This window comes from Miniopterus schreibersii (genome assembly GCF_964146895.1).
Source record: "Miniopterus schreibersii genome assembly, chromosome: 3".
Taxonomy (NCBI): Eukaryota; Metazoa; Chordata; class Mammalia; order Chiroptera; family Miniopteridae; genus Miniopterus; species Miniopterus schreibersii.
In genome coordinates this window covers 30,220,145-30,344,355 of record NC_138103.1, presented here as the reverse complement: position 1 = coordinate 30,344,355, position 124,211 = coordinate 30,220,145, and the positions used below count along the sequence as shown (strand labels likewise).

Below are 124,211 nucleotides of genomic sequence, written 5' to 3'. Positions count from 1 at the left end.
CCCTGGAGTTGTGCAGTGCTCAACCTTGACAGTTGTACATGGTGGCCCTGCCAGTGAGAGACCTAAGATGTGTAAGGATTTCGGCACAGAGGAAAGAGACAATTTCCTGCTGGGGAATCAGGGAAGGTTTTGTAGAGGAAGTAATGCTTGGGTTTGGTCTTTGAAGAACAGGGGAGAGAGTGTGGGAGGGTGATCATGTGGAAAGCACAGGGTGAGCAAAGGGCAGGAAGCTGAACACCATCTAACTGTGCTCATGTGATGAGCAAAGTGGGAGAATAGGCTGGAGAGGTAGGTGGATGGCGGAACACAGAGGGTCGTAGTTCTGAGGCAACTGGAAGCCATTGCAGGCTCCTGCTCAGGGGAGTGACTTGAATACTCAAATGAGGCTATTCAATAGGAAAGTTAGTTTAGTGGCAGGGTTGGGGATTAACTGGAGGGGTCAGTGAAAAGACTCTCTGCAGTGGGCCTGGGACTGAGTCAGGACCATGCCAGAGCAATAGAAGCAGGAAGGTGGAGGGAGCACTGACAGGGGATGGTGGGCATTGGAGGGAGAGCCCAGGTAGCTTCCTGTTTTCTTCCTACTCCTCAGGGTCCCCTGATGAGGACAGATAGGTGGACCCTGCTGGGCAGTATCCAAGAGCACCTGGGTTGAAGTTGTCCTCCAAACCAGCCTCTGTCCTCCCAGCAGGATTACACAGTTTAGAGACTGGGTGTGGGGTGGACCAAGATCCTCTTCTCTACCCTCTCTCCCGAGCTGCAATCATAGCCTCTTCAAAAGCCACAGAGGATGAACCAGCACCACCCCTGTCCAGCAGGCCCCAGCACCCACAGGCTGTGCTCATGACCCATCTCCCTTCCTTTCTTGAAGGTGGGGGTCTCTGACAAGTTGCTGTCAGAGGGGAGGGAGGAGCAGGTCCCACAGCCCAAGAGGCTCTTCCTCTCCTCCCTCTCCTCGGGCTGTGTCTACGCTCACCGCCCCCATCTGTCCCTGGCCCCCTCTTCATGGTCAGGTCAGGGCAGTGACGCAGGAGTCAGGAGTTGAGGACTGGGAGAACAGAGCCTGGGGGTTGGGGGGTTCGGGAGAGAACACATGTGCGGACGTGTGTGGACGTGAGTGTGCATGTGCTTTTCTCACAGCTGGGATCTGGGAAGGGAGCAGAACCAGGTTCTGAGGTCCAAGAGGGGCTGGGAGTCTGCCTGGTGCTGAGAGGGAAACGGACCAGAGGGCATAGTGGGGCGTGCAGACCGACATCCAGTACACCAGGTTCGAGGAGGGCTCCCAAAGTAGGCTCGAGGTGAGCTGAGGGCAGGACAGCAGGGTGGGAGAGGTCCTCATTACTTTTGCCAGAAACATGCCGCCCCTCCACTCATCTTCCTGAACCCCTCTTTGATCATGTTCTCCTCTCCTTTATGGCTCCCTCCCTCACTTCATTCAGGTCTTCATTCATGTCACCTTCTCAGCATGCATCCCTGCCTGCCTGATCTAAAATTTCAACGTCTTCTAACACACCCAGTCCCCCTTCTGTGCCTGTTCTTTGTCTTTATTGCTGTTGGAGACCCTCTTTTATTCATATTTGTGCTTGTTGTCTGCTTCTCTACTAAAATGTCAGTTCCACCAGGGCAGGGACTCTTGTCTGTTTCATTCACTGCTCTATCCCCAAGTCCTGGCCAAGAGTAGGTATTTTTATATATATTTCTTGAATGAATAAGTATTCATTTCTTTCTTTCTTTCTTTTTTTTTTTTAAATATATCTTTATTGATTTCAGAGAGAGGAAAGGAGAGGGAGAGAGATAGAAACATCAATGATGAGAGAGTCATTGATCGGCTGCAGCCGGCAACCTGGGCATGTGCCCTGACCGGGAATCGAACCCTGATCGCCTGGATCCTAGGTCGATGCTTAACCGCTGAGCCACACCCGGCCGGGCTCTTTTTTTTTTTTCTTAATCCTCCCCTGAGGACATGTCTCCATTGATTTTTTAGAGAGAGAGGATGGGAGAGAGCGAGAAAGACAGAGAGAAATATCTGAGAGAGAAACGTCGATCGTTTGCCTCCCATACATGCTCGACTGGGGATCAAGCCTGAAACCTAAATATGTGCCCTGACTTGGAATTGAACCCGCAACCTTTTTGTGTATGGGAAGACACTCCAACCAACTGAGCCACCCAGCCAGGGCTGAATATTCATTTTTTGAATGAAACAAATTTCTTTTTTTTTTTTTAATCCTTACCTGAGGATATTTTTTCCATTGCTTTTCAGAGAGAGTGGAAGAGAGAGAGAAACACATGGATTGGTTAACTCCCGCACTTGCCCTGACTAGGGCCAGGGATGGAGCCTGCAATGAGGTACAGGCCCTTGGCTGGAATCAAACCCGGGACACTTCAGTCCGCAGACTGACACTCTAACCACTTTGGCTTAGGGTGAAACAAATATTTCTTGAATGAATGAATGAACATTTCCCACTCTTTTCAAACAAAAGCCAAATTCCTTAGAGTGGCATTCAAGGCCCATCTTAGAACCTTACCCCTCCCTAACCAGCACTCTGGCCTGATCATCACTTCTCCTTTCCGCCTGACCCTCCTTTCACTTTGCTGAATTGGCCTCCCACACCCACCTCACATCTCTTCCCATTGAAACCCCACCTGCCCTTCAAGGCTGAGCTCACTGTCAACTCCCCATCAAAGCTTCCTCGACTTCCCCAGCTATAGAAGCTCTCCCTCTTCCAAACTCTTACAGCTCAGCTTTGTGCACTCCAGTCCTCACACACTGACCTGTGTACACATCTTATCTCAACGGTAAGCTACTAATTCCATCTAGAAGACAGGAGCTAGGTCTCAACACATCTTTTTGTCTTGCAAAGTGTGTAGTCAAGTGTCTTACACAAAGAAGGCACTGAACACATGAATAAACTATCTCTAATATCATGGGACCAGGTAGGGAGTGAAAGAATATATATAACTACCTGTATTTGTAGGACTTTGCTGTCTTATGAAACCTGCACGAGGTGGGACTGGTACTTTCATCAAACCCACTTGACAAGTGAGGACACTGAGACTTGAACTGAGGCCATTTTCTAAGGTTTGAGACCCAGCCAGGCTTGGTCTTCTCTGCTTTAGGAAGATTGCTCTCCTGCCTCAGGGCTTGGTAGAAGCCACAAAGGATTAGCTGCAAATCCGAACTGCCATCACTCTGGGGGTAGCTCTGTTTCAGAGTTCCTAAGAATTCTGCCACACAGGCTAACCTGTATCACAGTCAAAGGAATGACGTCTAAGTGCAGGTATGTCCTGCACAGCATACCCTGTGCTTTGTGCCCTAAAAGTTCAATTTCTGGGTTTTCAGGGTCCTAGAAAGTGAGGAGGGGGAAGAAGACCCCCACATTTCTTGCTCCGCGCGCCCCCATCAAATTCCTCAACACGAACAACACTGGTTCTAGAACAAGCACAGGGGCTGTGAGAAGAAAGGCAACCGACTTGTCCCTGCCAGCACCTTCCAGATCCAGTGTCCTCGCAGAGACCCGGGCACTTCCAGCTCTGAGCCCCGGCCCAAGACCTGGATGCCCCCCAGGGAAGCGTGGGGGTGCCCAGCTTTTCCCAGAGGGGCCCTTCCCCTCCAGGCGCAGGCGTCCTGCCCATCGCGCTGGTGCGCGCCGGCGGCACCGCCCGGAACCCGGGTCAGGCGGGCAGGAGGCTGTTCCTGCGCCCGCGCCTGCCGCGCCTCGGCTCCCGCCCCGGCGAACCCGCGACCCAGGCGTCCTGCCCCCTGCTCTGACCTCATGGCCCCCGCCGCGGCGACCCCTCACGCACACAGCCTCCCCCCACCCCCACACACGCACGCACACGGGCTGATAACAGCCCCGACCCCCGGCCGCAGCCGCAGTCCCCGGGCTCACGCCGGCCGGTCGCCTCGCCACAGGTCCTCCGGACGCTGGCCCTGCGCTTGCTCAGCTCGACCCCCGGCTCGGCAGACCCTGGACTGTGGGCCCCCTCCTCCCGCTTTGGGGTGGCCCAGCCCCACCGAGTTTCCCGGGATGAGGGCTCGAGGCACGGGCGCCGGGCGAGCCCCTGGTCGCTGAGCGGCCCGGCGGGCGCGGAGATGGGGGTGCGCGGTGAGTGCTCGCCCGCAGGGGAGCTCCCGCCCCGGCCCCTGTTTGAGAAGGGATTTACCGCCACGACTGTTGGCCCAGAGGTGGCTAGGTTCAAGGACCAGCGACTTGCCGAGGGACCCCGGAAGGGCAAAGGGGGTGGGGCAGCCTCCACGTGTCGGCTGGGCTTGGGGAGTACCCGGGAAAGGCAGAATGTGACCTGGAGACGGGGACGAGGTTTGGGGGTTCGGGGAAAAAGAAGGGCTGCTGTGCGGGTGGGGAGGAAGTTGATACCTGGGTCCTGGAGCAACCACGGGGATCTGCGAGAGGGGGAGCCACTGTCTCAGCCGGACTGAAGTTTGGCGCCGACAAGTGGAGCCGGTAGCTGGGGGTGGGGGTGGGGGTGCCGTCCGCAGCAGGACTGAATGAACGCAAAGGAGGCAGAACCTGAGCGCTTGGAAGGTTGGGGTTGGGAGCACTAGCCCAGGCGCAGAGCGGGATGTGTGAACCTGCACCTCCAAACCAGCCCTTCTGCTCCCCTCCCTGCCTCACACCAAGCCTGGCTCTCTTTTCTAGAAAGTCCTACCCTGCTCCTCCTGCTGTCCTTGCTGCTGCTTCCTCTGGGCCTCCCAGTCTTGGGCGCCCCCACACGCCTCATCTGTGACAGCCGAGTCCTGGAGAGGTACATCCTGGAGGCCCGGGAGGCTGAAAATGTCACGGTGAGGTTCCCTCCCCAGGTCATTCCACAGAATTACGCTCAGGGGCTCAGAGGTCTCCTCCAAGATCCAGGAGCCTGGAATCATTTCTGGCACTTGGTTCAGGGCTGGAGGTGGGGGGCCAGAGCCCCCAGTAAAAATAATAAAACTGGTAGCCCCTTACGCACACCTGGAAGCTAGGTAAGGGGCAAAGCCGGAGGGCCTGTGGCCTGTGGGCTGGGCTGGGAGCCCTTGGGGGCCTTGACTCCCTGGGGCTGTGCTTTCAGATGGGCTGTGCTGAAGGCTGCAGCTTCGGTGAGAACCTCACGGTCCCAGACACCAAGGTTAACTTCTATGCCTGGAAGAGAATGGAGGTGAGTTCATTTTTACCTCTTGGGGAGTCTCAGTTTGGAAACCTGGTAGGGTGGGAAGGAAAACGATAGAGATAGAGAAGAAATGGAGCAGCGAAAATGAAGACTGAATGGAATATGTTCATTCGTTCATTTGTTCATTCATTCATTCATTCATTCCACAAACCTTATTGCTTGTCTGGTATTTGTTTGCTCAGCTTTGTGCTGCTTGGGGCTGCTGAGAGGGAGGGGGAAGGGGCAGGCTTGGGCCAGCTGATGCCAAATCTCTGCTCCCTTTAGGTTGATCAGCAGGCCTTGGAAGTCTGGCAGGGCCTGGCTCTGCTCTCAGAAGCCATCCTGCGGGGCCAGGCCCTGTTGGCCAACTCCTCCCAGCCACCTGAGACCCTGCAGCTGCATGTGAACAAAGCCATCAGTGGCCTGCGCAGCCTCACCTCCCTGCTTCGGGCTCTGGGAACCCAGGTGTGTAAGAATAGACCCTCCCTCACACTCCATTTGCCCTTTCTGTAAAATGGGAGAAGGGCCCTGTTAAGGAATACTGAGGCTTTCGTCACATCCCCTGCAATTTTGTCCTGAATTCCCCTCCAGGGTCCCTGGCACTGCAGTAATTTTTTTGTTCTCTTCTTGACAGAAGGAAGCCATCTCCCTTCCAGGTGCAACAGCCTCTGCTGCTCCACTCCGAACATTCACTGTTGATACGTTGTGCAAACTTTTCCGAATCTACTCCAATTTCCTGCGGGGAAAGCTGAAGCTGTACACAGGGGAGGCCTGCAGGAGAGGGGACAGGTGACCAGATGCTCCCACCCTGGGCACATCCACCACCTCACTCACCACTATTGTCCATGCCACGCCTTCCACACCACCACTCCCGACCCCCATCAAGGGGCTATCAGCTCAGCATCAGCCTGTCCCACGGACACTCCAGGGCCAGCGGTGACATCTTAGGGGCCAGAGGAACTGCCCAGAGCTCAGCCCAGATCTAAGGATGTCACAGGGCCAGTCTCAGGCCCTGAAGCAGGAAAAATTCAGCAGCTGGTCTCCTTGAACTTGGAATGGTTACATGCTGGAGAGACACCGCACTCATCTCTGTGCCCTGCAGAACTGTGATGCCAGGACAAGCTGGAGGGCAAATACCTCTTTTGGCACCTACCAAGCAGGGATAGGATGGACTGGAGAATTTAGGTGGCAAGCCATGAATTCTCTAGGTCTCATGGGGACTCCATGACAGCAAGATCCTCCTGGACAATGAAGGTGGTGGGAGCCATGAAAATGGGATGGGGGCTGGTCCCTGGCTCTCATGGAGTCCAAGTTTTGTGTGTTTTTCAATCTCACTGGCAAGAACTAAAACTATAACAAGGCTCTTGGCTTTTCTGTTTTCCTGGGAGCCTCCCTACTTTCCCGGCTCTGCCCCCATCATGGCAGCAGGCAGCAGGCCTGGGAAACCAGAGGTAGAGGGGGTCGGGTCCTACGTGCTGCCTTGCATGGCCTGTCTGACCTCTTGACCCACTGGGCGTAAGGCCACAAGCTCTGCCCACACTGGTCAATAAGGTAGCTCCATTCAAGGCTATTCCTCAGTAGGCAGCTACCAGTGCTTATTCTTTCTGCCTCTTCTCTGTGGCCCCTTCTGCTAATGCCACATTCCCAGCATCAGTCTTTGCCACCTAGTGCACCAACCCCCTTTATATCCTGCTCACCGCTTTCCTTGCACGGGGATGGTCACCGTCAATGTTCTGCTCCAAGACTTGCAGAAGGGACAGTAGACAGCAGTGCAGAAGGAGCCACTTTCCCAGACACTCAGTGCCCAGTGCTTCTCTAGGTAGCTCACTTCTGTCACCTCATTTTATTCCTCACACAGCCCTATGAGAAAGATACCACTGTCATTTCCATTGTATAGATGAAGTAAAGTAACTTGCCTAAAGCCAAGGCAACAGGAATTCCCCCGGCTCTCTCCCCTTTCCTCTTCTGCTTAGTCCTTCCACATAATCCCTATCTGCTCCCTGCTCTCCTGGGATGGAGGATACAGAACAAACGAACTCAGCCTTCACTCCTGATCTGTATTTCTTATCTGACCCTTTACTCCGACAACCAACTTCAAATTCCTTCCCAGAAATAATGCTGCCAGGGGCAAAGCAGTGCCCAAGAGAGATCTGTGCAGACAGCAAAGGATGTCACAAACTGTATCTGGACTCTAATCCTGGCCATTATGGTACACATGGTGATCAGTCTTTCTGCTTATGTGGCAAAACTTAGAGAAGTCAAGCTGTGCCCCTGAAAATATGCAAAAGGAAGAAGGTTTTGCAATTTGCAGCAGGAAAAATTATGGGCAGGTTGTGGGGGTTATAGGGTATTTGCCAACAACTATATGCAGAGAGAGGGGTAAAGCTGTGGTGGGAAGAGGCAGAGAAAGGGTGGACCCAAGGCTAATTTTCACCCTGGCCAACCCAAACCCTGGCCTACGGTGCCCTCTTCAGGCCCTATTAGGAAATGCTAGAGAAATCTGCAAGCAATAGAACCCTTTGAGTTCTGACCTCACACATTTCAATAAAAATTTGTATTGTGGTTTCCACATGTGGCATCTGGTTCTTGCCCCACTGCTGTGAATCAGTAATGGAGGAATCTCTCTTTCTTGCTGATGGAAGTAAAGCTAAGAGATTTATTCTGAAGCCCAAGGAATCCAGCTAATAAATGACAGCTAGGGCTGAACTCGAGATTTAGGACTCAAACTCCAAAGCTTTGTTCACCCTATTTTCAGCCTGATTTGCTGCCTACACATCCCCTTGCTCTTTTGTCCCCAGAATTCAGGGCCACTGACCTTTGACTTCTCTTCAGACTTCTTATTGCTTTCAATTAAACAAAAAAAGTAGTTAATGGTACCTGAACTTATATGATCTGGACCAGGTGTAATGGGCGAGTGAGTATGTTAAGGACATTAAAACATCATCCATTCATTCCACATTTATGGAGTGCCAACTGCAAGCTCTCCTTTGCACTAAATGCTAGTGAAATGACAGTCTGTGCTACTCACAGCCCAGTGTCTTCCAAGAGCTGGCAGTTCCCAGGAGAGAAAAGACAGGAGCTCATTAATTTAACCATAGTCAGCTTGGTATGTAACTTGGGTGCTGAGATGTGGAGTACCCAGAGGCCCAAGATGTTAAGAACCTGGCGAGGGCCAGAGACACAGATACGCAAGGAAGGCATTGCCAGATTCCTGAGGTTCTTCAAGTGCAGGCCAGAATGTGAACTGTCTTCTGTACTGTTACTATTATTATGATTATTAACAATACATTAAACTCTGGGGCCTACATGATCTTCTGTGATTCACACCACAACTCCATGAAATAGGAGGACAATTGGTACCACCCCCATTTGTCAGATGGAAAACTAAAACTCAGTTCTGCCAGGTAAGTGATGGAACCAGTTCTTATGATTTCCTGGTGGGACAGGAGCCAGTGCAAGCCATTCTGAGTCTGCAGGTTACATAATTGTTTAATGGAGATGCCTTCTGTTTGTAGAGTGCTTTGCGATTTACTGGGCATCTCTCATTTGCTCTCTTACCTCAGGCAGGGACTGTAGAGGGCCTCCACTTTGCAGAGGAAGAAACTGAAGTCCAGAGAATTTATGATCCTGAGAGGAAGGGCCAGGATCATAAGCCAGGCTCTCTGACTCTGGGTCCCTCTTTTACTGGAAGCACACATCACTGGGGCAGAGGAGAGAGTAGAGGGAGTGTATAGAGGGGAGGAAAGAGCATTAGGCACTTTCATCTCTCACTATCAACTCTTCCCCACTCCATTCCCTGCCTCGGGCTCCTGCTTCCTCCCTGGATAGGCAGAAAATGCCTACTGCTCTCCTCATCACCCAGTCTCCCAGCACTAGGGGCCAACTCAGTCACCTCCTACAGCCCCAGCTCCCACCTTGTCAGCAGCTTCTTGGCCTTGGGCACTACTGGCCTGAATCCTCTCCCTGGGCTTGAGCTGAGCATCAGGCTGACCAAATGCACCTGCCTGACCTTGGCTCACAGGCTGCCTAGGATTTTTCTGAAATTACTCTCAGTCCACGAGTCTCAGTCCATCATAGCAGGGGACTATTGCTAGAGCTGAGTTAGCTAGATGGGGCAGGCCTCTTAGACATTAGAATCTAAACTGAAAGGTAACTATATTATTTCTAGCTGGTCAAGGCTAATTCCTCTAAAATTTCATCATAAAACTGTGACATTATGAAAGATTATTGGGAATAGAAAAACAGATAGCAGTATGGTTTCCCAACTTATGTGAGGCAGGCCCAAATGTCTATAAACTCCCTTCTTGATTTTTAAAAATTGATTAGTAAAAAAACTGTGACACACACAAATTTTGATCTTAAAAAACTCGGATTATGCTAGTCTCTCCATCTTACAGTGAGGAAACTGAGGCTCAGAGAAGGTGATCAAAGTGCCCAAGGGCACACAGTGATGCCAGGACTGACTCCAGTTCTCTGAAGAAATTTCCAGGGTTTTTCTACATCCCAGGGTCTCTCACATCTATTCCTGCAGCTGCCAGTTTTATCAGGTGACAAACTCTCTGGGGTCTTGCCTGACTCACCAAAATGCAGAACCCAATGGTTCCCTCCCACCGCCACCATCCATCCTTTCCAGTCCTGCCTTGAACTCCCAACCCCCACCTCCAGGCAGGTTGGAAGCTGTGACAGTCCAGCTCTGAGGCAGTGGCGCCAAAGGGAGGTCAGGAAAAGCAGACCTCAGAGGACTTATTGCCCAACCAGGAGAGGCTGTGGATCAATTGGCTGCTGCTCTTCCCTGGGTTAACCCTTTCCTGGCTTTGTCCCTCTATTGGTTGCTCTGCTAACTTGATCTGGAGGAAGGGTAGACCAGGGTTTGGGATGGGCATGCTTTATATCCCCAGCTTTGATGTAAAGGGGCAGAGGATCTCTCTCTCCCTGGGTCTAACCCCTGCATGGGTCCTGTTGGTGCTCATTTGGGCAGAGGAGTCCCAAAAACTGTAAAAGGGGCTTTAGGACTTCCCTCTTGGAAGCCTGGTGCTCAACTGTACTGGCCCCTCCCTGATAGTCCAGGAGAATGGCCTGCTTAGGCATCACTGTCATTTGTCGGGCACCCTGGGCACAGAATTGATAGTGGGGGTTGGGGGTTGCCAAGGTAAAGGGAATGACACTGAGGGTTTCTAGGGACACGTGGGTGTGATGGGCTATAGGAAATCTGGACTCACAATAGCTCAGCTCACTGTGGGCCAGCCCTCTAGCCTAGCTACAGCTCTGTATGTGCAATGAGGGTCAACTGGGTTTTTAAGAGCCAAAAACCTCCCTTTCAACAGCAATCTTACGTAGAATTGCCATTTATGAAACTGATAAAATCATAGCTGCTCTGGCTAGGGTGGAACCCTGATTTGGATGCCCCCAACAGCCCCCAGGGGATCCTCACAGAACTGTGGGACTGGGCAGGACACAGTGTGGGGACTGTCAGTGCCATGCTCTTATGCTGGGCAATTGACTTCATCTCTCCCAAGCTTAGTTTCCACACAGGAAATGAGGACAATATCTTTGCTATGAATAGGACATGAAGTTCAGTTAGGTTAGGTGCAAGAGCTGCTGTCTCCAGCTCCATTTACTTCAACATCCATCTGTACTGCACCTCTCACCCTCCACAACCCCCTTGCCTATCTTCCTGGCTCTGGGCAGCCACACTTTGATGCAACATTCTCCCCCTTTCCCTCCAACAGCCCTTTGAAAATGCAAATGACTTGATAGTCACTCCCTCCCATTGCTTAAAAACTTTCGGTGGCTCCTCAAAGCTACAGTATTCAGTATTTGAGGTCTCCTAGACAGGGTTCTTGCCTTCTTCCAGTATTACCCCCCCTCCCCCCCAGCCATTCTCTAAGAGTGTCCTGCTCCCTCTAAGCTTGGAACTTTTCTTCTCCCTGGAATGTACCTTCCCAACTTCTGTGCCTAGTTACCATCTCTGTCATTTAGAAAGCCCCTCAGGTGTCACCTTCTGCAGAAGCCTTCCCTAACCAGCCCCTTCCCTTCCTATCACCAGTGATCTGGGTGAAAGACTCCTTCCACAGCCTCCCTGCCAAGCACTGGTCTGGTTGGAGTGAAGTCTTGACACCGCTGTAAAGTGTGGCAAAAGTGGGAAGAGGTGGGGCCGAAGGAGAGAGGGCTGTCAGTAGCCCAAGCAGGAAGGTGGGGGTGAGCTGGCTGTGGGCAGGACTTGCATGAAGCTCCTCTGAGAAGGGGACTGCTGTGTCCTTCCTGTGACTGAATTCTTCTCCACTCGTCTCCTACTTCATAGACAAAACCGAAGCCACTGAACATGCATCTGCACTGTCCCCTCCCCACCCCCTTTGCAGACCTGCTTGTCCCTCCTGTTGTCTGTGTTCTAGACTTTTCCCACCCACCTTCTCAGAAGCCCTTTTCTCATCTGCCTCACTGTTACACCTTTCCCGTGTGCATTTACACAGGCTAAAATTAATCTTATCTTGAAAAGATCCTACTTTGTCCCAGTTTTTGCACCTAATCTCCAAGTCTCCTTTAGACGGCCAAACAGCTTTAAACATTGTCCCTGCCTCCTTGTTGGGATCCCTTTCTTCAACTTCCACTCCCTCCTCAAACCCTCTAGTTTGGTTTCCCCTCAACCAGGCCTCTCAAATGACGTTCACTAAGGTGTCTATAACAAACCAAGTCTGTAGGCAGGAACGCCTGGATTCGTAAATATGCAGAAGACATGCAAACCTTGCGCACCCCTTCCAAGGGGTCACCACTGTGAGCAGCTTGCGGTGTGTGTCCTGCTAGTTCCATCTCTACACCTCGACCTGAATATGTACATCAACACATACCTTGGTTCTGGGATTTTACATAAATGGGATCACATTACATAATTTTTCTGTCTCACCTCTTTTTGTTTAATATATCTCTTTCCATCATTGGACTCTATGGATATGCCACCATTCTCCATTCTTTTTTTAAATTTTTAAGTCATGAATAAACTCTAATAGCACCTTATTATCAAGTAGTACTCTTTAAAAATTATTTCTTAACATTGTGGTAAAATACACAAAATATTTATTGTCTTAACCATTTTTAAGGGTACAGTTCAGATGTACTAAGTACATTCACAGGGTCTGTGCAACTCATCGCCACCACCCATCTCCAGAACTGTCATCTTGTAAAACTGAAACTTTATACCTATTAATCACTAACTTCCCATTCTGCCCTCCCCCCAGCCCCCGGCAACCACCATTCTAGTCTCTGTGTCTATGAATAAGCTGATGCTAGGTACCTCGTATGGGCAAAATTATACAGTATTTGGTCTTCCGTGACAGACTTATTATTATTATTTTTAAATATATCTTTATTGATTTCAGAGAGAGGAAAGGAAAGAGACAGAGAGAGAGAGAGAAACATCAATGATGAGAGAGTCATTGATCGAGCCCGCAACCCGGGCATGTGCCCTGAGCGGGAATCGAACCCCGATCGCCTGGATCCTAGTCAACACTCAACCCCTGAGCCACGCCCGGCCGGCCTGTGACAGACTTATTTTGCTTAGCATAATGTCCTCAATATTTTAGCTGTGTAAAAGTTTTCTTCCCTTTTAAGGCTGAGCAATATTCCACTGTATATACCACATTTTATTTATCCATTCATCCGTATAGACACTTGCTTGCTTCCACGTTTTGGCTACTGTGAATAGTGCTGCTATGGACATGGGTGTACAAGCATCTGTTCAAGTCCCTGCTTTCAATTCTTTTCAATTTTTTTTCAATTCTATATACCTAGAAGTGGAATTGCTGAACCATATGGTAATTCTTTATTTTTTAGGAACACTGTTCTTTTTAATATCTGCATAATATTCTTTGATATAAGTATTCTTTGAATATGATCTGACCGCATATCTACTGGTAAACATTTGGGTAATAGCAATTATTTTCCTATTGTAAACAATGCTGCAGTCAACATACTTAAGGAATGTACATCTTTGTGCAAATAAGCATGTATTTCTGTGGGAAGATTATTGGAAAGGTAATGCTGGGTCAAAGATATCCACATTTGGAAGTTTAATAGTCATTGTCAAATTAGCTTCTAAGAAGTTTTCACCAACATACAGTCTTATGAACAATGTATATGAATGTATCTACCTGCATACTGACCAATACTCAATGCTATCAACCTTTTTAAAAAAATAAATTTTGTTGATTTCTAGAGAGAGAGGAAGGGAGAGGGAGAGGGAGAGGGAGAGAAAGAAACATTGATGTGAAAGAGAAACATCGATTGGTTGGACTGGTTGCCTCCCATACGCCCCAACCAGCACCCTGACCGGGAATCGAACCCTAAACTTGGGTATTGCCCTGACCGGGAATCAAACCCGTGACCTTTTGATGCATGGGACGACCCTCAACCAACTGAGCCACACTGGCCAGGGCTCAACACTCTCAATCCTTTAAATTGTTGTCAATATGGGAGTTTAATTTGCTCAGCATTTCGCTTATTACTAGTGAAGTAGAGAATCCTTTCCAATGTTCTCTGGCTGGTTGTATTTCTTCCATGACTTGCCCTTTCCAGTTCTTTGCCAATAAACATTTCAGTCCTCACTTTACTTGACCTTCCCGTTGCCTCTGCCACTGTTACCAGCTATGGAATTTTAGGTGTGAAATCATTTTCTGTTAGAATTCTGCAGACAATGGTCCGCTGCCCCTCAGAACCCACGGTTGCTATTGAAAAGTCCAGCGCCCTGTTGATCCCTGATACTTAGTATGTGACCTGCTTTTCTCTGTCTGAAAGTGTTTGGGATTTTCCCTTCGCCCCTGATATCCTAAAGTTTTGTGACATGCCTTTCATGGGTCTCTTTGCATTCGTCATACCAGACTCTTTTTAATCAAGAGACTCATGTTTTAATTCTGGGAAATCTTATGTAGTTTTTTTGAAGTAATTTCTGTGTTTTCTCTTTTTTGAACTCTTGGTTGGATGTTAGACTTCCTAGACTGATTCTCCAAGTCTTTCTTTTCTTTCTCTCTGGCTTTCCTTCTCTCTATCTCTCATTTTATTTCTCTTAATTTTGATTTATAACTCTTCTATTGGATTTTAAATTTCAGCCCTCATAGTTTTTATTTCCAGTTCTCTGTCCAGTTTTCCTGGCATCCTCGGAAGGATGCCCAGCACAGAGGGTCAGGGATGTCTAAAGTAGCCTGGGCTCCTTACTCTGCCTTCCCTGTCCCCTGAGAGCTTACCTCGAGGTCCCGCATGGCTTCGTCGGTCTGGACTCTGGTGCTAATGATGGGGGCTGCCTGCAACTGGGGCCAAGTTGCCGTCTCTGTCTGGTAAGCTGGGCTCAGGGGGTGACTGGGGGTGGCTCCTAGGAATAGTTCGGAGTAAAGTTGGAGGGGCAGGCGGGCTAGTGATGAAGGGCATAGTCCTGGGGAGGAAGGTGGGAGCCTCGTGGGATGGAAAGACAATGAACAGAAATGAGGGGAGCCCCACAGTCTCAGAACCAGGAACTGAGGGGTGCAAAGCTCAGGGGGGAGAAGGATGGAGCTGAAATGTGAGGAAAGAGGGAGGAGGTGTAGAGCTGGGGAGACAGGTCTGAGGATGGCAGAGGAGGAGAGAGAGGTCAAGCCTCAGAAAATGGACAAAGCCTAGAGCAGACCCAGCACACAGGGGAGACTTTAAGTAAAAGGCGAGAAATGATGGATGGCTCAGTGTCCTGGAGCTGGTTTGGGGGGATTTGAAGAAGTAGAACTTGAACAACTAAAACCACGGGCTGTTCTATGTGGCCTGAGGAGGGGCAGGGACTTCTCTGAGGAATTTGGAAGATGAGGAGGGGCAGTCCCTTTGTTAGTCCTATGTTTGTTCAGTTGCATGTAGCTGAGGCAATATCACCCCACCACACACCTAGCAAAACGAGACCCATATAGTCCCTGCTTTGTGGGGGAAATCTGGACTGTAGGACAAGAAAATCTGCCCCGCTGGTGTAGCTCAGCGGTTGGGCATCAGCCTATGAACCAGGAGATCACAATTTGATTCCTGCTCAGGGCACATGCCCTGGAGCGTGCAGGAGGCAGCTGATCAGTGACTCTCTTATCATTGATGTTTCTCTCTCTCTCTCTCTGTCTCCCTTCCTCTCTCTGAAATCAATAAAGATATATTTTTTTAAAAAGGCCCAACCTAAAGGAAGGAGATTCCCCAGGTATAAACTGCTTCCTCCTCACCTGAGACTCAACCACACCGGACATCCAGGGCATAGACAGAGAGGGGGTACTGGTGAGGATATAAGGACCTCTCAGGGAGACACTTGTTCAGACAGAAATGAGAACTTAAGGGAGCTCTCAGTCATTGAGACTTATAATTCCTTTTTTTCTTTTTTTAAAAAATATATCTTTATTGATTTCAGAGAGAGGAAAGGAGAGGCAGAGAGAGAGATAGAAACATCAATGATGAGAGTCATTGATCAAGCCCACAACCTGGGCATGTGCCCTGACTGGGAATCGAACCCTGATCGCCTGGATCCCAGGTCGACGCTCAACTGCTGAGCCACGCCCAGCTGGGTGAGACTTATAATTCTTGATATTGACAAGTATTACATTTTGTTTTTTCTCCAAATCAACTTCAAGGAAAGAGTACCCTCTAGACCAGGAGCCAACCACCCACAACTCTAAGAACAACTGTGAGTTGCAAACCAGGACTGCTCAGACTTTCTCTCCCTCCTAGGGTGGCCACCCACATGCCCTCCTGGCAAGGCAATTACGTGTATGTGTAAAGGGCAGCCCTTAGATGACTGAGGGTGGAGGGAACTGTGGAGGGGCACAAGCCCTGCATAAAAGATTCACATTCAAATTAACAACAACAAAAACAAAGTGTATCTGCCCAACAAAAACAAAGTGTATCTGCCCAGATAAAGCCTGTCTGCCCCCCTGAATCCAGACCCCTGGACCTCAGTTTGTGACTTCAGACTTAGACATTCTGTCCACCTTACCCCACCCCCACCCTGAATTTCTCCTAAGATATGACTTGCTTCTCAGATTCTCTTTCCCAAAATCTCTGCTCTGGACCCTAATCTTAGTGGCCGCCTTCTCTAAGCTTAGCAATCTTGCTAACACCTGTGCCCCTCTCTTGGCCTCACAATGGCCTTTCCTTCCCAGCAATTATCACCCAGTGTGATTTTGAGGACAACTCCAAACCCTTCTGTGACTGGACTCAAGAATCCACAGATGATGGGGACTGGATTCGATCCAGTGGGCCCTCCCACATGGGCAGCACTGAGCCCACTGGGGGTTACCCCAATGGAGGTGAGGAAACCTAAAGTTTAGGGAGGCAGCTGGGAGGTGAGCATAGGCAGATCTGGGTGGAGGGAGCAGGGAGGCAGCTGGGAGTGGGCGCCTAGGCTCTGGGAAAGGGTTTGGGGCAGCCCAGGGGGATGGCAGGGCCTCACTGTCTTGGGCTTTGCCTCCCCAGAGGGCCACTACCTGCACCTGGACTTCAACACCTTCCACCAGAGCGGGGTGGCCCGCTTGCGGAGCTCCCCCATATGGGATCAAGGCCCCCTGTGTGTGCGCTTCGCCTACTGCATGTTCGGGCTATCGTGGGGTGCCCAGCTCAAACTGCTGCTGGTCACAGGCACCAAGTACAAGCACTCTAACCTGCTCTGGAAACACATTAACGTTCAGAGCCCCTCCTGGATGCCCACTGCTGTCACTGTGCCCAGCGGGTATGCCCTGCCCAGCCAGGTGAGGCCAAGGGCAGAGCCCAGGGCCCCATTGGAAATCTTGGTGTCAGGGGTGGGGGACCCAGAAGGGACTGGGACAATGAGGAGATGTGGCTGGGCCATATGAATTCAGGCAGGAAACTGGGAGCCTGAGGCAAAGGGGCTCGCAGGGTGGGTGATCCCTCCTCCCTCCCACAGCTGATATTTGAAGGAGTGAGGACCAGCCCCGCTTACCTGGACATCTCTCTGGATAATGTCTCTGTCCATCGTGGCTCCTGCAATAAGGGTGAGCCCCAGTCTCTCCTCCTCTTTCTCCCCACCCCGCTATCTGCCTAGGGTGGCAGGAGTAGCTCTGGGACCATGACCCTGGTTTCTTTTGAAGCTTAGCCTACTCGCTTCTCTCTACCTTCATTCCCTGTGCCTTTGACTCCTGAGCAGCCGTGTAAAGAGAGGTTCTCTTGCAGCATAGAGTTGTGGTGATAGCTGTCTTGGAGTGACCAACCATTGCAGTTTTCCCTGGGCTGTCCCTATTTTAGCATTGACAGTCTTACACCTCAGGGAACACCACAGTCCTGGGCATACCTGAATGTTTGGCCATCCTGGATGCTACCCTAAATCCATCTAGAATTAGCCCTCTAAGCTGATGTTAGATATTTGAGGGGAGAAAATTCAAAGGAAGGAAAATTCCAGAAGCTGGGTACAAGAAACTAACACTTAGCATAGGCACTATGCTAGGTGTTCCCCACACATAATCCAGTTTGCAACATGCAGATACTGTTATTCCCAGTTTATAGATGACGAAACTGAGGGTTGGGAAGGTTAAGTAATCTGTCCCAGGAACATAGTCGCTAGGGAACGAAACTGTAGCTGGTTTGAAAGCCCTCCATGGCTCATAGGGCCCAGATTGGGACCCAGAATTCTGACTCCAGATGGAGCCATACTTTTCAGAACTACCTCTTCTTAGAAAAAGCTAATCCTCCCCCCTTTTATTCCCCCCAGTATGCATGATGCAAATGTGCAGCTTCGACACTCCAAATAACCTCTGTGGCTGGAGCTTGATCCCCACAACCTCTGGGGCCAAGTGGGTCCAGAAGAAAGGGTCATCAAGGGTGATGAACGTGGGGCCTAAGGATGACTACTCCAGCCCTGGTAGTGAGTAATGGCCACATTACTGTTTTCTCACTTCCTGGGCTTCCAGTGACCTCGTAGGACTTGATGGTGTTTGGCTGACAACTCTACAATTACTCACCTTGGGAAGGGCTGGGAATCCCAGCAATCCCAAACCTCTATCAGCTCGAATTGCCAGGCAGAAAGCAAACTCCACACTCCCAGCCAGCGTCCCCCACGGCCACCTCACCTGGTAGACTGAGCACAGCCTGCTCCTCACCTCCCTTCCCTGGCACCTTTCATCCTTCATTCACCCAAAAAATATTTATTGAGCACCTACAATGTGCTTGGTACTGTCCTAGGCACTTAAGATACATCAGCTTACAAAACAGACAAGGAGCAGTAGGGGGCCAAAGGGGAACGGTTCCTGAAACAATAAAGAAGCAAAGTTATACAGTTATAAGGTGAGCAGCACTGTCAGAAAAATGAAAAGTTGAACAAAATAAGGGGATTGGGAGTGCAGGGGTAGGGTGGGCTGTATGTTTTAAATAGAGTTGTCAGAGTAGGTCTCATTCAGGTCACATACGAGCACAAACTTGAAGGAGGTAAGGAAATGAGGCATGAAAATTTCGAAGGTGAGAACACTCTAACCAGGGGGTTCAGCTGTGCAAAGCCCTGCGGTAGCAGTGGGCTGGTGGGGGTGGGAGGTAGGGGCTGTTGAGGTACAGCAAGGAGCCACGTGGTTGGGATGGAGAGGATGAGCTCAGGCGGGTCCTAGGAAGAACAGGCCACGTGGAGTCTTGAAGGCCATTGTCAGGACTGAGGCTTTTATTCTACATGAAGATTTGGAGCAGAGGAGTGACTTGATCTGACTTAGGTCTAAAAGGATCATCTGGCTTTTGTGTTGAAAATCCACTGAAGGGAATGCAGGGAGGCCATTTGGAGGGGAAATGGCTGTTCATCTGTGTCAGACAGGCCTCTCTCATCAGTGTGTGTGAATCAGCTGTCCCACAGGTCAAGAAAAGGGATAGGATATAACTCTGGGGGACCTAAAAAGTCAGAACCCAAAGGACAAGGTTCTGTCTGCTGCTTCTGAGAGGATGCCGTTTTTCATACGGCGACACTCACATCCTTACCCAGACCCACCAAGTACTTCTGGAAGGATCTAAGGCCTCAGCTAGTCGTGAGACAGGTGTCAGCCCACTTCAGCACTAGCTGGTCCTAGGCAGCTCTTGGGGCTCCCCAGGGCCAGACCCCCTGCCTCGCAGGGCTCTATCCCTGTGCCATACTCCCCTAATTTCAGCCAGCCCACCTTACTGACCTTTTTCTTCTTAGGTGGCTTCTACATGCTTCTGGACCCCCACAACGCAAAACCAAGGGAGAAAGCTGTTCTCCTGAGTCCCCCGAGCCAGTCGTCAGGCTGTCTGAGTCTGTCTTTCCACTACACCCTCCATGGCCAGTCTCCCGGGGCAGCCCTCACCATCTATGCTTCTGTCTTGGGTGAGAGTGGTGAAGTCATGGGACTTATGCTGACCTGAGGCTCATCTCCCAGGGTTGGGTTGATGCGGAGATATGGGTCTAGAGAAATCTGGGCTATGTGCAAGATTATTCCAGAGTGGAATTGGGGAGCTGAAAGGGCACTGGGCTCTGGAAAAATAAAGTGCTGGGAGGTGAAAGAGAAGGAGCTGCTTGCATTTGGTGGAGGGGAATACACTCCAAGTATTCCCTTCGCTACTCATCCTTCTGAGTATAAGTTTGAAGTCATTTTCCAGTCCCTTTAATCTCACTTCCTTGGATTACTTCCATTGCAGGCAGCATCCGGAAACACACTCTTTTCTCAGGACAACCTGGACCCAACTGGCAGCCTGTTTCTGTCAGTTACACAGGCCAGGGACCGATTCAGGTACAGAGGCAAGAGGTCAGGTTTCCTTACCCATGGTAGGCACCCCCGATGTTGAAATGGAGTGAGCATCTGGGCACTGGGAGCTAGGTGCCTGGGTCCCAGAATAGAATAAAATCAGATGGGGTATTTTGCATTTGGGCTGTTTCCTCACACCAAGCCCCCTTTCCCTCTCTCTTCAGTTCACCTTGGTGGGCGTGTTTGGAAAGACCCCAGAACCAGCCGTGGCAGTGGATGCAATCAGTATTGCTCCCTGTGGGGGTGAGACCAGGGCCCTGGGAGGCCCAGATCTCTCAGAATCAAGAGTGGGATGGGGGAGGAATAGAGAGATGGCCAAATTTTCTCAAATTTCCCATTTTGATACCCTAGAGAGCTTTCCTCAGTGTGACTTTAAAGATGATGCCCATCCTTTCTGTGACTGGGTCCAGACTTCAGGGAATGGCGGACACTGGATCCGGAGTAGTAAAAATATGCCCGTCCAAGGGCCTCTTAGCAAAGGTGAGGAGACTGAGGACCCCTCAAGCCAACAAATTACTTAACCTTCTCCTAGCTAGGGGGCTAGCTGGTGTGACTAATAGAAGATGTTGTAGGTGGTGAAGATCAGCCAGCAGGTGTTTATTGGGAAGTGCCATTGGGCCAGAACTGTGGAGATGACAGAGATAGAATGAATTAGGGATTCTCATGGCTGTGGGGTCACTGAAACCCCCAGAAAATCCAGGCATCTCAATTCATTGAGCCCAGGGTTTCAAAATCCACTGTCCCATTTTCAGTTAGGATATTTATTGGTGAAGCCAACAAAGGGATCTGAGTTGCTTCTTCAGTTGGAAAAGTCCAAAATGAGCATATGCATGTGCACTCACACAACACACACACACACACACACACCACTGCAATATGAGGGGTTTGGGCATTTGCATCAAATTTCTATTTGGAAAGCAAGGTGTTGCTAAAGAAAGCAGCTCTAGACTTCTCCCATGGAGGTTTCTCATCTTGCCTATTCTCATCTTTGCCCAGAAGGTAACTATATCTACCTTGAGGCTGACAATCTCTCAGAGGCAGGCCAGGCTTTCAGACTGGTGAGCCGGAGCTTCTGTGCCCCAAGTACGATCTGTGTGAAATTTACCTACCACATGTATGGCCTCGGAGAAGGCACTAAGCTGAAGCTCCTGTTTGCGAGTCCTGCAGGCAGCTCCCCAACTTCTCTCTGGCAACGCGTTGGGTCTCAGAGCCCTGACTGGCTGAATGCCTCCATCACTGTCCCTTCAGGACATCAACAGTCCATGCAGGTGAGAGACGGAGAGAGTGGGCCCTGTAAGTGCATGAGATATGGTAAGGGGGACACCATGCCTGGTATCCAGGAGCATAACCAGGGCTAAGATGGGACACTGGAAGGAGAGTAGAGTAGAGGTGAATGCGGTGTTCCCGAGAAGGCTCTCTGGCTCCAGAAAAGGGGCAAGGGTGGCACTGGACAACTGAGGCTGGAACAAAGTGACCTTATGGCAGAGGATAGACTCTGTGCCTGGCAGAGTCACTGAGGTGCCAGGGTTTCACTTTCATTTCTTTTCCTTCATTCTCCCTCGTTACCTTTAGCTGATACTTGAGGCCATCAGGGGTACCAGCACTGCCTTTATTGTTGCTGTGGGTTTCATCTTGATTAACCCTGGGGCCTGTCAAGGTAAGACAAAACCCAAAATCTCAGAAATGGGACCATGCTCTGGGATGACCATCTCTTGGGCTTCTCTGTATGTACTGGTTAAAAAGAAGTCTGCTCTGTGACCGAGTTTTCAGACAGCTTTGTTTTCTGCATTCTGCCCACCTCTACCTTCCTGGCTTTTGTCAGGTTGCTTACTTGAGTGATGTGACTTTGAAACCAAGAGTTTCTGTGGTGGGATCCAAAACACCTTACCCAAGGATCAGTGATCCTGACCGGAGGACCACTACCCCATTCATTTTGTGTTTTCTATATCTGGCACAATATCTGACATATATTAGGAGCAGTGGTTGTTGAGTGTTTACTAAGTGCGTGAAGGTGGGGCTGGGAGTAGGAGGAGGAGTATGAATGGGTCACCCCTTCGATCCCACCCACTCCAATTAGATGTGAGTGAGGAGGCTAGTGCTATGGTTTTCACTAAACTCCAGGGATTTTTTTCTTTTCTTTGCAGGACCTGTGCTAACAAGGCTTCCTTCCAAATATCCAGTTCCCCCTGCTGGCCCTTCTGAGACCCCTCTCCCTACCAAAAAAACCACTGTCCCCACTGAAAAACCCAGAGTACCTACTAAAAAACCCACTATCTCCACTGAAAAACCCAAAGTCCACATTGAAAAACTCAGAGTCTCCACTAAAAAACTCAGAGTCCCCACTGAAAAAACCACTGCCTCCACTGAAAAACCCAGAGTCTCCACTGAAAAAACCACGGTCTCCACTGAGAAACCCAGAGTCCCCACTGAAAAACTCAGAGTCCCCACTAAAAAACTCAGAGTCCCCACTGAAAAAACCACTGTCCCCACTGAAAAAACCACTGTCCCCACTAAAAAACCCAGAGTCCCCACTGAAAAACTCAGAGTCCCCATTGGAAAACCCAGAGTCCTCACTAAAAAAACCACTGTCTCCACTGAAAAGCCCAGAGTCCCCACTAAAAAGCCCAGAGTCCCCACTGAAAAACTCAGAGTCCCCACTGAAAAACTCAGAGTCCCCACTGAAACATCCACTGTCCCCACTCGAAGGCCCACAACTCCTACCACACTTGAACCCACTGGACCTACAGTCTTGGAGATGCCTGTTACTACTACAACTACCTCCACAACCACTGTGACCCAGGCCACCACTGCAACCCCTAGACCTATTCCAGGTATGTGATCATTGGATAAAGAGCTGAAAGTAAGAAGCAATGACTAGGAGAGAGGTAGGGAAAGGGATGCTTCTGGTAGGAAACTGCAGCCGTAGAGGAGGATGGTCCAGACATGGTGAACTTAGAGGGAACAATGAGGACCGACCGCCCTGAGCGAGAGGGACAGCAGGGCACAGGTGGGTGGGGGTATTTGGAACCAAGCACCAGGATTTCTTCTTATTTTTTAATGTAGTATTTTTAAAAAATATCTTTATAGATTTTAGAGAGAGGAAGGGAGAGGGAAAGAGAGAGAGAGAAACATCAGTGATGAGAGAGTCATTGATCAGCTGCCTCCTGCACGCCCCCGACTGGGGCTGAGCCCACAACCCGGGCATGTGTCCTAACTGGGAATCGAACCTCGATCCCTGGATCCTAGGTTGATGCTCAACCTCTGAGCCATACCTGGCTGGGCTCTTCTTATTTTTCAATTGAGATACAATTCACATACCATAATACTCATCCTTTTAAAGTGTACAATTCAGTGGTTTTAGTATATTCACAAGATTGTGCAAACATCATCACTCTCTAATTCCAGAATATTTTCATCACTCTCAAAAGAAACTCCATGCCCATTAGCAGTCACTCCCCATTTCCCTCAACCCCCCAATCCCTGGCAACCACTAATCTACTTTCTATCTCTATGGACTTACCTGTTCTAGACATTACATACAAATGGAATCATATAATATGTAACTGGCTTCTTTCACTGAGCATAATGTTTTCAAGGTTCATCCATGTTGTAGTGTGTATCAGGACTCCATTCCTTTTTATGGCTGAATAATATAGACCTACTTCTTAGAGAAGAACTTGAGTGTGGGGGTAGCCGAGAGACAGGAAGTCTCCCTGAGGGACGCCGTAGAGTGGAGGCTTGATGGAGGCTGTTTTCCCTTTAGAAAACTGCCCCCCAAATGCCCACTATGAACCGTGCGCCTGCCTGGCATCCTGCCGGAACCCCAAGCCCAACTGCGAGCTCGTCTGCAAGCCCGGCTGTGTCTGCAATTCTGGCTTTTTGTTTAGTGACTCCAAATGTGTTAATGCCTCTTCCTGTTACTGTTTCTACAACAATAATTACTATAAGGTAAGACCACTGGGATGCCCAGGCCCCCTGAGGGAGATTGCAAGAGGAACACCTGGGGTTCTGGTTCCATCTCCTTCCCTGGTGAGATGAATTTGGATCCACGACACAGTCCCAAAGGGTCAGCTCTCAAGCAGTGCTTACAGAATGATGGAGTCATTCATTCAGGTTGTGGTTTTGATTGTCTTGTCTGTTTGTTAAGCACCCACTTTGACCAGACATGATGCTAGGCTATGCAGACAATTCCATTATCCCGTGGTCCTGTGCTAAGTGCTCCTAACAGTCTTGATATTTCTGTACTTCTCTGTTCCATACCGGCAGCCTTGATGCATTAGAGACTAGACCAACCAGGTAATGCAGGGCCCTCATCTCAAACCTGAGGAAAGTCCGAGGTCCCTGTATATATAGAGAGCCCTGGACATTGAGTAGAGCTTTCGGCATGTTCAGGGCAAAATATGGTATTCCAGAATCTTCCAAAGTAATTTGCAAATCCCGATAAGATAGGTCAAAAAAGAGGAGTTACTGTTCTTGTCTCCCCTCATTGATGACCCCCTGGGGGGACATTTGTCAAGAGCAGAGGCGCTGAAGGGGAACAGGCTCTGGGCCAGCACTGTCCAAAATGGATAACATTCAAGCCATACATCATTTTACATTTCCTAATAGACACATTTTAAAAAATAAAAGGAAACAGGTTAAACTAATACCAATATCTGCTCAATCCCAAATCTTCTCATTTCAACATGTAATCAATAGTTGTTAATGATTGTTTACATTCCTTTTTTTCATACTAATAGTTTACAAAACCCAGTGTATATTTTACGCTACAGCATATCTGATTTAGACCAGCCACATTTCAAGAGCTCAGTGGACATGTGGCTGATGTGGCTAATCTGAGCTTGAATCCTGGCTCTAGCACTTTGCTGGATGACCTTGGGCAAGGTTCTTTACCTCCTAAAATCTGTTTTCATATCTATAAAATATGCACAATAAGATTTTCTATTTCATAAGATGGTTGTGAGAAGAAATTAGATCCTGACACAGACTAATTACTTAATAAGTGTTAATTATTATTATTAGCAGTTTCTGATAACTATCACATGCAGTCTAGTAATTAACAGTGCTTTTCAGCTATTTATTAGTGTGCAGTGCCTCTTCACAGCTTCAGGTGTTCTTCCTTTTGGTTGTCAGAGTTCCTACTTGTCTCTTAGGGGTCTACTTCCTACCTACCCTACCTCCCTTCACCAGTCCCTGTGTCACTGTTAGGATTAGCTTCAGCTGCAGCCTGGGTAGAAAGATCTGTTATAGCTGTCAGCATCAAGCATCTCTTCCCTGCCCTGGGAGACATGTATTAACTTATTATATATTCACTTATGCATTCAATGAATTTTTTTCAATTAAGTTTTATTGAGTACTTTGAACCCTCCTGGCATTGAGGTCACCATGAATAGGGCATGGTCCTTGCTCTTCTAATACTGTTGGACTCTTTGGGACATATTGGATCTTGGGTCAGTCTCATTCAGCAAGTATTTATTGAATAAGAGCTCTCTGCCAGGAACTGTGCTATGTGTTGGGGCTAAGGTAGTGGATAAAGATAGACATGGTCCCCCACAGGGGGTTTATAATCAAATAAGCCTCAAAATAAATATAAAAGTGCAATTGTGGTAAGTCCTGGGAAGAAAAGATACCCAGAGCTATGAGGAGGACTAGTTGAGGAGGTCTGGAAAGTCTTCCTGAGAAAGTAGTGTCCCTTGAACTGAACCTGCTGGTGCCTAAGAAGGAAGAGCATTCCAGAGTGAGAGAACAGCATGTGCAAATGTCCTGTGGTTGGCAGGAATATCTAGTAGGGTGTGGGAAGAGCAAAGTATGAGCAAGGTTAGGGCAGGTGCGGTGGAGGACAAGGGGCTGTGGCATGGGATGACAGGATCTACCCAAGAGCTATATAGTGTTGTGACCCCTGATCCCTTGCTTCCAGGCTGGAGCAGTGTGGGTCAGCCCCAATTGCACAAAACATTGTTACTGCTGGCCTGGCAGTGGGATGGAGTGCCAGAGCTCTCAGTGCGGGAGACACACAGCATGCCGGCTGAAGAACGGAGAATATGGATGTCACCCCTATGGTGAGACCCTCCCCTAATTCTGTCCCCACCTGCCAGCCTTTCAGAGTGGGTGTGACATCAGGGTTCTAATCCTTCACTTGATGAGAGAAGCTGAGGTGTGCCACTGGGTGGGTAAGGTGGCTCTGGGACCTAGCATGGTGAACCTGCTTCCCCTTTCTTCCCTCTGCAGGCACTGCTACATGCTCTGTCTATGGAGATCCTTATTATCTCACCTTTGATGGGAGGCACTTTAGCTTCATGGGCAAATGTACCTACATCTTGGCCCAATCCTGTGGCAACTCGACAGGTAGAGTCCTGGAGATGCCCCTATGGCCTGGGCAGGGGGTCTGACAGAACAGTTGGGTATGGGGACAAATGGGAAGGGCAAGAAAAGTAAGGGTTGACATGTCTACCTCGAAGCAGGTCTTTCTCAAGACCAGGCTACTGGGGAAAATGCACCGTAGACACTTTTCTCTCTTTTTTTTACCTAGGATGTGTCGGAGGATAGATGATAGATAGATAGATAGGTAGGTAGGTAGATAGATAGATAGATAGATAGATAGATAGATGATAGATAGGTGATAAAGATGATAGATAGATAGATAGATAGATAGATAGATAGATAGATGATAAAGATGATAGATGATAGATAGATAGATAGATAGATAGATAGATAGATAGATAGATAGATAGATAGATAGGTGATAGATAAATAATAAGTAGGCAGAGCAGTGAGGGAATGATTGAGAGAAAGTGACCAAGCAAATAGGGTAAAATGTTAACATTTGCAAAATCTGGGTGAAGGCTGTCCTGGAACGCTTTGTACTATTTTTGCAACATTCCTGTAAGTCTGAAATTATTTCAAAATGAAAAATTAGTATTCACTTTGGCAGCACATATACAAAAAAAACCCACCAAAACTCAAGCATTTTAGGTTCACCAGGCACATAAGATGATAAAAATTCTGCACATTCACGTCAAAGGACCTTCCTCAGTTTGGGAAGTTGCATGCATTTGATTAAAGTGCTTATACAACAAATCAAAGACGGCTTTAAAATTTCAAAACCTAATGTTGAAATATAAAGTATAATCACAATTTTCAACAAATACCTTTTAAGAGATATAGAGTCTTTTATTATAAAAAGAGCGAGAAAAGATAGTAGGCTTTGCTGGCCTGGCCAGGCGTGGCTCAGCGGTTGAACGTCGACCTAGGATCCTGGAGATTGGGGTTCGATTCCCGGTCAGGGCACATGCCTGGTTGCAGGCTCGGTCAATGACCCTCTCATCATTGATGTTTCTATCTCTCTCTCTCCCTCTCCGAAATCAATAAAGATATATATATAAAAAAAAGATATTAGGCTTTGCACTCAGACAAAACCAATGGTGCTTATACTTCAGTCTCCAACCCTAGCATGTACAATGCCATTCTTTTTTTTTCTGGCAATTTCTTTTTATTGACTTTATTGAAGTGACATTGGTTAATAACACAATGCCATTCTTGAATTTATCTCTCTTGTGTCCTTCCAGTAACTAAATTAAATAGCATGTGTTAATTGTAACATATAAAAAGCTGAAGATTTATTTCAATTTGTGTGGAGACACTGTTCACTGTGGCCCTGCAGCCACCCCAACATTTCTTTCTGGCTGACTGAACTTTGATTTGGCCAAGACACTTTATCAGTTGCTTCCTTGGCCAGCTTTTTTTTTTTTTTTTTAATAGTTTCTTTTTTCTTTTGTTAAATATATCTTTATTGATTTCAGAGAGAAAGGGAGAGGGAGAGATAGAAACATCAATGATGAGAGAGTCATTGATCGGCTGCAGCCCGCAACCTGCAACCTGGGCATGTGTCCTGACCGGGAATCGAACGCCGATCCCTAGGTGGACGCTCAACCGCTGAGCCATGCCCGGCTGGGCTCCTTGGCCAGCTTTTATTGAGAGGCTCACCGGGCAGAGTGGCACTATAAGGATGAGAGAAGTGGCACAGCTTCCAGTCCACTGAGGGGAGATGGATTGGCGGCACACAGTGACAGACTGTTCTGGAAGAGGCAGACAGTCACGCCCCATCCTCATATGGATCTGGGCTTCCCTCTTGAACTGCAGAGCCAGCGCCTCTGCGGTCCTTTACCCCCGCAGTGCCAGATATGGGTGCCTCTCCCGGTGGGTGCTCAGAAATTCTTGTTGAATGAGTTCCTGGGCACGCTTCCCTCCTCTCCCCAACCAGAGCCCTTCTTCAGGGTGGCAGTGAAGAATGAGGAGCGAGGACAGCAAGGCACATCTTGCCTGAGCAAAGTCTACGTGACGCTGCCTGAGACCACCATCACCCTGCTCAGTGGCAGGCGCACGCTGGTGAGTCCGGCTTTTGTTCGCCTCTGCTGGGGCCACCTTCGGGCTGCTGCAGCCTTGTCCTGGCCGGTTCTTGCAGCCTCCAGACCCTCTCAGGGTCGGGCTCCAGGGCACTCAAGTGAAGATGTCCTTAGGATTGCTGTGGGAGGTGAATGTGGGAGCATTCTGGGGGTCTTCCTGACCCTCGGATCTGTCTCTCTGTCTCTTTTCTCGGCCTCACTTTCCAGGTCGAGGGTCATCAAGTCACCCTCCCAACCATACCTTCTGAAGGCATCTTCCTGGCTCCAAGTGGGCGATTTGTGGAGCTGCAGACTGCGTTTGGTTTGCGGGTGAGATGGGATGGTGACCAGCAGCTGTTTATAATTGTGCCCAGGTGAGGCAGCTGCCACTTCTCCCCACTCTGCCCCTCCCTCTCCAAGGACCCTGCAACCCTCTTCCCCTTCCATTCCAGGCACTAATTCTTAGTGTAGGTAGGAAGCACCTAGCTCAACAGGCAGGCTTCCCTTTGGATGAGGAGACAGGAGGAAATGGTTTCAGGGCATTGGATAATAGCAGGGTATGCTCACAATGTTTTGAGAATGTGCTAGAAGGAGTCACTAATGGGCTGTGGGAGCTTTCAGAAGAGTGATCACTTGATCCCAGTCTTCAAGAAAGAGTGGCTCACATGGGAAAGAAAGACTTTATAGAACTAGTGAACAGCAAATGCAAGAAAAAACTGAAATGTCTTAGGGCCAGCAAAACATTTATTATGGCCCTGGCCAGTGCGGCCCAGTTTGTTCGAGTGGTGTCCCATGTACCAAAGGGTTGCAGGTTCAGTTCCCAATCAGGGCACATACCCAAGTTGGGTGTTAGATACCTGGTCGGGGTGTGTGCATGCAGGAGGCAACGGATCAATATTTCTCTCTCACATTGATGTTTCTCTCTCTCTCTCTCCCCCTTTCCCTTCCTCTCTCTGGAATCAATGGGGGGAAAAAGGTTTGTTATGGCTGGAAGATGAGATGTAAGCAAAAGAAAGAAGGAGACTGTAAAGATAGCTTGGGGGTGAGGGCCGTGAGATCCTTGTGTGCTTGACACCTGGCATGGAACCCCTGATCTGAGTCTGCAGCTCTTACTTCTCTGCCTGCATCATTCATCCACTCTGCTGTGATGACGCTCATCCACTCTCCTCAGATAACTAAGGCCCCTTCTTTCCATTAACATCTCCTCACTCTGCCCCCTGCAGCACCTACTATGGCAAGCTCTGTGGTCTCTGTGGCAACTATGATGGTGACAGCAGCAATGACAACCAGATGCCTGATGGCAGGCCGGCACGACATGAGGGGCATCTGGGCAACAGCTGGCAGACAGCAGAGGATGTACACGAGGAGTGAGTGAGGATGTCTCCATCTCTGTCACCACCCTCTTGCTCCTTTGTCCCTTTTCAGAACCAAGCACCCTGACTGGCATCACCTTTTATTTCCTCTCTCTTCTGCACTCCCCCCCACTTATGTCCCAACCAAGTCCATGAACTCTACCAACACACCCACTCATCCCCCTCCGCTGTGGTCCCTCAGGGGACTAAGGCCCCTTCTTTCCATTAATGCTTCCTTCTCACCCTGCCCTCCAACAGCAGCTACTCTAGCAAATTTTGTGCTTTCTGTGGCAACTATGAAAACAGCGACAGTAGCACAAGTAAAAACAGTAACCGGATGTTTGATGGCAAGCAAACACCAGAAGAGGGGAGACTGGGCAACAGATGGCAGACAGCAGAAGATATGGTCAAGCAGTGAGTGAGGGTGTCTCCATTTCTGCCACTACCCTCCTCCTCCTTTGCCCCTTTTAGAACCAAACACCCTTATTGGCATCACCCCTTTTCTCTTCTCTCTCCTTCTGCACACCCCCACTTCTGTTCCAGCCAAGTCCACGAACTCATTACCAACATGCTCAGCCTTACCATCCATCAATGGTCCTCAGGCAATTGTGAGCAAACCCCTGTCTTGCTTGTCAAGCCAAGGTTTTCCTATCTCCTTTAGGGCTTGGTGTTCAAGTGTTCTCTACTAGGGGTTGCTGGGAGCCAGGAGACTGCTGGGGTAGGGGCCAAATGGAGGCAAGCCTTGGCCCTTAGGGCATTTGGGGTGGGTCTCTTCTAGGTGCCAGAACAAGGCAAATCCCCCATCTTGCAACTCAACCTTGCGGAACACTCTATCGGGGCCAGAGTTCTGTGGACGGATCATAGTCTCCCATGGAGTCTTTGCGTATGAAGGGGGCAGGATGGGTGTGGAGTGGGGCTTGGCACCTGGGGTCCTCCAAGGCAGGAAGCTCTGCCCTCTCTGCCCCCTCAGTCCCTCCAACCTAGCCTCTCTCCACAGGGCGTGTCTGCCTCACCTTATGACCTCTTTCTTCTTCAACAACTGCATGTTTGACATGTGTAACTACCAGGGGCTGCAGCAGATGCTGTGTACCCATATGGCAGCCTTGACTGAGGCCTGCCAGGAGGCTGGCTACAAGGTGAAGCCCTGGAGAGGACCCCAGTTCTGCTGTGAGTTGTGCCAAGAAGCGGGGGTGGGTGGGGGGATGCTTCCTTCAGACACATATGGGAACAGAGGGCCGGCATCTAAGAATATTAGCACAGGCTTAGGGGTACCTGGTTGAACCCCTTCACTTCCACATGTGGACAGGGAAATTTGCAGTCAGAAATATCCACTGAGAAAATCAGTCACTTGTAAACTCAGAAAGCCTTCTCAGCTGCCTGAGGCTACGCAGAGCAATGCCTATGGGTGTACACCTGCCCGGGTTGCCTGATGCACACATAAACTTCACACTTGTGGCTGGGAGGTTGCCCCATAACTGCCTCACAGCTACTGGTTATGGCCCAGCTCTCTAGGGAACCTGCTTTAAGGGTGGGGCTGTGCCCTTAATCAAGGCCACATTGGTGGTCCCCCAGCTCTCCTTCCACCTTGACCATTTACCTTGGGCATGTCTACATAGCAGCACTGTTGAGGTTCTTGGATCAGTCTGCTCCCATAGACCTGCCTCTTGGTAGCTCCCTGCAGGCCTCTCCTCCAGGCTTAAGGTGGAAGCTGAGCTCCTCAGTCATGCTTCTCCCAGTTCCTCTCTTCTTCTCAACATGGACAGAAGCCTCCAGCTGTGGGCCTTCTGAACTCTGGACTCTGAACTGCCTATGGACCTTCTTTCTCTTGTCCTCAGCCTACTTCATGCCCTTTCCACCTGTGCTTCTCCCTCCACCAGCTCTGGACTGCCCACCCAACAGCAAATACACCATATGTGCCAAGCCGTGCCCCAACACCTGCCATTCCAAGTTCTTTGGCATGTCATGCAAAGGCCGATGCGTGGAGGGCTGTGAGTGCAACCCCGGCTTCATCCTCAGTGGTCTCCAGTGCGTCCCCCAATCCCAGTGTGGGTGCCTTGACTCCACGGGCAGATACATCATGGTGAGCCGCTGGGGCTGGGCCTCCTAGCCATGCAGCCAGAAAGCCCTCCTCCGGGATCTGAAGTCTGCAGCAAGAGAGAAGGGGGTGTGGCAGGGCCTGCAAGGGCTGGGATTAGGGAAATTCTGGCTTAGATCTCATTTCCTTTTTTCTTTCTTCAGCTCTAGTACTTTTCAAGCAGACAGGGATGGAATCATAACGGTTATTGCTTACACTCCCTGGCAGAGCCTGAGACCCCCTCCTTCTCTCCCCTATCTTCCCTGCTTCTATGTCCCTGAGTCATTTAATGGCATCTGGGTCTTCTCTGTACTCTTTCCAAATACCACCTTCTCTCTTACCAAGGCCCCTTTCTCTGCTGAAGGACTTCAGCTCCCTCCTGGGCCCCTATTTTCATAGTTTTCTCAGAGGCAGCGTTTGGAGCCAGACCCTCATCTGTGTAGCTTCTCTCTTCCTTCTTGGCCTTTCAACCAAGTCCTGGAAATGACACTGATGTCTGTCAAAGCCATCTACCACCTGAGATCCTCTTGGATCTCCTCCCCTTGTCCCTCGTTCCAGGTCTACTGAACGCTCTCTGTCTATGCTTTGCTTTCTTCTCAATTTTACCTTCTTTTCAGCCCCTTTCACCCTGCTCTGCCTTCAGCCACCCAGCCACCATGTCTGTTGGAATTCTTCACCTTCTTTGAGGCCCTGTTGAAATACTGCCTCCTCCTTGAAGCCTTCTTGATAGGCAAAGTCAGAAAGCACCCTTCTAAATTCTTGTAGCCAGCACTGACTGTCTGCGTTGATGGCAGGAAACTCTCACTGGGTGCCCTGTTTGTCTTCTTTGGGTGAATATTGCTTGGAGTACATGATGTGATCTATCAATTTACTTATTTACTGCCCCCACTGGCTCATGAGTTCTCTTAGGGCAGGGACATCGTCCATCCAGTTCATTTCTGAATTCCTAATGCCTGGCACCATGCAGACATAAATACCTGTTGAAATAGCGAAGGGACAAACAGATGATGGAATGATTGGATTAGTGAGTGAATGCCAGACTTTTACAACTAATCCTAAGACAGGAATGCCTCCCCAGCGAGCAGCCAATAGTCTGAATAGCAGTGGGCTAATAGTCAGACTCAGGAATAACCTCTTTTTCTTCCTTCCTTTCTTCCTCCAGATAGGGCAGCAGTGGTTTGCGCCAGACTGCAGACAGCTCTGTATCTGTGAGGGCAACAACAAAATTCGCTGTACTCTCTGGGAGTGCCGACCTCTGGAGATCTGTAGTCTTCAGGATGGCATCTATGGCTGCCATGCCAAGGGTGAGCAGTCAGGTAGAAGGTGAGCAGTGGGGCTGCCCATGTAGCCTCAAGCAAGGGCATGACCTTGCCCTAAAGCAGGCTCCCCAGAGAGCTGGAGCATATCCAGGGGCTGGAAGGCAGTTGCCTAGAACTGGAGCAGTGTCTCCAAGGACCCAGAGAGTGAGGTTGGGGTAGGCCCTGTTCTTGACCTCTCCAAGCCGAGCTCACCACCCGATGAGTTACGGTGACTGCTCCAATGTGGACTCACCAGGATGAAACCTCAGGGTTAGTGAACCTCTGAACTCCATCTCCTCTCTCCCAGAATCTGCCACCTGCATTGTCTCAGGTGATCCCCACTACCTGACATTCGACGGAGCAGTGCACCACTTCACGGGCACCTGCAGCTACACCCTCACCCAGACTTGCTTTCTGAGCTGGTTCAACAACTTTGTTGTGAGCTCCACCAATGAGTTCCAAGGTGGGAACTTGGAGGTCTCCCATGTGACAGCTGTCCACATACAGGTCTTCAAACTCCGAATCTCGCTGATCAAAGGCCACAAGGTTGTGGTACGTGCCTCTGCCTACCTCCCGGGGCCTCACACCACCAGCCTCCTCAGAACCTCTACTCTGCCCCTCCTTGCCTGCAGACCTGCCTGGCTGGCCTCCAGAGCCCCTGGGATTTCCACAGCAGCCCTAGCCCCAGTTCCTGAGACACACCCTCTGCCCCACTCCAGCTTCTGTCGTGGTCCTCTTGTTATCCTTGTTCCAAATGCCTTTCTCTACCATGTCCTCCCCGCTTTTGTAGCTGAACGGTCACCGGGTGACCCTGCCTGTGTGGCCTGAACAAGGTCGGGTAAGCATTAGGCCCAGTGGCTCTTTTATTCTCCTCTACACGGATTTTGGGCTTCAAGTTCGCTATGATGGGAACCACCTGGTCAAAGTGACCGTGCCATCCACCTATTCTGGCAGTCTCTGCGGGATGTGCGGTGAGTTCCCTGGGCACCTGCAGGCAAAGCAAGGACAACAGGCTCTTCCTTGCCTATACACACACTTAATTAGGTGTTCTAAATGCTTATCCACCGCTTCATGGGTGGAGGGCTTTGGGTGTGAGGGTGAGTGTTAAGGGAAACTCAAGGTGAAGAAAAAGTTAACCTTGGCCTGTGGAGTGCAGAATGAAGGAGCCTCTTGGGGGAAGGAAAGTGGTGGTCCTGGGGCTGGATCTGTTTGCAGAGCACTTCTGTGGCCTCTGTTAACTGCTTCCTCCTCCAGGAAACTACAACAACAACAGCTCAGATGACAATCTGAAACCAGATGGAAAGCCTGCAGGCAGCTCCATTGAACTAGGGGTTGCCTGGAAGTCAAATGAATACTCTGAAGCTAGGTGAGCTGGGAATAGGGGGTGCCAGGCATGGGGAGATGGACTTGGGGAAGAGCCTCAGTAGGCAGCCGCAGGTGTCCTCTGTGTCCCCAATCTCTCCCAGACTGGGTTTGATGAAAGGCTGTTTGGACCTCCCATGTCCCTGCCTGCTGACTTCTCCTGTGCTTATTGACCTGTCTCTTTGGAGAACCTTTTGGGCAGTCTATACTGAGAGCCAACCTTCCTTCCTGCTGTATCTTCTGACCTTCCTACTTGAGGGCAGCACTTTGTTCTCTTCTCCTGTTCTATTCACATCCCTCATTTTCTCTCCACTTTTGTTTCAGTTTTTGGGACGTTTCCTCCAACCTTAAATTCCTATCCTTTCCCATTCTTTTTATTTAGCTGCTTCTTCGGGGGTGCCAAACCTCCCAGATGCCAGGAGAATCAAGTGGCAGACACCTGGAATAAGAACTGTAATATCTTAATCAACCCTCTGGGTAAGCCTCATTCCCTGCTGGCCCCAGGGCAGGAGAAAGAGGGGGGAGACTGGTCGGGGGGAGGAAGAGTGAGACATGAAATGGACAGGATGTCAGGAGGAAAGCAGGTGGAAATACAGAGGCAGTGTACCTCTTCTTGGGAGCCTGAAGGATAAGCCTTTTTTTGCATCTCGGGAAGTAGGTTCTCAGTAAATACAGGCTTTGTTGGAAATAGATGTCAAATTTGCCCCAAGCAGCTGCCTGGTTCTGCTCCCCTCCCAGGCTTCTGCTCTTCTCTCTCACCTGTGGTTTCATCCTCCAGGACCCTTCTCCCAGTGTCACAGCGTGGTACCCCCACATTCCAGCTTCGCCAGTTGCGTGCATGGCCAATGTGGGACCAAGGGTGATGCCCTGACCCTGTGCCGCTCCCTGCAGGCCTATGCATCCCTGTGTGCCCAGGCCGGCCATCCCCCTGCCTGGCGGAATAGCACCTTCTGCCGTGAGTGACCTGACCAGCACTCCTGCAGCCTGGAGGACACCCCCTCCCCCCGGAACCTTGTCCTCTCCTCCTTTCCCTAAATTCTGTTCCCTTCACAGCCTGGTTCTCAGTCCCTACAGGGAACCTCCTCTGTTCTCTACTTTCCAGTCTCTCCAAGCCCAACCTTCATCCTCTACTGCATCCTCCTCCATCTGATTCTCACCTTACCAAAAAGTTCTGCCCTCATTTGGTTATTCCATCTTTCCCCTCTTACCTAGGCTAGCTCTGTTCCCTTTCTTCCTGTCTTTCCCAGGAATTCTTTTTTTTTTTTTAATTGTCGTAAAATATGCATAATGTAAAATTTCCCATTTTAAAGATTTTAAGTGTCCAGTTCTATAGCACTAATACATTCACATTGCTGTGCAATCATCACCACCATCCATCTCCAGAATGTTTTTCATCTTCCCAAACTGAAACTCTGTCCCCTTTAAATATTTTATTTTTAATATATCTTTATTGATTTCAGAGAGAGGAAAGGAGATGGAGAGAGAGAGATGGAAACATCAATGATGAGAGTCATTGATTGGTTGCAGCCCACAACCTGGGCATATGCCCTGACCGGGAATCGAACCCCAGTCACCTGGATCCTAGGTCGATGCTCAACCACTGAGCCACCCCTGGCCGGGCTCTGTCCCCTTTAAATACTAACTTCTCATTCCCCCCATCCTAACCCCAGGCACTCACTATTCTCTTCTTCGTCTCTATGAATTTGACTACTCTAGGGACCTCATGTATTTGTCTTTTTATGACTGGCTTGTTTCACTTAGCATAATGTACTCAAGGTTCATCCATGTTGTAGTATGTGTCAGAATTTCCTTCTTTTTAAGGCTGAATCCTACTCCATTGTCTGGATTGACCCCTTTTTGTTTATCTGTTCATCTGATAAACATTCCCAGGAATTCTTGATGCCCCAAGGTCAGGGAGCTGGAAATCACTCAGCCCTCACTAACACTAGTTTCTTCTTAGCTCTGAAGTGCCCATCTGGCAGCAGCTACAGCCCCTGTGCCAACCCTTGCCCAGCCACCTGCCTCACCCTGAACACCCCACCAGACTGCCCAGCAGCATTGCCCTGTGCTGAGGGCTGCGAGTGCCAAAAAGGCCATGTCCTGAGTGGAACTTCCTGCGTGCCCTTCAGCAAATGTGGCTGCACTGACCCAAAGGGCTCCTACTATCCGGTGAGAGGCCAGGCCACAAGGGGTGCCCTGCCCTCCCAAGTTCTACAAGTTTGGGGCAGAAGGAGTAAGGCAGGCCAGTACTGGGAGCTGAGGAGTAAGCCCAGAGCCAAAAGGCTGAGAGAGGGCAGTGAGGGAGGTAATCACTGAGTGAAGCAAGCCTCATGGGGAGTTCCAGGTCATCAGGACCCAGTCTGTCTCCAGCTTCCAAGTTTCTATTGCATGCCCACGCCCCACAGGTTGGGGAGAGCTGGTACACAGACAATACCTGCTCCAGGCTCTGCTCCTGCTCCACCCACAACATCTCCTGCCACCAAACCTCCTGCAAGCCTAGTGAAAAGTGCGCACCCTTGAAAGGGCTGATACGCTGCCGGACTGGAGGTATGAGGCCACTGAGAATGCAGGAGGACCCCACAGCAACCAAGATGAGCTCTTCCCAGTGTCCCCGTATACTCTCCTCACTGTCATCTGTAGCACTCCAGTTAGCGGCCCCTCTATGCCGAACAGCTTCTGGTGGGGAAAGATGACCATTGCACTGTCTCTCGGGAAGGGCTCTTTGCAGTCACTCATGGTTGTCCCACGGCGGATGTGAACTTAGATAAATGAGACATTAAAAGTCTCTCTCTGGCAGAATAATACCCGTTCTATTCCTAAGCCTCATACCAGTCTAGCCCTTGTTTCTTTTCTTTACTTTGTCTTCCTTTCCTTTGGAGGCGCCCTTGCCTTCACATCCTTGCCCTGAAGGTGAGGAGAATGCCTGTTCTTGGTTGAGGCTGGGCACTCCTCAGCCACCTCTCTCTCCTGCAGGTATGGGAGTGTGCCGGATCTCAGACAGCTCCTACTATGTGAGCTTTGATGGTAGTTACCATGCCATCAGGAGAGCCTGTAGTTATGTCCTGGTGAAAACATGCCACTTCACCATGGACCTGCCTTTCTTCAAGATTAGTGTCAAGAATGGGAAGAGGAAAGGCCGATTCCCTCCTTTCTACCTCCACCAGGTCAACATTAGCATCTTTGATTCTGTGGTCACCCTGCAAAAGAACCACCATGTGCTGGTGAGCTGGGCGGCACGGGCTGGGGAGGGGGCTCTCTGGTCCTTCTTCCTACTCATGTGCCCTGCTCTTCTCTGTAGATCAATGGCAAACATGTCACCCTTCCCTCGAGAAACAAGATCCGGGGTGTCAGCATCTTTGCTAGTGGCATCTACACCGTACTCAACTTTTACATTGGGTTGAAAGTCGAGTTTGATGGCAGTGGGTTCTTAGAGGTTGAAATTCCTAGAGCCTATTATGAAAAGGTGAGGAAAACACCTGGCTCTTCTCTTAGAGGAGTCAGCCCCCCCCCCCGCCCCTAAAGAGGTGGGACCTTACACCCAAGAGGTCACTCCCCAGAACACGAGAGGGATGCTGAGTGCTCCTTTCTCTTTAGAATGGAAAAGGGGGTGCCAATGAGAAGTGCTTTCCCGCCCCCGCCCCTGCATGCTGAGACTCCCTCTGCCCACCCAGGTCTGTGGCATTTGCGGAAACTTCAATGGTGAGGAGGAGGATGAACTGATGATGCCGAGTGATGAGCTAGCCCAGAATGACATTGAGTTTGTGGAGAGTTGGCAAGATAAAGAGGCCCACCCAAAGTAATTGTTCCCATATCCTTCTGCCTTTTCATAGGAACATGAATTGGGATTCTAGATCAGGTGGCACACCTGGGAGTGCCACATGATCAGAGCACTTCCTTTATGTGTGTAATTCGACTGGGAATGGTTCCTGGGTTCTGGGAACCTATTTGGGGAAACATACAAGTCTTCTATTCTTGGCTTCAAAACATGGGAGGGAACCGAGGCTGCATGGAAGGTGGCCAGAACTCAAAACCAGCTTCCCTGCCTGGCTGGTGTGGCTCAGTTGTTGAACATCAGCCTATGATCCAGGAGATCAGGGTTTGATTTCTAGTCAGGGCACATGCTCAGGTTGTGGGCTCGATCCCCAGTAGGGGGTGTGCAGGAGGCAGCCAATCATTGACTCTCTCATCATTGATGTTTCTCTCTCCCTCTCTTCCTCTCCCTTCTTCTCTCTGAAATCAATAGTTATATTTAAAACACACAAACAAAACAAAACACACAAACAAACAGCTTCCCAGTGAAGCTGAGATGTCTTTTCGGTGCACCAAATAATTTTTATAAGTGGGGCAGTGGCTGTCCCTATGATGACCCCTTTCCCTTCCCAGTTGCCAACAAGATCACAAAATACATAAGCAGATGAAGACCATCACAGAATATCAGGAGACTCAGACTGCAAACTGCAAGCCAGCTCACCTAGTGAGAGCCCTGGAGCAATGCCAACTGGCCTTTGAGGCCCCAGCTTGGACTAAGTGTGCCACCCACGTAGACATTACGCCCTTTCTGCTGGATTGTATGCACAACCTTTGTGAGTTTAGAGGCCTAAACCATGTCCTCTGCGAGTCTCTGGAAGCCTTTGGGACCGCCTGCCAGGCCCAGGGGCTCGAGCCCCCAATCTGGAGAAACAGCAGTTTCTGCCGTGAGTGTCTCCTATGGTTACCCCAAATAGTTCCCAAACCCTGTTTCTGTCTGTGGATCCCTTAAAGCTACCCTGTTCTCCTTTCCAATTATTTCTGACCTATTTCTTACCTCACTGTCTCTGAGGAGCACTGTTTACAATAACCCCTTAGACCATGCCCTTCCCACTGGGACAGCATGGGCTGCTTCTCATCTACTTCACTAACACTGTCTCTCCAAAGGATAGGTGAGCCTTTTACTCTCCTGCGTGGCTGTTACTTGCAAGATTAAGTCCAAGCTCCTGTCTGAGATGTACGATATCCTGCACACTGCCCCAGCCTCTCCTTGCTCACCCCTTTCCTGAGCACCTGCCATCACCTGCACCAAATGACCCCATTCTCCACACAGGCCTTGCTTTTCCACACCCCTCCCTGATTTTATACACACTGCTCCTTTATACACACTGGAAAGTTCTCCCCTCCTGGCAGACTTCTAGGCATGCTTCTCTTTAGAATTTGAAAAAAGAGATTAATCACATACCACAATATTCACTCCTTTAAAGTGTATAAGGCTGGCTTTTAAAGTGTATACCACTGGTTTTTAGGATCTTCACAAGGTTCTGCAACCATCACCACTATATAATTCCTGAACCTTTTAAAATTTAAAAGAGTGATTACAGTGTTTTTAGTATGTGATGCATTCATATGGCTCAAAACTTTAAAAGTATTAAAAGGGTCCCAATGAAGTCTCCCTCCCACCCTTACCCCATGGGTCTAGTTCCTGGCCTGGTCTTATCAGCATCTCAGTATTTTTACGAAGGTCTTTTATTTATGCACATACAAACAAATACAAGTTTACTTTCCTTATTTTCTTACATTTAGCATTTGAGACACAGTATTTTGCATTTCATTGTCTTTCACTTAATCTAACTTGGAGATCCTACCATATCAGATATTCTCCTCCATGTCAGATAGCCACATCTCACTTTGTTTTGTAGCTGAGTAGTATTCCATTATTATAATTCATTTATCATAATTTATTTAACTACTCTCCTATTGATGGACTTACTAGTTGTTCCCAATCTTTTGTCTCCCAAGCTGAACTGGGAGAGTGCCATTTTTCTCCCTTCCTTCCCTTGGGCCCTGGCGCACAGCCAAGGATCACTAAGTCTTTAACCCCATCCCCTCTTCCCCAGCTCGGGAATGCCCCACCCACAGCACCCACACAACCTGCATTCCCTTCTGCTCACCTTCCTGTTGGGACCTGGAAGGCCAGCGCAAGGACACCAAAGTTCCCTCCACCTGCGAGGAGGGCTGCATCTGTCAGCCCCGTTACATGCTGCAGCCGAGAACCTTATGCACTTACCATTTTCTATGTGTGTGTCACATGTATTTGTAGGATAAATCCTAGAAGTGGAATTGTTGGGTCAAGGACCCTGTGCATTTGTACTTTTGAGAGAGGTTGCCAACTGACTTTCCATAGGGGTTGAGGAATTTACATTCCCACCAGCAACGTCCATTTCCCCACATCCTCATCAACACAAAGCATTATCACTCTTTTGAATTTTTGCCAATCTGATAGATGAAAAAAGTTGTAATTTACATTTTTCCTATTGAGACACTGCATTCTTTTATATATTTAGGAGCCATTTGAATTTCCCTTTCTGTGAACTATGTCTTCATACTCATTCACCAGTTTTCCACTGGGTTGTTGGTCTTTTCGAACTATTTTATAGAAGTTCTTTTAGCTATTACACAGAATAGCTCTTCACTAGTGCTACAAAAAATTTTCCAGCTTTTTAATCTTTGACTCTTTTCTTGCTATGCAGAAAAAATTTATATATAGTTTATGAGGTCGAATATGTTAGTCTCTGTTTTAAGGCTTCTGCATTTTGATCCATAGTTACAAATGCCTTCCCCCTCTGAAGTTAAAAGAAGAATTTGCCCATACTTTGCTCAAGTATTTTTATGGTTTTATGGTATTTTAGACAAATATTTGATCCACAGAAATTTATTATGGTGTGTAGTAAGAGATATAAATCAACTTTGGTTTTATTTTTTTTCCAGCACAATTAAATAACCAGCCTCTCTTTTCCCACTGACTGAAATGCCATAATTTATCCTATACTAAATTCCCATATGTATTTGGGCTTTTATATGGGTTTTCTGTCCTCTTTCATTGTCCCATCTCTTTTTACTTACTTGTAACAATGTTGTGATCATTGAGAGGTTAAAATGTGTTATAATTTCCAGCCCAGCCAGGCGTGCCTCAGCGGTTGAGAGTCAACCAAGGATCCAGGAGATCGCAGTTCGATTCCTGGTCAGAGCACATGCCTGGGTTGCAGGCTCGATCCCCAGTCGGTGGCATGCAGGAGGCAGCTGATCAATGACAACTCTCTCATCATTGATGTTCCTCTCTCTCTCTCTCTCTCTCTCTCACCCTTCTCTGAAACCAATAAAGATATATTTTTTAAAAAAGTGTTATAATTTCTGATAGGGACAGTCACTACCCACTGTTCTTTTTTTTCTTTTTTTAAAAAAGTTTTCCTGGGCCTTCTGATTTGTTTATATCTCAATTTTAATATCATCTTGCCCGAGTAGAAAACATAACAAAATCTTTTTGTTTGTTTGTTTTAAATTTATCTTTATTGCTGAAAGTATTACAAATGTCCCCTTTTTCCCCCCAAATGCACCCCTCCCCCCAGGCCTTCACCACACTATTGTGTGTGTCCATGGGTTATGCATATATGTATATAAGTTATTAGGTTAATCTCTCCCCACCCACCCACCCCTGCCTTCCCTCTGAATTTCGTCAATCTGTTCCATGCTTCTATGTCTCTGGATCTATTTTGGTCATTGATTTATTTTGTTCAGTAGATTCCACATATGAGTAAGATCATGTGATACTTATTTTTCTCTGGCTAGCTTATTTTGCTTAGCATAATACTCTCCAGGTCCCATCATGCTGTCTCAAATGATAAGGGGCCCTTTGTTTTGTTACAGATGTATAGTATTCCATGGTGTAAATGTCTGAGAAGATGCTTAATATGATTTCAATCTTCTTGAACTTGTAGAGACTTGTTTTGTGTCCTAACATGTGGTCTATCTTTGATAATGTCCCATGTGCACATGAGGAGAATGTATATTTTGCAGCTTTGGGGTGAAATGTTCTGTAAATGTCAATTAAATCCATCTGATCTTGTGTATCACTTAGAATCACTGTTTCCTTGTTGATTTTTGTCTGGAAGATCTATCTAGTAAAGTCATATTTTTCCAGTCTGTGTGAGTCTTTTGTTCTGAGGTGGGTCTCTTGTAGACAGCATATATTTATTTGGGTCTTGTTTTTTTATCCATTCAGCTACCCTAAGTCCTTTGATTGGAGCATTTAATCCATTTATATTTAAGGTTATAATTGATAGGTACTTATCTATTGCCATTTTATTTCTTTATGCCTATGTTTATCATTCTCTTTCAACTTCTTATTACAGGAATCCCTTTAACATTTCTTGCAATGTTAGTTTGATGGTGATAAACTCCTTTAGCCTTTTTTTTTTTTTTTTTTTTGCCTGGAAACCTCTTTATTTCATTATCTATTTGGAATGATAGCCCTGCTGGATAGAGTTGTCTTGGTTTTAGATCCTTGTTTTGCATGATCTTGAATACTTCATGCCATTCTCTTCTGGCCTGTAGAGTTCCTGATGAGAAATCAGCTGACAGCCTTATGGGAGCTCCTTTGTAGGTAACAGATTGCTTTTCTCTTGCTGCCTTTAAGATTCTCTCTTTGTCTTGAATTTTTGGCATTTTAATTATGATGTGTCTGGGAGTGAGCCTCTTTGGGTTCTTCTTGCTTGGAACTCTCTGTGCCTCCTGAACTTGTGTGACTTTTTCTTGACCAGGTTAGGGAAGTTTTCTGCTATTATTTCTTCAAACAGTTTCTCTAACCCTTGCTTATTTCTACATCTTCTGGTAGTCCTATTATGTGAATATTGGTATGTTTCATGTTGTCCCACAGCTCCTTTAAACTGTCCTCCTGTTTTTTAATTGGCTTTTCTTTTTGGTTCTCTGATTGAGTTTTTTTTAACTCTGTCTTCTAATTTGCTGATCCAATCCTCAGCTTCCTCTAATCTGCTGTTTATTCCTTCCAAAGTTTTTATTTTATTTTATTATTTCTACTATGTCATTCTTAATTTCCTTCATGTTTCCATTTCTTTTCTCATGCTGTTGAGCACCCTTACAATCAGTACTCTGAACTCTATAACTGATAAATTGCTTATCTCCATTTCATTTAGCTCTTCTTCTGGAGAATTTTTTTGTTCTTTCATTTAGGCCTTGTTTTTTTTTTTTGTCTCCCCACTTTGGCTGCCTGTTTGGATATGTTTCTATGTATTAGGTAGATCTGCCAGGATTCCCAGTCTTTTGGGTGATCTCTAGTGCAGGCCAACATCAGACACTGTTTGTGACTGGCCTTGAGTACCTTGTTTGAAGCCTTCTGCACTTCACACCCTGTGTTTCCTCTACTGGGGCTGGGTGTGTTTGGACAGGACCAAGATGCGCACCAAGGTCTGCTTTTCCAAGCTTTCAACAAAACCTTTTTAGTGTATTTTATTAGGATCATATTAAATGTATAAATTAACTTAAGAAAAATGGACATTTTTATATTGCAGACTCTTCCTATCCTTGAACACTTCCATTTGTTCACAACTACTTTTGCCTAAAGGGCTTTATTTAATTCCTCCAACAGAGTGAGTAGCTTCCTGCTCTCTGCTCCTGTTACACCTTGCACACACATGCCTGTCACACACTTACTGACCATACACATCAAAGCCGTGCAGAGGCTATTGGCTGACCTTTGTCTCCCATGCTGAACTGGGTGAACTATTATTTTTTCTTTGTTTCCTGGGACTCTGGCACATAGCCCATGATTACTAAGTCTTTACTCCTCTCCCTTTTTCCCCTCAGCTCTGCAATGCCCCACCCACAGTACCTACACAGCCTGTGTTTCCTCCTGCTCACCTTCCTGCTGGGACCTGGAAGGCTATTGTGAGGGCATGAAAGTTCTCCTCCACCTGTGAGGAAGGCTGCATTTGTCAGTTTGGCTATGTGCTCTGTGAGCAACAGTGTGTGCCCAGGACTTAGTGCACTTGCAGGGATGCCCAGGGCCGCTCCCTCCCAGTGAGTGGGGAAGGAAACTGGGGTGGGAACAACACACCTTGGAGCTGATTCTTTCTCCTTTCCTCAGCCTCTATCAGCCTGGGGTGCACATGTCTGTCTGGCTGGCCCTGCCTGGGGTGACAGGTCAAGGTGGTCTCCAGCCAGGCCTGGGCTGGGTGTGTGTGATTTGGGTTTGAATCTGAGGAACCCAAAACCTGGAATATAACACAGTGTATTAGTGGAGCATGGCCTTGGTTTGAATCCTAATGGTACTGCCCAGGGGACTGTGTTACCTCAGTTTCCTCATCTGTAAGATGGGTCCAGGAGTTAACTCCTGAACAGCATATGTAAGACTCCAAGCACAATGCTTCTAGGTACAAGGACATAGGTGTGTGGATGGCTCCATAACTGCCTCTGGCCTGTGCCAATTAAGCCATTTAGACTGCCAGCTTGGGCTGAAGGGGTGAGAGGAAGGAGAACTGGCCCTTCCCTCCTCATTCCCTTGCTCTTCCTGTGGCTTCCACAGACAGGGAAAACCTGGCTTTCCAGTGACTGTACCCAGAGCTGTACTTGCAGAGCAGAAACCATTCATTGCCAGTCCTTCATCTTCCCCTCTGGCTCTCACTGCCAGCCCAACTTTAGCAGCGACAGCAGATGCGTCCCCCACAGTAAGGGAGGCATATGGGGAGGTGAATAGAGGCCAGGCCAGAGGGGCTGAGGCTGTGAAGCTCTTGAGAGAGGAAGGGCCAAGTTCAGGCATAGGGTGGGCCTGGGTTCTCATCCTGAGTCTCTCCAGCTCTGTGGCCACCTGCAAGTCATGACCCTCTATGGGGTTCACTCCTTTAAGGGCAAAAAAAAGGGAACTGGATAGGAAGATCCTCTCCAGTTTTTAATGGGACTGGTAGAGGGGAAGTTTTAGCTCAGTTATCAAGGGAGCTCAGGGCTAAGAAGGAGGGTGACAGGAAATATCAGGCCAGTGAGGGATTCTGAGGTCTGTTATATTTGGGCAGGGTACCTTCTCAACATTGGCCTTTCTTGGCAGAGTTGAAACAATGCTCAATTTTCAGAGACCCCCTATTACCGCACATTTGATGGCCTTAGCTACCACTTCCAGGGCCGCATGACCTACATTCTGACCAAGACTGTGGACATGCTCCCTGGTGGTGTGGTGCCTCTGGTTGTGGAGGGACGCAACAAAATGTATATACCCCTCAGCCAGATCTTCCTGCATGAAGTCATTGTGATGGTCTACAGCTATACAGTCCAGCTCCAGGCTGAACTTCAGCTTGTGGTAAGAGCCAGACCAGATCGGGAGCTTCTGGGGAGGCAGCCTGGGCCATGGGAGGCCACCCGGAGCAGGTGAAGCCAGGACTCCATGTTCCCTGGGAAGTTCTTGATGGAGGTTACCTGGTTATAGAAGTGAGTTTGTGTCACACTCACGTCATGGAGAGAGGCATGAGATTAAGCAAAAGTCTGGAGGAAGAGAGGGGACAAGCGAGGAGGAGAGCACCTGCAGTGTGAAGATGGAGCTGGCTGAGGACGTAGCAGGGGCATCCACTCTGCCAAAGTTTTTGCAAGGAAGGGTCTGGGGCTGCAAAAGCACCAGACCTCTGGGAGGCCTTTGCCATGCAGATAGCAAAGCCTACTGGGGTATCTCATCCATCGAATGATGACACAGAGAGGCACTGAGATGTGCCAAGAGGCAGGGCCATAGTGGCAGACAGGCAGGTTGACTCAGGACTCCTGCGGCTCCTGTCTCCCTTTTCCAGGTCAATGACGAGAAGATGGCCATCCCCTACAACTCCAACAAACAGCTGCAGGTTACCATTCGGGGCCATTGGCTGTATTTGACCACTGACTTTGAGCTGGTTGTCAGCTTTGATGAAAGGAACAATGCAGGTACTTGAGGCTAGGAACAGGAAAGCAGAAGGAATGTTTCTGGGATCGGTGAGGGAAGGAGGGAGGACAATATCTTAGACAAACCTAGCATGGTGAGAGGACTTCTGCCTGGGGTTGGGGCCCTGAATTCCAGTGGAGGCCCCAGGGGGGGTGGGAAAGCAAAGAGGTGAGGGGTCTTTCTCTGGATGCCCCCTTCCTCCTGCAGTGATCTCCCTGCCCAACTCGTACCATGGGCTTGTGTGTGGCCTGTGTGGGAACTTTGACAAGAACCAGAAGAATGAATTTATGCTGCCCAATGGTCCCCTCACTCAGAACCTCAACAATTTCGGCAACAGTTGGGAGGTGAAGATCAATGGAGGCCTCCCCCGCTTCTCAAGGTGAGAGGGCTGGGGCTTGGGGTAGGGAGGCCCAGGGTCCAAAGGCATGAGAAACAGACAGCCCAATATCTGTACACATGCTGCTCACCCCCATATCCTCAGCAGAGGAGGAAACCCACAGGAGAGTGTCCAGACACACTTGCCTGTTTCTCCTAATCTTGTGGGGGGCACCTGCCTTCTGGATCAGGGCCTGTGCTTGTGCCCATCCCTTACACTCCCTCTCAGTTCTTCCTAAACTCACCAGCCTTCATAGGCCTCTTCCCCAGGTCCATCCAAGAGGAGGAGGAGGAGGGAGAAGAAAAGTTGGGCTTCTATGTGTCAGAATGCAGCCTGGAACAGCTGGAGCTCATCAACAGCACTCAGGCCCGTAGGGTGCTGGTAGACCCGCCAGGGCCCCTTTGCTGCCTGTCACCAGACTGTGGCCCCAGAGCCCTTCCAGGAGTGAGCGAGGACCTGGGACAGTGGGAATTGCCTTTCCCTGGTCCTGTTGCTTATCTCTGATTTTCCCTGTTTGGTTCACTTCTCTCTCTGTGGCTTCCATTCCTTTTGATTCAACCCCTTCTACACACACACACACACACACACACACACACACACACACACACTTCTCTCTCTGTGGCTTCCATTCCTTTTGATTCAACCCCTTCTACACACACACACACACACACACACACACACACACACACACACACGGCCTGATATCTTTCTGCAGGCACTTCCAGGCTTATTCTGCAGGACTACCCGCCCTTGCCTCCTCCTCCACTTGACAGCCCTCAACTGTTCCTGCTGTTCCCCTAGGCACTGTGTGTCTGATCTGTGTGTCGCCTAGAACCCCAAAGAGCAGGAGGAGCTGCGCTGCGAGGTTTTCAGTGGCTGCCAGGTTTTCAGTGGCTATGCCAGGAAGCAGCCACCACCCTGACCAGCTGGTGGGACCACACTCACTGTGGTTGACGCACTGACCTTCCCCCAAAGCTGGCCCCTGACCACCCTCAGTCATTTCTGCTTCTGTTCAGCTCTGTGCCACCACATTGCCCCCACCTGGGGCTTCCCCTCTGGGTTCTGCATCCCTCAACTCTCACCATGTCAGCGTCCTCCCAACCTAAGCCCTCTCTGGCTCTGCCAAGGAAGCCTCATCCCCACCCTGTCACCGATCTCCTCACCAATGCCCATCTTCTCTCTTCCAGTTCCTAATGTGCTTTAATGTCACAAAGAGACACTCAGAGCCGGCCCACTCTCTAGCTTCCCTGCCTATAATGAGCTGTGTTCCTTACCTATACCTTCGTGGCAGAGTTGGAACAATGCTCAGTCTTTGGAGACCTTGTTCCCTCTCCAGCCCCAGGTTCCCCACACCTATGGGGCCAGCCCCAGCCGGCCATTCTCTGACTGTGATTCTGTCCCTTCAGCCTTGGCATGCCCAGCCAATACCATCTATCAGAGCTGTATGACACCCTGCCCTGCCTCTTGTGCCAGCCTGGCGGCCCCCAGGGACTGTGAGGGCTCCCATGTGGAAGGCTGTGCCAGCCTCCCAGGCTACATCTACAGTGGCACCTAGAGCCTTTCCCTGGCCCCTTGTGATTGGACCAACAATGGCATCTGCTACCAGGTCGTGGGGTCTGGGAGGCCCTGGGGAGTGGAGGTGCGGAGGGAGGAAAACAGGACCTTTTCCTTCCAGCCCTTCTTCCTTCTCCAGCTAGGTGACAGTTTTGTGACTGAGGATTGCACTCAGCACTGCACCTGTGCCAGCTCCGAGGTCCAGCTGTGTGAACCCTTCAGCTGCAGCGCGGGGGAAATCTGCACCCTGGGGAACTTCATTCACGGCTGTTTCTGAAGTGAGCTCAGATAGCCCCTTGGCTTTAAGCTGCCTCCATACCTCGAGCATCCTTGGACTGAGGACTGTCCTTCCCAGTCCTATGCCCGGGACTCCTCCTCATCCATGCCAGAAAGTTTGTGCCATTTAATTCCGCTCCTTCTGGCTTAGCCCCTTCATCTGTCAGGAGGGGCAAAAGTTAAGAACCTGATGTGTCCTGAGCGTCTGCTATCTGCCAAGAACTTAGCATCAGCTTCCCATGATCTGTTTTGGCCCTTACTCAGCACTTGGTAGCAAGCATAATCTCCCCATTTATAGGTTTAAAAAAAAATGGAGTTCAGAAATGAACAATTTCCCTAGAGCCCAGAGCTAGTGAGTGCAGAGCCAGGAATGGAAGTTGCTGTTTTCCTCCCTGGGGTCCCTGCTCCCAGGCCTCTCTCTGACTGTGGGTGCCATCCAAGAACGCCCCCACCCACACACAGCCCCCTTTATCCTTGTAGAAAGCCTATGTCTGCAGAACCCCTGTCAGAATGACGGGCACTGTCAGGAGCAGGTCACCCACTTCACCTGTGAGTGTGAACTTGGTTATGGGGGAGACTTCTGTATGGAGCTTCGGGATGTACCATTCCCTGAAAAGCCAGGTAAGAACTTAATCTCAGGCCCTGTATCCTCATGGTCCCTTCCCCACCAGCAACTGCCGCTATTCCATGTATATAATGTTTGCATCTAATAGGTATGATAGACATATAACAGATAGGTAATAAAATATTACTGTAATGTATATTATAGAAAATATAATAATATATAATATTATCCCTAGAGATGAACAAGACAGGATTCTCAAAGAATCTGAGTCCCTGTGCCCATCTCCTACGCACATTTTCTGGAATCTCTCTGGACTCTAGCTCTCTCCTGAGATCTATATGCCTCACCCCCACTCTTATTTCTCTTCTTGTATCACTCTAGGCCTCTCCAAGACCTTTAGCCTCTGGGCCAGTGACTTGCCAACTTTATCTTACCTAAGAATGGGAGGGGGGCAGGGCTAGGAGAGGTAGCTTGTTTAACACATTCATTTGCAGACTCACCCCAGAAATCTGCATATTTAACAAGCTCCCAGGTGACTGATGGAAGTGATTCTAGGATTCCTCTTTGAGAAGTACTGGTGGAACTGATGCCCTGGACTCCAGGGACTAACTGGATGAACATCCCTCCAAAAGGGTTATGGGAACTGTGAGCCCAGAAACAGAAAGGGTTGGGGGGGCACTAAAACCCTTGGAAATGGAGCAACAGCCCCGTAGAGGAAGAACCAGCCACAACTAGGGATTTAGGGGTATGCAGGCCCTTCAGGGTAGCAACCGGAGACCAAAAGGAAGTGTCTTTTCCTCCACCCCTTCCTATCCCATTCCAGAAGTGTCCAACTTTGTTGCCATCCAGTTGAGAATGCTGGTGCTTGTGGTGGTCATAGTGCTGGCAGGGATCAGAGAATGTGCTTCTAAGAAGAGGAGGAGGAGGAGGTGAGTTCTGCGAGAGGGGGTGAGGGCAGCTGAGGGGTGAGTGAACATGGGGAGTGGGCACTGACCCTCTCTGTTGCCCCCCCCCCCAGGGAGAAAATGCTGAGCCAGAACAGAGACAGGCTGGCAGACACAGGTGAGAACCAGCCCCACAACCCAGAACCTTGGCCACCAGGAGTTGAGTCAGCTTCTAATAGTTTCCTCCCTTTCCCCTCAGATTTTGTTCCAGAGCCTGCCTTCAAAGTCACTTAGTTTTGAGTTGTCCTCAAAAAAGTTAAAATAAAATTGTTTGATTTTGAGATATAAATTTCCATATAATCATGATGGAAGAGGGTCTGAGATGGGTCTTTGAGAGGAGAAATAGAAGGCAGGCAGGTGTGTGGGGCATAGGGCTCAGTGCCCCACAAAATGTCCCGAGGGGGTAGGTGTGAGGAGGGGAGGCCTATTTCTTATTCAAAGCCATATCAAGGTGGGCAGTCAGCCCTCTGGCTTCTGGAATACAGGAGAAAAGGTCGCATTTGTCATGTTTTCCCCCTAAGAATTCTCCTTCTCAGAGGACTTGACCTCTGCGCTTCCCACTAGGGGAGTGAAAAGTGGTCCTAAGGGGTTTGACATTCCTAATGAAGGGATGACTTGCTGGGCAGAGCCTAAGAATGGGAAATGTGGTTTTTCCCAAAGGGTGAACAGGACTGTGCCCCTCTAAGGGGACCCTACCTTCTGTACACAGCCATTTTCCCAAAGGGCCCAAGAGCTACTATGGCAACTGAGGGTGGGGCCTGGGGCCTCTTGCTGAGTCTTGAGTTCCATCCTAGTAGGAGTAGCACCATCACCCCCCCACTTCAGCCTGAGGTCAAAGGGCAAACATTTTGACCCGACCCCCTGCCTGGTGCCTCCCACCAGGCAGGTCCTTGTTTGGGGGAGTGGTTGGGACATTCTGCTTGGACTCAAAGAAGGAAAAGAAAGCTTCCAACTGGGGTGAGGACAGTCAGGATGTAGGATCACAAGGGACAGGAGACTTGGGTTTGGGGACACCAAAGCAGATAGGACACTGGGTTCTAGAAAGGTATTCTTATTCTGTGCTCCTCCTCTGAGATCACTTGCCCTGCAGCCACCTTCTTTTAAGGAAGCAAGACCTAACTTGGGCTGAGATAGGGCTCTGGGGAGGGAGGGGTGCCCATGGCCAGGCCATCCTGCCCCTTAGCTGGGGGGAGCAGCTCACACTCAAGCTAGGTGTGATAGGCAGTCTCAGGAATTCTGGAACTTGGCTGTCCATGCTTTAATCTGGGCGACATGGGGCTTCCTGCTGTACACCTGTACAGACCTTTACCCAGTCTTTAACCCTTTGCCTCTGTTCTTCACCTGTGCCCTGATCCCTTGACCTATTCCTCCCCTGGCCCGCTAAAGTCACCTTCCCTAGCCAAGTGTCTGGTTGTCAGGGGAAGGGGGTGGCCTGGGCCAGCCTCTTCCAGACAGACCTCCTCCTTCTGGACCCAGACCCCCTCCATCTCTGGCAAGACTGAGTCCCTCCCTCTCTTGGAGGTATAATATGGGTGAGATCTCATCAGATGAGGGAACAGAGGATTCCAAAGTATTGAGATGGGATCACTGCCAGAGGCTCCCTGGGCTGGGAGAGGTAAAAGCTACGATTTAGGATGCTGGACAGGATGCTGGACGCTGCACCGACCCCAACACCACAACAGGAGGCAACTGAGATGCAGAAATAACAAAGCTGCCTCAGTCGAGGCCTGCCCCTGCAGGTGTCCCTGAGGGCAGGCAGACTGGGAGGAAAGAAACAGAACGTGGCAGAGAAAAACAATGGGGATTGACCCCATCTTCATCCTTCTGTTTGGAAGGGAGAAGTGGGGGGAAGACACTCAGGAGTTTCCCCCTCCCCTTCCCCAGAGGCTGGGAGAACCTGCCTGGGCAGCGTCTTGAAAGGGGGAATTGTCCTCCCGACCGAGCCCGCATCTGTCTGTGTACACACGCGGGGGCCTGCATCCTCCACCCCAGCTCTCTGCACCTCCCCCACAGCCAGTGCACACACTTTTCCTCCATGCCTTTAAACCAACCCCAGCTGTCAGCATCTGGTCCACATCTGTCTCCATCTGACTGGACCCCCATCCCAGTGGATGCCTCACCCCCACCCACTTCAGGGGACTGTAGAGCAGGGCTGTGAGCCCAAGGCCTCCTCTTTGCCTCAAACAAGCACCCTTCTGGGGCTAGGGAGGAGGGGGCAGCCCCACCCCGGAGGTGCCCCAGGCTCTTGGCAGAGCCATCTGGAGCTGTTAGAAGCAGCTGCCAATGACTCACCTCCCACTGCCCCCACCTCACCACCTCAAACACACCCTGGGGCTGGGAACTAAGCACCCAGCCCCCCACAGCCCTGTTTCCAGACCTCCCACCCCTCCACACCCACTCTGCTTCCCTCAGAAGTCTATTCCATCCCCTACTCCCAATCACCCCCAGAGCTGTGACACTTCCCATTTTCTTTTATTTATACAAAAAATTTGTTTTAAATATAATTTAAGAACCCCTCCAAGCACTGGTGTCTGTCTCTGGTTTCCACTACCACCTTGCCCCCCCCAAACCCCCTCATGGACACAGCTTGAGGGTATTTGGCGGGGAAGAGAAATGTCTAGGGGTTGTGCTCTTCTGGAAATAGACACAATGATGGGTCACTGTTTCAACTTGGGCAAAGGAGGTGATAACGAAACAGGTCCCCTCCAACACAAAAAGTTATGACAAAGACAGTAAAAAACAAAACAGAAATAAAAACAGAAAAAAAAAGAGAGAAGAAAAAAAATAAGACCAAAAACAAAAATTAAAACTCAAAAAAACCTTCAATATGAAGGCAGCTGATGGGGAAGGGTATTTTCAAGGGAAAACTGAGTTCAGGGGAGACAGCAGCAAGGTTGGGACATCCAAGTCCAATGATTTTGTCACTGGGCCATGACACCCCTTCCCGCCTCCCACCATGGTGCTCCACTCCTGAGCTTAAAGGCTTGTCACCCTCTTCTCTTTGGTCTCCAGGGTCTGCAACCCTTCAAGGTGAGGAGGTGCACCCGGGTCCCTAATTGGGGATCAAAGGGAGGTTGTGGGATTGCACCCAGCCACCTCTGGGAGTTGGCAGATTATGGACACTTCCTTTCTCTCTGGTCACGCCCAATCCTGAAAGAAGGGCTCCCACACCTTTGGTGTGGGATTCCCCACCTGGGGAGCATGTTATTTCTACATTCCCATATGGCAGAATCCTCAAATCCTGTCTCTCCAAATTGCCATCTCCCCACCTGCATAGGTTCAAAGTGCAATCCAATGGGACGTAGAGATGGGGGCCTCTTGGGTCCCCACCTGATTCTGCCCCCAAAAAAGGGGGAGTGGTGTCCCCAGCATGGGAATTCCTGCTGCTCCAGAGCTGTGGGGCCAGGTGATGAGGCGAAGGTCAGTACTGGGGGGATGGTGCTCCCAACCCGCCTGGGGCTGCAGGTTTGGCCTGGGACTTCATGTGCTGGACACTGGCCAGGATTTTCTTCTGGTGTCCCGCCAGAGTGACTCCTATTCGGAGCAGGTCCCTGGGGAAGAACAGAGAGCTAGGTGAGGCCATAGGGCTGCTGGGGCGGCTTTCCTAGCTTAGCTTCAGAAACTTGGTCACCACTTCTGGATTGCCAGCCAATCAAAAAGGCCAGCAGGGGAAGGGGCACAGGTCAATAGTTGCCCAGCAGTTTCCGGGGGATTTAGGAGCCAGGGCGCAGTTCTGCACAGCCCCAGTAGGGGACGAAGTTTAGGCATCCTGCAGGCCCAGGGACCTGGGATGGGGGGTGGGGTGGGTGAGTCGAAAGGAGGGAGGTAGGGGTGCAGGGGCAGGGGCCTGGATGGGAGCTCCAACAGGATTAAGGCAGAGAATCAGAGAAGGAAAGAAATAAGAGAGAGAGAGAGACAGAGAGAGAGAGAGAGAGAGAAAGGAAGGCCCACAAAATGAGGATGGGGGAAGGCGATGCACAGATTGATTTAGAGGTGAAAGGGGAAGTCAGAAGGAAAAAGGCCCGAGAGGAAGGGCTGGGTGAAGAGGAAGGGGGAAAACAAACTGCCTCCCCCACTCCATCCCGAGGCCTGGAGACTGAGATAACGGAGAAAACAAGAGGTGGGAAACGGAGAGTAAGAACCTGTATCAAGGAGAGGTTGGAACAAGTTTGTGAAGAGAGCACCCAGGCCCAATGGGTCAGACTGGCCTGTGACCTGCCCCACCAGGGCGAGGGCCTCCAAGCACCCTTTGGTTCCAGATTTCTATTCCTTCTATTTCTGTTATTCAAATCTAGGGCCAGAAAAGTCCTTGTGAGAGAAATGGGAAGGCAGAAAGGAGAAGTACCAAAGAGAAGCCAACTAAGGGAAAAATAGTATTTGGGAAGCACAATCATAAAACCATTTAACATTAAAGCTGGAAAGGTTCCCTAAAACCTAGTCCAATCTTCTCCTTTTATGGGTGGGAAAACATCCAAAGTTGACACGTTGTTAATGTGAGAGCAAGGTCTGGAATGTAGATAGATGCACAAAGATAGATACAGATTGCCAGGCAGGAAGCGGATGACCAAGGGCTGAAATGGTGCAAGAGGGCGAGGCAGGCACAGCTGGCTTAGAAGATTCCCTGGGATTTCAGCCCCAGCAGCTGTTAATGCTTTGAGGGAGCTCTAGAAAAGTTGGCACCAGGAATTGACCCCAAAGGCCCCTGATGAACCAGTGGGCTGGATTCTGGTCCGCAGGTGCTCCTCTGGCTTGGCTCTAACCCTCACTTCCAGCTCCTACCATGACTTACTCAGCGGAAATCTGGCTGACCAGCTCGAAGGAGCCAAACCCAGCAGCTGCAAAACTTTCTTCGTATCGTCCCATTTTGATGGCTCGGAGCCACTCACCCACAGAGCCAAAAGCTGAGTAGTGAGGCTGCCGCTGATCTAGGAGCGGGTGTGAGGCCCTGGAAGGCAAGGATGGGGAGGATGCATTGAGTACCACGGCTTTGTCAGGGTGGTGACATTAAGCTTATCCTTGGAGAGGCAGACCGGGACAATCCCACATACCGACAAAGGGACACATACTTTTTTGGAGGTCTTAGGGGGGAAGGGTGGCAGAGTGCAGCAAGAAGGGCCCATTCTCAGGACTCCTCACCCGCCATTCTCCCTGGCCACGATTTTGAGGCTGGCGGGGTTCCGAATCATCTTGTCGAGGGCACTGACCACCTGGGGGAAGCGCGGCCGTGCATTCCGGTCCTTCTGCCAACAGTCCAGCATGAGCTGGTGTAGGGAGGTGGGGCAGTCTGGAGGAGGGGGGAGCCGGTAGTCCTGTTCAATGGCATTGATCACCTGGAATTGACAGAAGCACTGGGTGAGGATGTCTGGGGAGAATGAGGATGCCAAAGGACCTCAAGGAAATGGCGACTTAGCAGATGCTTGGATGGGTGCAACAGCCCTCCAGAATGGCAAATCCAGGGGTCCTTCTGGCTGGGTTCGAGGCTGGCTATGACTCAAAGCCCTAGGTGCTCTTGGGCTATGATCCAGATGTGTAAGCTCCCAACCATGCCCTCCATCCCTGTGTCCTTCTGTGACCAAACATGCTATATCAAACTCTCGGGTACAAAGATCAACTCTTCTTTGTGCTACTCTCATCAAGGGCCCAGCAGTGATGAGTTCTCTGGGAACCCCACCCCCACCCATATCCCAGGTGAGAATATTCCAAGAAAACATGGTAGGACCATGGGACACTTACATCCTGATTGCTCATATCCCAGTAGGGCCGTTCCCCAAAAGACATGACCTCCCACATCACAATCCCATAGCTCCAGGCATCACTGGCAGATGTGAACTTCCGGAAGGCAATGGCCTCAGGAGCTGTCCATCGGATGGGAATCTTTCCTCCCTTAAGAAGAGAAAAGCAAAGATGAGCTGAGGGACCCAGGCACTCTGCTCCCAGTCTGAGCTTCCCCCTAGCTCAGAACTCCTTTCTTTCTGGGACCCAAACACCCAGCTCCCCAACTCCATTCTTTTCCTAGACAACCGGAAGTTGGGTTCCCTAAGCTGACCCCCACCCCCACCCTATGGTCTGCTCCTCCATCTTGTCCCTAGATCAGAGCCATCAGCCCCCTAGCCTCCCACCTTTTCAATCTTCCCTGCCCACCTGGCCCTAAGAACCTAGTTCCTATGTCAGTCCCTCAGCCTCACCAGAGAGCTCGTGTAGGTGGGGTCAGAAGAGTTCTCCTCCAGGAATCGGGAAAGGCCAAAGTCGGAAACCTTGCAGACAAGGTTGCTGTTGACCAGGATGTTTCGGGCAGCCAGGTCACGGTGAACATAGCTCATCTCAGCAAGGTAGCGCATGCCTGAGGCAATGCCTCGTAACATACCCACCAGCTGGATGACAGTGAACTGTCCGTCATTCAGCTAGAGAGCGGACAAGGAGAGGGGCATGGTTAGGACAGCTCACTCTCCACTCCCCCTTCCTTCCACATTCTAAACCATATTTGGCACTTCCAGACCCATCTCAGGTTCCCCTGTACAGCAGCAGACCCACAGACTTCCCAGGTAAGCTCTCTTCCTTTCTCTTATCTCAAGTTCTCTGAGCTCTTACTACACTATCATAACACAATGCTTATAATTGTTCCTGTTTTAAATATATGCATTCACTCTCTTAATTGGACTGTAAGGAGAGATTTTAAATTTTCCTTCCTTTTAACCTAGTACAGTGCTTTATACCCAGGACATACTCAACAAATGTTTTTGATCTAATATGTTCTTTTTATTTAATGGCAACCGAGTTCTGACAAGAGTATGCTGTGAGCCACCTGTCTACAGGTGGAGACACATCTGTGCTGATTCAGCCAAAATCTAGCTCAGCCTTCTTGGACTGTGTATAGTACGCAAGAGAATAGTGAGGAATTGGTGTACCATCAGCAACCACAGTGCCAAAACCAAGGTCTAAACCCTGACCTTGACCCTTAGTTTTGTTCTCACCAGGTAAATCAAGCAATCAGGACTAGTTAACCAATCCCATCTTCTGGTTTCAGCTAGCATGCAGGGGGCCCTTGGCAGCCCTGCAGGGCCAGGGACACAGAGTCCAAAGCAGAATTCCAGATCAATTCTCCAAGCCTGAACCCACCCCAAGCCTCAAATCTGTTTGTGGAGACACCATTTGCCAGGCGCTCAGAGTATAGACCTTGGAGCTTCCATGATTCCTTCCTCTCTCCCCACTTACAATCCATCAGCAAATTCTGCTGGTCTTGCTTCCAAAACATAACCCAAATCCAACCTCTTCTCTGCACTCCACTGCAATCCTCACGGCCTGAATGAAAGTCTCCTCACTGGTTCCTAGCTTCCTTCCACTCCTGCTCCCCAGCACCCACCAAAAGGATCTCCTACTGAAACCCCTCCAAAAGCTTCCCCTTACACTTCTAATCAAATCCAAATTCCTGGCCAAGGCCACAAGGCCCATGTGGCAGGGCCACCACCTACATCAAGATCCACCATGGTTCCTGTGCTCCCCAGACTCAGCCTCACCTACCTTTCTGCTTCTTGTTGAGTTCCTGCCCACTCTGGTCTCTACTCTCTACCCCCAGCACAATTCTTCCCCCACGTTCTCAAGGCTGGCTCCTTCCATCGACCCAAATGTCATCTCTTCTACAATAGACCCCCTATCCCTTCCTGCAGTGGATCTCTGTCAGGTACCAATGGAACAGACTCCTGTCTCCACAAGAGAGGGTCAGGCTATCATCACACTACTCCAGGTCAACCTCAGCATCACTCATGGTGGGAGCCAGGTGGCCCGTGTCTCCTGATGGGGTGTCATGTGAAGTTCACAGCACCCCTAATGAAAGCTGGCCACCAACATTTAATTCTGAATGTATCAAAATATTAGACTTAACTTCTCTTACAGGAAATACAGGGAAAGTTAAATGACTCCACAGGGAAGAATCTGATAAATCCACAAAGTGAGACATTCAAGGGGACAAGCAGTCCAGCTCTTTAGCATGTCTGGGTCATGACAAGGGATTGCCCTGGCTTTAGAAGAAGCTCAAAAACAGTAACCACTAAGTATAATGCTTGATCCTGACCTGGATGTTGGTTTGGATAAACCAGCAGTAAGGGACATTTTGGGGACAACTGGGGAAATGTGGATATCGACTGGGTATTAGAAAATACCAGGGAATTGTAATTTTATTAAATACAATGTTATTGTTTGTTTTTTTATCCTCACCCGAGGATATTTTTAATGATTTTAGAGAAAGAGGAAGGAAGAGGGCCAGAGAGAGAGAGAGAGAAACATCAATGTAAGAGAGAAACATCGATCGGATGCCCCACCCGGGGATTGAACCCGCAACCTGTACATGTGCCCTGACCAGAATATCCAACCTGCCACCTTTGGGTGTACAGGACAATGCTTTAACCAACTGAGCCACACTGGCCAGGGCTAAATGTAATGTTATTTTGCTATGTTGGAAATTGTTTTGATTAAAAAAAAAAAAAAAAAGCAATGTAGCCCTGGCCAGCATGGCTCAGTGGTTAGAGCATCGGCCTGAGCTCGGAAGGGTCGCAGGTTTGATTCCTGGCTGGGGTTGCAGTGGGTGCGGGAGGCAACCAATGGATGTGTGTCTCTCACAATGATGTTTCTCTCGCTCTCCTCTCTCTCCTCTCCACCCCCTTCCACCCTCTAAAAAATCAACAGGGGGGGGAAAAAAAGCAATGTAAAATTAACAAAGTAATAAAATTCAGTCAAACCTGTTAAAGTGACAAAACTCATCTCTAGCCACTTTTCCATGACCTTGTTTAATTGTTCTCACATCTGAAGCTACTTGCTTACTTTTTATAAAAGCTTGTTTACTTGTTACTTTTCAGTCTTCCCATTACACTGCCAGCTCCCCAAGAGCAGAGATATTCATGGCTTTATTCCCAGGGCCTAGGACGGTAGCTGGTGCACAAGTAGGTGCTCAGGAAATATTTGTCAAAAGGATGAACGATGACCCTTTATAGCCTAGGGTCAGCTGCCCCACAAAGAGGCCAGTTCCACCCACGGCCTAAGGAAGGGCTAGTCCCAGGAACTCAACCTTTCCTGAAGGGAGAATGAAGGGCAAGAGGGGAGTGATGTGGAACTACCATCTGCTCTGGGTTCTGAGCTCCTTGGCTGCTTTGGGGGAGCACAGGTGGACTCGGGAGGCTGGGGGCAGGAGAGCTCACCCGCAGGAAGGAGTCCAGGGCACCATTCTCCATGAACTCAGTAAGGATCATGACCGGCACGCTGTTGGTGACCACGCCCTCTAGACGGATGATGTTGGGGTGCTCGAACTGGCCCATGATGGAGGCCTCGCTCAGGAACTCCCGCCGCTGCCGCTCTGTATAACCACCCTTCAGGGTCTTAATGGCCACACAGCTCTCCTTCTTCCCTGGGGCCTTGAGCCGCCCCCGGCACACTTCCCCAAACTCGCCTTTAGGAAGGATGCCAAGGATTAGCTCTCCCCCTAGTCTGGCCCTGCCTTCCCTCCCCAACCCATTCCCCTCCTGGGCATCCAGGCATCTTTCCTCTCACCTGCACCAATCACCTCTTCAATCTTGACATAGGAGACATCGATCTCTTTTGCAAATTCCCTCACAGCTTCATTAGGGTCTTCGTAAGTGAAGGGATCAATATAGACCTTAGTACCTGAGGAATCACACAGTGACCATTAGCCAAGTAACTTTCTACACTCAGATGCCCTAATTCTTGGCTGACAGCCTTGCCTCAGCCCTGTTTCCTTCAGAATAGGCCTACCTACCGTGCCCAATGAGATACTGTCCGTGTTTGTCTGCGTATTCAGCTTCTCTCCCACTGCTCTGCTTCCTATAGCCAATGGGAAAGAAAAGGTAAACTGAGTCACATATCTATGTTCCCAGAGGGATGGAATGGGAAGAGAGGAGCAGGGATCAAAAAAGATTCCAAGTGGAAATGGGCTCTTGAGGCATAAAGGAGTCTTGTCCTGGAGTAAGAGGGCAGGTGGCCACTTATACAGGTTTCACAGGGGCTTCCAGGTGCCCAGAGCTCTCACCTGAGGCAGAGAACTGCGATGACAATGACCACCAGGACCAACACCATGCCCACGACTGCAGTGCCCGCAATCAGGGCCAGCTGCTCCCGCCAGCTCTCATTCTCTAGGGGAGAAAAAACATGATCAGGACAACCTGATGGCTCCTGAGGGCCCTACACCAGCTGCAAGAGCTGGGGTTCCCCTGAGAACAGTGTGACAGGTTGGGGAGGGTGGAGAGGCAGGGTGAGGGAAGCATGGTGATTTTCAAACTGTTTTCCATGGGCCATGGGCCCCTCCAGAGCCCCTCGGGGCAAGGGAGGAAGTTTACCAGCCTTATGACTGCCAGATCGGGTTTGATCTTGTTCTGTTATAAATGCTGGTGACCACAAAAAGTCCCATTTGAATGAAAGGTTCCAAAGGCTAAATAAAAATGAAAGGGTTTATAGCCCCAAAGTGGAAAAAACTCAAATGTCCATCAGTGGATGAATGGATAAATAAAATGTGTCACAGCCACATAGTGAAATATTTTTCAGCCATAAAGGAAATGAAGCACTGATATAAGTTAGAATATGGATGAATCTTAAAAACATTATGCTAAGTGAAGAAAGCCAGTCACAAAAGAGCACATATTGTATGATTCCATTTGTATGAAATGTCCAGAACAGGCAAATCCATAGACAGAAAGTAGATTAGTATTTGCCTGGGGCTAGGAGGTGATGGAAGGGGTATAGGGCCTCTTTTTGGGGTACTGAAATGCTAAAATTAATTGTGATGGTTGCACAACACTATGCATATACTAAAAGCCAACAAGTTATACAGTGTAAATGGGTGAAGTGTATGGTATATGACTCATATCTCAATAAAACTGTTAAAAAAAATTAAAAGGCTTAGAAAACCACTGGGCAAACATATTATAACTAACAGGTGTCATCCTATTTATTCTCTGGAGTCCTGTGAGAGAGGCCTTACATTTCCATTTTTTTGGATCAGAGAGGTGGGTGGGGCTCAGAGGTCAAGTTTTTGCTAAAGGTCACACAGCTGGCGGCAGGTTGAAGAGCAGGTCTTCACACCCAGTTGTTGGTTTGGGTTTCTGCATCCTATGCTCTCACCGGGCCATAATGCCTCTCAGTTGAGAAAAAGAGGAGCATGGAAGTGTGACTTTAGGGGTCCTTTAGGAGCAGCACTCCAGCCCATGCCTATTCCCAGGCTCACCATCCAGCTGGGTCTGGCTATGGTGCTCCTGGCCGAAGGGTCCATAGCCAGCCTCAGAGCGTGCCCGCACCTGGACTAGGTAGCTGGCTCCCCGCTTCAGCCCCTGCAGCTCTGCCCGGTTTTCCGATGTCTTCAGGAACCGAACACTGCTGGGGCCCTCTGCACCCTGTTCGGAAGGAAGAGGGGTTGGCCTTAAGTAGAGGCCCCCAGTTCCCCCTGCTCTTTCCACCTCCCCTTACCCTTTGCCCCCATAACGAACATTTTGGTCCTGTTACACAGTGGGTGAGGCCTTTGTGCTCACTTATGTGTACTATGCTGAGCGTTTTGCATTCATTGTCTTACTTAATCCTTGCAGCAATTCTGCAGAGTTGGTACTGTTATGACAACTATTTTACAGATGAAGATACTGAGCTCAGAGAGACCAAAGGGCTGGCCCAAGGTCTCACAGAGCTGGAAGTCAAGCGTCTACAATTCAGGTGCTCCACTCCTGGAGAACATCTCACTGCCCACCACCCCAACCCCAGGGACAGTGCCGGGTCTCACCTTCTCGTGGTACTTGACCTCATAGTCCAACACTGCTCCACTGGGTGCCCGGGGAACAGCCCATGCCAGGCTCAAGCTGCTAGGCGAGGACCGAGTCACCCGGATGTCAGACACTGGGGGTGGTACTGTGAGAGACAGGACATGTTGGGGCTCTTCCCTATGGCAGGTCTGTCCCTTACCTTTCCCAACTTTTCTGAGGGCTACACTTGTCTTGGTCCTCCAAATGTTTCAAGAATTCCTTCTGACTTCCATCCTCAACTCTCCAGCCTGCTTTTGCATCTTTTTCCCTCTCTTTCTGCCTCTTGCCCCCATAGCCCTGACCCTCCATTCTTCCTGGAGACCCCACTCCACAGCCTCTGCCTTTTTCCCTGCACACCTCCTTGGCCTCTCCCACCAACATCTCTCCCATCTGACCATGGGCTGCCCTCAGTCCCCAGCCTCACCCTCACGGTCAGTGGTGACATTCACAGCCTCAAATGGGACGGGCCCGGTGGCTGATGAAGATACCCCATTCAAGGCAGTGACCTCGAAGGTATAGGTGAAGTCAGGACGCAGCCCTCGAATTGCAACCCAGGGCTCCACCAGGTCTCGGGGGCCAGGGTCGAAGGTCAGATCTCCTCCGCAGGGTGTGCAGGACCCCCCAGGACGGCACTCCCGGCAACGAAGTGCATAGGTGAGGTCCTCCCGGCCGCCTGACTCAAGGGGAGCACTCCACTCCAGGCGTAGGGAGGAACCGTTTAGGCGTGAAACCACGCTTCTTGGAGCCGACGGAGGGGCTGTAGAAAACCAGGGAATCAGGTAGAGGCTGAGCAAATGTGAGGGGTGGGCAGAGGGACAGACAGGGAGCCACACTGACTTGGCTGGGCATCAGCAAGCAGGGGTCAAGAAGAGGAAAGCCTGGGAAGGTGGGGACTGGGATGAGGGTCCACCAGGGGTCACTGGTCACTTACTGGTACAGGGCGCACCACGGGGGTCTGTGCGGGCCCGAAAGTAGCCTATGCGGCACTGGCAGATGGGTGAGCCCATGGTGTTGGAGTGGCTGTTGGCTGGACATGGCTGGCAGGACCCCTCCCCAGACAGAGGCTTGAAGGTGCCCTGGGCACAAGCTGAGAGAAGAAAAGCATTCAACAAAATATGCAACAAAAACATGCAGCTGCTCTCTTTCTTTTGTCTAATTCTCACCCGAGGATATTTTTTTCCATTGATTTTTAGAGAGAGTGAAAGGGAGGGAGGGAGAGGGAGAGAGAAAGAAAAACATCGATGTGAAAGACACATTGATTGGTTGCCCCCCACACGCACCCGGATGGGGGCCAGAGATCAAACCTGCAACCCAGGTACGTGCCCTTTACCAGGAATCAAACCCACAACCCTTTGGTATATAGGCTGACGTTCCAACCACTGAACCACACTGGCCAGGGTCATGAAGCTACTCTTTTTTTTTTAACTTATTTAACTTAATTTTCAATCCTCACTTGAGGATATTTTTTCCACTGTGTTTCAGAGAGAGCAGAAGGGGGAGAGGGGGAGAGGGAGAGAGAGAGAGAGAGAAACATCGGTGTGAGAAAGATGCATCAATTGGCTGCCTCCTGCACCTGCCCTGACCAGGGCTGAGATCGATCCTGCAACCAAGGTACGTGCCCTTGGCAGGAATCGAACTCGGGACCCTTCAGTCCAAAGGCCGACGCTCTCATCACTGAGCCAAACCAGCTAGGGCCATGCAGCTACTCTTAAGATTGCATGAAATGCACAGGGAGAAGCAGGGCAGGAGGAGCTCAGAAACCTCACCTCTAAGAGGAAACCTCCTTCAGATTGGGGATTAACCCTAATATCCACACCCCTTAGCCCCATGGTAGTCTGGTAAAACCCAAAGACCACTGCTCAGAACAATGATTTTAACTGAATGCCACAAAACACACTGGATTATAAAGTAAACCAAGTAAGTTGAAATACAATGATCAAAATATGAAGAAAAGTTTGTGACATAGCTATGTGTGTGTGTGTGTACTTCTTTATTAGCGAGATATAGTGGCCAATCTAAGAGCGACCATAATACTAAGGTGGTGAGGAGCAAAGATAGCATTTGACATTCTTGCATCATCTGTCATAATGGGCTGTGAAAATAGTCAGGAACCGTAATGAACAAGAGTAGAAACCATCACACCTTTGTCCTCTGAGCCCAACAAGGTGCCCCCACTGAGTACAGTCCTGCATCCCTGGATAGCCTCCCATGTCCGAAAAGGAGTGAACATAGGAGGAAGAGTGTGGAAGTGAGGAAGGGCTCAGAATTATGCTGGGGATGGATGGGGGAGGGCAGGGGAGGAAAAGAGGCCCTCCAGGAACTGAGTGCCCAGGAGAGCAAAGAATGTTCAAAATGGAAATTTAAGAAGTGGATCCAAGACCAGGTACATGACCTTCCCCGAATGGATTTGCAACACTGTTTTGGGCACATGCCAGCCCTCACCTCGGCACCTGGTATTCCCCTCGGCGGCCTCAAACCCTGGAGCACAGCTGCAGCCAGTGACTGGCTGCTCAGCCCACTGGCCATCCTCCCGGCAGTAGAGGCTGGGACTGGGGCCAGGGCCAGGGACAGCATTAGCCACACAACTCCCTGCCACTGGCACCACAAGCTCACGAGGCACCGTCTCCGGGAAGCGGGTGAGGTTCACGGTCAGCTGGGCACACTTCTTGTAGAAGAGGTGCAACGACAGCAAGGCCATGCAGGCGCCCTGGTCCTGGAAAGCCAGGTAGAAGCCGGCTTTGGTGAGTGGGCCCAGACGCAGCGTCTTGATGTTCACTTTACCGGTTGCCTCAGCCCCAGGGCGCTTCCGGGTCAGATGCTCAGCAGCCACTGTGTCTACCTGCCGGTCCGAGAAAAGACTCAACTGCTGCTGTCCTCTACCCCCCAAGGACCAGGTGGACTGTCTTCTTCCTTGCTTACCCTTTCCCCAACCTCCTTAGTTCCTGTTCCAGAACCTTCTCCCCACCTCTCAACCCACACTGTCCTGCAGGTCCCAACATGGTCCATGAATACTTGCTGAGCTCCTACGAGGTGTCCAGGCTCTGTCCTGCACCCCCCTTTCCTTTCATTCACTCATTTTACAAAAATTTATCAACACCTACTCTATGTCAGGTCCTGAACTCAGTGCAGAGGAAACAGAAATGAAGGAAACACAGATATGTTATAAAATATGATGAGTGCTATGACAGGTGGGACCCCAGAGCGGGGCACCTCAGAAAAGGTATCTCAAGGTGCTGGAACTTAGAAGGCATAGTAGGTGGGAAGAAGAGGCAGAGAGAAGGCATTCCAGGGTAAGGGGTAGGAAAATAAAGGGGGAACTGTGGGGTGGCCTAAGTACAGTGGAGTAGAGTGACTGAGAGGATCTCCCCGGGGGGCCAGCCAGCAGCCCAACTACATGTTGCTGTTCCACTGAGCAGACGGCCTTCTTCCCTCCCCAGACCTGAGGCTCCTGCTTCCAATGCCCCAACCAAGGGCCTTGGAATTTTACCTCCATTGCCCCTAGACCACTTGGCCTCCCTGGCCCGTGGCTGTGCCCTGCGTACCTTGATGTAAGGGTTCTCCATCCAGGCTGGTGTGAGGGCTGTGGCTGTGTCGGCATCGCTCTCAAAGTAGAAGACTGTAAATGTCTCTTTGCAGGAGCGCCCAGCTCGGGGCAGGGACAAGCACTCGAGCATGGTGAATCGTAGTGTGGCATACACATGGACAGCACCTCGCCGGGGGACCCAACCCGTGCGCAACCAGTGGGCCAGTCCTGGGGCTCGCTGCATGTCACACACCTCATAGGTCCTAACGCTATGCTGCTCTTCATCCAGGCCGCTCACCTCCTCCCACTGTGGGCAGAAGGAGGTCAGCATGAGGGCTGCTGAATGGCTTAAAGGTCAGTGGGAGGGTATTTGTCATCAAGCAGAAGTGGTTAGGGGAGGGGATCTCTGAGAGCAAGAGCTCAGAAGGCACTGGTTTCTGTTGCTGTGATCTGGAGGGCAGTGGCATGGGAAGCAGGTCGGCACTGGTGCTATTTGTTCCTCAGTTTCCCTTCTGAACCCCAGCTCCTGGCCCTGCTCTTACCTGTCCCTCCACCTGAGGAAACGTCACCCACTTCAGATCGGCAGTTTCCAATTTTGTGTTCAGCAGGGTCTCTAAGACAGACAGACAGAGCCAGTCAGTGCTTAGAGGAGACATTGGGAAGACCAGAAGCCTAGGAACGGAGTTAGAGGGGAGTCCTCTTAGCTCCAAGCTGGAAAAGTCAGTCAGACTGAGACAAGAGATGAGGGGAGTGAGCCCTGCCCTCCCATTTCTCGTCTCTTTTTCTGAATGCCAAACCCATCCCTAACAGTTGGTAGGCTTGTTGCCCCCTTAGGACTCACAGATCTAGGCCTCCCTGAATGGCTGTACCCTGGAGCATAGGGGAAGGTGCAAACTCTGGAAGGGGAGAAGGGCAAACAGCTCAGAAAGGATTAAACTAGAGCCCTGACCTGGCCCTGACCCTGTAGTGGGCAAAGGGCTGCTGGCACCGGGACACACCTCCTTACAGGGCTGCCAGTGCCTCCACAGTCAATTCCCCAACTCCCAAGTTGCTACCTCCCTGCCCCCAACTCTACTCCTCTTCCATGTTCCCACCCCTTTTGGGACCCAGCACTCGTCCTTCAGATCCAGGAAGGTGGTGCTCAGCTCCTGAGGCCAAGCCAGGATCCCGACTCCCTCCTCCCCCGGCCCCCCCACCCCCCACCCCGCAATCCCAGCTCGCCCGTGTCAGAGGGGGAAGCGCTGGAGGCTGGGATGCTTGGGTTCCCGCCCTAGCCCCTGCCGCCATCGGCCTAGCATCTGGATTTGGTTATGGGGAGGAAAAGGGGAGGAGTCTTTAGGGGTGTGTGTTTGGGGGGGGGGGAGTGTGAACACACCTGGCTCAGCTAGGCCTGGGGGAGGGATACCGGGGAGGGGCGGGGCCCTGGCGGAAGGAGGGGATTAGGGAAAACTGCACAGGCCCTGGCAGTAGAGGGTGGAGGGAGGGTAAGGGAATCCCCTTGGAGGCCAGGGCAATGTGGGGGGGTCCCCAGGGGAACCAGCAGCACACCTGGGGCCAGGTCCCCACTTCCCAGCATGAGGGGTGCTGGAGAGAAGGGAGGGCAGGTGGGTGGGGCAGCCTCCTCCCAGGGACCAAGTGATATCCACCTAGGGCAAGGGATCAGGCAGACCGGCCAGTCCCAGGTAAGGCCCTGGCCCCCATGGGTGGTGGGAGACCGTCCAGCAGGCTGGGGACAGGATGCCAGGGTTCTGGGAAAGGGGTGGATAGAGGCTGCCGTCTCCACCCTCCATTGTTCCAGCCTGGATAGTGTTTTCCTGTCTCCAATTTACACACTGTCTCTGTTTCAGGGCTGTCCCCTGTGCTCTGAGTGGCTCACTTTCTCTTACTCTATCTTGGTCTTGCCTCCCCCTGAGCTCTCTTTGATCTGTCACTTCTCTTGCCTCTCAGCTATCTCTCCAGCTCTCTGTCCATCTACATTTCTCTTTTGATCTCTCTCCTGTTTTCTGTCTCCCACTTTTCACCTTCACTGGGGTACCCAGCCTTGGATAAATAAGTTAACTCCTCTAAGTCTTAGGCTCTTCATCTGTAAAATGGGACAACAATCCCTCCCACCCTCTAGGCTGTGGGAACCATGAAAATATAAAGCCCTCAGCATGGGCCTGGGGCCTAGAAAGCATTTTGTAACAGCAATTAGAAGTGATTCCCTCTTCCTCTTTGCATCTTTCTTTCCCTCTCACCCCACTTCATCCTGGTGGGTTTTCTCTCCGCTCTGCTTTCCTATCTCTCCCAGTCTTACCCTTTCTTTTTCTGAGCCGGGCCAGTCTTCCCACACCCAGCCTTTGATCCCCAGCCCAGAGCAGCACTACCCAGCCTGGAGGAGAGGGGTTTCTAACTGCCTTTGATTCCTCCTCCTCAGCAGCCCCCCAAAGTCCCCTCCCCAGAGACCCCTTTGATTCCAGGCAGTGAAGGGGAGGAGGGGAGGAGGCAGCTCATTGAAAGGAGATTAGGGCTGTAGGAGGAGGGTTTATAGGGCTCTTGGTTCCCCCTTTAGGAGGGGAGGGGAGGGGAGAGACTCATGGATGAGGAACACTTGGGGGGGAGGATATAGAAGAATTAGAAATTTAGAGAGATGAGGAGGTAGGCGGTCATTAGGCTGAGTCGGGGCTACAGAGGGGCTGCACAGGTCAGTTTCTGATGGCCTGTAGGGTTGGAGGAAAGCCAGCTTGTCTAGGACTTGGGCAGGGCTGGAGTCTAGAGAGCATTTAGAGGACTGGGGTACAGCCTGGGGAAACCAGGAAAGGCGCCTCTCTGTGGCAGGGACAGTGGCTTTGGGAGACTTGTTAGGACTGTGAGTGCAGAAGGTGGTCATCCTGACAGAGGCATGTGGAACTGTAGGATCAAGGTGTGAATGCTAAGGATGAGGGGTGGGGGCGGTTTATGGCCTAGTGCAAAATTCTGCCTCGTCTGCAGCTGTTTCTCCATAAACCTTTCCCCTTTTTTGCCTAGGTGGGAAGAGGGTCAGAAACTTTGAAGAGAGTTTTGAGGATTGGGAGTAGGGAGAAAAGGAAAGGCCGCCAAAGGCGTCTGAAGTCGGGAGTGAGAGACTGGGGAGCCGGGGCAGGGGGACGTCCCGGGACGGAGCCGGACTCCATCTCTTTTCCAAACAAAAGAAAACTCCACTCCCCGCTGGGCCGCCTCCTCCCCGCCCCCCGCCCGGTCTAGTACTATTGGTCCGAAGAGTTCGGGGTTGAGGTGCCCGGGTAGGGGTAGAGAGAGGTCGGCCCCTCCACTCCGAGGCCCAACTTTGGGGGCCCCAGGAGTCAAGGGATGCCCCTAAGGAAACTCACCTTCTAAAGCGGCTGCGAGCGAAGCCCAGCAGAGCAGAGCGCGGAGCTCCATGGCGCCGCCTCACTCCGGTTGGATCCGATCTGAGTTTGGGGGGCTCTAGCCCCCCCAGTTCTGAACCCCTCCTGAGCGGGTAGACGCCGACCTCCCGCGTGGGACTCTCGGTCGGAGCCTCAGCGCAGGCCCATGCGGGCGCGCCGGGCACCGGGCGGCGGCGCCCAGGTGTGGCCCCGAGTTCCCGCCGCGCGGGCTGGCTGGGGAGTCCTTGCAGGGACGCGCTGGGCGGGCACAGAGAGAGACGTGGCTGAAGTCGGGGTCCCTCCGGAGCCTCGGGGTTCCACCCCAGCTGGCTGGGGGTGGGCCTGTTTCTGGCTCTCTAGCCCCCTCCCTGGAGTGGCGCTGCTCCCACCGCCCGGCCGAGTGCGCTCCGCGCCGGCGGGGAGGGTGGAAGCCGGAGAGGGGTCCGGGCGGGAGGGAGGGAGGGAGACTGCGGAACAGGGCCGGGCGGCCGGGGCTGGGCTGGCGGGGGCTGGGACTGGGCCGGGCGGCTCCAGGCGGAGAAGGGAGGGGCACGCGGGAGGCTAGGGAGGCCGCCCCCAGCCCGAGCTCGGCCTGGGGGCCCGGGGGTGCTGATTGGATCGCGCGCTGCTGAATAATTCATGAGGGAAGCGGAGCGGGGTGCCGAGTAGAGCAGGTCGGGAAGTTGGGAGAAAGTTTGGAGAAGGGGGAGGGGCGGCAGGCGCGGAGCCCGGGGACCGCCCAGAAGTGCACAGGGTCTGTGCGCTCTGCCCGGGATCACGCGTATCCAGCCCGGGGCCCAGGGACCCCTGGGGCAGGCCTGAGCCCGGCGGACCAGGGAGCGAGAGAAGCACACCCAGCAGCGCGGAGGGCTCCCCAGAGGTGCGCATTATTTTCTTGCGGACTGCGGATTCTGCTGGATTAGCCTGCTACCCCTTAGTTGGCGCAAGGGACGGCGTTTGGGGGAAGCTTTTGAGAATGGAGGGTGGCCCTGTGGGCCCCAAGGCCGTGATCTCAGCTTAGATAACCCTGAAGTGAACGTTCACACAGTCATTCAACAAACATTAAGTATTGGGGACTTACTGTGCGCTCAACCCAGCGCTGAAAAGTGCAGGGAGGAAGTAAGGCAACGGGGTTGAGATGGGAAGGAAGATAGAAAAGTCTAGGAAGCAAGGGAGAGTGAGGGGTCCGGATGGATTCCCCAATCACCGTTCTCATTCTCACTGTCGCGTTTGGGAGGACTCCGCGCCATCCGCAGCCCCGACTCTGGGGCCGGGGCCTGGGCTGCTGCTGTCTTTCCTGAGGCTGTTTCCTGTCTGGCTCCTGGGGGCCCTAGGATGGCTGGGAGGGCTCTTCCTCTCATTGCCACCCCCCCCCCCATACCATCACTTAGAGGGGAGGGTCAAGGAAAGCAGTGAACCTCCTACCAACCCCCTTCTACATCAGGGCACCTAGTGTGAGTCATGGGGTGGATGGAGGGAGCTGCAGGAGTCCTCCAGTGGAAGAAATGGAAGGAAAGGGCTTAGACTCAGAAAGTATTTATGGGGGACAGAGTCTGGAAGAGCTGAGGAGCCAAGAGAGAGGGAAGGAGGAGTCACTGATGCCTGGGGGGCTGCCAAGTGCCTTTAACCCCCCAGAGAGGACAGCCAGGCCTCTAGTGACCTCTTGTCCCAGCTCACTTATCTTCCTGCCACAAGTGGTGCTCCCCACACCCCTGCCCTTCCTCGTTGCCCTGCCTAGGACCTGCTCCGGGGTGGGGGGTCACAGAGGGCAGGAAACAGCCGGCTTGGCTGGAGCCAGGCAGACCTGGTCTGGACTGGGAATACCACCCTTCTTCCTCCCTGATCTAAGTCCAGTCTCCCTTCTCTTATTCAGCTTCTCCAAGTTACACTCCTCCCTGCCCCCACTCCTCCAAAAGTTATGTCTGGGCTCTGCTTGAATTTCTCCTTTGATGGTGGGGGTGGGGGTGGTGCATCATTATGGATGAATCATGATTCTTCGTGATGGGGGGGGGGGTGTGTGTTCGCATGGCCTAAATGGTAGAGACCAAGATACACAGAGAAATGAGGCAAGGTGGAGTGAGGGAGGGGCTGGAGAGACAGAGGGGTGAAATAGTATAATAGCTCACCACAGACTTGAACCCTGTATTTCTGACCCCTGAGAACCAGACCTCCCTCAGCTAGAGAGAAGAGAGCAACTTAGGTAAGAAAATACTCAGTAGATCCTGTATCATTGGGTCCTCAGCTCCCACCCTCCAGCATGTAATTCAGTTCTTAGTACCTAGTATATACCAATAAAAGAATGAATAAAATGAAACTTTTATTGAGCATCTGCTATGTGACAGGTGATCACTGTGCTAGTTTGCAAGATTTGTAAAACATGGCTCCTGGCCTCAAAGATCTTATAATCTGGCAGAGATGCCATTACTTCCCCTTTCCATGGAGAGGAAAGCTGAGATTTTCACTCCAGTGCTCAGGAATCACCCTTGGTCTATCCTGTAGGTGTGAGGTCATTTCCTCCACCCTCTGACCACCCAAGACCACTTCCTAGGCAAGCTATTTCAGTATCCACTAAATTACATTACACAGGTGAGCATCCATGTTTCTACCTGAATGGGCCCAAACAAATCTCAGACTCTCCTTTCTTCACTATTAGAGCACTTAGGGCACTTCACTATCTTCCCACCCCAAATATTAGGCTGTCACCCCATCCCCTGCCCATGCTCAATATACTGCTATCACTTATAGCCATAGCAGTGGAGCACACCTACCCCCCACTCCACCCCTCAATAGCTGGCAGGGCTTTCTTTTTGCTATCCACACCATTACAGTTGTTTGCGGCAGTCTTGGAGTTAGGACTTTTCCTACACATACTAAACAAACAGCTCATCTCCTTCCACCATAAATTATAGAAATTGTCATTCCTCTTTCCATAACCCAGCCCCCGTCCTGAGGCCCATGTAACCCTGTCAAGTCTAGAGTTAAATTTACCTGAAAGCTCAGAAGTTTACACCTCACCTGCCTCGCTCCTCCCCAAAGCCCTGGTTAATGAGTGCCAACAATTTAAACAGTTTTTAAGGTGAATCACAGCATGTGAATGTTTTGAAATGGTCTGGAATCTCATAGCTCTTGTAGGAAAGGAATTTGATAGAGGTTTTGATCTTACCAATAATGAGTCAAAGAGATGCTTATAAACTCAAAAGCCAAAAGAGATATTTATAAATTCAATAATGAAAGGAAAAAATTAAGTTGTTTATACTAGAGGGAAGACTGAGATATAGAGAGAACAGAAAATAATAATACAAAATCATCATCATATGGAGAGGTGCTCAAAGAGTACACCTATAAAAAAAAGGTAGGACATGAGCGTATTATTATTTTTTAATGTTTTTTTTTAAGGATATTTTTATTCATTTTTAAAGAAGCGGGGGGGGGGGGGGAGGCATCAATCTGCTGCCTCCTGCACACCCCCTACCAAGGATCGAGCCCGAAACCTGAGCATGTGCCCTGATCAGGAATCGAACCAGCAACCTTTCAGTGCATAGGACAACACCCAACCAACTGAGCCACACTGGCCAGGGCAGGATGTGAAAGTATTATAAAGGTGTATTGAGTAGTTATTTACTACAAATATATGTTACTTATTTATCTTTTAATTTTAAAAAAATTTTATTTATTGATTTTAGAAAGAGAAACCTTGATTTGTTGTTCCATTTATTTATGCATTCATTGGTTGATTCTTGTATGTGCAATGACTGGGGATCAAACCCACAACTTTGGCATATCAGGATGATGCTCTAACCAACTGAGATACCCGGCCAGGTTGTTTATCTAGCTTTTTAAAAAACAGTATTTGATTACAACTTCTGTACAACCAAAACATAAAACACCACAGTAAAATGATAGCAAAACACATGGTATTTCATTTGCAATGAATGACAAGTGGTTAACATCTTTAGTCATAAATGAGCTTTTATCTAGCTTTGTAATATTTATGGTACTTGTCACCTTAACATTTGCAACCGGTTGTGATTTCTCAATCTAAATAAACATTAACTTTTATACCTAATTTTATATTCATAATTTTGTTTTCTTAATAAGGGTTCCCCAAATTATATAAACTTCAGGCCTGACAAAACCTGAATCCAGGCCTCATCTGATTAGCACAAATCTTCCTGAAATCATCATATACAAAGTTGTATTAGTCACACACGTAAAAGCTTTTATTAATTTATAAGTGATTGTATATTTACTTTTATGTGGCGTTAAACTTCATGAAAGTAGGCACAACATATACTCAATATATATTGTCTGGCCCATAGTAAATGCTCAGTAAATATTTGCTAACTATTTATTCTTTATCAACTAGTCATACTTTAATTCACTCAGCAATTATTATTTTTTTTAACCCTCACCTGAAGGTGTGTTTTTTATTGATTTTAGAGAGAGAGGAAGGGAGAGAGATACAGAAACATCGATGTGAGAGAGAAACTGATCGGTTGCCTCCTGTATGTGCCCCAGCCAGGGATGGAACCCAAAACCTGGGTATGTGCCCTGACCTCGAATCAAACCCGCAACCTTTTGTTGTAAGGGAAAGCGCTCCACCAACATAGCCACACTGACCAGGGCTACTCAGAAATTATTTATTGAGCATTTTACTATGGGCCAGAACTGGGGACACAAAGTCATCCTTTGCCTGCCAGGACTTGACAGCTCAGAGATAGAAATAGCCATGAAACCTCTAACATAGGAAATGTGTTGAGCATAAATTGTGGCATACAGAGGGTCCTATGAGATCAGGAAGAAAGCACACCTAATCCAGCCTGCAGAGTCAAGGTGAGCTTTCTGGAGAAGATGCTGCTGCTTAAATGAGTCATAGAGGAGATTGGCAGGATAGGTTGCTTTAGAGGCAGGAGGAGGAGCCAGATACAAAAGCATGAACATGGTGAGATTGTCCCCAAACTGCTAAGGGTTCACAATGCTGGGGTGTAAAGTGTGAGGACAGTGACAATGGATGAGCTGGGAGAGGTGAGCAAGGGCCAGCCTTAGTCTTTACAGGATCTTTCAGGAGTGCATACTTGTACTGAATACTTTGGGAGCCAATGAAGTGTTTCAGGCAAAGAAACATTGGTGGATTTGTCTAGAAAGACAACTTTGGAGACTGGATTGAAAGGAATCAAGACTGAAGGCAGAAAAACCAAATGCAGTTCTCCAAATGAGTGAGGGCTTGAATCGACATAGGAGTGTATGTGTGTGTGTGTGTATCTTTGGAGAGAACTTAAGAGATATCAAAAAGCTAGAGTAGGCAGGATTTACAACCTGGCTATGGGGATGAGGGAGACCGAAATCAAACATGATTCAAGTTTCAGATTTAGGACGCTTGGTAGGAGCTAGTGAACCAGACCACGGGGAGGAAGATGCTGGGCATGTTGAGTTTGAGATAGTTGTGTACTATTTAGGAGTTCAGAGATAGCTTTTTGGCTGGAGATGCAGGTTAGGGAGTTTTTGGCATATGTGGTAATGTAGGTGGCAGGGGGTGGGAATGGGAGTGTGAAGGAGACTATAGATTGGGAAGACTGAGGAAAACCTTACTACTTCACCTTTTTAAAAAAGCAAACATCATATTTAAATCATCATAAGAACCTTGTTAGACAGGCAGGATGGGTGTTATTATGACATCTACTTTAAAGATGAGACAGGCACCCTGGCCAGGTGACAAAGTTGGTTGGAGTGTCATCCTGTATAACAAAATGGTTGCGGGTTTGATTCTGGGACAGGGCACATACCTGGGTTGCAGGTTTGATCCCTGGTTGGGGTGCATGCAGGAGGCAACCATCGATGTTTCTCTCACTCTCCCTTCCTCTCTCCCTAAAGAATCAATAAAAGCATATCCTCGGATGAGGATTAAAAAAAAATTAAAGATGAGACAGGCTCAAAAGGTTAAGCGACCTGTGCAGTGCACTCACCAGTAGTCAGCAGGTCAGCCTGACTCCTCTGGGGTGCTCTTCCACTGCACCCAGGACAGCCTTACAGTCCCACTTCCAAGGCTCTTTCCTTTTTCTTCTCTCACCCAGGCCAGGTAGAGGGCACTTCCCTCCCTCTGACTTGAAGCCTTTCTCTTGCAGAGCTTCTACTTTCCACTAGCAGTAAAGGGGTGTGATTTCCCCTCTAACATTCACCAGAGCCTTGCCTATCCAGTCTCTAATCTTGGCACTGGGGATAGAAAAATGGACCCTTAGCACTGATGGCACAGCAGAGGACTGAAACCGCTACGACTAGGAGTGAGCATCAGAGAGGCCTGATAGGAAGGAGGGAAAGGAAGAGCTGAGCTCACAGCAGAGGCCAAGGCTACCAGAGGGCAATGAGATGATAAGAAGGGAGGCAAAGAGGCTGGAGGCCAGAGCTAAAAGGGAGAGGTGGGGGGGGGGGGCGTAGAAAGGGGGAGAGGTTGTGGGAGGCTTATTGTCCCAGCAGGGGGAAGTCTTTTGTTTCCTCTCTTCCCTTGGCAGCCTGACAGGATATGAGGCCAAGCCCCCCTCCATGCCAACATCCCTCCACCCACTGGATGCAGCCCTTCCCTTACCATTGTGTCCTTGACAGGAATGGGGCAGGGGCATTGGCTCTAGGAGGGAATTTAAGGATTATTTGTGGCTGGGAGATAGGCTACCAGGGTCCTGAAGGGACAGAAGCTCCTGGGCTGGTTCATGGAGCTTGGCAAGGGCCTGCTCTGTGCCTGGGGAGGAGCAGGAAATCACGCTTGGGTGGGGCAGCACAGAGGGTAGCAGGTCAGGCCAGGGGCCCGTAGGCTGGGCCCCAGGGGAGATGACGCTGGGCTTCGGGCTTCTCCCAGCCCCCACCGTTCCAGCCTCGGCCAGGCCTGAGAGCTCACCTGAACCCCGCGTTCCCCCACCCCCTCCATTCCCTAAGGTTGACATCACTCCCACCATCTACTAGATGCATCTAGTAGAGCCCAGCAAACTCAGGTGACATGCCTGGGCCCTTCACATCTACTTCCCTGGACTCCCTGCCTCCCCGAGATCTAGAGTCTGGCCCCCACTGCGGCTCTGCAGGAACCCTAGATTTCATTCCTCCCCTCCGCTCCCTCCGGGCCGAGTTTGCTCCATCAGCTGTTCCTTCAGGAAGGGCGCCCCGCTCAGCCTCGCCTCTCTTCCCGAGCCTTTTGTTTGCTGGGTCTGCAGGAAATTGTAGGGGCGGTGGCCAAGGGCTCATCAGTCCCAGGGGCCTGAGGGAGGGGGGTCCGGACTAACTAGGCTTAACCCAGGGGAGCTCTCGGCTGGGGTAGGGAGGGTGGATCCCCAGGAACGCGCATTTAGGGCTTGAGTTCGGAGGGGGGCACTCCGGGGGCGGGCACTTTGGATGTCCTAGTCCCGGACAGGCGGACTGGGTGTGTGCTAGGGGATCCTTAGAACTAGCGGCTGGACAGAGACTCCGAAGTCACCAAATATGAGCCAGGAGCCAAGGCGAGGGGAGAAATGCCACAACTTCATCCTACATGCCTCGGATCCCGGGAATCCCAATCGGTGGGAAGGCGCCAGGCAGGTTTGACCGAGCAGCCTCTGAGAAGTAACTTAGCTTTTCCTTCCCCTCCTTAAAAATGGTGGGGAGGAGGACCCGCAAGTAGCCCCAGAATTCGCGCTTCCTGGGACGCTACCGCAGACTGGGCGGCGGCGCGCGCGCTCTAGCGCGGCGGCGCCCTCTCGTTGGTCGTCCTCTCTGAGGCCGCTCCGGGCGCCGCCATCTTCCCTTCCCGGACGGGGGGGCGGGGCCGCTGCGCTCACGTGAGGAGCGAGCCCGGGTCCTCGAGGGCTCCTGCGGTCCGTCAAACCGGGTGTTAAGGGCCGCCCGAGCGCCAGGACTGGTGGAAGTATGGAGCGACAGCAGCGAAGAAAACAGGATTTCTTATTTTGTGGAGCTTAACTTTATATTGGGAGGAGGCAGTCAATGAACAAGAGAAACAAATAAATGACATTAGATGGTGTTAAGGGCTCTAAGGGGAAAAAAAGTAGGAAAGGGGATAGAAAGAAAAATGTGGCTCAATTTTAAATGGGGTTGGCGGAGAAGATTTCACTAAAGATATCATTTGAGTCCAGAAGACAGAGGAGGCTCGTGCCCTGTGAACCACAGCACGTTCTAGGTAACAGTCCAGAGACCATTGCGGGGCAGGAGCAGATGAGCGGAGGTTGGGAAAGGATGTAGGTTGGGCAGGGCTTCAAGGGGAGGTTGGCCATATAATATATAGACGACTCTGGATCACGTCTCAGCAGAGGAAAGGCTGTTAATACATATGACAAGGCAACAGGCATAAACTTGTAATAGGACTGTAGTCAGTGAATCAGGAAGTGAGTACGGCTACCCTATGTATAAGGGCCTTTGGCTGTTACTTTGAGGAAAATGGAAAAATCACTGGAGAGTTTTGAAAAGAGAAGTGTCATGACTAATATTTGTTTTAATAGCATCACTTAAACTGCTCTGTTGAGAATAGACTAAGAACAAGGGGAGAGTAGGAAACCAGTTAGGGGGCTAGTGCAGTAATTTGGGTAAGACATGATGGTGGCCTGGAGTAGGGTGATAAGATGTGGTTTGATACTGGATACTGGCTGTATTTTAAAAGCAGAGGCAAAGGAATTGCTGATGAGTTGGATGTTGGGCATGAGAAAGAATATTCAAGCATAACCCCAAGGTTTTTGACCTAAGCAACTGGGAAGGTGGGAGGATCACAAGAGGAGTAGGTTGTGGGGGTAAGTTTAGGCATTTGATTTTAGACATACCAAGTTTTAGTTAAATTTGTAGTTGGACATATGGTCTGAAATTTAGGGTAGAGATCTGGGCTGGGGATACACCCATGGGGACACTATTATAGAGATAGTATTTAAAACTATGAGATTGAATGAGATCATCAAGAGAATGGGTGTAAATGGTGAAAAGAAGTCAGAGAATTGAGCTTTCAGCGCTCAATAGAACCTCCAGTCCACAGTGACCTCTTGGCTGTTCCTCCAACAACGCCTAGGGGTACTCCTGAGTTAAGAGGAGAGATGAGCCCTGGCCTGTGTGGCTCAGTTGGTCGGGCATCATCTTGTGCACTGAAAGGTTACCGGTTTGATTCCTGGTCAGGACACATGCCGGGGTTGTGGGCTTGATTCCCGGTAAGGGGTGTGCAGGAGGCAGCTGATTGCTATTGTGCTTTCACATTGATGTTTCTCTCTCTTTCTCCCTCCCTCTCCCTTCCTCTCTCTCTAAAAATCAATTTAAAAATTAAAAAGAAACACACCACCACAGGAAAGATGAGGAAGAACCAGCAAAAGGGAGAGAGGAGGAGGAAATCTATGAGAGTATGATGTTCTAGAAGCCATATGAGGAAAGTGTTGAAGGAGAAGGTAGTGACCAAGTATGTCAAATGATGCCAGTAGTTTAGTAAAATGAGCAGAGCAATGAACCATGGATTGACCAACTGGAAGTCACTGGTGACTTGAGCAGTTTGCCTTTTGCTGAGGGGCAAAAGCCTAAGTGTAGCGGGTTTAAGAAAAACAGAGGAGGGGATTGGAAATGACTAGTATAGACAACGCATATAAGAAGTTTTGCTATAAGGAAGAAACAGCAAAGAAATAGAGTGATGATGAGGGGAGGGTAATAGATCCCAAAAAATCTTATTATTTTTTTTTCTTTTTAAGACAAGAGAAATAAAAGCATAGTTGTATACTTTTCATTTGTATAATGGGAATGAAAACAAGATGATGACATGGGACCTAGTGGCCAGTTAACCATAACTGGGAGCATGATCAATTCATCCCTAGTAACAGGAGAAAGTGTAGTGGGTAGATAGGAGCTCTCAGAGTCTCATCTGATGGCTTTTGTTTTCTCATTTGGGAAGCAAGGCAGTGAGCTGAGAGAACAGTGGGGGAAACACTGGAGGGTTGAGGAGAGAGGTGAAGATTTAACAGTTATTTAGGAGTGTGGGAGAGTAAATAGACTAGAGAAATCTTATCTGAGTGCTGGGCAGCATTAAGGACCCACTTACGGTTCATGGTCATGAATTTGAAATGAGAATGGCTGCCATGGTTGGGTGTTTTCTCTAGCTACATTCAGCTGCTTGGTCAGGCTCAGGGTAGACAGAAAATTGTGTTTACCAGGGTTGTGGTTTTGCCAGGAGGTGTAACTGAGAGAGGGGCAAGGGAGTGCTTTTCACTGACTGTGACCTTTAAGCTGGTAAAAAAGGAAACGAGTGGGAGACAGTGGAAAGAGGGCAGAATCAATGGATTGGGGATTCAGTGAAGTAGAGGATTGCTGGGGTCAGGGCATGACAAAGACCCTCTCCTTGACCAAACTTCAGTCTGGTTCCTCTGAACCCTCTTCTGGACTAGGTCTTTACCTTGGCCCCCATCATTGCTGGGCCTGCCTAATTCAGTTTAGAGAGATATCTGATATCTGGTTACCCTGGCCTGTCTTCAGCAAGAATCCTCTTAAGTCTTTTTTAAAAAATATATGTTTTTATTGATTTCAGAGAGAAGAAGGGAGAGGGAGAGAGAGAGAGATAGAAACATCAATGATGAGAGATGGTCACTGATCGACTGCCTTCTGCACACCCCCTGCTGGGGATCCAGCCTGCAACCCGGGCATGTGCCCTGACTGGGAATTGAACCCCGATCTCTTGGATCATAGGTCGATGCTCAACGACCTAGCCATGCCAGTTGGGCCTGTTAAATCTTTTTAGCTAGAATCCCCCTATTCTTGGTATTTCCTCTTAGTAATTTTCTATTTATTGGCCCCCTCATTCTGCTTGTTAGGTATAAATCCCCAGCTGTCTTTACTGTATTTGAGGGTTGAACTCCACCTTTCTCCCCTATTGCGATAGTCTTGACACCTATTGCAATAGTCCTGAATAAAGTCTTTCTTATCCTTTTAACAAACATTCAATTAATTTTTTCTCAACAGGCCTACTAGATGAGGTGAACAGAAAGAGGGAGGGCCTGCAGAGGCCTGTTCTGGGAGCACGGGGGATTCAGTGGGTTCCAAAATCAGGCCTATTTTTGGGAAACACCGAGGCCTATGGTTGGCCTTGGACCTACTAGTTGGCTGGTGAGAGGCCTTGGGGTGAAAGCTTGGCTGGGGGACCCGGGCCTGACAATTTTCAAGCCATGGATTATTTCTGGTTTTAGTGCTAATCGAGATTGGAGTCCATGAACACTTTGAGTGGGACGGTTGGCACTATAATTCTTGCCAAACTGGGAGGTGCAGAAATCAAAGTAGTAGGCAGGAGGGGAGACTTTTGGCTGGTTGTTGAGTTCTCATTCTGAAATGTCTGAGGTGTTTGGGGACAACTCCTTAGGCCTCTAGAGTTACCAGAAACCACAGATGATGAACTTATTGAGGGGTGGACAGAGACTGTGTGCTGATTTTCATGTTCTGATTTGGAAAAAAAAGAAAAAGAAAAAGAAAGAAAGAGGGAGGGCCTGCAGTTTTTGGAAAGGACAAAGTATTACCACTGTGTTGGTGATGAATAAGATCTATGAGGAAGTGGAATTTAAGTAACTGCAGGCCAGGGTGTTGGAAGTCTCATCAATGTAGATATTGAAATCATCAAAAATTGTGGCAGGATGGTGTTGGAGAGATCCAGGAGCCACACTCTGTGTTGAGGGCAATAGAGATGACCACTGGAAATCCCACAGTTTAACTGTTCATGAGACCTCTCCCTGGCAAAGCCACATTTTGGTTGGTTTGAGCCCCTTCCTCTCCTAAGTAAATGCTGCAGATAATTTACAGTGAAAGACCAGTGGGGAGGAAAAGTGGTGTTCATTTCCTGAGGCTCAAATGACAGTATAACCATAAAGGAAAGTTAGGAATTTATTACTGAAGCTCTCTAAGCTTCAATTTCCTAATGAAAAATAGAAATAATAGCAGTACCTACTTACTTCACAGAATGGTTATGCATATTTAATGTAGCACTCCATGCAAATGATAATATTGTTTCGGCATTGTTCTCAAGTGCCTATTCGTTTAACTGTCAGAGTAACCTTATGCGGGAGACTGCAGTTAATACCGTTTACAGATGAGAAACGTTGCGAGGTGGTGCTGATGTTGCTGGTACCTGAAGAGAATGAAAAGGGGGTCCTAACTTCCGGAGGTTCACAATTCCTCTAATTTTTGCTAGAGAGGAGAACACCATATCCCCATGGCACAAAAGCCAGCGGCAGATGGAGAAGAGGATCGGCTGTGCCCTGCGCCTTCAGGGCTTGTCTGGATGAGCGGCCAAAGGCTCCCTCCGGTGGCGGAAGCAAAAAGCGCAACTGGTGGGCTGGATCGGGCGGGAGGGGAGGGCACCTGGGGTGTGTAGTGAGGCCTGGGTCCAGCGGACATTCGGGGATTCGAGAGGCTGGAGTAGGACCCCCGAAGGCGTGGAACAGCAAGGCCCCGCGTTCCTGGCGACGCACCTAGGTCTGGTGTCGCGGCCCCGCCCACCTGGAGACCGCCTGCTGTCCTAACCACAAGCCCCTGTCATTGGTGGCTCTTCCGGATGCCTCTGAGCTCCGTCCGGGTGGGGTCCTGCCAGGGCTACGGGTGTTGGTTTGCATCAGGGTGATGAGAGCTGTAGGAGCCCAGGCCTACACCCAGCCGGAGACGCGCGCCTGAGGGGCTACCCGGCTAGCGCCCGGACGCACGTGGAGAGGGAGCGGCGCGGGCCAATAGAGCCTGGAAGGGGCGGGGCTTCTCCGGGCGCGCCCACGGGGCGGGGCCGGACCCGGGACCAATGGGCTCGCGTGCTGGGGGGGGCAGGCTCCGGGCCTGGCATCCCGGTAGCTGCAGCTGTCCTTTCCGGTACCCGTGCCCCCTCCTCCCGTAGCGGACCCCTCTCGGGGATCACCCCAGAGCAGCTGCGTCCTCCGGGTGGGTGAGTGAGCGCTCTGCCGCCCTCGGGCTGTGCGGGTGCTCCTGGCCATGGAGAACGGGATCGCGGCCCCCTCCTCCGGGAGAAAGTGGGCAGGAACCGGTTGGAGGAGGAGGATCCACCTTGTGTTGCCTGCCTGTGTTTCTGTTTTGATAATCGAAGGGTGTATTTGGGGGGTGCCTCATGCGGTGGGAAGCATCTGATGAGGCCAAGAAGAGGAGCTGGTTTAAGATGGGATGAAGGAGAGGGTTGACGGAGGGTGGGTCGTGGGATGATTTGGAAGTTTCTCATTGCCCGTAGGTAAGGCGATTGTATTGGGGGGAGTGTCTCAGTACTGCAGAGGAGGGGGTGAGGAGGGCTTCCTGCTCATAACTCACTTCCCTTTTGGGGGATTTGCTTCCTCTTCTACTGCTAGTTAAGAAGGAAGAGGATATTTTCCCCTTTCAAGAACCACTGCCATCCCTAGTCTCAGGGATGTAGGGAAAGGGGTGGCCCTCGGGAGCTGAAAGGGGTCTTGATATTCAAATTCTGCCATTGTTGGGGCAGTGGCCAGGGCCAGTCAGCCCCCCCACTAACTCTTATGTGTGTTTCCTTGCAGCTCTCCCTTTGGGTGTGAGGCTTCTGGGTGTTTGCTTAGAGGTGTTTTGGGGGGGCTCAGTGGAGCTGATTTCCATTCAGCACACTCTCTTGTGCAGGTCTCATAATCCATTGCTGCTTCCTCTACCTGCTCTCAACCATGGCCAGTGAAAACTCTCCTTTGCTGGCCTACCGGCTCTTGGGGGAAGAGGGGGTTGCCTTCCCTGCCAATGGGGCCGGAGGACCTGGAGGCGAATCTGCCCGGAAGCTCTCCACCTTCCTGGGTGTGGTGGTGCCCACGGTCCTGTCCATGTTCAGTATAGTTGTCTTCCTGAGGATTGGTGAGTGGATGTGGGGAGGGGCTTACTAGGGGGTGCAGTGGGTAGCAGGGGGCCTGGGATGAAGTTGTGGAAGGGCTGGAGGTTACTGAGGACCAATGGGTGAGGGGTGGGGGTGGGGGGGTGAGCCACCCTCTGACCTGCTTTCCCACTCCTGTTCCAGGGTTCGTGGTGGGCCATGCTGGGCTGCTGCAGGCTTTGGCCATGCTCCTGGTTGCCTACTTCATCCTGGCACTCACCGTGCTCTCTGTCTGTGCCATTGCCACCAATGGAGCTGTTCGGGGTGGTGGAGCCTATTGTATCCTCCAACATTGATGTATTGGGGCCTGGCCTCTTCCATCTTGTAGAGAGGAGGAAGGGGCTGCTCCCTCCATCCCCTGGGGGGTGGCAGGGCAAGAGGGAGGCAGTTTATAATGAATACTCCGAAGGCAGGCTGATATGGGGAAAGTGACCAACATAGCTTTACATGTTAGCGCCACTTTCTAGTCCATCAGGTATCTTCCAGCTGTCATTTTGGTTCTCCTAACAGTCTTGTCAATTAGATTGTGTTCATTTTACAGAGGAGGAAACTGGAACTCAAGAGCATCAGGGACTTGTGTGAAGCCACATGGCTTGGGAGTGACTGTGCTGGGACACATTACCCCTGGGAACACATGCAGGGAGACCAGACCTGGAGGGTCAGCTACAGAGTGCTTTGTGCCAGGGCCCTTCCTCACGCTCCTTTTCCCTTAACACTCACCTCTTGCTTCCACTTTTAGTCATGATCAGCCGCACCCTGGGGCCTGAGGTTGGAGGCAGCATTGGCCTCATGTTCTACCTGGCTAATGTCTGTGGCTGTGCTGTCTCCCTGTTGGGGCTGGTGGAGGCCGTCCTTGATGTCTTCGGGGCTGGTTTGTTCTCCCCACCCTGATCATGGGAGCTCTATGGGTTTGCAGGGTCTGGGATGCTGGAATCATGAAGGAGAGAGGCCCTTTCCAGGAGAGGGGCAAAGTGCCCCATTAGCTTGTCTCTTTAAGCTTTTACCATATGCTTGGCCATGTATCGATGTCCAAGAGACTGTCCTGGTCCACAGAAGCTTACCATCTAGTCTCAGAGGCCAGGCTAATACCCCTAAAATCAACAGTAAGATTGGTGTACCCACTAGGCAGGGCTAGGATGCTGGGGTTCAGTTTAGTAAGGGAAGAGGGAAGATGGCCTTTCTGAGGATGGGGGTGGGTTCTGTTCCTGCTTTGTGTCATGGTTGGGGTCCCTCCTAGGGGCTTGACCTTCTAACTCTGTTCCTTCCTCTGCAGATGCCACAGGGTCCAGTGGGCTCCGAGTCCTGCCCCAGGGCTATGGCTGGAGTTTGCTTTATGGCTCCCTGCTGCTGGGCCTGGTGGGCGGAGTCTGCACCCTGGGGGCTGGCCTCTATGCCCGTGCCTCCTTCCTCACATTCCTTCTGGTCTCTGGTTCCCTGGCCTCAGTGCTGGTCAGCTTTGTGGCTGTGGGGCCCAGGGTCATCCAATTAACCCCTCGGCCTGGCCCCAATGGCTCCTCCCTGCCACCCCAGGTTGGCCACTTCACCGGCTTCAATAGCAGCACCCTGAAGGCCAACTTGGGCGGTGAGCTGGGCTTGTGGGTGCTGGGGTTCTCAGGGCTAGGGGCAGGCATGTGTGGGGGCTGGGCCCTTGGAATCTCTGCATGAGAACAGATGTCAGAGAGAATTGGGGACAGGAGATCTGGACCTCTGAGCAGAGCAGTTTAATTAAGATCTGTTGGGTGTGAGTTGGCTTCTGTGTGTTTGGCCTAGCGGGAGCCAGAGTTGACCGCAAGACAGTCACTGCCTTAGAGGAACTTGTTTAGCTGGAGAGATAAGATGTATATTCAGGAAACAATTAAATAGCATAATAGACTGAATGTGATTCAAGAAGACAAGAATCACAGAGGAGTCAAGAGGAGCCAGATGGAAGTATGGGCTGGGGAGGCAGGAATAGGTAGAGCTGGAGGCGGCCTGAGGTAGGCTGGGGAATTCAGGTAGGCTCTGGAGGGACTGTGTCTCAGGAAAGAGCATGGGTGAGCCCTGGAGGGAGGGAGAGAGTATATAGGAGAAGGAAGTGATGAGGAGCTGAGCCAGGCCCAGTGATGGGTCAGGGATGGGGTCTTGGTGAGTTTGGTGGGGGAAATAGGGGGCTTGTGGAATGTAAGGAGCGGTGGCAGGGCCAAGACGCCTGGATCACTAGGAGAGATGTTGATACCCTCTCCTCCCTGGGGACAATCCCTCCTCAGCTGGCTACGCAAAGGACTACACCACGGGGGCCATGATGACCTTCGCCAGCGTCTTTGCTGTCCTTTTTAATGGCTGCACGGGCATCATGGCTGGGGCCAACATGTCTGGTGAGAGTCCCTGCCTACTGTCTCTTGGGGGTGTGAGGCTGCCACCCTGTGCCCCTACCTGGGTGCTGAGGGCTCAGGGATGCAGATGGTGGAAGACTGACCTCTCTCCCTCTACTCCCCTCCCTCCAGGGGAGCTGAAGGACCCCAGCCGGGCGATTCCTCTGGGCACCATTGTGGCTGTTGCCTACACTTTTTTCATCTATATCCTGCTTTTCTTCCTCTCCAGCTTTACCTGTGACAGGTGCCTGGGGAGGGAGTGAGCCTGGCCCTTTAGGGTGTGAGGGGGTTGTTGGGTCAAGGCTGATGTACCTGGATCATTAAGATTGCACATGCTGGGGGACAGATACCCAAGTTGTTGGGGTATAGAAAAAATGGGAACTGTTTCTCCCATGAGAGAGAGATGGAGCTGCTGCTGCCGATGGAAGGGCTGGCTAAGTGGTAATAGATAACCCGCATCCAGCATTTGCCATGTGCCTAGTACCATAGTAAGCACTTGGTTTGAGGGTGGGGACTGGCTTTCTAGTCAATTTCTATAAACAGTTGGCTCCTTGTGCATATACTGTTGGGAATGTCTGTCATGTGATTAATTCCAGAGCAGCTCAGTGATAACCAGTGAATGCTAAGTGTATCCCTCTGGCACACTTGATCTATTACTGTGGTCCTTTAGATAGGGGCTGGATCAGTTGAGAATTTAACCTCTTAACCTCACACAATATTGTGATTGCTGTTCTCGCAAGGACCCCACATGGTTGCACGTTTCTTTTCCATGTCCCCTTCTTTTCCTTCCTGTAGGATCCTGCTACAGGAGGATTATGGGTTCTTTCGTGCCATTAGCCTATGGCCCCCACTGGTGTTGATTGGTATCTATGCCACATCTCTCTCGGCCTCCATGAGCTGCCTTATTGGTGCCTCCCGCATCCTCCACGCCTTGGCCCAGGATGACCTCTTTGGTGTGCAGTCCCCTGCCTCCTTGCCCAGCTCTGAGCATGTCCTCTGTGTTCGTCTCAATCTGTGCTTGGCCCTGGCTAATGTGTCTGCTGTGTTTCTGTTTGCACAGGAGTGATCTTGGCACCAGCCAAGGTGGTATCCAGAGGGGGAAATCCCTGGGGGGCCGTGCTCTATTCATGGGGCCTAGTACAGGTAAGTTTTTCTCTTTAATCTGCCCTTCCCTTCACCCTAAGCCCCTTCTGGTTATGCTTGGAGGAGCTTAGGTGTGGTCTGGGAGACTTAAATGGAAAGGCAGGATGCATTAGCATTTGGTGGGGAGTAGCTCAATTTCCAGCCTCTTGGTCCTTGTCCAGTTGGTGCTCCTAGTCGGGAAGCTAAACACACTGGCTGCTGTGGTTACTGTCTTCTACTTGGTGGCCTATGCTGCAGTGGATCTGTCCTGCCTGAGCCTGGAGTGGGCTTCGGCCCCCAACTTCCGGTGAGAGAATGCCTGTGTCCCCTGAAAAAGAGGGAGGAATGGGAAAGACTCAAACCAAGGGGGTAAGTCTGGGAATGGAATGGAGTGGTCTGGTGTTCAGGGCTGGCCCTGAGTGTCCTTCTCTCTGTCCACCTGCAGCCCTACCTTCAGCCTGTTCTCCTGGCACACCTGCTTGCTGGGGGTAGCCTCCTGCCTGCTCATGATGTTTCTCATCAGCCCTGGGGCTGCTGGCGGCTCCCTGCTGCTCATGGGCCTGCTTTCTGCCCTGCTCACAGCTCGAGGCGGCCCCAGCAGCTGGGGCTATGTCAGCCAGGCCTTGCTTTTCCACCAGGTTGGGGGAGCTCAGAGGAAGGTGGGGAGGGGAGGAGGCAGTCTGGGAAAACCCACCCTACAAAGAGGCTTCCTCTTCCCTTGGCTAGAGTTGGGGTTCCTGTCTGGTAGGTGTTGAGTGGGGGTTGCTTACTTGAGCCCTTCCTCCCCACTACCTCACCCTGACCCCAGGTGCGTAAATACCTGCTCCGACTGGACGTGCGGAAGGATCATGTGAAGTTCTGGCGACCCCAGCTGCTGCTCCTGGTGGGGAACCCTCGGGGTGCCCTGCCTCTGCTGCGATTGGCCAACCAGCTCAAGAAGGGAGGCCTCTATGTGCTGGGCCATGTCACTCTGGGAGACCTTGGTGAGTTGCCCTCCACTCCTCCTTTGCTTCTCAGTCTCAGACGTTCTTGGTGTTCTTTGTGTCCCAGAGGCCTCATGCTTCTTCCCAGAAAACCCTTCCAACCAGCACACAGCCATGCCTGGAACTTTCTCTTCAGCCTATCTGGGATTTGGACTCTAGGAGAAAGTACCTGAGTTTGGCCCACATTTGCTGCCTTCCTTCTTCGTAGACTGCCTGCCCTCGGACCCTGTGCAGCCACAGTATGGAGCATGGCTGAGCCTTGTGGACCGGGCCCAGGTGAAGGCCTTTGTGGACCTCACCCTCTCACCTTCTGTGCGCCAGGGGGCTCAGCATCTGCTGCGGATCTCAGGCCTTGGTGAGGTGCTCCTCCCTGGGTCCCCTCTGACCTTTCTGTGGCCCTTTTCAGTCTCTGCTAACCTCCCCGCCACAACCCAAGAGAGTAAACCACAGATTGCAAACTCCAAAAGGAACCCACAGTCTAGTTCACATAAGGCGTGGCACTCAAAGATAACAGACAGTATGTGATTAGATTTTGGAAGAGATGATTTAGGACTAGAGATGGGGTGACACATTATTTTTTTGATCCAAGAATTGGGGCACAGGTTCTGAAGAGCATGTTGTATTTCTGGGGACAATGGGAGTATTATCTGAAGCTGGGGCTGCCCCATCAAATCTATGACAGATGTTTTCTAACCACTGGAGTTCAGAGAAAGGAAGACCACTGTTTACTTATGTGGTCAGCAAAGGTTTTGTAATGAGATGGTATCTCAGCTGGGCCTTGAAAGGGATGGAAAAGTCGGGAGTTGTGTAACAAAATAGCTTCCGCAAAGATTCGGAGGGTTTGTGGGACTGATGCTTTTGGGGGGAGTGAAAGAATCCCAGCTTGTGGCTGTTGTTGTGCTGAGGCCCCTGGCCTTGCACCCCAGCTTCCTCCACATCCATGCCCAGCTGCCTCCATTTTTCTTAATCTCAGGACTGGCATCTGTCCCCACTCTGAGTGCATGCTTCCTTTTCCACTTAGAATCTGGCTAAAGATCAAGTGTTGGACATTGCCCCGTTGGGTGTAAATCAGAACCCTGGAAAATGCTCAGGAGGGAGTGTGACTAGTTTAATTGGCAAGATCAGCTGGAGTTCATACCTGCTGAGGTGTTTTGGGATGTTATCAAGCATTATGAGAGCCCCTGGAGCATCTGAGCACCTGGTCTCTTTTATGGGGAAACCTGTGCCAGGAGACCACTACTTTCATGAAATTTATCCTGCAGAAAATGATTCAAATAAAAGGAAAAAGATTTCCTTTATTTAAAAAAAAAGGTTTTATTGATTTCAGAGAGAGGAAGGGAGAGGGAAAGAGAGTTAGAAACATCAATGATGAGAGAGAATCATCCATCAGCTGCCTCCTGCATGCCCCCTACTGGGGATCGAGCTCAAAACCCAGGCATGTGCCCTGACTGGGAGTCGAACCATGACCTCCTGATTCATGGGTCAATGCAGAACCACTGAGCTACACCGGCTGGGCAGATTTCCTTTACATAGTAAATTCTCATGGCAGCCCATTTGTTTCAAGAGAAAGGATCTTAGAAGAGGTCTCGGAGTCAGCCCTCCTAAAGGGAGAAAATTATCTGATTCCACATTGGTTGTTCAAAAATTAAAAACCAGGAGCTGTTGGCAGGAAGTTGGAGCACTGTGGTTGGTACACACACCAGCCTAGAGGCTCAGAAAATGGGCTCTGGTTCTGGCTGCATTATGTTACCTGCCACCCCTGTATCTACCAGCCATGAACCTTTGGGCAGGGGACTTCACTGCTCCGTGCCTCAGTTTCCCTATCTGTAAAAGGGAGTAGCCCTAGCTGTTTTGACTCAGTGGTTAAAACATCGGCCTGCTGACTGAAGTATCCTGGGTTCAGTTCTGGCCAACGGCATGTACCTCGGTTGCAGGCTCAATCCCTGGTCCCTGTTAGGGTCGAGGCTTGTGGTGGGGGCAACCAATCAATGTGTCTCTCTCACATCGATGTTTCTCTCTCTCTCTCTCTCTCCCCCCCCCTTCCACTCTCTCTGAAAAACAATGGAAAAAATATCCTCTGGTGAGGATTAAAAAAAAAGGGGGTGGTGGTACGTAAAGAGTCCCTATGAGATGGCATTGCTTCAAGGATCAGTGAATTAAATAAAACACAAAGTGCTTTCAACAGGACACGGCTCCTGGTTAGCATGCAGATGTTAGCTGTCCCTTTTCCAGGGATCATGCTTTGGACATGCCATCATTAGGGAAAAAGATTGCGCAGCCCCAGCACCCAGTACTCATCCTCCCCACCAGGGTCCGGTGGCTATTTCTCTGGATATTGAGGCCATAAGCTTGACTAATCAGGGGTCTGGGCTGCCCAGTGGAGTCAGACTCTCACCTCCCATCATGAAAAATGTGTTGCTAGAAGCTTGGAGTGAATACATCTTACTGACCCCGAAAGTGCTCATTAGTTAAAAGAAACCTAAGGTGAACTTTGCCTATTTAAATGGGGGGATTAGTCATGGAGATAAATCAAATAAATGCATGAGAAAGTGTTTGGGAAAACTAAAAGTCATTATGCCCTCAGAACCCAACACAGTACAAACAAATGTCACACTTGATGTTGCCATCAGTATATATGAGTGGATGTGTATATCGTGGTGTAAACTCAGTTGGTGAGTCTGATTCCTGTTGGTTCCTTCCTATCTCCCCCTCTCTGTCCCAGGTGGCATGAAGCCCAACACGTTGGTCCTGGGTTTCTACGATGATGCTGTACCCCAGGATCACTTCCTGACAGACCCAGCTTTCTCTGAGCCTGCCGACGGCACCCAGGAGAGCGGGTCCCCAGCCCTGAGTACCCTGTTCCCTCCACCCCGGGCTCCTGGGAGCCCCCGGGCGCTAAGTCCCCAGGACTACGTGGCCACAGTAGCAGATGCACTCAAGATGAACAAGAATGTGGTTCTGGCACGGGCCTGTGGGGCCCTGCCCCCTGAGCGGCTAAGCCGGGGGTCTGGAGGCACCTCTCAGCTGCATCATGTGGATGTCTGGCCCCTCAACCTGCTTCGGCCCCGGGGTGGCCCTGGCTACGTGGACGTCTGTGGCCTCTTCCTGCTGCAGATGGCAACCATCTTGGGCATGGTGCCTGCTTGGCACAGTGCCCGGCTCCGGATCTTCTTGTGTCTTGGGCCTCAAGAGGCTCCTGGGGCTGCTGAGGGTCGTCTCCGGGCACTCCTGAGCCAGCTGAGAATCCGGGCTGAGGTGCAGGAGGTGGTGTGGGGTGATGGGGCTGGGGCTGGAGAACCTGAGGAGGAGGAGGAAGGGGACTTTGTGAACAGTAGGCGGGGAGACTCTGAGGCAGAGGCCCTGGCTTGCAGTGCCAACGCCCTGGTTCGGGCCCAGCAGGGGCGTGGCAGAGGTGGAGGGCCTGGTGGGCCTGAGGATGAGGATGGCGAGGAGGGGCCCACCACGGCCCTCACCTTCCTGTACTTGCCACGGCCACCTGCTGATCCTGCCCGATACCCCAAATACCTGGCGCTGCTAGAGATTCTGAGCCGAGATCTGGGCCCTACGCTGCTCATTCATGGTGTCACCCCTGTCACTTGCACTGATCTCTGATGCCCAGTTCCTAAAGTAGAGTGTCCAGATATGGTGGCCCACCTTGATTAGCAGATGAGGAGGGGAAGGGCTGCCTCCTGCCAGGCCTGCACATGGGACACAGAGCCAGGTGGAAGTATTAGGGGATCTTGAGCTAGGGCATCTCTAGACCTCTAGGAGAGGGGCCCTAGCCCACTAATTAATGCAGGACAGCTGTCCCCCCGCCAGGGGAGGGAGTCAGCTCTGCCCCCTCCTTCCACTCACCGGTGCCTTGATGGGGGCTAGGTCTCTGCTGGTGACCCTAGGCTACCTCAGTCTCCCCTCACCTGACAGACTCACTGACCCCTGAGGTTTGATGTTTTGTTCTGTTTTATTTTTCTAACTGCTGAAAAGTGAATAAAAGACCCAAACCTTACGGGCTGGCTAAACACCGCTGGTGCGGGAGGGAGGGAGGGTAGGTGGGGCAGGAAGAGGGAGAGATCTGCATGGGGGTTGGGGGAGAGGATGTGGGAAAGAGGAGCCTGCCGTGTCCCAGGGGCAAGGAGGCCACGTGTAGGGCTTGGGGTGGCAGTCTGGGGGTGACTCGTGGAAATGGAGGCTGCCCACAGCCCCCCCAGGCTGGGGCTCCCGTGGAAAGCCCTCCTGGGCAGCAGGGGGCCAACTGGGGGGGCAGGAACCCTGTTTAGTGCCCAGGGTGCCACGTGACCCTCTCCCAGGAATGCGCTGACGTCACCGGGGGCGTGGCCGTCCCCCAAATTGGGGAGGAAGGGGGGTAAAAAAAAAAAAAGCCAGAAAAAGTTTCCTGGAATCCCAAACGAGGTGTGCGGTGTGCAACGGAAGAAGGGATCAAGGCTAGAGGCCCGGGGCTCCGTGGGACCCTGACCGCTGTCTGGAGTCCCCCATTCCAGGCCATGTCGGGACCCACTTGGCTTCCTCCGAAGCAGCCAGAGCCCGCCAGAGCCTCTCAGGGACGAGCTCTCCCCAGAGGAGCCCCGGGGCCGCCGCCCGCGCACGTAGCAGGTAAGGGAGCCCTAGTGCGGCGGCGGAGGCCCCGGCTGGCAGGCTCCCGCGTCCCGCTGAGCCGGCTCCTGCCGTCCCTCCCCCGAGGCTGGGCTGGAATCAGCGGCCCCTGCCCTCTCCGAGGCGCTCCTTGCCTCCTGCCTCATTCTGGGACCCCAGGTGTGGATGTGGGTGTGGGTGTGGCGGGGAGAGCGAAGAGGGACCCAAGAGGGCAGCCTCCACCAGTGTCACCCCGTCTCCTTCCCCATCTCCACCTTCACTCTGTTTTCCCTCACCTCAGCCCTTCAGCCCCACCCCAGAGTCAATTTTTGCCCCGTCCCATCTGAGCAGTGTTACCAGGCTCCCGGGGGATCAGAAGATCGGGGGCCCACCTGGGTGGGGTGCCATGGAGCACCCCAGCGCTCACAGGTAAGAACCAAGATTGGGGGGTGCATGGCATCCCGGGCAGGAGAGGAGGCCATGTGATTTGCATTCCCCCTGCTTTTGCTCCATTCCCAGGGGTTCCCACCAGACAGAGGGGGGCTGCGCCCAGGAAGTCTGGATGCTGAGATAGATTCCCTGACTAACATGTTGGCTCAGCTGGATGGGGGTTGTGGTCATGCTCCACTGCGGCCTGACCGGCAGGTGACACCCCCCCCCCCAATTCCTCCTCTGCTCCTTGTCCCTTGTCCCCTGTCCACCCAGCCCATCCCCACCTCCCCTCCATCTCTGTGTAAGTGATGTACATATCAGCTCAGGAGCCGGGCCACAAGAGCTTAATGGGTTGTCAGCCAGATGAAGGTCAAAAACCAGCCCTTACCTGGGCAACACACACATGGGGTGGGGGTGGGGGTGGGGGTGAGGGTGTTTCCACTGGTGTGTGTCCTATAGTGGGCCTGCTCACTCCTTTTGGTCTGCATTTCTCCCCAGGTTTATGAGCCCCCTCAGCCCCCTGCCTACCGCCCTGGCTCAGGCTCCCTGAAGCCCAGTGGAGGGGGTGTTCTTCCCCCACTGCTCCCAGCATCCCCCTATGGGGGACCCACTCCAGCCTCCTATGCTACAGCCAGCACTCCTGCTGGCCCTGCCTTTCCTGTGCAAGTGAAGGTGGCACAGCCAGTGAGAGGCTGTGGCCCTCCAAGGGGGGGACCCTCTCAGGCCTCAGGGCCCTTGCCAGGCCCCCACTTTCCTCTCCCAGGCCGAGGTGAAGTCTGGGGGGCTGGCTACAGGAGCCACCGAGAGCCAGGGCTTGGGAGTAAAGAGGAGGTTGCTGGGAGCTCCAGCTCTGTAGGAGGAGGAAGAGGAAGTGGGTACAGGCACCAGGTAAGCCCTGGGAATGGGATTTGGGTTCCTCTCAGACTGCTGGACACTGATTGGGTGGGGTGGTGGTGGTGTTTTAAGTCCTGGTTCTCAGAGGTCTGGGGTGTCAGAGCTCTGGACCTCCCCCCCGACCCCCCAGAGGTGTGGGGTAGGTCAGGAAATGTAGGAGGGAGGGGACTGGGGTGACACGCTGGCTTCTCAAGCTTCGCCCTTGAACCCTGGGCTGAGATGTTCTCCAATGAGTTTTCTGGGTGGAATTGCTTGGTTACCCTCAGGTATTTTGACAGCATCAAAAGCTAGAGGTAGTGCCAAACTCCTGATTCTCACCTCCCAGGGTCCCCTCAGCCAGCCTCCTGAGGAGGAGCTCGAGAGACTGACCAAGAAGCTAGTGCATGACATGAGCCACCCGCCCAGTGGGGAGTACTTCGGTGAGCTGAGTCTAAGGGTGGGTGGAAAGGGTGGGGGACTGGAGAGTCAGAGGGACACTGGATCTGGTTTCCTGGCCTATGCAGGTTGACCCTTCCTTCCCTGTCCCCAGGCCGGTGTGGGGGCTGTGGAGAAGATGTTGTTGGGGATGGGGCCGGGGTTGTGGCCCTGGACCGCGTCTTTCACGTTGGCTGCTTTGTGTGTTCTACGTGCCGGGCCCAGCTTCGGGGCCAACATTTCTATGCCGTGGAGAGGAGGGCATATTGTGAGAGCTGTTATGTGGTGAGTGGTTGGGGCTGGGGGCTGGAGTGAGCAGAAGAGGCAGGGGGCTTTCATCCTAGGTGGTAACTAGATGTCCATGTCCCAAAGAGGAACAGGGTTCAAGGGTGGGAGACTAAAACTGATATACAAGAAGGGAGGAATAAGGTAGCTAAATATTGGCTGCTGGAGGGTAAGGACAACAGCCCCTTACATATGTGAGGCATCTATTTTAGACTTAAAGGAGTGTGTTAAATTCCCACACACACTATAAGGCAGATATTGAAGGAAACTCAGAGAAGTTACATAACTTGCCCAGGAAGCTGTAGTGCTGAGTTTTGCTCTCAGATCTGTTCAAGGCCACCTTTCACTAAATCAAATGCAGGGGGCTACGTAAACAGATGGGTGAGCTGGCAGGATGCCTGTAGGGCTGCCGTGGTCCTCCCCAGATCGTAGCCTTCCTGTCCACCTTCCTAACAGGCCACCTTGGAGAAGTGCTCCACATGCTCTCAACCCATCCTGGACCGGATTCTTCGGGCTATGGGGAAGGCCTATCACCCTGGCTGCTTCACCTGTGTGGTGTGTCACCGTGGACTCGATGGCATTCCTTTCACGGTGGATGCCACCAGCCAGATCCACTGTATTGAGGACTTCCACAGGTCAGGCTGGATGCCCCCACCTTTGTTTTAGGTCATTTGCCTTTCCTATCTTTCTCCTCTCTTCTTCATGTCCCAGTACCAGCCTCTCCTGTTTCCCACCCTTGCCATGCCTTGTTCTCATTAACATCACTCGCTTCCCCAAGATCCAAGACCATACCTCTGGTCTGTCCTCTTCTCTCCTGCATCCCACCTTCTCTGGGTTCCCTTGTTAGTCCCCTCCAACCCTGGGGCTCAACAACCCTCTTGGTTCTCTTCTATCCCAGGAAATTTGCTCCACGATGTTCAGTGTGTGGTGGGGCCATCATGCCTGAGCCAGGTCAGGAGGAGACTGTGCGAATCGTTGCTCTGGATCGAAGTTTTCACATTGGCTGTTACAAGTGCGAGGTCAGGGGGCCTGGACAAGGGGAAAAGGAATTCTTGGGGTCTAGGCTGCTGGGTTGTGGAAGAAACCAGAGGTTTTGGCCTGATGGAAAGCTGTTGCTTCTCTCCTAACAGGAGTGTGGGCTGCTGCTCTCCTCCGAGGGTGAGTGTCAGGGCTGCTACCCGCTTGATGGGCACATCTTGTGCAAGGCCTGTAGTGCCTGGCGCATCCAGGAGCTCTCAGCCACCGTCACCACTGATTGCTGAGTCTTCCAAGAAGCACCTGCTGCATTCTCCCTTCCCATTCACCACCTTCCCTGACATCCACCTTTACAACTCTGTCACCAAATGCTGTCTTCTCTTCCTCCAATCATGAAATAATAACCTCTCAAGTGTTTACAAGACACTTTCAAGTCTGTTGTCTCATCTGATTCTCACAGTAGCCCAACAAAACACAACTGTGGCGACTGTCTGCATTTTTAGCTGAGAAGTAACTTACCCAGACTGCATGGTTCCCAATTGGCAGAATCTGGGTCTTCTTAGCCCTGGTCTAATTTTTTGTAACTCTACTACAATTCGCCTTCTATATCCCTGGGTTCAATCAACTGAGGATAGAAACTACTCAGAAAAAAAGTTATATTTAGCTGAAGTGTAGTATGTGGTTAGGCCTACCATGGTTGCACCTGGTACTGAACATGTAGACTTTTTTTTCCTTGTCATTATTCCCTAAACAGTAGAGTATAACAACTACTTACATAGTATTTACATTGTATTAGGCCTTATAAGTAAACTAGAGATGATTTAAAGTATACAGGAGGATGTGTATAGGTTATATGCAAATATGCCATTTAATATAAGGGATTTGAGCATCTGCAGATTTTGGTATCCCCAGGGACCAATCCCCTGCGGATACCAAAGTACACCAAGGGATGACTGTATACACCCTTTTTTGCTGTAAACACACCCCTGCTCCCAGTGTTGGGAGTAAGGCAAGAAGTATGCTTCAGGGAGGCAGCATTTCCTATTAAATCTTTACACTCAACTCACTGAACAAGGACTTGATGTTACCCCTGGGGTGATGGTGCATTTATTCTGGGGTAAGCCAGGCACTGCCTGTTAATCGAGACCTCAACCTATAATCTTGTGTCATCAAAGTACTGATTGGGGATGAGACTGAGATTTGACAGTTTTTCTTACAAAAGGGGCACCTTTGCCAAAAAAGGGCAGGAACAATGGGTTTTGCAGATAGCGCATACCAGGCACCAATAAAGGCTAGTTCTCCGATGGGAGCACAAAATGGTGGGAAATGCTTTAAAATGGTTGCTCTATCCCGCTAAACGCCCGCACTCCCCAAGCCCCGGCCCTGCGCGAGGAGAGTGGGGAACTACCCCGATGAGGTCCTTAAGTACCCGAGCCGGGCGGTGGGGACGACGCCTACACCGGCCAGAGCTGGTGACTTCCGGGTAAACGCGACCTTCGCCCTCGGCCTGAGAAAGCGCTCCTTCACGCCCAGACGACTCACCGCCCCGCCCGCCGGCCCGCCCCAGGCTTCGCTTGGCCCAGTCCAGCCTCCGTAGTTCCTCTTGGTCACGCAGTTCTCGTCCCAGAAAGATCGCGAGTTTTCCGGGTCTCCGTTCTTTCCCATCATCCCCCGTTGCTCCCGCTCCTTCGCTCTTTGGTTTAGTTCTAGTTAGGGCCGCGCGGATATTAGTTTGTAGCTCCAGGCGCAGTTCCGCGAGTGACGCAGGCGCTGCGCGAGTCGCGCGCGCCGGCCGCTCATCCTCGACTGTCTCACTTTCTTCGCGTCTCCTAGGCTCCGTAGCTGAGGGCCCCGGGTCTCCCTCTTTCCCTCGTCGCGGTCCTCATCGCGCGCCCGAGGCAAGGGGCGGGCCCAGATCTCCCAAGGAATCTGCGGGCCCCAGCGCGAGACTAACGGCCACGACCCCTCCCAGGTGGGTGAGGGGAGGGGCCTGGAGAGCCGGGGCTGGGGCCCGCGGGAGGGACTGCTCTCCGGAGCCGACCGAGATGGGCGGGAGACCCCTGGGGGCGAGAGTGTCTGGGCTGTCCACCTGTTGGGGAAGAAGGCTTAGGATGGCGGGGACTGCAGAAGGCTGTCCTTTGGGGGAGAGGCGGGTGTGCTGCTCAATAGGGGCGAACCTTTCCTCTTCTTGTCGTTGTTCAACACCCTGAGCACCCTCATCTGGGCTCCAGGCCTCCTCAGATCGCGCCATGGGTGACAGTGATGACGAGTACGATCGAAGACGCCGGGACAAGTTTAGGAGAGAGCGCAGCGACTATGACCGTTCGCGGGAAAGAGATGAAAGACGTCGAGGGGACGATTGGAATGACCGGTAAGACACTTTTTGTGTTTTGTCCTCCGTCTCATGTTGCAGTCCACCCTCATTGCGTTTCCCTTGTAATTTTATTAGGGCAAACTATATGAAACCGCTCATACTTGATCGTTTCATATGGTTCATTCAACCTATTTGCTGTTAGCCAAAGATTATTGAAATATCCAGAAGATCAAAGCAATAGAGCTAAGAGAGTTTGAGTATGGAAAAGCAATATTTATAAATGTCCTTACAATGTGTGCATTTTACTGTTTGTAAATTATACCTCAAAAAGGTTGATTAAAACAGTAATATAAGTATTGACTTGAGTGGAGAGGTTGTCAGACCAGTTCTCTGGCAGAATATGATTAAATTTCTTGTAGTTGTCTTGCCTAAAATCAGAAAGTTCTTTGGACAGTGGTAGTTGAATTTGACAGTGGTGGGATTAGGTTTCATTTGCTAGTGATTGGCTTTCTGGGATATTCTTGAGTTAATTATAGTTAGGGTGTTTCCATTAGGAAACACCTGATGTGATTTCAAATAATCAAAATTAAGAGGAACTGTGGAAGGTTTTTTAAATACAAGAGGTGTCACCAGTATCTAATCAGTTAGCTGATGGAAATGGCTCGATTTGGAAACATTGTGATAGCAAGTCATTTAGTCTGTAAGTCAGTGTATCTCTTCACTGTGGAGACTGGCACCTTGTTTTCCTTGGTATTTTCTAGGAAAGAAGGAATGGTGTTTTTCTGATTTCTGAGGATGAATAAGATGTGGTTATTGCCCTTAAGGAGCTTACAGTCTGGGGGGCAAAATGGCCTAGGGTGTATGCTACAAATGAGTATGTGTGAGAGTCATAAAGATGGTAAGCACTGAGGGAACAGATCTTCTTAAGGGAGAGGAGTAGTGGTGGAGGTGGTGTACTTGGGAGAGCTACAGGAAAGTGATACTTAGCAAGACTTGGAAAGATGAGTGGGAATACCCCAGACACAAGTGGTGTGAACAGTTTTGAGTTGTGGATATAACGGGAGCAGAAAAGAACACATATTGTAGTTTTTTTAGAGTAGTGTTTCTCAAAATGTGATCCATAGACCCTAGGGTGTATGTGAGATTACAGCTACTTTTAGAGTACAGTAATACTAAGTATTATCGTTTATACTGTATTGACATTTGCACTGCTGGTACTATAGCAAGAGTTGGTAAAACTGCTGGTGCCTTAGCACAAATCAAGGCAGTGGCACCAAATTGAAAAACAAACAAAAAAACCCAAACCAGTTGTACTTAATGTTGTTGATGAAGTACTAAAACTTTTATTAAATTGGGTTCTTGAATATACATCTTTTTATTTTTTATTTATCATTTAAAAAAAAAAATATTTATTGATTTCAGAGAGAGGAAGGGAGAGGGAGAGAAAGATAGAAACATCAATGATGAATCATTGATTGGCTGCTTCGTGCATGCCCCGTACCTGGGATAGAGCTCGCAACTCGGGCATGTGCCCCAACCAGGAATCAGACCTCAATCTCCTGGATCATAGGTTGATGCTCAACCGCTGAGCCATGCTGGCCCGGCAAATGTACGTCTTTTTAATACACATGACATATGGGAAGTATGCATAAAGCACTTCTGCATGTAGAAGTAAAGTGGTTATCTTGAGGAAGAGCATTTGTGGGACTGAACTGTGAGCTGAATAACAGTTTTGGATTTTTTTTGTTTTGTTTTAATTGTTTTTATGGGATGCCTTTTTAAAAATTCTGAATGAAAGATTGTCAAACAGTGGTTATTCATGTTTGGGTATTTGGCAGACATTTTCTTGAAAACAAACTAAGAGAACCTGTTACTTCAAGAAAAATTGTCAGTTTTGTTGACAGTGAGGAAGTGGAACTTTCCAGTGAAAACTGAAGTTTTGAAAACCTTTTATCTACCAGTGTGAGCTTGACAGCTTCCCACTACTTAAAGACCTTTTTGAGGAGATAAGTAGTGATACTATTGGATATAATATTTTGAAATTGTGTAACAATGCGTCACGATCCATTTAAAGAGCAGGGTGGAACAATGGATTTTAATGCGGCAAACTACCTCTTGCCAAGTTTTGGGTGGTATCAAATAATATTCCCAGTTATCTGAAAAGGCTATTACAATATTCCCTTCTCTTTTTTTATTATGTTTTTATTGATTTTTAGAGAGAAGAAGGGAGAGGGAGAAAAACATCCATTGGTTGCCTTCTGTATACACCCCAACTGGGGATTGAACCCGAAATCTGGCCATGTGTCCTGACTGGGTATCAAACCAGTGACCCTTTGATGCATGGGATGACACTCAACCAACTGAGCCACGCTGGCTAGGGCTAAAGTATTCCCTTTTCCAACTACATATCAGTGCAAGGCCAGATTTTCTTAATATTTTTCTTTTTAATCCTTGCCCCAGGATATGTTTGTTTTTCAAAATGGCTTTTTAGAGAGAGGGGGTAGGGTGGGGGGAGAGAGACATTGATGTGAGAGAGAAACAGATTGTTTGCCTCCCATACGTGCCCCGGCCAGGGGTCAAACCCAAAATCTAGGTGTGTGCCCTGACTGGGAATTGAACCCACAGCCTTTTGGTGTCTGGGATGATGCTCCAGCCAACTGAGCTACCTGGCCAGGGCTGCTTCATATTTTGCAACCAAACAACATATCACAAAAGATTAAATATAGAAGCAAATACGAGAATCTAGCTGTCTCTGTTAAGCCAGACCTTGAAAAGATTTGTAAATGTAAAAACAGTGCCACTTTTCTCACTAATATTTTTTTGGAAAATAGCCATTTTTTAATAGAAACCTGTAATTCATGTTAACATACAACTTCAAATTGAATAGGTATTAATTTTTTCTGTTCTTATTTTGAATACAGTAAGTATTGATAGCTATAACGCACATAAGCAAAAACTCTTTAATAGTCAATAATTAAGAGTGTAACGGGGTCCTAAGACCAAGAAGTTTGAAAAACCACTGGGTTAAAGCAGAGGATTTTTTTTGTTGCTGTGATGGGGATGGAGCAACAGGTGACTTGTGGAGAGAATGGGATGACAGCTAGGAACCAAGGTTTTGAACAGTGTTGTGCACTGCCATTTAAGCAAGGGTATGTCATAATCAGATTTGTGTTTGAGAAAAATCACTTTGACTGTAGAGAAGGGGGAGAGACCAGAGGCAGGTAAGCAGAACCAGTGCTGCACTCAGAGGAGAAATGACCAGGGGATGACAAGGAAGAGGGCAGCTTTGATAGGCTTTGAGGCAGAGGGTTAACTAATTACAAAGTAGTGGTGAGGGTGACACTTGATAACTGGATACATGGTGATATATTAATATACTGAGCATGGGAAACAGGAGGGAAACAAGTTTGGTCCCATAGTGGTGGAAATAATAGGCTGAATTCTGACATGTTGAATTTGAAGTGACAGTGGCCATCTAGTAGGGGGTTATTATTATTATTATTTTTAATCCTCACCTGAGGATATTTTTTTCCATTTTTTTCCACTTTTTAGAGAGTATGGAAGAGAGAGAGACAAAGAGAAACGTCGATGTGAGAGAGACACATCGACTGGTTGCCTCCCGCATGTGCCCTGGCCAGGGCTGGGGATCGAGCCTGCAGTTGAGGAACGTGCTCTTGGCTGGAATAAAACCCAGAACCCTTCAGTCTGTGGGCTGACGCTCTAACACTGAGCCAAACTGGCCAGGATTAGTAGGGGATTATTAATGTTGGTCTGGCACTCAGGAAAAAGGCCAGGCTGGAGGAAGGAGAGTTGAGAGCCATCAATTTGTAGGTAATGGCTGAAGTGATGGAAGTTGGCAAGACTCTTTTTCTGTTTAGAGGGTAGTTTTATAATTTTAGGCTTTTAGTTTGGCATCTCATTATTGGAAGGGCTTGTCCAGGAGTCTGACCTTGGGATATCCAACTGTGTCTTACTTGCTGTTACTTGTTCTTATCTCCAGAGAGTGGGACCGTGGCCGGGAGCGCCGCAGTCGGGGTGAATATCGTGACTATGATCGGAATCGGCGAGAACGCTTCTCTCCTCCCCGACATGAGCTCAGCCCCCCACAGAAGCGCATGAGGCGAGACTGGTGAGATGGCAACAGTTTCTCTTGTTTTCCTCACTTCTGCTGAGAACTTTGTAATTTCCTTTTCTCAAACTTCCTATAAACCCATCTTTTTTTGTCCTCTTAAACCCTTGGGTGAGAGACCACATTTTATATTCCTTTTCTTTTCTCCTGTCTTCCTTCATGCTCTGGAGAGATGATTCTCTCCTCTGTCTGACTTTTGTGTCCCCCACCCTCAGGGATGAGCACAGCTCTGACCCATACCACAGTGGCTATGAGATGCCCTATGCTGGGGGGGGTGGGGGCCCAACTTATGGCCCCCCTCAGCCCTGGGGCCACCCAGACGTCCACATCATGCAGCATCATGTTCTGCCTATCCAGGCCAGGTAAAGACCTGGGGTTCTAGGGTTCTTGGGAGAAGGGAGTTGTTGGGTTTGGGGAATGATTGGGGTTGCTGAAGACTGTGGCAGAAAGTGAGTTAGACACATAGAGGATTGCCTGTGCAAGTGGTAGCAGTTGGTGCCTGGGGTGAGGTCCATGTGGGCAAAGGAAGGGGGCAGCTGGCTACCTCAGTCCCTCTAGCCTCCTACCTCTTTCCCGACAACCAAAACTTCCTGACCATCTTCCCCCAACCTTCCCAACCCCAGGCTGGGTAGCATTGCAGAGATTGACTTGGGTGTGCCACCACCGGTGATGAAAACCTTCAAGGAGTTTCTCCTGTCTTTGGATGACTCTGTGGATGAGACAGAGGCAGTTAAGCGCTATAATGACTACAAGCTGGATTTTCGAAGGCAGCAGATGCAGGATTTCTTCCTGGCTCATAAGGATGAGGAGTGGTGAGTGCCCCTACTTTCCTGTTTTCTTTTCCCTGGCATGTTTCCCCTGGCCCTGCCAGTGGAGCCTGCAGCCCTGTCCTTTTCCCATTTTCCCCAATCCAGAACTTCCTGGTGGGGTGGGGGATGGGAATTACAACAGCATTGGCTGATGGGTTCTCCTCCTCACTTCAGTGTCTGCCATGGCCCCCTACCCATCTCCCTTCCCCACTGTCCTCAGTCAGTGGGACACCTCCAGGCAGCTGGCCAGAGCCACCTATTCCCTTGGGGCAGCAGACAGACTGCTTCCCACTTGATGGATTTGGGTCATTGTCATCCCTGGTCGCCAGGACCCTGTGTGGCTGTGGCATCCTCCCAAAAGCAACGAGTGAATCCAGACAAGAAAAGCAAAGACCTCAGGGTCGTTTGAAGAAAAAGAATTTTAATTTTTTTCTTTTTGTGGATGTTTTAATTTTAATCAACCATCTTTTCCCCCCTTCCTGCTCCTCCTCCTCCTCCTCCTCATCCTCTTTCTGCTCCTCCTCCTTGAAAAGAGCCAGAACTGGGAACTACACCCGCTCATCGACGGAGCTCGGAGCAAACCCACCTCCACCCCCACCATACCCAGCCCATACATGAGCCCCTGGGCTGAGCCGCACTGCCCCGGCCAGGCAGACAGGCAGGGCACTGCTGTGCACAATGCAGCAGTTTAGCTGAATGTGATTGCTCAGGCAGTTAGTCAGTCAGGGCCCCCACCGCGGAGTCCCGCGGGGGTGCGGCATCCGGGCCGGGACACCCCAGCCAGGAGCCAGCCGGTGGCCCACCTGCCAGCATGGGCCCTGGGCGCGCTAGTTAAATCTTGAGCTCTGTTTGACCAAGCGGCCAAGGTAAAGATCCTGGAGGTGACGCCTGCGGCTTTTCTTTCCTCTCATGCTCAACTTGTGGTTCTGTTGTCTTTCACTGTCCTCTTTCTTCTTTTTCTCTTTGTCTCACTCTCATGTACTTTTCTCTGTCTCTGTTCTTTCTCCCAACACTCCCCCCCCCCCCCCCCCCCAGTTTCTCTGTCTGGTCTTCAGTTTTTCCCTTTGTTTTTGATATCTGGGACTTTTCTCACACTTTCTCCTTTTTCTCATAGTCCTAATTTCCTGTTTTTCACCCCAGCGTCTCATTTTAAATGTTTTCATGCTCTACCCTAACCCTCCACTCCTCTCTTCTTGCTCTCCCTGTGGGCAGTACCTGAGGTTAAAAGGGCACTTCAGTTTCTCCCTTTGGTCTTTCCCTGTCCGTTCACCATCTGCTTATCTTCTCAAGGGGGGAATAAAGGTATCCTGCCTTTTTTGGCTTTTCCTATCTGGTAAATTTCAGGTTTCCCTGTCTTGTACCTAGGGATGGAGGGAGTTGGTGGGAGCAGTCCTCTTAATGACTAGTTTTGGGTTTTATAAGGAGAGGGAGGTTCTTTGGGGCCTACTATTTCCTTAGCCTCCCTCTCAGAAGCTTTGGGAAACTATACTTTTTAAGTTAGTGTTTCCCAGAGATTTAAGGCAGTCAATCTGTCTCTCCAACCCTGGCCCCCCTGTAGTCATTATTCTTCCCAAATCCAGAGCTCTTAGTTCCTGGCTGTCCCCTAAGTCTCAGAGCATAATCTCTGGTTTCTTTGGGGATATTCGCTATTTTTATTGTACCCCTCTCCCCAATCTCTCTACTTTTATGATCTTCTGTGGGTGTGAGAGGATGGGGGAGAAGTCCTGATTTTCCTGGGCCCCTCCCCATTTCCTGGCCCTGGCCTCCAGTAACTATTTTGTCTCTTCCCTCCCCACTTCCTTTATAGGTTTCGGTCTAAGTACCACCCAGATGAGGTGGGGAAGCGTCGGCAGGAGGCCCGGGGGGCCCTGCAAAACCGACTGAAGGTGTTTCTGTCCCTCATGGAGAGTGGATGGTTTGATAATCTTCTCTTGGACATAGACAAAGCTGATGCCATTGTCAAGATGCTGGATGCAGGTATGTGGATTGGCTGGGGCAGTGGGTGTGTGGTGACCAAGGTCTTGGTTGGGGAATAGAAGTAGGTTGACAGAAAGCCAGAGGCTGAAAGCTAGGGCCATTGGATTATGACTTCCGTTCCCTTTGTTGGTAGCTGTGATTAAGATGGAAGGAGGTACAGAGAATGATCTACGCATCCTGGAGCAGGAGGAGGAGGAAGAACAGGCAGGAAAGCCTGGGGAGCCCAGCAAGAAAGAGGAAGGCCGGGCTGGACCAGGCCTGGTAGATGGAGAGCGCAAAGCCAATGAGAAGGAAGACAAGAAAGAAGATGGCAAACAGGTCTGAGTGCTGGGGAATCTGGGTGCTGCCTGTGAGCACTGGGGGAAGAGAACAGAGCCATGCCAATGGTGGTGGTGTCCACAGGAGCTTGAACTAGAGGGCTGTGTATTGGGTGGAGTTGGTGAACTTAATGGCTCAGCTGTTGATGGTGGGAGGCGTCTTCTGATAAAGGCTGATGGGAGATGGATATTCCAGTGACTGTTTCTACCTGTAGGCTGAAAATGGCAGTTCTAGTGATGACAAAACTAAGAAATCTGAGGGTGATGGGGACAAGGAAGAGAAGAAAGAAGACTCTGAGAAAGAAGCCAAAAAGGTAGGGAGGGGATCTCTTGCATGGGGTAAGTGTCAGTACCGGGGTCTTGGTTGTCTGCCTCATCTCTTGCCATGGTTTCCACAGAGTAGCAAGAAGCGGAATAGGAAGCACAGTGGTGATGACAGCTTTGACGAAGGCAGTGTGTCTGAGTCAGAGTCAGAGTCAGAGAGTGGCCAAGCTGAGGAGGAAAAGGAGGAGGCTGGTAGGTTTCATTTTCTGCCTCTAGTCTGTTTTCTTCCTATGAGTGGTGGGGGAGGTGAGAAGTTGGTGAAATTGATGGGAGGATGGCTTCTTGGGAGAGACTGGGAGTGGGGTGGGAGTTTGGCAGCTTTTCTCTCCTCTCCTCCAAAATCAATAAAAACTCACCAATTCCCACCACTTCCTGCATAGAAGCACTCAAGGAAAAGGAGAAGCCCAAAGAAGAAGAAAGGGAGAAACCCAAGGACGCTCCTGGGCTGGAATGTAAACCCCGTCCTCTGCATAAGACTTGCTCTCTCTTTATGCGCAACATTGCACCCAACATTTCCCGGGCTGAGATCATTTCTGTGAGTGGGGAAAATGGCATTTGGGGGCAAGGACAACATCCAGGCTCCATCCTTTGGTCAGATGGGGCATGGCGGTGGTGGGGGGGGTGGGGGTGGCACTAGGTGGGGAGAAAATAATCTGGCAGTGCTTCAGACATACATCCCTATTTTTGTAATAGGGAGGCTCCCTTCCCATGGGCCCATGCCTTTCGAGGGCTGGTCCTGGTTGCACCGTTCGCTTTCAAGTGCTGTTGGCTTTTTTTTTTAAATGTTTTTTGATTTTGTTTGTTTTAGAGAGAGTAGGGAGATAGAAACATTGATGAGAGAGAGACTTCGATTGGCTGCCTCCTTCACGCCCCCTACCAGGTATCCAGCCCACAACCTGGGCATGTGCCCAGACCAGGAATCAAACCATTGACCTCGCCCAGCCGGGTGTGGCTCAGCAGTTGAGCATCGACCTAGGATCCAGGTGATCGGGGTTTGATTCCCGGTCAGGGCACATGCCTGGGTTGCGGGTTCAATCCACAGTCGGGGGCTTGCAGGAGGCAGCCGATTAATGGCTCTCTCATTATTGATGTTTCTGTCTCTCTCCCTCTCCCTTCCTCTCTCTGAAATCAATAAAGATATATTAAAAAAAAAATTATTAAAAACCATTGACCTCTTGGTTCATGGGTTGACACTCAGCCACTGAACCATACTGGCCGGGCTCTTTGTTGGTTTTTCCACGTCCAAGTAAAGATTCAAAGGCAGTTTCCTAGGGTTCTGGGAATGGGGAATTGAAGAAAGATGTGAATCCTGGAATGACTAAATGGGGTTTCTATTTCCTCTGCTTTTCCAGCTTTGTAAAAGATATCCAGGCTTTATGCGTGTGGCACTATCGGAGCCCCAGCCTGAGAGGAGGTGAGGAATGGAGAGAAGTATGACCCTGGATACCTTGGAGAAAACGTGCAGGGGAAGGTTAATGGCTAACATCAGTCACCACCACAGGATGAAGTTGACATCTTTGTTCTTGTTTAGGTTTTTCCGTCGTGGCTGGGTGACATTTGACCGCAGTGTTAACATCAAAGAGATCTGTTGGAATCTGCAGAATATCCGAGTGAGTGCTAGGAGCAGGACTGTTTGAGGAAGAAGTGTGGCTATGCTGCACACTTCTGATGGCTTTGTTCATTGATTGCTTCTTTCATTCTATTTCACCTATTCAGTCTGCTCACATTAATTGTGTACTGGATGTCTCTGGGCTAGGCCCTGGGACTGTTATGGTGAACACACCTGATCCCTGTCCTCAGGGAACTCAGTCTAATCACTGGTGCTCTCAGTAGGGCCAGTCTTTTGAGTTGCTACTTCTCGGGCATGTGTTGGTAAGCTTTCTGTTCCTTCTAGCTCCGGGAGTGTGAGCTGAGTCCTGGTGTGAACAGAGACCTGACTCGTCGCGTCCGCAACATCAATGGCATTACCCAACACAAGCAGATAGTGCGCAATGACATCAAGCTGGCGGCCAAGCTGATCCATACCCTGGATGACAGGACCCAGCTCTGGGCCTCTGAGCCTGGGACACCTCCTCTGCCAACAGTCAGTGACTCTTCTTAGAACTTTTTCAAAAGCAGCCGATACCCCCTCATTTGCTGTTGGCACCTCTGGTCTTCTAGCAGAACAGATTGGTGTTAGTGATTATTTGTGGGCTGAGGTAGAACAAATACAAACGTGAAGACAAATCCTGAGGCAGCAGTAACAGGCCAAGTGAGCCTTGAATTCTTTCAGCCTCACCTTGCCTTTCAAATTAGGCTCCTAGGCCACCTACTCTGAGGGGCTTTCTCTGCTTCACTTGCCTTTGTTCTCTCAACTAGAGTCTGCCCTCTCAGAACCCAATCTTGAAGAATATCACTGACTACCTGATTGAGGAAGTGAGTGCTGAGGAGGAGGAGCTGCTGGGGAGCAGTGGGGGTCCCCCCCCTGAGGAGCCTCCTAAGGAAGGAAATCCAGCAGAGATCAATGTGGAACGAGATGAGAAGCTGATCAAGGTGCCAGGGAGAGCAGAGTGTGGGATGAGAGCCTGGCTTGGGGTGGTAAAGGGCAAAAGTGTGGTGAATTCATGGTTTCTCATTTCTCTTAGGTTTTGGACAAACTTCTCCTCTATTTGCGCATTGTACATTCCCTGGATTATTATAACACATGCGAGTACCCCAATGAGGATGAAATGCCCAACCGTTGTGGCATTATCCATGTTCGGGGACCCATGCCACCCAACCGCATTAGTCATGGAGAAGGTGAGCTCCCCACCTGTGTCCCCTTTAGTTCCCTTTCTCTCCAGCTGCCCCTTGTTTTAGTTCTGCTCTGGAGCAGAGCTCTGTCACCTTTTCCTTTAACCCCCTCACTTATTCCTTGCTTCTGGCTTCCTTTTCCAACCTCCTGTCCTTGTTCCCAAACCACAGTACTAGAGTGGCAGAAGACGTTTGAGGAGAAGCTGACTCCACTGCTGAGTGTGCGGGAATCTCTTTCAGAGGAAGAGGCCCAGAAGATGGGTCGCAAAGATCCTGAGCAGGAAGTGGAAAAATTTGTCACCTCCAACACCCAGGAACTGGGCAAGGATAAGTGGCTATGCCCTCTCAGTGGCAAGAAATTCAAGGTCTGGGATATTAGAGTTATGGGGCAGGTGGGAGGAGGGGGTGGAACCAGGAATCTGCCTCCAGGCCTGGGAGGAAACTGCTCTTTGGAATGAGGCTGGGGGCAGCAGGAGTGGGGTGGCGGGTGGGGGTGGTATGTGTGTGTGAGATTATCTTGTGGTCTGGGGAGTTATGGAACTGTTTGCTCATTTCTGACCCTCTCCTCTCTGCATCCAGGGACCTGAGTTTGTACGCAAACATATCTTCAACAAGCATGCAGAGAAAATTGAGGAAGTGAAGAAGGAGGTGGCATTTTTTAACAACTTTCTCACTGATGCTAAGCGCCCAGCTCTACCCGAGATCAAGCCAGCTCAGCCACCTGGCCCTGCCCAGAGTAAGATACGATCCATGAGGGTCTGCCACATTCCCTTTCCCTTGACTATTCAAGGACTCCTGGTTTTTTATCCTGTTGTCCCCTGAAGTTTCTGCCTTACCCTCAGGCCATATTCCTAACAGCCAGTTGTGTTGTTCCCTCCACCCCCCACCCCAGTAATTCATGTCCCTGTCTGTGTTGTACTCCCCCCAGGCCTGACCCCAGGACTCCCCTACCCACACCAGACTCCCCAGGGCCTAATGCCTTATGGTCAGCCCCGGCCTCCCATTTTGGGCTATGGAGGTAAGTATAGGAGGGACTTGAAAGGGCTTGGTGGTTGTGAGGGGTTGTTGGTCATTGGTTTTCAACTCAACACTAATCTTTTTCATAGCTGGTGCTGTCCGTCCTGCAGTCCCTACAGGAGGGCCTCCATATCCCCATGCCCCTTATGGTGCTGGCCGAGGGAACTATGATGCCTTCCGAGGCCAGGGAGGTTATCCTGGGAAACCTCGCAACAGGTGAGAATGAGCTAAGATGTCCAAGCTTTCTTGCCCTCTTCAAACTGGGACCCTCAACTCTCATCCCATTTTACCTCTTTCTTATCTCACAGGATGGCCCGTGGAGACCCACGGGCCATTGTGGAATACCGTGACCTGGATGCTCCAGATGACGTGGATTTCTTTTGAGCCATCTACTTTTCCTCACTCTCATTATCATCTATACTTGCAACTGCCTTGTCCCATCCAGCTCTGAGAATTTTTTGTACGTCCAGCCCTACTGCCAATAAAAGCACTTCCGCAGTGACTCCTGACTGAGTATATATTATATACCTCCCCAAATCCTCCCAAACATTGGCTGGGGCAGTGGTTAAGCTGGGCCTTGCCACTTTATTGATGCCAAAGGTCCCAGGCTGTACTGGGACTTCCTGGGGGCCTGACATTGGGCAGCTCTAAGTCTCAGACTTTGAGAGTGAGTCAGGCCAGAGACAATCCTCAGTTCTGGGAACTTCATCTCAGTCCTGGGCCTGCAGATGCTTTTCAGAGTTACAGGTGGTCAGACACAGGTTGTAGAAGGAGTTGGGGTCAAAGGTGGTGCTCACCTCTCGCCAGCCCACCCATCCAGCAACCTGTAGTTCACTGGGGTTTTTTGGAGTACCCCAGCAATGAGGGTCCAGTACCAGGACATAGGCTTCTGTGCCTGGCCCCAGGCAGACTCCCAGCAAGGCCTTGGACTGGGCATCTGCATCCCCCCCAACCATTACAGGCCCCCCACCCCCTGCGAAGTGGGAGTAAAGCCTCTCTAGTTCCCCCTGAAGCCCAGCTCCACGGGGAACGTGGCATAGGCGCCCCTGGGGCCCGCCGAAGTGGTCGAGGCAGAGGCTGGCCTCTACACAGCCGATCCAGCTCCGGGAGCCCCGGAACCCAGGGGGTTTGTCACCCATGTCCTCAAGCGCGGCCTGCATGTCCATCAACCCGGGCACACCCGCGGGCCGTCCGTGTGGCCATGAGCACAGTGTCTGCAGAGTGCGGTATCCACAGCCCCAGCCCCGGTCGTCCAGGCCGTCGCAACAGTAATGGTAGTAGAGATAGTGGCCCGAGAGGATGGCCAGGCGAGCTGGGCCGCGGCTGGGTGGAGCAAGGCCCAGGTGTACGTCCTTCAGCGGCTCCAGGGCGGTTGGCAGGAGTGGGGTTGCCGAGGCAGGGCAAATGTGTCTAGCGGAGTGGAGCGAACTCCAAGGAGAACTCAGGCTCTAGCACTTACTCTCGGCCCCCGGGTCTTGGGCTAGCTGTGGGCAGGACGGGCTCCCAGGCTCTAGCAAGGATCTCGCAGGGCTGCAGGAGGCAGTGGGGATAATGCCGGGTGGTGGTGAGAACCAAGTCGACCGGAGGAGTTCCCACAATGCCTAGCTCTTCGCTCTTCTTACTGCGCAGACGCGAGTTCCTCCTGGGGGGGGGAGGCTGGTGCGCGCGCCTTGTGTCCCACCTCTGAGTGGGCCAGTCTGCGGGCTTCAGCGACCACCCCTCCATTCCCTCAGCTCCAGTGGTTGGGTATTCAGCCCTACCCCCTCTTCCCAGTCGCGCACACGCCTTTGGCTGTAACAGTTTATTGGCAGCCCAGAGGGGCGAAGGCACCGCGGGGTAGGGGGCTCAGCCGAGACATGCTGAGGATCGGGAGCCCCGGGGGAAAAATAGGGGTGGGTCTAGGGCTCTTCTGTAATATCCCAGCCCTTAGATAAATAGTATATACAGCTAGGGGGCCGGGAGGGGCGTGTAGGGTGGCGGATCGTGGATGTCCCGCCAGGGTCACAGGTCTGAGCAGCGATCCTGCTTGCTGTAATGGTCAAACTGGTTCTTCCAGTGCACCATGTAGGAGCTCCAGCGGTGGAACTCGGCCTTCCACTGGCGCTCCGCCTCGTCCAGCGTGTCTGCGGCCAGGGAGCCGGGCAAGTGGGTGGGAGGAGGACGTGGGGAAGGTCGGGGGACGGACAACGGGTGAGGGTTGTGAGTGCAGGAGGACACAAGGAGCAAGCAGGAGGCCACGTGGGATGGTGGAAAGAGGATCGGGTAGATATGAAAAAGACGAAGGACCGGGTAGGATGAGGTTAGAGGCGGGGCCAGAGAAGGATGGCGGAAGGGAGAAGGGAGGAGGGAGGGGGGAGAAAATGACCGGAAGACAAGGGGACCGAAGGGATCAGAAGCGGGGGAGCATCCGTGGGTTGATAGGGAAAGAGAAGAGACAGAAATGGTTGACGGTTATAGCCCCACTGGGAGGTGATATCTAGCCCAGGGTCTTCCCTCTCTCCCCAACACCAGGCTCAGGCTCCAAGGAATAATTTTATAAAAAAAGAAAACTGGCTTTTTTCATTTCCATTTAAACAAAGGCGTGTGAGTCCCTGAGACCGGTCGTAGGTCACCCCTCCCCACGCCCTGTCCAGTTTGAGTCTCTCGGTTTGAGGACGGAGGGGCCGCTGGGTCGGAGATCCCTGAGTGGGGCCCTTCCCCAGGTCCGACCACTCAGAGGAGGGGTCCCCTGAGGCCGGAGGGGGAAGAGGCCGTGGTCAGAGCCGCCGGAGCCGGGAGAGGAGGAGGAAGAGGAGAAGGAGGGGCAGGGGGAGGCCAGGCCTGGGCCTCGGGGCAGCCTCCCCGTGGGCGGGGCCTGGGCAGGTGCTGGGAGCCTCCGAGGCTGGTGGGGAGAAGAGAGGGGTTACACCCCGCCGGCTTCCAATCCCCACTCTCTCTCCGCGCCCCATTTCTTCCCCCTCTGCCCAGCCCCTGCCCGCTGGTCCCTACGTACCGGTGGCGCTGAGCAATTTGGGTAGGAAGCCGTTCCAAAAGGCACAGGCCTGGGCGCGCAGGCCCCGCCGCACCTCCAGAGGCCGCAGGTTGAGGCTCACATACTGCTGTGCTACCCCCGTGTACGGTGGCCACTGCGGGGCTTTGGGGTCCCGGGGGTCATTGGGGTCCCTGTGTAAGAAAAGGGAAGGTTCAACCTCAGGCATGCCTGCCCTGGGGTTAGGGAATGGAGGTGGAGAGGAGGAGGAAGGGCCGGCTGCTTCCAGACCCCATGCCCTCTCCACTCCAAGGGGAGACCATCCCTTCCCACCCACTACTACTTTAATCCTTCTTTCTCTTCTCCAGTATCCCTCATCATCTGGAGTCTTCTCCTTCTTTCTGCCCTCTTTCTCTCCTCTCCCTTCCCTCAGTTTTCCTGCTCCATTGCTCTCCTTCGTTTCTCTCATTTAAAAAATTGATGATTTATTGAGCCCTTACTATGTAACCAGGCCCAGTCCTATCTCTACAAACATCACATTTACTTTTAACAATACCCATGTGACACTGGATTTATTGTGCCCTTCTTCAATAGGTGAACTGTGTGTGTGTGTGTATGTGTGTGTGTGTGACAGATAATAAAATCACCACTGGTCTAATTGATCCAGATCTACAGTTCACACTCCTAACTACTATGGTAACTCCTCTGTCTCTCCTTGTCCATCTCTTCTCTTTGCCTCCCTCCATTAGTGTCCTTGGCTCTTCAGGATCTGCCACCCCATTCCTCCTTCCTTCCTCTCCCATTCTCCTTTGTCATTCTCTTTTTCCTCCCCCCCTTTGTGAACTTTTCCCTCTTTTTCTGGCCCTTCCTGTCTCTGCTTGTCTTCCTCTCTCTCTCTCTGCCCCCCCCCCCGCCCCCCCGGCTCCCAGAGGCCATCCTCCCCTCCACACTGCTAACCCTGTACGAGCGAAGTTGGCCCAGTATTTCATCAGTCGCTGGGCAAAGGCTCTCTCCTCGATGGTGTAGTTTAGCGAGGGTTCCAGGGGGAGCCCAAAGATGAACTCGATCTCGTAGCCATGGGGCACCCCCATCCAGAGGGGCCAGGAGAGAGTGGATGCTCGGTGTTCAAAGATGTAGGCATAGACCCGAGCACCCTGGGCGGCCAGTCGCCCAGCCAGTTGAGCCACAGGACACACGACATTGTGGTCACCCACCACATCATTCATGGCCTCCCTCAGGCGTGCTGGGTCCTCAGGGTGCAGCCAGTCTGTGTAATGCAGGACCACAGCCTCGGCAGCCAGATCACTCGCCTGGGGGACCCCGACCCGCACCCCGGCCAGGAACTGGGCTCGGCTGATGAGAGACTCGTTGTCTTTGCTGAAGCCTGGGGCCCCGTAAACCAGAAAATAGGAGCCCTCATCCTTCACCACACCCACCAGCACCTGGGGGAACAGGATGAAGGAATGGGGGTGGGGGTAGGGGCAGACACACACACACAGGCAGACAGAAACAGATGGACAAAAGAGCCAGAGAGATGGACAGTTACAGACCCAGAACCACGGAGAAGAAAGTATGAGATAGGGGAATGGATGGAGAGGAGAAAATATACCCACATTTTCTTTCCTCTCTGTCCCACTGGCCACCCTGGGATTGAGCCCTCAGGGAAGAGAAGCCTGGGCCTTTGGGAGTGGGTTTTGAGGAGCCCTTAGACCTGGGTCCCCAGGGATAGGGTGGGTGGGAGAACAGGCATAGAGGAACCAGCTCCACCCCTTCCAGCCACTAGTCACCTGCAGGCCGTGGAAGTCTCCAGTGTTGATGAGGGCCTCTGGGGTGTCACTGAGGAAGTCTCCGTCTACCACAGGCACAAAAGAGAAGCGGAAGACACTTTCCTGAGGCAGCACATGCCACTCGTGGTCCACCAGGTCCTGAGCTGGCCGTGTCCGCAAGCAGGTGACCAACTCTGTGTCATTGCTACCAACCCCACCTGGGGGACAGCCTACAAGACGTGCTAGTAGTGTGGCCCTGCGGCGGGCCTCTCCCATGCTCACAGTAGCCCAAGGCCCATTGGGTGCACCGCTCTGCAGCACAGCCCTATGGAACAGGCCCCGGCTGGGTGGGGACAGCAGGTGCATACCCACAGAGGCAGCACCTGCACTTTCCCCAAACAGAGTCACTGACGTTGGGTCCCCCCCAAAGGCTGCCACATTCTCCTGCACCCACTGCAGGGCCAGCCTCTGATCCAAGAGACCCACATTGCCTGGAGCCTCCCGACTCCCTGGCAGGGCCAGGAAGCCAAAGGCTCCTACCCGGTAGTTCATGGATACTAGCACAGTCCCCTCTGCCTGGGCCAGGAAGCGGCCATCATACACGTCCAGGGAAGAGGCCCCACTGTAGAAGCCACCCCCATAGATCCAGATGAGGACCGGGGTGGGGGACTCAGGCCGAGGGTATGGTGTCCACACGTTGAGGTAGAGGCAGTCCTCACTCAGCTCACGGTTTGGGTTCCACATCTCGGTGCCCTCAAAGCCAGGGTACAAGGTGTCCACGTATTGGTAGCAGACACTTTGGAAGGCTGTAGCATCTAGCACCCCTGGCCAGGGTCGCTTGGGCTCCGGTGGCAGAAAGCGACGGGGGCCCACGGGTGGCTCTGCGAAGGGGATGCCCAGAAAAGCAGAGACAGGGCCCCCAGGGGCCATTAGGCGGGTGCCCCGAAGCCGGCCCCCACGCACCATCACCAGCAGCTCTGGGTCCTCCTGGTGCTCAGCTTCTGCCCCTCCTCCCAGGAGGAAGAGGAGGAGGAGGAGAAGTGGGGACACTGGGAAGGGAGTGTGCAGGGGACACCACGGGGGCCTCATGGCTGCCAAGGCAGGCAGGCGGCTGCTGGGAGAAAGAAACACAGGGTGAAGGCCTCAGGCTGCCTGGAGGGAGATTAGGTAATACTCTTGCCCAGGGGTTATTGCTAAGCTGCAGAGGAGGTGGGGCAGGTTGGCAAAGAGGAGGAGAGAAATGGAGGGAGGGAGATAGACAAGCAGAGACAAGGACACAGGCACACAGTGAGAAGCAAAAGGTGACAGAGATCAGGCACATATACATCCAGACAGACAATGTAAGGAACAGAGATGAGGCCTGCCAAGCAATATCCTCCCCTGACCCACAGAGGACGCACCACCCTCACCTCCTTCCCCTAGCTGGGTGGACTGGGTTGGGCCCAGTGCGAGCTGTGTGGGCACCTGCACCAGAGGCCGCAGTCCACGAACAGACCACCCGACAGGGGCGGAGCCCTCGATGACCTGAGGCACCGATGGGGGCGCTTGCGGTGGCGTGAAGGCACAGCCTCGCTTGCGTTGGCCAGGGCTGGGGCCCTGGAGGGTGGGGTGGGCATTCAGGGAGTGGGAGACGCAGGTCCTGGGACACCCCAAATCCTGCCTACTCCACACCCTGTCCCTTCCAGCCCGCCTCAACCACTGTCTGGCACAGCGTGCTGGTACCCTTGGGTGCCCATCAGTTGCGCACCCCTGTCGCCTAGCTTCAGCGAACGGATTCTCCAGCCTTGAACCCCAGGACTACAGTCACCAATTAGTCCAATGCTGCTGTGCACGCTCCCGCCAGCGGGGGGCAGAAGAGACCGAGAAAATATCGGCGCTCCCCGCCCGGAGTAAAGGAGTGGGGAACTTGGGGTGGGGGTCTGGGGGCTTGCGGGCATTGCGGAGGGGTCTGAAGGTCGAACCTGGACGCCTGTGTTCTCGGAGCTCCGGAGATCCCCGGCTGCAAGGGGCGGGAGCACTATTTTGGGGCCGCAGCTGCTGCGGTTCCGGCATCTCCAGCCAAGGGATCAAAATTCCCCGGGTCGGAACTCCCCCCCCCCCCAGTCTCGCAGCGGTCACCCCTCACCTAGCCCCCGGCGCCCTGAGCTGGGGTGGTGGTGGTGGTGAGATGATCTAGGAAACCCGAGTGGGGCTAATTATAACTCGGGGCTTCCGCTGAGCCTCCCCTTCCCTCAAAATAGAGACGGAGTCCCCGAGGGAGGGGGATGCCTGGGCCTGGCAGGGGGCTTCCCATGGGCGCTTCCCACGGGAGCTGGGGTCCCGGGATTGGCGGGGTGGGGGATGAGAGCCGGGCTCCAGGAACCTGCGCAGCCCGGGTTCCGCCCTAAGCAGGGGGCGTCTTCCAGTGGCCTCAGACTTGAGGACTAACGGGGCAAGGGGCGCTCGGGGGTCCCCACGGGAAATCGAGAGCAGAGGCAGCGGCCAGCCCTTCGAGGTGCCGGCTCCCGTGCGGGCGACCCTAAGTCTTCGGCAGCGAGCTTAGAGTTAAGGATGAATGTTGGGTGCCAGGGGGCAGCGTCTCTGGGCAGGCCTGGGGGCGCAGTGGACGTCCGTTTTAGGGGCCTGGATCCCTCTGGGAAGGCACTGGGCCCCGGACGCGGAAGGGGCCGCGGGCCGGGGGAGGGTCCCGAGCGGGACGGGAGACTCACCTGAGGCGGCCGAGCCGGGCCGGGCCGGACCGCGTCGGGAGCTGGAGGCGGCCGATGTTCCCCGGCGCTGGCTGAGCAGACTCTGACAGCCGCCGCCTCCGGCCCCCCGCACACACCCCCTCCGGCCCCGCACCGCGCCCCCGCCCACTGTCTCCGCCCCCGCCCCTCCCCACAGCCCGGGGCTGCCGCCTCCTCCCTCCCTTGGAGCCTAGACCGAGACCCCGGGGCCCAGAGGGACGCCAGTGACAGACGCCGACAGACGGACAGACACTCAGTGACACACACGACCAAAAGACCCGCAGTGGCAAAGCAGACACCCACAGTGACAGACGAACAGAAGCCCGCGGAGACAGACACAGGCAGACCGACGGTCTCAAGCATTGACAGCCACAGACAAACGCAGTGACAGGCATTCACAGACTGACGGACACTGTCAGACATGGTGACAGCCTTGGTCAGGGCTGGGGCACGAATAAATGAGTATCCCTGGCCAGGACACAGCAGGCATGGCATGAGGGGGCACCCTCAGAGGACCAGGAGGCCCTGGTGAAGAAAAGGTGACATGGGACTCTCTTGGGGACGAGGGCACACCTGTGGAAATGAAAATGTGAACATGAAATCACGAGTGGAAATGAAGGGGACCCCCATAAAGGAGACAGAGTGGGGGGGAGAAGTGACTCGGGAACACCCTAGAGGGAAGGCCAAAGTGGTGGCATGCACAAGGGTGCGGTGCGAGGCCGCACTCCGCCGCCGCAGTGGAAACTTCCGGAACCCCCGCGGGTGGGTTGCGCTGGTTCCCTGACGGGTGACCTCGGACTTTCGTCACCAGGGTCTGGTAGGGACATGACATCACTAGGCCAGGCTCTCATTGGCCGCCGCGGCGGGCAGGTGGGAGCGGCCAGGCCCGGGTGCCCCCGGTCTGTTCCGAGGGGCCGAGGCCAAACCGACCACCCAGTCCCACCCTCCAGGGGGTCACCCATGGGAAAGGGCGGCCGCGCGGCGTCTCACACTCGAGGTGAGGGCGGAAAAGTGACAGGCGGTGCCCGCATGATTGCGCCGCGCGAAGTTGCCCTGCTCTCTAGGGGCCGCCCGCTGGAGAGCCGGAGGCCGGCTGCTCGGATGACTGGCCAGCGCGGTCGAGCGTCCAGGCGTGCGTGCGCGCGCGCGGTGGTGCGGGGCACCGCGTGGTGCGGGCGCGTGCGCGCACGCTCATTCAGCAGCCTAGCATCCCTCTGTGTACCCTCCCCGCATCTGCCGCAGTGAGGGGCTGGGTGCACCGGCTGAGGGGTTTCGCGAATGTCGTGGGATCTGCCCGAATCCAGAGATTTGCTCTTCCCTGGGCTCCACGGTCCGGGTTCTCCAAGCTGGGCGCCCCCAGCCCGCTTGGGCGCCCCGCGGGAACCGGCCTTTCTAGGGCTGCGGACCCTCGCTGAGTGTAGTCCGCTCTCTGTTTGAGGGCGGCGGTCGCTAGGTGGCGCCAAAGGCAGACACTCCGGCCTCAGGAACTGGGGTGGGATTCGGAGATTAACCCCTCCTCATCTCTTCCCACCGTTTCTGGCTTTCAGAGCTCCACTCTTCAGGCACCCCAAATCCCTTGCAAGGACACCGAGCTTCCCTGCATCCGGCCTTCAGTGTCCTGGTTGAGGGCTGCCTAGTGGTCAGACCACGTCCCCAGTAATTGGGGCTGTGGGTGGTGATAGGGGACAGAAAAATGTACAGTCGGTGTAGCTGCGGGAGAAAAGTATCTGAGGCAGGTTTCCCAGTGTGGTAATTATGAATTATTAGAATGATAAAAATCAACTATGAATGAATGAGCAGAGGCATGCTCCAGGCCTCAGGCTATGGAGATTTTTGGCCTGGAAAGACCCTGAGAGTGATGGGTGCTTGCCTTCCTGTCGCTCCAAAAAGGGCTGTGCCATACCAGCGCCTCACCTCACTCCTCTAATCAGGAGTCTCTAGGCCTATACCGTGAAGATAGGGAAGGCAAGGAGGGACAGCTTCTAGCTCAGGGTTATCATGAACTAGATACCTTAGATAGTTTAGAGGATGAAAGTACAGGGCATGTTCTAGGAGCTGACCCAGCAGAGACTGCCTCAGAGAGGTCGGTGCTGAACACAGACTGACTTGCTGCTGGAGTCAAGGACAGGACACCCATGGTGGGCTGGAATCTCCCAGGGAGGCAGATCCTATATTCATCTGGGTGATGGTAAGTGGATTTAGCCAGAAAAGGTGTCCAGATGTGTCTGCAGGGGCTGGAGTGGAGAGCAAGGACAAGGGCAGTTCCTGCCTGCTTGGGGATGGCGTCAGTGAGGCAGTACCTGTGAGGGATCCATGGGAGGTAAGGGCAAGGCAGGTTGTGGAGTGTTCTAAAGCCAGTCAGAACTTTATTCCTTTCGTGGGTGGGGTGGGTGTAGGGACTATGGAAAATTAGCCAGCAGTAGAGGGAAGGAGAAGTGGAGTTTCCAAAGATGCTCCAGAACCTGGGGCAGGAAGAGGATGGAGCCATTTATGTCAGTACCTAGTTCTCACTTCCCAGGCCTGGGAAGATGGGAAGAAGGGCAGGCAGGCCCAGTAGGGGGAATATGGGGGGGGGGGGTATGGAGGAGTGGGTGGGTTGGAATCTGAGCAGGGTGTACTACTGCTGGAGCCCCTCATGTGCTTCCCCAGACCCTGGGTTCGGGGGGGTCATTTGAATGTCCAGTCAGGTGAATCTGCAAGACTGCATGGAGTTCTAGAGCATGCGGGCCCTGTGCCTGTGAGGTAGGTGTTGCAGAAGGAGGCCAGGGCTCTACAATTGCTAGCAGCTCTAGGAGATGTGCCCATAGGCCAAGGTGTGTCCTCAGCTTGCATTTTGTACCAGTATTGTAAGGATGAAGGAGACCATACAGATTGTGTTTCCACTTCAGAGAGTTTTTAAAAGTTTTTAAATGTATATTTATTTTTTTAAACAGTGATAAAATATACTTTTATTTACTTTGTTGAGTCAGAGAGTTGTAAAAAATTACTGCTAAAGTAGATATTAGGCAAACAGGTTTTTTTTTTTAATCTTTTCTCTTTTTTGTGGTGTTGGTGATGGTGGTGGTGGTGGTAAACAGAAAGGTGCTTTAGAAGTCTAGTTACTTTGGAGTTTATTTTCATGCAATACATGCCTGGTTCTTTAAATAACAATCGTGACAAATAACAGGAAGAATTAAAGAATGCTGCACTTGTGATCCATACAAAACACCAACATTTTGGGTTGTACATAATTTAAAGAAATGTCTGAAACACTTTTTTGAAATTCTGTTGTAGCCAATACATAGAGGCATGCCTTATACAGTGGGCATAGGAATGCAGTTTAGAAAAGAAAGGGGAAAAAAGCCACACTGGAACTACTCAATTTCTTCAAAATTGCTGAGTAAGAAAAGCAACATTGAATCATCATACCGATGTTACACAACTTCTATATAGTACTTGACTTAAATCTAAGAGAAAAGTTAAGACTCTCTTCCTCTATTTTTTTTTTTTTGTTTTTTTGTTAATCCTTACCCCAGGATATTTTTTCCATTGTTTTTTTTTTTTTTTTCTTAGAGAGAGTGGAAGAGGGGTGGGTAGAGAGAGAGAGAAAGAGAGAGAAAGAGGGACATCAATGTTAGAGAGACACATCAATTGGTTGCCTCCTGCATGCATCCTGACTGGGACCAGGGATTGAACCTGCAACCCAGGTATGTGCCCTTGACCAGGAATTGAACCCAAGACCCTTTGGTGTGTGGGCTGATGATCTAACCATGAGCCATACAGGCCTGGGCTACTCCTCTATTTTTGATAAACAACTGCATGATAAACTTAGATGACTTTTCCCCCTGGATTTTACCTGGGAGTGGTCCTTCATTTATTTATTTATTTATATGATTTTTAATGTTTTAATTTATCTTTATTGTTGAAAGTATTACAGATGTCTCTTTTTTCCCACCATTGATTCCCCTCCCCCCTGCACCTCCACTCTCAGGCCTTCACCACAGTATTGTCTGTGTCTCTGGATTATGCATATATGCATATAAATTCTTAGGTTAATCTCACCCACTCTTGCCTTCCCTCTGAGATTTGTCAGTCTGTTCCATGCTTCTATGTTTCTGGATCTATTTTGTTCATCAGTTTATTTTGTTCATTAGATTCCACATATGAGTAAGATCATGTGATATTTGTCTTTCTCTGACTGGCTTATTTCGCTTAGTACAATACTCTCCAGGTCATACTATGCTGTCTCAAAGGATAAGGGATCTTTCTTTTTTACAGCTGCATTGTATTCCATGGTATAAATATCTGATATCTGAGAAGATGCTTGATATGATTTTAATTTTCTTGAACTTATAGAGACTTGTTTTGTGTTCTAACATGTAGTCTATCTCTGAGAATGTCCCATGTGCACTTGAGGAGAATGCATATTCTGCAGCTTTGGGGTGAAATGTTCTGTAAATGTCAATTAAACCCATCTGATCTAGTGTGTCATTTAGAGTCACTGTTTCCTTGTTGATTTTTTTCTGGAAGACCTAGCCAGTAAAGTCAGTGAGGTGTTAAGTCCCCTACTAGTCTGTATTCCTGTGGATCTCTCTCTTAAAGTCCTCTAGAAGTTTTTTTTCAGACTGTGTGAGTCTTGTTCTGAGGTGGGTCTCTTGTAGACAGCATGTATTTGGGTCTTGTTTTCTTATCCATTCAGCCACCCTATGTTTTTTGATTGGGACATTTAATCCACTTATATTTAAGGTTACTATCGACAAGTACTTATCTATTGCCATTTTATTTTTTTATGCCTATGTTTCTAATTCTATTTCAACTTCTTATTACAGCAGTCCATTTAACATTTCTTGCAATGCTGGTTTGGTGGCTAAACTCCTTTAGCCTTTAGCCTTTTTTTCTTTTTTGGTCTGGAAAGCTCTTTCTTTCACCATCTATTTTGAATGGTAGCCTTGCTGGATAGAGTTGTCTTGATTTCAAGAATCCTTGTTTTGCATTACCTTGAATACTTCATGCCATTTCCTTCTGGCCTGTAGCGTTCCTCATGAGAAATCAGCTGACAGCCTTATGGGAGCTCCTTTGTAGGTAACAGATTGTTTTTCTCTTGCTGCCTTTAAGATTCTCTCTTTGTCGTGAATTTTTGGCATTTTAATTATGATATGTCTGGGTGTGGGCCTTTTTGGGTTCTTCTTGCTTGGGACTCTCTGTGCCTCCTGAATTTGTGTGACTTTTTCTTGACCAGGTTAGGGAAGTTTTCTGCCATTATTTCTTCAAATAGGTTCTCTAACCCTTGCTTATTTTCAAGCTCTTCTGGCACTGCTATGATGTGAATATTGTTACGTTTCATGTTGTCCCATAGCTCCCTTAAACTGTCCTCCTGTTTTTTAATTGTTTTTTCCTTTTGGTTCTCTGATTGAGTGATTTTTTTTTTCTAATTTGTCTTCTAATTCGCTGATGTGATCCTCAGCTTCCTCTAATCTGCTGTTTATCCCTTCCAATTTTTTTAATTTATTTCTACTATGTCATTCTTAATTTCCTTCATTGTTTCCATATCTTTTCTCATGCTGTTGAGCATCCTGATGAGTGGTATTCTGAATTCTATATCTGAGAGGCTGCTTATCTTTAGTTCATTTAGCTCTTCTTCTGGAGAATTCTTTCGTTCTTTCATTTGGACCTTGTTTTTTTCTTTTCTTTTTCTTTTTGTCTCCCCATTTTGGCTGCCAGTTTAGATTTGTTTCTATGTATTAGGTAGATCTTCTAGGACTCCAAGTCTTTTGGATGTTTCTGCTGCAGGCCAATGTCAGACGCTGTTTGTGACTGGCCTTCAGAAACCTGTTTGAAGTTTTACACATTACACAGCTTGTTGTTCCCTCTGCTGTGGCTGGGTGTGTTTGGACAGGACCAAGATTCACACAAAGGCCCGCTTTGCCAAGCCCTGGGTCCAGAAGCAAATCATGCAAAGACTCAAAGCACCCAGAGGCTGATTGCTATTCAGGCTGTAGAAACTCCACAGGGTAGAGTGAGAGATTTTCCAACAGGATAGGGGAATTGCTCCCAGGCAAAAACTGCTTGGAAGGTAAACTTCTGCCCGAGAAAGATGTCCTCTGCCGTATGGGGGTATGGCTCAGCTGGCTGCCCTCTCAGATATATTCCCCAAGCCAGAAGCCCCTGATTCTCCTGACACAGCTCCAGTTCACTTTGTCCTCCCTCCGCCGGAGCCCAAGGTGAGTGGCTGCACACAAAACTTTGTGCGTTGGCTCTTTAAGAGGGTGTCTGCATTTCCAGCCATGTCTCTTTGGCAGACAGAAACCTGGCTGCTTTACACAGCCACATGTTATGTGGGTACCTTTCTCAGTCTGGTGCTCTGGATTGGGAAGCCCAGGTTGGGGTTTAGACCCCAGAGTTCTCAGTGTGAATCCCCCATAGCTGAGATATCCCTCCATACCAACACCTGCTGCCTATGGGAGCCCAGCCAGCACCTCCACACTTGCTATCAGCCTCTATGCAGTTTTTACTTTTTGTCCTTGGTTATGAGGGTGCTCTCCAGTTAGTCTTCAGTTGCAGTTGATTATTCAGGATGGATTTTCTATATTTTAGTTGTAATTCCAGTTTGGTTCTGGAAGAGTGTCAGTGTGGCTTTCACTCAATCTGCTGCCATCTTGGAATCTTTTGGCCCATTTGATTTATCATGGGCTGAGAGAGATGAATTAATGTTTTCTATTACCAGTGCGTTTCTGTCTATTCTTATATTTTGTATAGGTTTAGCTAAATTGTAAAAGCAATATCCAGTGTAAAATATGTTAGACAAATGCTACCTATAATAATTGTTTAGTAATCCCACATTGTGTACTACAAATCAACTTTTGTAGATATCTATGTGTATAGTATATCTTTTATCTTAAAATTTACTATTGAGTAAATGTATATTTCAACAAATTCACTAAGAGCAATAGTGTGATTCAGTTAGGTGTCATCCTATGCACCAAAAGTTGCTGGTTCGATTCCAGGTCAGGGCACATGACTGGGTTGTGGGCTTGGCGGTAGGGGGTGTGCAGGAGGCAGCTGATCGATGTTCTGCTCTCACGTCGATGTTTCTCTCTCCTTTTCCCTTCCTCTCTCTTTAAAAATCAATAAGAAAATCTTAAAAACGAACTCCTAAGCACAGTATTTGAGATCACCAACAGGGAAATGCCAGTTTTACTTTCTAAAACATTTCTGAGGTTTGGGGGCAAAAGCATTTAATAGTATAGTTCAAATTGGAGGTTGATCTAGATATCAGCACCCCCCCAACCCCCCCAAACAACCCAAACCCAGCAAAAATTGAGGTTCTCCAACGCCAAAAGATGAATTGTGCATTAATTTCTTAAACAGACAAACACCCTGAGAAAACTTGTACTTATTAATATATATTTTTACAGAAGTAACTTTTCCAACCAGAAAACAAAATACCAAAACCAAGAGTTCAGAAGCAACATGACTATAAAACTAATAGGAAGTAAAAACTGAATGGCTGCTTTGGCCTCTGCCACTCAGTAAATGGTTTTTTTAGTTTCATTAGTTTTGGTTCAAAGCTTCATTCACGATTTAGGTGTTTACTGTTCAGAGTTCTGTTGGCACTGTAAGTAGCAGGCCAATGGCACCCTCAGTATTTATAGAAAGATTGTTCTTGTACTGACTATATGGGATAGGCTAGTGTTAACAAAACTTCCTTATACACCACACTCCAAGAAGAAGACTGGGTAAGAGAGAAGTAATTGCCAGGGCAAAGATAAGACTCAATTTCCTAATTTGCTATCACTTTGTTGAACCTTCAGGAAAATCCTCAAGCTAACCTGAGCTTCCTTATACGCAATCCTTAGAAATCAATTACCATGTGGGAAATGTTTGCACAAGCTTTCTCTGAGTTTAAAAAAACACACCCATAAATCCATTAATGGTGGCATTTACTTTTCTAACTTCATGTGAGCATTCTTCCTAAGAGGATAAACCCCACACTTAAATTTGTTAGAGTATTAGTCCTCATTAGAATCAGAAACAATAGCATATTAAGTCATATTGTAAACAGAAGCTGTCAAGCTCTCTCTCTCATTCCCTCCTCCCAATTTCCTTTCTCAAGCTAGAGTTTTTGCATTAAATCATAAAGCCTATGATGAATTTATAGAAACTGTACCAAAGCATTGGTGATAAAATGAAACTGCCAATAAGAAAGTTAAAAACAAAACTGGCTACTACTTAAAATACTACTTAGTGATTTTGGATTTCTGAAGAGTGTGAGCTAAGTACTTGATTGTTCCTAGGAATCCTATGCATGCATAAAACAAAGGAGAAAGATTGAGATAGATAGATAGATGGATAGCTAGCTAGCTAGCTAGCTAGCTAGGTCATTGGAAAAAATTTCACACAAAACAAACTTCACATGGAAACAGAAGTTTCAAAAATTGATTAACATTTTACCCCTGACATTTCTATATCATAAACATACAAGAGACATACAGATGGCCAACAGGTACATGGAAAGGTGCTCAACATCACTAATCATTAGGGAAATGCAAATCAAAATCATGAGATACCACTTAGTACCTGTTAGAATGGCTATTATAAAAAAGACAAGAGATAACAAGTATTGGCGAGGATATGGCGAAAAAGGATGGTAATAACTGGTGGAAATGTAAATGGTGCAGCCACTATGGAAAACAATATGGAGCGCCCTCAAAAAAGTAAGCAGAACTATCATATAATCCAGCAATTCCACTTCTGGGTATTTATCAAAGGAAACAAAAACACTAACTTGAAAAG

At 50.7% G+C, this 124,211-nt stretch overlaps 8 protein-coding genes across 28 annotated transcripts; 5 read left to right on the top strand and 3 right to left on the bottom strand.

Moving 5' to 3' along the window:
• The first annotated feature begins 3,666 nt into the window (after positions 1 to 3,666).
• On the top strand, positions 3,667 to 6,493 carry EPO (erythropoietin). Its single transcript, XM_081132571.1, has 5 exons — positions 3,667 to 4,103; positions 4,656 to 4,798; positions 5,062 to 5,148; positions 5,425 to 5,604; positions 5,774 to 6,493. The coding sequence occupies exons 1-5, from the start codon at positions 4,091 to 4,093 to the stop codon at positions 5,930 to 5,932; spliced, it is 582 nt and encodes a 193-aa protein (XP_080988697.1). The 5' UTR covers positions 3,667 to 4,090; the 3' UTR covers positions 5,933 to 6,493.
• An 8,177-nt stretch (positions 6,494 to 14,670) lies between these two features.
• On the top strand, positions 14,671 to 51,855 carry ZAN (zonadhesin; the record flags this gene model as incomplete). Its single annotated transcript, XM_081131729.1, is given in 47 exon segments — positions 14,671 to 14,683; positions 16,281 to 16,427; positions 16,594 to 16,865; positions 17,042 to 17,129; positions 17,843 to 17,995; positions 19,286 to 19,450; positions 19,762 to 19,853; positions 20,033 to 20,111; positions 20,220 to 20,348; positions 20,865 to 21,136; positions 21,441 to 21,525; positions 22,616 to 22,699; positions 23,632 to 23,816; positions 25,786 to 25,927; positions 26,097 to 26,213; positions 28,129 to 28,253; positions 28,478 to 28,623; positions 29,473 to 29,616; positions 30,380 to 30,484; positions 30,599 to 30,768; positions 31,479 to 31,681; positions 32,838 to 32,979; positions 33,281 to 33,525; positions 33,764 to 33,944; positions 34,228 to 34,339; positions 34,718 to 34,812; positions 35,114 to 35,290; positions 36,296 to 36,504; positions 36,741 to 36,882; positions 37,309 to 37,556; positions 37,634 to 37,798; positions 38,007 to 38,131; positions 38,719 to 39,029; positions 45,200 to 45,228; positions 45,230 to 45,448; positions 45,927 to 46,056; positions 46,262 to 46,433; positions 46,700 to 46,820; positions 46,822 to 46,874; positions 47,232 to 47,259; positions 47,263 to 47,320; positions 47,837 to 47,982; positions 47,986 to 48,036; positions 48,124 to 48,258; position 48,262; positions 48,741 to 48,881; positions 49,649 to 51,855. Coding segments are annotated over 47 exon segments (6,462 nt in total). The 3' UTR covers positions 49,759 to 51,855.
• A 367-nt stretch (positions 51,856 to 52,222) lies between these two features.
• Positions 52,223 to 68,860, bottom strand: EPHB4 (EPH receptor B4). The gene is made up of 17 exons (XM_081133156.1): positions 68,426 to 68,860; positions 65,621 to 65,691; positions 65,098 to 65,385; positions 63,998 to 64,394; positions 62,487 to 62,642; positions 61,980 to 62,312; positions 61,537 to 61,661; positions 60,994 to 61,159; positions 59,803 to 59,905; positions 59,533 to 59,597; positions 59,307 to 59,420; positions 58,958 to 59,205; positions 55,955 to 56,170; positions 55,503 to 55,652; positions 54,906 to 55,099; positions 54,559 to 54,714; positions 52,223 to 53,320 (listed from the first exon to the last, which is right to left on the bottom strand). The coding sequence occupies exons 1-17, from the start codon at positions 68,475 to 68,477 to the stop codon at positions 53,191 to 53,193; spliced, it is 2,964 nt and encodes a 987-aa protein (XP_080989282.1). The 5' UTR covers positions 68,478 to 68,860; the 3' UTR covers positions 52,223 to 53,190.
• Positions 68,861 to 69,129: 269 nt separating this feature from the next.
• SLC12A9 (solute carrier family 12 member 9) lies at positions 69,130 to 90,735 on the top strand. 4 transcript variants are annotated; one of them, XM_081131354.1, is made up of 14 exons: positions 69,130 to 69,323; positions 82,037 to 82,258; positions 82,419 to 82,553; positions 83,014 to 83,145; positions 83,548 to 83,856; positions 84,521 to 84,628; positions 84,758 to 84,869; positions 85,421 to 85,578; positions 85,686 to 85,768; positions 85,930 to 86,054; positions 86,193 to 86,385; positions 86,556 to 86,730; positions 86,939 to 87,085; positions 89,453 to 90,735. In XM_081131354.1, exons 2-14 carry the CDS (start codon positions 82,078 to 82,080, stop codon positions 90,340 to 90,342), a joined length of 2,748 nt encoding a protein of 915 aa, XP_080987480.1. In that variant the 5' UTR covers positions 69,130 to 69,323; positions 82,037 to 82,077; the 3' UTR covers positions 90,343 to 90,735. The 4 variants fall into 4 exon arrangements, with proteins under 4 accessions (XP_080987480.1, XP_080987481.1, XP_080987479.1 ...); XM_081131355.1 differs by lacking the exon at positions 69,130 to 69,323 and adding an exon at positions 75,737 to 76,024; XM_081131353.1 differs by lacking the exon at positions 69,130 to 69,323 and adding an exon at positions 81,218 to 81,344.
• Positions 90,736 to 90,815: 80 nt separating this feature from the next.
• Positions 90,816 to 94,746, top strand: TRIP6 (thyroid hormone receptor interactor 6). Of its 4 annotated transcripts, XM_081131348.1 has the most exons (9): positions 90,816 to 91,341; positions 91,622 to 91,749; positions 91,840 to 91,965; positions 92,251 to 92,640; positions 92,972 to 93,065; positions 93,176 to 93,345; positions 93,802 to 93,980; positions 94,244 to 94,364; positions 94,476 to 94,746. In XM_081131348.1, the coding sequence occupies exons 1-9, from the start codon at positions 91,233 to 91,235 to the stop codon at positions 94,605 to 94,607; spliced, it is 1,449 nt and encodes a 482-aa protein (XP_080987474.1). In that variant the 5' UTR covers positions 90,816 to 91,232; the 3' UTR covers positions 94,608 to 94,746. The 4 variants fall into 4 exon arrangements, with proteins under 4 accessions (XP_080987474.1, XP_080987475.1, XP_080987476.1 ...); XM_081131349.1 differs by lacking the exon at positions 91,840 to 91,965 and having other exon boundaries at positions 90,943 to 91,341; XM_081131350.1 differs by lacking the exon at positions 92,251 to 92,640 and having other exon boundaries at positions 90,943 to 91,341.
• Positions 94,747 to 94,834: 88 nt separating this feature from the next.
• On the top strand, positions 94,835 to 108,481 carry SRRT (serrate, RNA effector molecule). The gene is made up of 20 exons (XM_081131347.1): positions 94,835 to 96,292; positions 96,552 to 96,691; positions 100,635 to 100,763; positions 100,979 to 101,125; positions 101,387 to 101,575; positions 103,380 to 103,549; positions 103,683 to 103,867; positions 104,082 to 104,180; positions 104,265 to 104,382; positions 104,571 to 104,725; positions 105,543 to 105,604; positions 105,722 to 105,800; positions 106,085 to 106,273; positions 106,549 to 106,722; positions 106,815 to 106,968; positions 107,134 to 107,327; positions 107,542 to 107,698; positions 107,891 to 107,980; positions 108,069 to 108,195; positions 108,288 to 108,481. The coding sequence occupies exons 2-20, from the start codon at positions 96,570 to 96,572 to the stop codon at positions 108,361 to 108,363; spliced, it is 2,616 nt and encodes an 871-aa protein (XP_080987473.1). The 5' UTR covers positions 94,835 to 96,292; positions 96,552 to 96,569; the 3' UTR covers positions 108,364 to 108,481.
• A 65-nt stretch (positions 108,482 to 108,546) lies between these two features.
• On the bottom strand, positions 108,547 to 115,564 carry ACHE (acetylcholinesterase (Yt blood group)). Of its 15 annotated transcripts, none has more exons than XM_081131340.1 (6): positions 115,422 to 115,535; positions 114,123 to 114,309; positions 112,735 to 113,824; positions 111,905 to 112,389; positions 110,972 to 111,141; positions 108,547 to 110,102 (listed from the first exon to the last, which is right to left on the bottom strand). In XM_081131340.1, exons 3-6 carry the CDS (start codon positions 113,800 to 113,802, stop codon positions 109,981 to 109,983), a joined length of 1,845 nt encoding a protein of 614 aa, XP_080987466.1. In that variant the 5' UTR covers positions 113,803 to 113,824; positions 114,123 to 114,309; positions 115,422 to 115,535; the 3' UTR covers positions 108,547 to 109,980. The 15 variants fall into 15 exon arrangements, with proteins under 15 accessions (XP_080987466.1, XP_080987467.1, XP_080987463.1 ...); XM_081131341.1 differs by having other exon boundaries at positions 112,735 to 113,827; positions 115,422 to 115,529; XM_081131337.1 differs by having other exon boundaries at positions 114,178 to 114,309; positions 115,422 to 115,517.
• On the bottom strand, positions 108,690 to 109,145 carry UFSP1 (UFM1 specific peptidase 1; the record flags this gene model as incomplete). The annotated part of the gene is made up of 1 exon (XM_081131346.1): positions 108,690 to 109,145. One exon carries the CDS (start codon positions 109,143 to 109,145, stop codon positions 108,690 to 108,692), a length of 456 nt encoding a protein of 151 aa, XP_080987472.1.
• Positions 115,565 to 124,211: the final 8,647 nt, after the last annotated feature.

What these genes read in the sequence shown, in the direction of transcription:
- EPHB4 (XM_081133156.1), bottom strand. Translation starts at nt 68,477, where the DNA reads ATGGAGCTCCGCGCTCTGCTCTGCTGGGCTTCGCTCGCAGCCGCTTTA. An exon ending in TAGCCAGACCCAGCTGGATG is followed by an intron (nt 59,906 to 60,993) that starts GTGAGCCTGGGA and finishes TTTCTCCCCTAG; the next exon opens with AGAATGAGAGCTGGCGGGAG. An exon ending in CCACCTACACGAGCTCTCTG is followed by an intron (nt 55,653 to 55,954) that starts GTGAGGCTGAGG and finishes TCTCTTCTTAAG; the next exon opens with GGAGGAAAGATTCCCATCCG.
- EPO (XM_081132571.1), top strand. An exon ending in GGGAGGCTGAAAATGTCACG is followed by an intron (nt 4,799 to 5,061) that starts GTGAGGTTCCCT and finishes CTGTGCTTTCAG; the next exon opens with ATGGGCTGTGCTGAAGGCTG. An exon ending in ATGCCTGGAAGAGAATGGAG is followed by an intron (nt 5,149 to 5,424) that starts GTGAGTTCATTT and finishes TGCTCCCTTTAG; the next exon opens with GTTGATCAGCAGGCCTTGGA.
- SLC12A9 (XM_081131355.1), top strand. Translation starts at nt 75,934, where the DNA reads ATGCCACAACTTCATCCTACATGCCTCGGATCCCGGGAATCCCAATCG. An exon ending in GGCTGGGGCCAACATGTCTG is followed by an intron (nt 84,629 to 84,757) that starts GTGAGAGTCCCT and finishes CCCTCCCTCCAG; the next exon opens with GGGAGCTGAAGGACCCCAGC. An exon ending in GCTTCGGCCCCCAACTTCCG is followed by an intron (nt 86,055 to 86,192) that starts GTGAGAGAATGC and finishes GTCCACCTGCAG; the next exon opens with CCCTACCTTCAGCCTGTTCT.
- SRRT (XM_081131347.1), top strand. Translation starts at nt 96,570, where the DNA reads ATGGGTGACAGTGATGACGAGTACGATCGAAGACGCCGGGACAAGTTT. An exon ending in AGAAAGAAGATGGCAAACAG is followed by an intron (nt 103,868 to 104,081) that starts GTCTGAGTGCTG and finishes TTCTACCTGTAG; the next exon opens with GCTGAAAATGGCAGTTCTAG. An exon ending in CCCGGGCTGAGATCATTTCT is followed by an intron (nt 104,726 to 105,542) that starts GTGAGTGGGGAA and finishes CTGCTTTTCCAG; the next exon opens with CTTTGTAAAAGATATCCAGG.
- ACHE (XM_081131331.1), bottom strand. Translation starts at nt 113,802, where the DNA reads ATGAGGCCCCCGTGGTGTCCCCTGCACACTCCCTTCCCAGTGTCCCCA. An exon ending in GAGACTTCCACGGCCTGCAG is followed by an intron (nt 112,390 to 112,734) that starts GTGACTAGTGGC and finishes CTGTTCCCCCAG; the next exon opens with GTGCTGGTGGGTGTGGTGAA. An exon ending in GCCAACTTCGCTCGTACAGG is followed by an intron (nt 111,142 to 111,904) that starts GTTAGCAGTGTG and finishes TTTCTTACACAG; the next exon opens with GGACCCCAATGACCCCCGGG.
- TRIP6 (XM_081131348.1), top strand. Translation starts at nt 91,233, where the DNA reads ATGTCGGGACCCACTTGGCTTCCTCCGAAGCAGCCAGAGCCCGCCAGA. An exon ending in GAGCACCCCAGCGCTCACAG is followed by an intron (nt 91,750 to 91,839) that starts GTAAGAACCAAG and finishes CTCCATTCCCAG; the next exon opens with GGGTTCCCACCAGACAGAGG. An exon ending in TGTATTGAGGACTTCCACAG is followed by an intron (nt 93,981 to 94,243) that starts GTCAGGCTGGAT and finishes CTTCTATCCCAG; the next exon opens with GAAATTTGCTCCACGATGTT.